Raw genomic sequence first — 144,179 nt, 5'->3', positions numbered from 1 at the left:
TTTCTAAATCTTTAAGAAAACGGGACGCTTCTAGTTTCAAAGTGGTTTCCCCATGTCATCGTCTTCTCGGTTTTCACACAGTAGAGCATCATTTTCAAGTATCCAGTGAAGACTTTTATCGGCTGGAGGTTTTGCATAAAAAGTTGCACCTCCTTCTTGAAAATATTTTCGAATATCTTCACATCGAATAGCTTTCATGTGTAACTCTGTTATTTTACGATCACTTAGACTGACTGTACTGAAATCGAAAAAGACATATGTTGCAATATTTTCAATGGGCTCCATATTGCGAACTGCAACTGGGTTGTTGAACACGCTTACTGATTCTTTCTTGAGAAAAACACAATTTAAGGCAAGGAATAAGTTTTTTGCCACACTTAACACTCTCCTCACAGTTCATGAACACAATGTATTTGAAGCGCAAAAGTTTAGACGCAACGAAATGGCGAAATATCAACACGTCATCTAGGTGTAAGAACTTAAGAGTGCACTGCACTGATCAGGACATAGTAAACGTTGCAACTTTTGCAACTGATCTAATTCAGCTCATTTGATTTTACGTCTTTTACTGTGTTAATAAAGTTCACATTCACATACAGGAGTATGGAGTGGGAGTTTAGAGAGTGGGGCTTAAAGTGGGGGAGCAGAACGAACGAACTTTACTTGAAGTACGTTTAAGTCTCAAGGTCGTGATTTGGTATTTTGTTTCTTTCATTTTTTACTAGGCTTGGCAATTTTGGAGAATTGAATAAAGGCTACATATGCAAGGAATGTAAAATACAAATAAATAACCTGTGGTTTTAAGCTATTCTCATCATTATCTTATCTTATATCTGCGGATGCCCTTACGGATACACTACGACCCATCTTTTGTGCAATTATTCTCACCCTTATGAAAATACGCATTCAATAGGCTACTAGAATAATATCGAATTTGACACAAAAAATGGTTGTTTCCTGTAGTATTTGACATAAGAAGCCAATGTTTATAAATTTTGGGTATTAAAAGTGTATAATGACTACGTAATTTCGTTTGAATATTTGTGTGTAAATTTTTTTTAACTTTGGCCACCGAAAACGCTGTCAGCGATGTAATGACGTCATAGAACCTAACTTAACTTTATATCGAGTCAATCACTGACATGATGAACTTTATGCCTCTACATAAATGTCAGAAAATTTTGCGTTCAATTCGATTGACGTTATGCACAGACAATTTATAAATTAACGTGGCCAATGTTGTTTTTGCCTGATTAAGCGAAAGTACACTTTAAAAATGTTTTTTTCGCTTTTCAAGTCGTAAAAAAATATGGTAATATTTTTCGGTTCATTGGACAGTAATTAATAATATAAGATAGACTTTAAAAACCGGCCAAGAGCGTGTCGGGCCACGCTCAGTGTAGGGTTCCGTAGTTTTTTATATTTTTCTCAAAAACTACTGAACCTATCAAGTTCAAAACAATTTTCCTAGAAAGTCTTTATAAAGTTCTACTTTTGTGATTTTTTTCATATTTTTTAAACATATGGTTCAAAAGTTAGAGGCGGGGGGACGCACTTTTTTTTCCTTTAGGAGTGATTATTTCCGAAAATAATAATATTATCAAAAAACGATCTTAGTAAACCCTTATTCATTTTTAAATACCTATCCAACAATATATCACACGTTGGGGTTGTAATGAAAAAAAATATCAGCCCCCACTTTACATATAGGGGGGTACCCTAATAAAACATTTTTTGCCATTTTTTATTTTTGCACTTTGTTGGCGTGATTGATATACATATTGGTACCAAATTTCAGCTTTCTAGTGCTTACAGTTACTGAGATTATCCGCGGACGGACGGACGGACGGACAGACAGACATGGCGAAACTATAAGGGTTCCTAGTTGACTACGGAACCCTAAAAAGGGTCAAGTAGCCTATTATAACTTCAAGGGTTCACTGACCCTTTTGCAACAAAGTTGTTACTCAGCGTCATCTGCAGGGCTAGCACAACCGAAGAAGAATAGTACATTACTACAGAGGCCGGGACAAAGGTGGTTGCCGGCCGAAGACATATAGATGGATAGGTCTGAGGCGGGCAACCCCATTTCCCGCCGAGGTATGTATAGTGCTTTTCTCAAACATGGTATGAAAAAAATAAAGTCTACCGAAAATAGTAACTTTGGATGGCTGTATCTCCTAAACGGTGCGTCGTAGCGCAAAAATAATCGAATTTTCGTTCCCCTTTGTTACCCCGTATACGCTTATAAAAAAACAAAAAGTTAAAAAAAAATTAAAAAAAAAACGAATTTTTTTTTTTTTTTTTATGAAAACGCACCCAAAATCAAATATTGTCTAGGGCCCGTACCAGTTGCAGTCGGCACGTCTATAAAGCCCCTTATAGTTTTTTTTTAATTGGCTAAATACCTGAATGTTATGTCACAATTATCTGTGTTTGGAAATTAAAAAAGAGGACTTTGCCGGCCTTGGCCTGCAAGGTTTGTATGAAATTCCATTATTTATCAATCGTCCTAGCCGCACCTGCAACGTCATACTTCGCTGCCAATTATAAGGCACATAACATCAATATTTCATAGCATGTTTGAGAAAAAAATTATAACGCCCCTTATGCCAGTTGTGCCCCTCTTGAAATTCTAACCCTACACCTACATATAAGAATGTGCTTTGTTTACACAGAATTAGGACTACAATCAAATTACCTAAGAGCATAAGGTTGTTATGTAATGGGCCAGCGCATTACTCATTTCACTCTTCATTCCGCCGTTGCAACTGCAGTGAGTCAGTTCAGTCGAAATTTTACGATTATGCTCCGTTGTGTTTTTAAATACTTGTGAATATTTACTTTTAAATACTTAAAGAACTGTTGAAGAGTGTATATATTTAGAATCAGTACCATTAGTAACAGGATTGTGACTTTACACAAAGTTAAAATCTAACACGTGAATTGTTAAAGACAAAGATTAAAGTTGCATATTTGACCATGAAACCAATTGCAACCTACGTATTTTTCGATCTCGGAACCACCGGACTCCGCGACCCTAAAATAAGAGAGCTACATATGATAGCAGTGAGATGCGAAGATCTCCGAAAATATTTTCGCGAAGGCGAAGAACATTTTTTGGCGAAACCTCCAGCGCAAAAACTTCACTGCCGAATTGTAAGTGACCTGTTGTTTTTTATAAATCAAAAATGGTATGGTTACGAGGAAAATAGCCTGAAGGAAGAAACGGCCCGTTTTCTGGAAGACTTGGAAAAACCTGTGTGTCTGATCGCCCACAACGGGAATAAATTCGATTTTCCCTTATTGAAAGAGGAGCTTGCTGATATTGAAATTGAATCAAAATACATTGTTTGTGCGGATTCGATGCATGCTTTCTATGATATTTTTGAACCGGATTCCGATAAGACTACTTATAGACAAAGAAGAGAAGGGTCTTTTCCATGGCCTGAGTATCATTTTGATAAAATGAGTTATCGTTTAGAAGATGTGTATAAGAGAGTGTTTGGATTCAAGCATATGTTCGAAAATGCTAAGGATCGCAACATAGCGTTGGCAAAGATTGCTTTGAATCAAGGTTTTGAGTTTATGCTCTGGGTGGCTGAAAACTACAGACCATTGAGTTCTTTTTAGGAGACCGCAGCAAGAATAGTTCCCCATGCAAATTATCGTATTTCAAAACAATTAAATTACTCTAAAAGTTTCTACTTACTCCACACTTACTCGTACGAATCCTGTAAATTCCTCCGACGGGCTGTCTTACATTTTTATGTAACTTTTGAAAAATAAACAATTTGTAATTGTTTTGTAGTGTTATTTACTGATTAAAACGGTCGTCATAGTGTAATTATTATATCTAGGTGTACCTGAACTAACTATTAATTACTCGTAGCAATCAATGCTGAGCCCAATCAGTAATTAGACACTCTCCCAATCAATTCCGTCACTCGGTGCTACATGGCACTTATTAGGGTTGACAAAACTTGACGTCGTTTTCCGTGCGATACCACAAAAAAGAAAACTTTTTTAACAACCCTAAATAGACGAAAAGGATACTGCAAAGGGAACAACGATTATCGATCCTGTAGGAAGTGTCCTTTCTGTAGATATTACTTTTATTTATTCTGTGACTGAGGAGCTGACTGCGCTCGAAGTGTACAGTTACGATGTCCTGCCGTTTCGCCAAAAAACCTTTCGTCAAATTTCATTTCCCAATAATCATATCGCAATAGTTTCATTTCCCAAAGTATTGTTTGGCAAAGGTATGTTTCGCAATGAATTTGTTTGGTCAAATTATCATTTGGCACAATTTTACTTAGTCAAATTTTATTTAGACAAAACTTTATTTCGCAAACGTTTTTAATGGCAAAACTTATATCCCAAAAACATGTTTGGTCAAAATTTCACATCGCATATTTCGAAAATATTTAGGCATTTGCATTTTCATTTCTACGGGATTAATTTAATTTACCGAAGATTTTTTTGCCAAATTTAACTTAAAATTGTCAAATGATAATTTCAGTTTTATTCCCAAGGCTTCAGTTGGACAAGAAAAGTTTGCTCAACTTTATTTTTGTCAAATTAATTACTGGACAAAATTATTTTGTCAACAATTTTTTGTCAAAAAATGTTTCTACAAATTACACCATGCAAAACCACGTTTGACAATAAATATTACAAGGCATAAATGTAATGTAATAATTTTATTAGTATTGTAACAGAAAACTCGTGTGCGACAGGGTCAGTTTAGGTGCGACGACGATCGAAGCAAGGAGGAGCGTGTTAGGTTGACAGTGAGCAAACTGGAAATGGCTTTTTAAAGTAATTAAAAAATAATAGAACATAATGGTCTTGAAAACATAAGGTTTCTTTTTAATAAAATGTATCCGGACATGTAAGTGAAAATGCAGCAGGAGGAAAAAAAGTACGACATACACATTATTTCACACAAATCTTGGACACAAAGTATAAAATCAACAAACAAATTTCTAGTGCGCCATTTAATTACAATATGGAAATGGAAATTTTGCCTAACAATACCTTTGACTAAATAATATTTGGTAAAATGAAATTTGACCAAGTAAATATTTTGGGAAACAAATACTTGCCAAAAAAAGTTTTGCTAAATGTCAATTTGCGATAAGTTGTTTTGCCAAACGTTTATTTGGGAAATGATAATTTGGGAATAATAGTTTGGGATGTGAAACTTTGGGAAACGTTTTTTGGCGAATCGTCAGTAAACCGTACAGTTACACTCTTTCCACTGACGGAGCGAAATCGTATTCAAAAAGGTTTGTATGTTTAATTGTTATTTTATTCTTATATTTATTTACAAATATTGTAGTTTCATAATTAAATGCAATAATCTGACTCTCACACTTACATAATTCACAGTGAGCTATACAGAAGAGAGGAAAGTATTATAAAATACTGACATTTCAAAATGATCAGTTAATACCTAACTGTAAGGGTGAAATAAAACTATGGAAACTATGGATGGAAAAAATTCATTATACGCGATTTAATCCGTTTCCATGGTTTTATTTCATGAGTAACCATCGCGGTAACCGAAGACAATATTATGTAAGGGTGAAGTTAATCTATCAGCATCGAGCCAGATTTTTGTATGAGAAATCACTAGTTAGTATGAAGACGTTTACGCATCGGAAAGCTGAAAGCATGCTTAGGTACACATGTTCATACTAAGCGATTTCTCAAAGGTACACAAAATGCGGCTCGATTCTGATAGATGTGACTGCACCCTAAACTACCCAACGACTCCATTATTATGGCGAAAGAAACGCAAGTATCACTGTCGCACTAATATGTAGAAGAGTGATAGATAGACAAACAGATTCGTTATTCAACTGGTTACGCAAATACGCACGCTTTGTAGCTCTCTCTTGCTCTTCCGTGTTGGCACGACAGAGCCAGTTGCATTTCGACACAGTATAAGGACGACCTACCAGCGCACGCCACACAACGTGGCGCGTATAGTGGCGTTCCACATGTACTCTCTGCACCTCGCTGCGTGCGAGCGCTACTCAAGGCCAAACAGCGCGGCGCAAAATTCGTTAGAAGAATTCTTACTGGTTTTATACAGTGGTTTCGATCGTCACATAGCATCAACGATTGTCACCAGCTAGGCTGGCAGATAGTTAAGTAAATAGTTACGAAGCCTACTTCGAAGCCGCACTAATAATCATCAAAATATACAGGAAGATGTTAACAATATCGAGGTACAAGTTGAGCGCAGCGAAGATGTACTCCTCAGGGCTGATGCTGTACTTGTGCTTGCCGCCCATCATGAGCTGCGTGTCGTAGACGAGGTACATGCAGAAGATGAGGGCTCCGATGCAGCCGTAGACGAGCTGGAGGATGTTGCTTCGGATGAATATGGCGCAAATTCCTGGAATGAATGAATGAAAATGGAGAGATAGATAAGCGTGGATTTGAGTATTAACAAATAATCAGGTGGTGAATGAGTATTACTTGAAGCAAAACGGATTTGTGAGATATTCAGGTCGTTAACAGCAGGATATCGCCCATGATCGAGATAACTAGAATTTTCAATACCTAATGCAAAAAATGACTATGGGTCTTAGGGGGTTCAAAATGTAGTATGTACAGCTAGGATTAAACTCCCTTATGAGACCAATCCCAGGACATGAAACCGCCCAACACCCGAAACGTCAGGTTATGTATCGTGGAACATCTTTTCATTTTCTAATAGTGCATATTTGGCTTAATGACTTAATGAGTGACAAAGAGAATGCGTCAAGCGACTTATGTGTTAGAAGAGAGTGAATAGTTCGTTCACACACAATCCATTGTCACAGTATAATAAAGAGTACTATCGTACAGTATGGCCACTCCCGCTCCCCGCTGAAAGTGCCGCCCACCCCTCGGTAACCTCACAGTTACCGCCTGTCAAAAACGCGAACAGACGACCTGTCATGTCTCACTCATACAAGCATGGTACGCGTTCACCTACACGAGCTTAGAATGTGTGCTAGGAACGCGCCTCGCGCCTCCGAGATGTGGCATTGTAGTTCAAAATTCGAATTTATATTGTCCTTTTTAAAGGAATACCGGACTTTTAGAAGATTAATGGAACTTCTTATGGATTCCTGGAATCCGTTGTAATATGAAGTTCTTTACTCACCAAGAATAAGCAAGGCAACTGTGGCACAGACGAGGAATCCTCCCATCATGGTGAAGTCCCACTTAGTCTGGAAAGCGAACAGAGTAAGAGCCAAGCTTACTGCTGCTGTTATACCGACGGCCATCATCACCTGAAATGAGAGAGATATATGAGATGGATACAAGATACATTGCATGGGAGAGATTTATAGAAAACATTCGTTTTAAATGATGTGCAAATGTCATTCCATTGTAATAATGATTAAACCAATATAGTATTTTGTGCAACAGACGTTTAAAGGAGATCAAAAAAGAAGAGTAGCGTGGGTAACAATTTGAGGCGAAGCCAAAAATTGTTATTAAAGACGCCACGAGTATTTTTGACTCAGTTAAACACTTCTCTTGAATAACTGAAATTCACACTGTTTCTTATATTTTGCACTGCCAGCTGCCCAAAGTCATCCGGCTTACCGCGCACGCGCGCAGTATTGTTATAACAATGTTGCCATGGTTACAGAGCCAAACAATGTGTTTTCCAATTTTTCGTTACTGCGCGCATGCGAGGAAAGCCGGCGGGCACTGGTTTTGGCAAATAGACTTTTATGTAGGGTTTTAAAGATCGACCCTGTAAATGATGAATAACAAACAGTTCGGGAGTAGAAAAACTAATTAAAGTATCCGAGTAATCGAAGTACAAGAATATTAAAATTTAAGAACACGGAGAATATGCCACGGGAGCTATGCAGTTTGCGATAAAAAGCAACCCCTAAATTCTATCGACAAGTCTAAAACATAGTTTTACTTTGGCGTTTTATTTCCAGGGTACGAAGCCGAATGGCACAAACGCTTACGAAACGCTCACGAAACGAAACGCTCGTAGCTATCTATCTCTATCGCTCTTGCGGATTGGCGCGACAAAGCCAGACTACATTTCTGCGGCGTTTCGGTGGCGTTTCGTTTCGCAGACATGCCATTCAGCTACGGACCAGGACTGGCTGACAAATCTATCGCAATTTGCAACAATTTCAGTATTCTTTCTTAAGTATTTTTAAAGCAAGAGTGAATAGGCTATTACTGAATCGGTGAGCTCCATCTTAGACTCGGTCTTCACTTTCCGTCAGGTGCGACTAGGGTCAATCGCTGATCAGTCCATAATAAAAAAAAACCGGTCAAGTGCGAGTCGGACTCGCCCACCGAGGGTTCCGTACAAACTTTCAAACTCCCCAGTTAAAATAATCTCATGTTTTCACATAACTCTAACGACTTGACTAGAAGACAAAAGTATAGGTACTAATGAGCATTATTGTGTATAGCGCCATCTCTCGGTGAATTCGCTAACTAATTTGCGCGACCATAGTATGTTGGTTTTTCAGGGATTATTCTTTATAATGTTAACCGATTTAAACAATTTTTACTTTATTGGAAAGAAGATGATTTACGTAACATCTCGTATTAATTTGAAGTACTATATATATCCGCAAAGGTGGGTAAATTAAAAGTAAAAATCTGAAAAGTTTTTTGTGAATTAAAAAAAAGTTTTCAAGATACAAATACGATTATATTTTTCCTGTAATATTTAGCATAAAACCAATGTTTCCTAAAATTTTTATAATTTTTCGTTGGTAAACTTCGGAGATAAGGGGGGGGGGGGCATTTTTTTTACATTTTCCTTCAAAATTCTTTTTTTTTCCACAACAAAAAAAATATAATAAATAGTTTATTTACGTTCAATTTAAGCTCTTTCTAACGATACCCCACTTGACCTAGTAACTTGAAATTTACAGTTTGCCCCCCTTTCATTTTGGCCATTTTCTACAATTAAAATTAATAAATTAAAAAAAAATTACCTTCTATTTGTAGAGGTTCACAATGTTCACAACTATTCCAAATTTCAAATTGATAGCATTAGTAGTTCTCGAGATATTTAGGAATGTGACAGACGGACAGACAGACGGACAGAGTCGCACCTGCGCACCATAAGGGTTCCTGTTGTACCTTTTTGGTACGGAACCCTAAAAAACTGGTTAGGCTGGTCTTACCGCCTCAGGAGCGTTCGTAGCGCTGACAGCCCCCAGCAGAAAGCTCTCAGCCAGAGTGAAGATAGCCAAAAAGATGAAGTTCATGGGCGTCGTGCGCCGCACACTTTCGCAGCACGCCATCGCAATCATTGTGACCAATGTTACTGCGAACGCCACCCATCTGAAATTATTATAATCAGAGATGTATGAGATATTTTTCATTTTGGGGCTGTTCTTGGAGTCAAATATATAACGAACCAAAAGTAGCAACATCTGTGAAACTTCCATTTTCATCTGTCTTTTAAGGGCGGTCCCTGCGCCAATGATCAACTTAAGATCGTTTTTAAATAAATTAATCACAGTGAAGAATACAATTACGGGTTCAACAGGAAAATAACCTACCTACCTAACAATAGTTTTAAGTTTTAAGCAAACGCGGATCGGACCGCGCGATCTCGCCAACTATTACATAAACCCCAGACCAGAGGTTTACAATAGTGGCACTTTTGTAAACTTAATTTAAGATAAAGTTACAGTAAATAAATAAATTAAAAAAAATGACCTTCGATTTGAATCCATTGATATTATGATAGTTTCTAAAGCCTATCATATATTAACAGCATCGTCTTTAAACAAAATAGTATCTCATAATTACTTCACAGCTCATTGTTTCTGTGATATTTGGCATCAAAGTTGAACAATTTTAGGGTCAAAAACTTTTTTTTTGGTCATAACTAGGGATGTACCGACTAGTGATTTGGCCGACTAGGCCGACTACCGACTAGTCGGCTCTTGGGTGGCCGATTAGTCGGCCAGAACATAATTTTCGACTAAATTCAGCAGAATTTTTGAATGTCATTTTTGGTTCTTTCGCGCTTTTCATTATTTTTTACAGGTTTAAAGGTCTATGAGAATATTTATATACATTTTCCATTTTCTGGCTTAGTAGGCAGTGATCCTGCCTATGAAACCAATAGCATTAGTTAGGACATTTATGACGGTGTGATGATCACAGATTTGTTCTTTTGACAAACAAAGCCATAACGGATACGTACATAATACAACCATAAATAATCCGTTAATTTATTTTTGTATTAATTTCCTATCACCAAAGAGAATCGAGTATTATAGAGAGTTACTGTCAAAATAAAATGAGTAATCACAGTGCATAGGCTGCCATCTCTCGACACAAGCTTAGAACTTTTGAACCTCAGTTTTGACAATTTGACCCATATTCTTAGCTTGATATGTACTAACATGTCAAATATTAATATTAGCGCCATCTAGCCGAGCGTTCCCCAAAGGTGTAACGCCATCTAGGCCACCGTACCTTTTTCTCTATGACTTTGAGGTACGTTTTTTCTTAGACTTTATCCTTCTATACGGAGTTTCATATGTCTTTGCTATCACTTATGAAGTGTCGACTAATCGGCCTTTTTTGCCGACTAATCGCCGACTACAAATATAGCCGGATAGTCGGTTTTCCCGACTAGTCGGTACATCCCTAATCATAACTTTTGTTTTAATTAGTTTAAAATTAAAATCTCTCTTGATTTTTTTAAAAAGTGAAAGGTAAACCCAAACATGTCGATTTCATGTATGTAAGCCCCTTCACTAAAATCTTATTTCGATAAAAGTGTTTTCTTAGACCATTTAACATGTTTTAAAAAATTATGAAAAAGAAGTACCTATTCATGTTTTTCAAAATACGCCTCTTATGAATATATAAAAGATTGAAGAACCGATGGCAGTTCGTCTTATATTTACTTGTATTTGTACTGCAATTTTAGGAATTTCAACTCAAAACTTGTCAAATACTTATGAAAACCGTGTGTAGAAAACACTCAAGGGGCTCCTTAAGTGTTCTATAACCAATTTTTACCGATTGTAGGTTTGAGTATGCCCGTAACTAAGTCAAAAAATCGCAAGACGGATTGGAACTTACATCATGTAAGGGTTAGCCAAGAACCATCTCTTCGTAGGCATGTGGTAGACAAAGAGGCAGATGGCACCAAAGGTCACCAGCAACTGGCACATCAGAATTGCGTACACCTGAAAAATAAATATGATAAATATGTTAAATTAAGGATTTAATCATATCAGTGGTAACTTAATTTATACAATAGAATATTTCATCATCATCATCCTCCTTGCGTTATCCCGGCATTTGCCACGGCTCGTGGGAGCCTGGGGTCCGCTTTGACAACTAATCCCAAGATTTGGCATAGGCACCAGTTTTTACGAAAGCGACTGCCATCTGACCTTCCAACCCGAAGGGTAACTAGGCCTTATTGGGATTAGTCCGGTTTCCTCACGATGTTTTCCTTCACCAAAAAGCGAATGGCAAATATCAAATGACATTTCGAACATAAGTTCCGAAAAACTCATTAGTACGAGCCGGGGTTCGAACCCGCGACCTCCGGATCGAAAGTCGCAATAGAATATTTCATAATAGAAGAATAGTTAATTGTTAATTAGAAATTATTACAATAGGTACATTTGTCCTGTGGTCCCACACTAGTCTAAGCCTGTCACGTGGCAACCAACATTAAATGAACATCGGAATTGATTTTGTTATACACGAGAGAGTACTGTACTATTTATTTTCACCACACCAACTTCGAAAGCGAATAGCAAAATTGCGTTTTACCCACAAGAGCACACCTCGGACATTGTGATCAAATATATGAAAGAGGCGCGTTCCTAGCACACAGTCTAAGCTCGTGTAGGTGAACGCGTACTATGCTTGTATGAATGAAATATGACAGGTCGACTGTTCGCGGTTTTGACGGGCGGTAACTGTGAGGTAACCGAGAGGGGGTGGGCGGCACTTTCAGCGGGGAGAGGGAGTAGCCATACTGTACGACAGTACTCTTTATTATACTGTGACAAGAGTGCAAAGTGAGAGAAGAGAGCTTTAACCAGTTAGTTTGGAGACAATAAGCTTGGTCGCCAGTGTGCGTAGCCGAATGGACAAACGCTCACGAAACGCTCACGATAATATCTCTTTCGTAGCTATCTATCTCTATCGCTGTTGCCTATTGGCGCGACAGAGACACGTGCCGTAGCCTAATGGCATTTCTGCGACGCGAAACGAAAACGAAACGCCGCGAAAGGTAGTCCGGCTCTGTCGCTCCAATATGCAAGAGCGATAGAGATAGATATCTGCGAGCGTTTCGTTTCGCGAGCGTTTGCGCCATTCAGTTACATACCGTGACTACGTTTTTGCGGCGTTTCGGTGGCGTTTCGCGTCGCAGAAATGCCATTCGGCTACGGAGCCGGGGCTAATACCATCCAAGGGTCAATTTTTTCGGTTTTTCTCTGATACCTCGAAACCTAAGCATCTTAGCGGTATGGAACTGTAAACTGTTTTACTATATTGTATAGTTTTCGGAATTTCCCATTAAGAGTTTTGCTTACAATGAGATTAGAAAATTGTTTACTAATAATGAGTAATCCCGGGATACACATCTAGCTATCGATTGCTTATATATGTCTTATCAATCACTGAATCATTGCAGTGAATTAGTCACCAAAAAAGTATTTCAAGTATCTGATTTTCAGTTATCTCATCATTTTCTTGCTTTGGCTTCATATTATCTCACACAGTCCATCCAACTTTTTTTCTTCTCAATTTCACTCACACTAGGTTGCGGTGTACGGAGTTTAGCCGCCGCGAGCACTCATGCCTGATGAAGGGTCTCCATATGTCATGTATATCACGTACTTATGTCACCAATCGCGATATATTAACGTAAGTACTTTGACGACCGGTCTGGCCTAGCGTGTAGTGACTCTGCCTGCTAAGCCGCGGTCCCGGGTTCGAATCCCGGTAAGGGCACATATTTGTTCCTGAGTCTTGGATGTTTTCTATGAATATAAGTATTTGTATAATATTATGTATGTCGTTGTTTGAGTACCCACAATACAAGCCTTCTTGAGCTTACCGTGGAACTCAGTTAATAAGTTTAAGAATGTCCTATAATATTTATTTATTTATTTATTTAAGTATTTACGTAAATATGGAGTAGGTACCTACTTCCTACCCTTATCCCACGTTATGTGGGCTCGGCACTTGTCTTCCTCTTCCATTCTCCTCTATCTTTCGTCACCTTAGCATCAGGGGGCACATATAAAAGGTTTTATTTTATATTATATCTCACCTTTCGTATAAATCCTCTGCGGATGCTCTTGTCATTGAATTCGAAGCCTTTGGCCTCTCCATCTTCCATATCCATTGTGCCTGGCGGGGCGTAAGTTGCCTGAAAAGTGCACTTTACTGTCAAATATAATAGGGTAGTTTCCTATACTTAAAATAAAATATTTTATGCAATGCACGAAATGAAGTACCACATAATTAGAAGAAAAATATGGACAGTAGTAGTTATTTTTAAACAACTTCTATTTAATAAGTCAAAGAGAAATATATAAAGTAAATGAATTGACTGTGACGTCACTCCTCAGTATTTCACAGTACTTCCATATTAGCAAATCGTTTTGACAGTTCTTAAAAAGAAGCTGATTTGACTATAAGTAGGGAACTAGCCTATTCTACCATGAAGTGCTAAAGCTGTTCAGTTTAGGTTGAGAGCAAGGGACGGAGCTATGTAACCCCTAAAGCTTTGTCCCTTTCTCTCGACCTAAACTGAACGTTTTTAGTTCTTCATGGTAACCCCCCATAACTTTATTAACACAATGAAGTATATAGTGTATTACGATACAAATGGCGATAAATTAAAACACGACCGAAGAGAGTTTAAATCGACACGGCCTTTTGAAGTTTCGACGTGACAATAGATACACTAATTTGCGGAAAGAAAGCTAACTAATGTACCTAATTACTGAAAAAAAAAGTAATGGGCGGATGTGAAAAATCTCAGATTAAAATAGAACTGCAAAGAAAGTCGAATGTCACAATAGACCATCAAAAAATACCAAGGGATATAGACCGTGATTGCCTTTTTGATTTTTGTCGAGCTCCCGATATTTCGACGCAGTTGCATGCATCATGATCACGGTATCTCGGTCAATATAAGTCTAATGAAAATAACCGTGAATCATTCAAAACTTTTATCATTTAGATTGTGTGGAAAACAAGCCCAAGAAGAAATGAATAGAATACAAGCGCATCGCAGCGCGGTAAGTAGATAAATAACCGTAAAGTTCTAAGAAAGAAACTAGAGAGAGATTGGTTTTGAGCAGTTATGTACTAAAGTTTTCAATGAGTGAGTACAGGGAAATGCGAAAAACTGGTGGGGAAATGCGAGTAATAGGGTCGAGTGAAGGAAGAGAGGGGGGCCTTTGCCCAGCAGTGGGATAACGAAGGCTAACAAAAAAAAGAGTGCATTGTAAAAATATTGTGAGTGATAAATTAAGGTGTAAACTTACCTACAATGTACACAAATTAAATTATGCTTCCGTTTCAATTGTTCTGTATGTAAAATATAAAATCTTCAAGAGACTTACTGAAATTACAAGAATATTAAAAAACACTGCAATGTAAACCTACTCTTCTGTAATGTACGAGAAAATAACTGAATTCTCGAACCTTGCACTTGTCCGATAAATCGATTTATCACATTATCTATCGATTCTGATAAAACGATAAGCTTATGTATCACTCTCACCCAAAATATCCTTAGTTAATTTACAACACTACTAGAATAATGTCTATCTATAGCAGCCTTTAAAGAGCCCGTTTTTGGACATAGGCCTCCTCTCCATTCCTCCACGCTTGTCGGTCCGTTGCCATCCGCATCCAGTTCTCGCCAGCTAGTTGGCAGATGTCATCTCTTCATCTAAGGGGCGGCTTGCCACGACCGCGGGTGTTAGAATAATACAATTTATCTAATGTTTTTAATATTATTTGTTAGCAAAATGAATAAATAAATTACTAACCTCAGCCATAACAGGGCACAGTCACTAACACACTAACTTTAGGTAGTGTTATCACTGATAAGGACCTGGATATATTATGATAAGGATAACGACTGGGTAGGCATACCAAGTTTTTGGATATACCTCTATACTATTTATAATCTTTATTATATATAGCCAGTGCACAGATTTAGTGACTATTTTTTTTTAATATTGGGGGATACCTTACACAGATCAAACTAACCCCAAACTAATCAGAATGAATTATATTTATATTTTTTTGCAAATAATTCATTGTGGTAAGTCGCCGTCAATAGAATTTGTGAACAATGTAAACAAACCTTGTAGTCAAAATGTCTTTTATTTCCATTCTAACTCATCAGATACTGGCTAAATCCATGTGTTATTTAATCAATTCATCTCACATTATGATCCTCAACCTTTAAAATAATAAAATTATGCTAAAATATTGATATTTTATATAATAGTTTGTTTACATTGTTGACTGTACTGTTACTTTTATCGCTAACCTGTACTTTTCTTTGATATTTTTTCGTAGGAAAGTATTTTTAGGAATCGATTTGCACTCATTCCTTCTCGGATATGGGTAAAATTGGTATCAATGCATTGAGTGTGTTACAAATATATGAAAATAAGTGTTACAAAGTTTGTATATTTCATCATTGTAAACTCAAAATTTTAGTAGGTATCTTTGGGGTATATTTTAGTAGGTACTTAGATACGAATTATAATAAAGTTACTTAAAAACAATTTGTTCATATTCTTTGATGAATACTTTTGCATGTTAAATTGTATTTTGTTATTTAATGCATGTTAATTATAAGATGTAATGTTTTGAAAAGAAGTTGCCCGCCGAGTTTCTTGCCGGTTCCATAGTGGATACCCCCCTTCCAACTGAGGGGGGACTGAAATCTTCTCGAGGCTGAGGCGTAGGGTTAGAGCCGGCGTAGCTTTATTTGACGTTCATATGCGCATTGTAATATGCCTACTTGAAAAATAAATATTTCATTTTCATTTTAATTTATTTTCGTTAGTCAGACATACAAACACTGTTATTTTATGACATATTCTCAAAACGTCTGTACATTTGTATCTTTTCTTTTCCAAGGTGTTGAATTCCTTGCCGATGTCTATATTTCCCAGCTCATATAACTATGAGCAACCCATAGAATTTCTGCTCTAGTATTCGAGGCATCAGTAATTCTTATATCTATCTCACTTATACAACAGCTTAATCTAATGATTCTGTCTCATTCCTTCTTCGATTTAAACAACAAATCCAACACAATCATGAACGTATTAATAGTATCCACATACAAGTTGAGCGTCGCGAACACATAATCGTCAGGACCTACAGTGTACCTGTAAACATTAAAGAAGAAACAATTGACAGTTCATTGAAAATAGTTATTTGTTATACAAGGGGGCAAAGTTGTATTTTAACGCCGAGTGTGGAATTAAAAAACGAGCAAGTGAAAGGATTCTATAGTTGAACCACGAGCGAAGCGAGTGGTTCGAGAATAGAATCCTGAACTTAGCGAGTTTTTTAATACACGAGAAGTAAAATACATTTGCACCCGTGTGTAACACAAAACTTTTCCTCTCACTATAGCGAGGAAACTACAACGCAAAAAATGCGTTTATCACTGCTTCCAGTAGTTCCACAGGTGGTAAATCATCTTCATTACTAGATTCACCTACTTTTATAAACTTTAAAGCAGTTAATTTGACTATATTCAAGGTCAAATTACTTTACCCACTAGTGGATAAAATGCGTTTTTACCCGCTGACATTAAAAGATAAAACACGTGTTTCCGAGGTAGTGAGGGGAAAAGAAACTTACGTTAGCAGTTCCCGACAACTTTGTACATAGCCACGTCAGCAAATTTTAATTGATCCTATTTTGTTACCAACATTTAGTAATATAAGTCGACTTTAGTAAGATATATACAGGATAATTGTTGTAATTAAGAAAATATAGATACTAGAGAACCTTAATGACGAAATAAAACTTACTAAAATCTCAATTCATCAAAAAAATCTTTGTAACAAAATAGGAATAATAAAAACAAATTTAACTTTTTCCTTAATTTTTGTACAAACGAGAACTGCTGACTTAATGTATTTAATAGATAATAACATGAAAGAATATTAAGAAAAATAAAATGTATTACATTCAAATGATCTCATACGAGTATGTATCAATAAGCAAACATGACATGTATTATATGAAGGGTCACTTGCACCACAGTTAATGGCCCAACCCACCATTTTATATAGAATTTGACAGTTGACAGCCCACTAATCTTGAGTTAAGCGGATAGTGCAAGTGGCCCTAAGAATTTTAGTTATTAAAAATTATATTTGCAGTGCCCTTTTGGGGCTCATCCATTAATTACGTCACAACAATTCCATGATTTTTTGACCCCTCCCTCCCCCTTGTCACACGTCGTCACCCTAAACTACACCCTCCCCCCCTAGTGTGACGTCACATTCAGATTCTTAGTTTAGGAAGGTAAAAATCACAAAAACACTTTAAAATTGTCTTAATGTGCAATTCCCGTTTAGTTTGTACATTTGGATCACGTCTCCGATTTTTATAAAAATTGGTAGGCTGATAGAGTCCATGATGCTGAGCAAGATCCACTAGGTTTCCCAAAATGTCCTATGTAGTTTGTATGAAACCTTCCTTTTTTGTTACCAGATTTCTATACATTTTCGGTAACAAAAAAAGGAAAGTTTCATACAATCGACCTAGGACATTTTGGGAAACCTAGTGGATCTTGCTCAGCATCATGGACTCTATCAGCCTACCAATTTTTATAAAAATCGGAGACATGATCCAAATGTACAAACTTAACGGGAATTGCTCTAATAACCGTCACGGACGTGAATTGCGTACCAAGCTACGTCATTTTTAAGTAATTTGGGCTGTTCAATGTCCAGATTGGTGTTTGTTGGTGAAATGTATACGGTCAACATTGAAATTGAACACAAACAATTGAAACTGAATTTTATTTAACTTAGATTTTGCAATATTTTGTATGTGACTCACGAACATGGAACTCCCTCCCTTCCCCCTGTCACAACATGTCACATTTTGTGGACCCCCCCCCCCCCCCCCCCCCCCGTCTAGGTGTGACGTAATTAATGGATGAGCATATGGGTTCTTAGAAGTGAAATGTACCAACGTATGTACAGACCTATGAAAGCAATAAAGTGCTGATTACTAATTACCTATGCTTGCCTAGTATCATAAGTTGGGTGTCGTATACCAAGTACATGCAGAAAGCGATGCATGTGACGGCAGAGTAGACGTAGTCGATTATGTTGTTGCGAATGAAGACACAGATGATACCTGAAATTAATATTTATGTACAGAGATTAAGTTAGTAACATAAAAACCGGCAGAGCGTGTCGGGCCACGCTCAGTGTAGGGTTCTGTAGTTTTCCGTATTTTTCTCAAAAACTAATAAACAATTTTCCTAGAAAGTCTTTATAAAGTTCAACTCTTGTGATTCTTTTCATATTTTTTAAACATATGGTTCAAAAGTTAGAGGGGGGGAGGAGGGGCAAACTTTTTTTTTCCTTTAACTAGAAGCGATTATTGCCGAAAATATTAATATTATCAAAAAACGATTTTAGTAAACTCTTATTCATTTTCAAATACCTAATTCAACAATAACAGTGCCCTGTTGACAATAATCATAATTATATTTCTGGTCACGCTTTACATTTTTTCTTCAAATTTGTAAAATATAAAACATCAACATTTGATATAGTTTATCTCATATAATAATTGTATAAAAGATAATTATTCATTATTCGTTGTCGACTTCCTTTTCACACCTATCCTTAATAAAGTACATTTTAATATCGCTGACAAACTATCTTCGCGATCAAATTACCATACAGTATGTGGTAATTTGATCCAATAAAGGAACGTGAATAAATCAAAGACTAACCAATCAGTTGCTTTAGCCATGGAGTGGATACATTGAATAGAGACTTTATATATAAACGTTGGTCGTTGATAGTAGGTAATACCGGATGAATTTCGACTAATCGCAAAATGGTCACGTTTTAAACCTACTAAGGTGCCATACCTATATGATCGATCAGTAGGTGCTACAGCACTCTAGTCAATTGTGTAAAACATGAAAATATTTCGATTACCTACCTAGTTACCCCCAGTCTAAATTACCCCGGTGCACCTTTAATATTAAACTCACCAAGAACTAAGATGGGTGTTGAGAAGCATATCAAAAATCCTCCCCACGTGGTGAAGTCATATTTGGTGTTCAGAGCAAACACAGTTATAACCAGACTTGTGACTGTCGTAATAGCAACTGCCATAAGAACCTAGAATAAATAAGAATTTTGTGAATAAAAACAGAATTATAATTATAAAATATAAATAAAAATATAAAATATTTTTATTGAGAAAATGTACCGTACAGCCAGGTGTGTAGGTCCCTGACTTCTGAGCTAGGTAAAACCTGTGTGTTATTGAGCTAGTGGGTTATTGAGTAAAAAACTGTGTGTTATTGAGTAAAAAACTGAATTGTGACTATGAAGTCACAATTATTTATTTATTTATTTATTTAACCTTTATTGCACAACATAAAGTACAAATGGCGAACTTAATGCCTTAAGGCATTCTCTACCAGTCAACCATTGGACCAAACAGAAACTTACAATTGGTGCGGAAAAACAGACAATTCAGTTTTTTCCCAAGCCCAATGACAAGAACACTGATCCTTGAGCGGTTTCATGTGCTCTGCCTACTCCGTTTGGGAATACAGGCGTGAGTTTGTGTATGTAAGAGCTTAGAGTCGCTGAGTTCCAGACCTAGCGTATGCCATTCAACCCAAGTTAGGTCCGATCTAATTTTTAAAAGAATATTCTAATATACTTAACACGGTATTGACAATACTTTATATATGTTTTCGTTACCAACAAAGAGGTTCGAGTATTATAGAGAGTTACTGTCGAAGTAAAATGTGTAATCACAGTGCATAGACTGCCATCTCTTGACACAGGCTTAAAACTTTTGAACCTCAGTTTTGACAATTTGGCACATATTCTTAGCTTGATATGTTTTAAAATGTCAAATATTAATATTAGCGCCATCTAGCTGAGCGTACCCCAAAGGTGTAATGCCACCTAGGCCACCGTACCTTTTTCTGTATGGTACTAAGGTACGTTTTTTTCTTAGACTTTATCTGTCTATACGGAGTCTTTGGTTACCAAGAATTGTATCAAAGAAATTAAAGCATATAGGTAGCTATATACCAACTAAACATAGTTACCTGATACGGGTAGGTAGGTATAGGTATGTAGAAATATAAATAATTATGAGTAGGTATGTAGTTACAGGTACTATGTTGTTGTACTATGTTAGTTACATCAAATTTAATTTAGCTTTATGGCATTTCGATGAGAACGTAACTTCGACTGTAGGAAAGCGAATTTTATGCTGCTTTTGAATTAGTTCCTACTTATAAGACTCACAACTCGTGATATTTCATTAAAATTGTAAGTTAGCTACCTAACTTACAATTTTAATGAAATATCATTAAGTCCGTGACTATACCTACGTACTTATCTGGTTAATGAAAAGTCGCGTTTGCAAATACTTGATTTTGCGTAGAAATCACTAGCAATGTAACTAGTCACACTTACGACATTACGTGCGTAGGAGCTAGCCAACATTCCCAGAATAACTCCCTCTGCCAAGGTGTAAGCGCCAAGTAACATGTAGTTCCATGGCAACTTTCGTCGAAAGTCCAGAAATAACGCCAGTAGGACTATACTCAAGCACGCTACAGCTAGAGATATGTACCTAAAACATTAGAACGGTTCACTATTATCTGGCAGAAACTTTTTACGCATATTTTTGATTCGCATAATAGTTCTTGGCAGAAGTCAAGTTTGGCAGAAACACGTACCTTACGCAGAATATGCTTTGGCACAAATCATTTCGCAGACTTTTGTAATACCGAATCGTCTGTTGTCATAATGTTGATGAGCATAATAGTGTTCTAGTCGAACAATACATTTGCAGATAATATTTTGTGCATAATATTTAGGCGGCATAAAGTTGCAATTTGCTATTTGATAGAGAGTTGGATGTGTTGGGGATGCAAGATACCTAACACTCCTCCTCGCTTCGCTCGTCGTCGTACCTAACGGTTACTCTGGGGCAGTTTTTTTTCTGATAGCGAGTAATCTGCTAATGTAATATTATGCTATAAGATTATTATGGTACATACAATTATGCTAAACCAAAGTCGACCAAAGTAATGTTCTGTAAAACAATATTCTGCCAAATGTATCTTATGCGTGGTAGTAATAATGCCAACTAAGTTTTCTGCAAAATTATCATTCGACCGAAAGTGTTTCTTCGAAACATGTTATGCGAAGTGTGTTTCGGACTAAAATTATTCTGCCAGATGAGGGTAACCCCATTAGAACAGATAATATAAAATAAAGGAACATGGGTTAAGATTGAAGGCTTATTCTTGAGGGATAAGATGAAAAACGTTTCGTAAAATAAGCACTAGCTCGGCTTCCTATTTGAACCTGCAAGAAAAAACCCCTAAATCTTAAAACTTCACGTTTCCTTACCTACTTAAAAGGGAGATCAATTCGGGTGACAATGAATATTGGGGACATCTTACACAGATCAACTTAGCCCCAAACTAAGCAACGCTTGTACTATGGGTGCTAAGCGACGATATACATGCTTAAATAGATAAATACATACTTATATACATAGAAAACATCCATGACTCAGGAACAAAATATCTATGCTCATCACACAAATAAATGCCCTTACCGGGATTCGAACCCAGGACCGCGGCTTAGCAGGCAGGGTCACTACCGACTGAGCCAGACCGGTCGTCAAAAAGGTAAACATGTTGCGAATTCTGTTACTGGGTATATTTACGACCACCGGCGTAGTTTTCCGAACAACGTTCCGTCCGTAGTGTGTGTGTGTACCAAACCTTACCCACACACGTGCATAGCTTATTATATAACGGCATGTACTTTTTTTTAAGACATAATAAACGTATACTGCATTCTAAGTAGTTGTAATTTAATATACACACCACATGGCGACCCTACCAGGATTCGGGAGGGCTCTACACATCACAGGACAGACCTACAAAATTGATAATTTCGTCTTATGATTTTCCTGGAGTTTAAAACAGAGTAAATAAACTTAGGTACTTAACAGTATGTAAGTTTTGTTTTGTATCCAGCGTTGTGTGGGATGGTGGAAGGAAAATAACGTAATTGAGGCCAAAACCACCATCAGTTGAACCGTTAAAGCTATGTACACCTGAAAACATATAATTCAACTTAGTGGGTACTCAGTTATTTGTATGAAAAGACAGCATATATACCTCTCGTGTTGTTGGAACCTCAGCAAGCACAAGATTACAAAAATCCAATAACCACGTACGAGCCTATAGAATCTTAAACGTGACGAAAGTTCTAAGACGCAATAGGATCTTAGAGAAAATTTTAAAATTTTATTAAAAAAAGCTAAAATGACCGACATATTGTACATTGATTATATATACAGGGTGATTCATGAGTCGTGAGCAGGAGTGAACAGGGTACTGGGGAGGGTCACACTGAGCAACTTTCATAATGGGGCAACACTAAATTGTGATTATTTTTCTTAACTATGACTTAATTGATAAGTACTTAATTGATAGCTAATTATCAATTACGTTCTAATTATGACTTAATTGATGATTAACTATCAATTAAGTCATAGTTAAGAAAAAAAAATATCACAATTTAGTGTTGCCCCATTATGAAAGTTGCTCAGTGTGACCCTCCCCAGTACCCTGTTCTCTCCTGCTCACGACTCATGAATCACCCTGTATAGGTATATATATAATAATCTGTGTTGAAAAAATATTGTTCTAACTGTTCCAAAATCAGACAAAATTAAGCCTATATGAGAGGAGTACAAAAATTGAATGGAACTATTTTGTTCTTTAGAAAAAAAAATTAAAACAGAAAAATATTTTCTTTTTTTTTATTACCTTTGTCACAAAAGCCTTGCGATGCTTGCGATCCACGGTAGCGAATTCAACTTCGTCCTTCGATTGGTCTTGTGACGGACTGTATTGCGTCGTGACACTCGTGATTGGTGACGAAACATGACAAACCTCGGCCTTGTTCTATTGGATAAAAAAAAAATAAGACGGGAGCGTCAGCAAAACTTTTAAAAAGTAGAAAATGGCTATCAATCGCTAGTAAACCCTGTTTCAAATAAAATAATACTTTCAATTTGTAAAGGTTAATGATGTTCATACGTAGACATTCCAAATTTCAAAGCGATAGCATAAGTTCTCGAGATATTTAATAATAGACAGACAGACGGATGGACAGAAAGGCGCCATAAGGGTTCCTTTTGTACCTTTTTGGTACGGAACCCTCAAAATTGATAAAAATGTGTTCAACGGTTTGGGAGATACGGTGCCACAGACGTCCACACGTAGCGGTCAAACTCATAACACCCCTCTTTTTGCGTCGGTGGTTAAAAGGTCAGAAGCTCTAACGGCACTCGCTTTCGTAAATTATGTAGGTATCTACCCTAAATCCTGGGATTAATTGCCTAAGCGGACCCCAGGCCTCATGAGCCATGGCAACGTTAGAAATAAATAAAAATGGTATCAAAAGGCTCTTCGTTACCTACCATATTCCTGCACCACGTTTCCTCGAAGCAATTAATGACCAGATGAAACACGTTAGTAGGTAAGTACCTACTTTGAAACACTTAGGTAACTGGCTTAAGTCTATTATTAGGTCATTAGACATTTAATTGATTTTTACGCTCATCAACAATACGAAAATTATGATTCATAATCAAAAAACCTAGCCAAGATGTTAATCGCGTACAGTTAGCAAACGAAACGCTAATGTCTCTGTCGCAGTAGTAGGTAATACAAGAGTATAGAGATTATAGGCTACAAAGCATAAACGATTGTTTACTGTCAAGAATACTTACCGTGTTATTAAAAACAAAATTCTGCTTGTGATACTACAGTCTACATAAGCTATAACTTTTGAGGAGTCGGTGTAAAATTACCAAACGAATATTACCATAATAGAATAGAATAATTAATAGAATTACCATACTTGAATCATTTGAAGACAATAATTTGAATTCAGATATTCCGCGCTAAAACATCACGAGATTTAAGTCGCGAGTTTTTTACATATTGGCAAAAAAGAGCAGAAATGAAACTATTCTTTTTTATAGCAACACTAAACTGTTCTCATACAAAAGTGACTCAATGGTTGCCACATGCAAAACGGTTTAGGTACATAGACGGTGGCGCCCCTATTATTTTCTTTACTACTTTTTGTGCCACGCGAGAGCAACTCAAATGGAATTTATTTTAGGTGAAAGGGAATAAAAAGGATTTTAAAGAAAGACGACTTCGGAATGTATCTGCCATACATTTATTAATAGGTGAGATATTAAAGCACAGATTCACATTTTATCTAAAAATACCGATTATCAAAGTCATGCCAAAGTTTCTAATGCGTATTACATGTACAGTCAGCAATACACACTTGGGATTTAAAAAATCTACACCGCCAGTATTGTCAGAACATTTATTAAGTAGGTAATAACTTTTAAAGAATTTTGTTCAATGAAATGTATTGCTGAATGTACAGTTAGGCACAAAAATACGAGGCATTGAAATTCATAACATTTTTTTTGGTCAACTATCTGATTATGATAAATATTTTGTTCAAATCTGATAAGCTATAAATAATAGGCAGAGTAAATACTTAAAATAGTTGAAAATACTTTAGTATTACACTAAAGTAGATGGCTCTGAACTGACTTTAGACTATTCAAACTTGGCTGAAAAAATAATCATTTATTATGTTAGAATTTCAATGCACCCGTAATTCTAATATCATACTTTTAAATACAAAGTGTACAGTAAAAAAAAGAAGCTATATCGATTTATTCGAAGCCGTGACAATGTAAGTCGTTTGAGTAAGACCTGCAAAATAATAAAGTTATTATTATTAAACTGTAGTGCAAGCTACTCATTTCTTATGTATAGATTAGCTCATACTATTATCATTTTAGATACAATTAACATATACTCGGAGTCTTTGCGTTTACGGTCTAACATCACATGGCGACCCTGCCAGAAATTCTATGAAATTATGACGTTCCTTCAACAGGGGCTATCAAAATTGCTGTATGTTATCTTCCGTGAATCTTTCTCACTTGATAGTCTCATCGGATGATCAGCGCTGGAAGTCACACGCTGAGATGAGGCCATTTCGTGGCACTTCATTCCTTTCTATTTGTGCAATTTGTCTTGCCTGTTTTGATAAATATTTATTTACACTAAAATTATTTTCTGTATCCATATTTTGCGGATCTTACATAAACGTACCTGAAACATCTATTTCATTGTTTGTATATTCCTATAGGTATACGGTAAATAAAAAGCTGCATGTAAAAATGACTGGCGGAATATCTAGCTCATATACCTCATCGAACCTCAGGTGGTATGAGTTTTCTCTGCGAAAAATTTGGCTGGTCGTGCCGCTCGCGAATCGGCCACCACATTCGGCAAACCCGTTATCAAAACAACAATGTGTACATCGTCTGCAATATGAAATGCATGCAATTTGCATAGACGCAAAGGCTTGCGATGATACCTTCACAAAAAGGCATAGACAGGTCGTGCGATGACGACGTCGTATGTTCAGTACTTCGAGCAAGTTCGTCCATTAAACACGGACTAGGTAAGCTGGCCAAAAATATACAGGGTGCCCGGTAATTAATGGACAACCTTTTAACCACCAAGAGGGCACCTTATACTGGTCCAGAAAATCGACTTTAAGGTTTAGTAAAAGTCGCCTGGTTTTCGAGATTTTCACACTTTTTAAAATTTTAGGTAGTATTTTTTTTTATTATTTTGAATCAGTCATTTTTACTAACAACTTTTTAACTCTTTTTAATTAAGTAATTATGTAGTAGTGTAACGCCGTGTCTTGCGTGGGCGACGGTCGCGCGACCGTCGCCATCGCATTGTCTACATCCATATCGATAAGGTTTGATTTCGTATGCGTCGCATCGCCGTCGCGCGACCATCGCGCGACCGTCGCCCACGCAAGACACGGCGTTAACTATTATATACAAGTGTATAACAAAACGAGAAACTATTCTATTTCCATATACTAGGTTATGAAATGACAAATGTACTTATTTGTAAGGCTCATTCATTCGTCAAATACTCAAACAAATGAACTTTACATACTTTTAGGCACCGGTCCCACCAAAAGCGAGTAAGCGATTAGCTATCGGTGATAGAAAAGAACAAAAGATACTTGCTCCCGTGTAAATAAAAGAGAGAGCGAGCGATTTTATACACTCTGTCAAACAAGTCTGTCAGTAAATAAGAACAAAGAAAACTACATGCATCCTTTTCTTTAGGGTGCTAGAGAAAAGGATACCTATAGATTTCTTTGTTCTTATTTACTGACAGACTTGTTTGACAGAGTTTAGTTCATCGCTCGGCGACGAACTATAACTCGGTCGCGCGATCATCGCGTCTCTCTTATTTAGGCACTGGTCCCACCGCGAGCTAGTAAGCTGAGCTATCGGCTATAAAACGAACAAAAAATAAGTACTCCCGTGCAAATAAAAGAGACACGGCGATATTGTTAGCTCACCGCTGGGCCAGTAACTATAAACATCGCCGTGTCTCTTTTATTTACGCGAGAGTGTTTATCTTCTGTTCGTTTTATAGCCGATTGCTCATAGTTTACTAGCTCGCGGTGGGACCAGTGCCTAACACGGGAGTGACTATCTTTCGTTTCTATCGCGGATAGCTCACCAAGCGGTGACTCGCTTTTGGTGGGACGAGTTCCTTATGTGAATTTTAATACTATATTAGACTAATATTATTTCTTGGTGTAATCGCATGAGATACATCGGAGCAGAAAAGGTGTTCAAAAATATCCGAGCAAAACTTTTACAGTCTACATATTTTTAAATTAAAGGAATAATGGAAAAATTCACACCTCCGGCAGGACCCGAACCTGCGACCTTTAACCTTGCCGGGGCCATCGCGCTTCCAACTGCGCCACGGAGGCCTGCTGGATGTGTGCGAATTTATCCATGCCTTCCCTCAATTCTCAACCGCCTTAGGGTGGCGTTATAGCAAACATCTACCCGTAAGAATAGATCTTAACAACAGGAGTCTCAATTTACATTGAGAATTCGCCAGCAACAATGTGCTAAGCCATACTCAATTTGTTTTTATCATGCAGAAACGAATTTCCATTTTTCCTTTAATTTAAAAATATGTAATATCGCTCGCAGACGTTTCTACATGATAAAAAACATTTTTTTTCTACAGTCTACTTTAAGTGTATTTTTGATTACGGTTCATTACAACCAAATTATATAATACCATATTCTTAAAACGTCGCAATGCCAAAACAGATTAGTCTCATAATGTCTAAAACTTGAAATGACTTAAACCTACTTCTCAAATTACCGTACTTCCAAAATGTTTAAAAGTCAAATTAACTTAAACCCAAAACTTTCTCAAAATGCCTAAAATGCAGTATCCGTGAAAACTGTATTTTTACAGTTTTTCATAAATATTTAGCATTTAAAATGAATATTGAAGTTAATAATAAAACACAGTGCAAGGAATGTAATGCACACTGTAAATAAAATTGTAGGTATTTTGAGAACGTGTCATTTTGAATTTTGGTTATTATGAAACTAATACAATTCGGATATTTAATGTAAGAGGACAATGTCATTTTAGCATGTTGATGTACTGGCAATTGGTATTTTTGTAATTTTAGACATTTTACTACTAATCCGTTTTAACATTACGACATTCTAAGAACATGGTATTATAAAATTTGGTTGTAACGAACGTAATCGTATTTTTGAGCACCTTTGCTATTCCGACAAATCTCTGACTTTACAGTTGGTACCCAAATGATTGCACATCGGTTTTTGTCTTCGTATAGCGTTGTCTCTTTCTTGCTTGTGACGTGGAGCTTGCTTGCGCTTGGATCTGACAATCGTTAACTGGTGAAATTTTAATACATTTTTGACAGCTGTCAAATTACAATGAACTGTAAGAATTGCATTAAATATTACCATAATACCTGCTACAATTATATTAATGAATAATTATCAGGTAGATTATTATCTTTGGGTTAGGACAAAAACTCATCTCATAGGCGCTCAGTTTTATTGAGCAATAATCAATAAAACCGACCGTCTATAGGGGCCTTAAATGAAAACATGCTTATCAACCCAAAATCGTGTAAATGGGTCAAAAAGATTTAGTAAAAACGTCACTTCTGTGGACAATATTATTAAAGTTAACGACTCTGGTACTCCGTTTTTCGTATTTGAGTGTCAAGAACTAAAAAAATGTTTCCCGTCATTAGAATATCGTCTAAAAATTAGCACTAGATTTTCTTAACTTTTGTAATGTCCACAGGAGAGATATAACCAATTACCCATACATAGGGTTGCAAAAAAACGTTTTTTTTCTGGCTTGAAAAAAAACATGAAAAAAAACCGTGAAAAAAAAAACAGTTTTTTTTCTGGAGTATGTTTTTTTTCTAAAGTACAAATCTCAAAATTTGCAAGTAGTTAATACTTTTATACGGTTTTTTAGACTTAATGTTAACTATTAAACGAATTTAATCAAATAACTTTAATTTCTGGTCTTATAAAAGTAAGTTTTACGAAATTTGTAGTTGGTAGTTGTCACTATTTACTGTTGGCAACACCACCGCCTCTCCACGCTACACGCAGCATCGGGGATTCCCCAATAAACGTTTGTATACTGAGTGTTAATTGAATTAAAATGTACCTTATTGTTATTGAAACACGTTACAACTCACGAAAAACCGTTATTGTCGTATTATTTGTTCATCTGAAAAAAAAACCATATTTAGAAAAAAAACCATGGTGCTCGGTTTTTTTTCATGTTTTTTTTTCACAATTCTGAAAAAAAACATTTGGTTTTTTTTCTATTTACAACCCTACCCATACATTATAATCTGTTTGACCCAAATATTACATTTAATAAAGCCTTATGTACTAACACTAATAATTTAAGTTTGTACATTATAAAATACAAATCAAAAGTAACGCAACCAAAAGACGTGTTCACATCGGATGCGTTGCGTAGACGCGCACATAGAGTATATTGAATAGAATGGACGCGCACTCGCATGTTGTAATGTATTGGTCATTATGAGAGACGACACACCGCGTGCGTGATGTGTGCGTTTACGCAAACGATGTGCTCATCTTAAAAATAATAGCAATTTAGAGTCAAAGTCAAAGCTAAAATTTGCACTCATAAAAAAATGGATGTTATCATAGTAAGTAACCAGTCATTTTCCAAAATGCAGAATTAGCTTGGTATGACTCTAAATACCAATAAAATAAGACACGTCGTTTCTTTATATTATTTCAGGGTTCATATTAAGATAAGTTAAATACATTCGTAAGTTAATTTAGAACCCTTTGTTTAAATAACTAGGACCAAATATTACAATACAACTACAGTCACCACAAAAAAAAAATACCTACAGCTTTTTCCCAGTACAATAACCATACAAACTTATTATGAACTCTAAACCATACATAAAGTTCAATTTTAGAGTTACTACTGGGAATCTACAAATATATGTTCCTCTTCACAAATATCAACAGTAAATATATGTATATCCATCATTTCAGTCTCATCACTAGAGACCGGATTCCAAGTAGCGATTTAAATATTAACATGGATATGACTGGCATAATTTTTTTTTTCTAACACACAAAAAAATGTGTGCAGAAAAAATATATAAGCAGATGAACTTAACTCTTTATAGGGCACTGGTCTCAAAAAAGACCACCCTGTATGACTATCTTTTTGTATTTTTTTCTTGTACAGAATTTTTAGGACTACAGGATGGCGATGAGGTTTGAACTCACGATTTTTTTGAGTCTTGCCCAAATAAAGTATTTAAAAAATTAACAAACATTTATTTATTTATCATCATCATAATTTTTGCCCAAGGTTCACAAAAGCATCCAAAAATGGTTTTACTTTTATGTTCCGATACATTTTTTTGTGTGTAGAAAAAATAAAATTGTGATTTCATGAAATAAATATCATTTTTTTAAATTTATTTATACCAAAAGAAACCTTAAGAGGTAGGTACACAAATATTTTCCCCAAACTTTGGACAGTGAGACGGTGTGTGAATACTATATGGCGGTCATATCCATATTAATATTTAAATCGCTACTTGAAATCCGCTCTCTACTCCACAATACCATCAAATCAAGCATTCAACACCAACATCACTGGAATCAGTGGGCTAATTCACTTCAGTGACATTGACACTTGACGCTGTGCTTATTTCTGGGTTGATAAGTAACATAGTAACTCAACGACAATATTTTCTTGTTTAACAAGCAATGAACACTTCTGACAATAGTCACTGTTGTGAAATGGGCCACGAGATCCCTATATAGACAACGCCACAATCGCTTACGCTTCGCAAGCGTATCGTAGCCAGCTCTCTTTCGCTCTATCGCTCTTCTGTAGTGGCGCGACAGAGCCAGACTGCATTTAGATTAAGATATATTATAGATTACTACAGGTAATATATAGATAGGAATATTAGTATTTTATACAGGTTTATATTATTGCTTTCAGAAATAATGAAAATCATAATTTAGGGTAAGTATAATTTATTATGGACCTTCAAATCCTAGTTCAATTTCGAGAAAAAATATTCGATGTTTACTAATATTATAAATATTTTAAAAAAAGCAGAAAATACAAAGACTCAGAAAATTATAGTTACAGATGCCAAATAATACCGATCGCATTTTATATTATAACTTTAAATTACTTAAATCTCATGCCAGAGAAATGAGTACAGTGATTGAGTTTTTCAAGCAACACAATGTAACGATATACAAAATACACGAAAAGTTATTGAGAATCACAAAATAATATACCTTTTGACCGCCACAGACCAAAAAATAAGAGAATTCTTCGATTGAAAAACTACTTTTAAAAAATCCAGTAATTTTTGACGTTCATTTGCGTCATGGCATTGAGGTTTTATTTTATGCGCGTGTATAGACGTTCTAGGCAGCCAAAGGATTAAACACCATTACTCCTCACTATTCTACTTTAATAATACAAATGCTTTAACTATAGTCTGTTAATAAATTTAAACAAAATGAACCCTCAAAAGGCTCCTTAAGACAATTAAGGGTAAATAAAAATATTACACGATCAAATAAGAGGTAGCTTAGGCCTGATTTAGACGGCGTGCGAACTCGCATGCTATTTCAGTTACATTGCGCGCTGTTGATGTTACATACAATTTTGCACAGCCATCAAAAACCGCAATAAAATTCGTATGCGAGTTCTCATACGGTCTAAATGGGCCCTTAGTTACAACTCTTGGTTTCGTATTTGGTTGGTAACTACCCGAAAATGTGTTAATAATTTGTGTTCGTTAGTTTTAAAGTAAGATGACGACTATTAACCAAAGTGACGACAAACTATGCACTATCTAGCAAGACTCGATTACTTGAATGAAATGTTACTACGATTTAAATTACTTTTTCGAAGTCTATTGTCTTTATTATTCAAAATTCTAAAATCTTGCATCGTGTGCGTTTTCGTCACCTTTTTGCTCACTTAAGGGTAAACTACCCTATTGTTAACCACCTAAAACGGTCTTAAAGCTTTTTAAACGGTTGCAAATGGCTAAGATTCAGTGCAAATCATTGGGTAGTTTACCCTACAGAATTAAATTCTCTCAAACATGATACCGCGTCTAAAGGTCTTTTAAGTCTAACAAGCAAGTATATGATGTTTTTAATTAATATGTTCATATAATAAAAAAAATAATTAGCTTCTAATCTTGTATAAATACTAATACATGAGAAAACACTTTTTATTCGAATTTCGTCGAGATTCCTTTGTAACTCCAATATTTTAATTTATCGACCCGTAGTAAGTGGTTACCGTAACCCGTAGACCTAATAAAGTGACGTTTAATAAACATTTCATTGCGGTATCAAAATCAAGTGCCACATACTCTGCTTCCTTTTCGACAACGCTACCTCCATTCCTAGAAACGTATGACAGTAAGAAATTAAATGAAGATATTAATAATATCGAGACACAAGTTAACCATAGCGAAGAAGTGCTCTTCACGACTCATGCCATCCATTATCAACGAAACAATTATAAATAAATAGTTAAAACAAACTTTAAACGAGGTATCAAAGAGCCACGTATTCCGCTTCTACTTCCGACAATGATAATAGTGAGAATATACATAAAAATGTTTATAATATCAAGGTACAAGTTGAGCGCAGCGAAGATGTACTATAGCTACACCCAACATCAACAAAAAAAACTTTAAACGCGGTATAAAAGAGCCACATACTTCGCTCTTACTGCCGACAACGCTTAGTCTCTCGAAGCTGAGATAATAGTGAGAATGTACATGAAGATGTTGATAATATCGAGGTACAAATTAAGGGTAGCAAAGAGATACTACTAATACTATAGCTACACCCAAAAGCAACAAAAAAAAGCTTTAAACGCGGTATCAAAGAGCCACATACTTCGCTTTTACTGCCGACAACGCTTTAATCCCTCGAAGCTGAGATAATAGTGAGAATGTACATGAAGATGTTAACAATATCGAGGTACAAGTTGAGCGCAGCGAAGATGTACTCCTCGGGGCTGATGCTGTACTTGTGCTTGCCGCCCATCATGAGCTGCGTGTCGTAGACGAGGTACATGGAGAAGATTAGGGCTCCGATCGACGCGTAAACAAGTTGGAGAATGTTGTTGCGGACGAACATTGCGACGAGGCCTGGAAATAAATAATCGTTTATTTTGGTGCCAATGATGAGCCATAATGTGTTCTGACTTAGAGCCAGTTGCATCAACCACATTTGATAGACACATCATCGTCACCCAGTAGACGTCTATGGAACTTTCCATACAGGACGTGACAGACGGTTTGGTGCAACCGACCCTTATTGACTTCAAGCATGCGCTATGGCATACAGTTTTATCAAAGAGGGTCGAGTATTATAGAGAGTTACCGTCGAAGTAAAATGTGTAATCACAGTGCATAGACTGCCATCTCTGGACACAGGCTTAAAACTTTTGAACCTCAGTTTTGACAATTTGGCCCATATTCTTAGCTTGATATGTTTTAAGATGTCAAATATTAATACTAGCGCCATCCAGCTGAGCGTACCCCAAAGGTGTAATGCCATCTAGGCCACTGTACCTTTTTCTGTATGGTACTGAGGTACGTTTTTTTCTTAGACTTTATCTGTCTATACAGAGCTATGTATTTGATGAAGGTTCACTCACCGAGCAATAGCAGCACAACAGTGGCGCACACAAGGAACCCCCCCATCATGGTGAAGTCCCACTTGGTCTGCAGCGCGAATATCGTCAGCGCGAGGCACACGGCCGCCGTCACTCCCACTGCCATCATCACCTGCAACAAAGTTCGAGTATGTATAAATAATTACTGTTGAAGTACAATCTATTCTGACACCTGGTTATTCCATTCTTTTTAGCATTACTCAGTCTTTATTGTTTTTGTAGCTTTAAGTGTAAATTAGTCCTAAGTTAGCATGCTTTTTGTAATTTCTATTTTTAAGCCGCTATGTCTTTGGAAATAATACAAATGTTAACGACTTCCACGATACAGGATCAGCCTAGTGTGGGAGTCACTGCCAACTGTTACTGTTATATAATATTTTTACTTTTTTTTTTTACTTTTTTTTTAAGTAAAATGTATAGTTGGCAACGTATTTCTCTTGCAATACAAACGCCAGTGTCATGGTCCTTGCCGCAGGCCGAACTTTTGGACGGGGGTTTCTCTTAATAACAGTTTTATTTTTGTAGTTAAGTATTTTCATAGGTAGCTTGTTATTTAGTTTTATTTTTAGGTTTAATTTTAGTTTTAATGTTACAGTTTTAATTGTTTAGTCATATTTTTAGTATACCTAAATATATTACTGTTTTTGATATCCTATATAAAGATTTTTCCAAGTTGGAAAAAAACAGTTACAGTAGACTGCCATCTCCGAGTAAAAAAAAAAAAGGAAAAGTATTTATTTACCAAAATGAATAAATTAAACAGTTGTTGTTGTTGTTGGCAGTGACTCCAACACTAGGCTTAGCCTGTATCGTGGAAGTCGTTAACATTTGTATTATTTCCAAAGACATAGCGGCTTAAAAAATAGAAATTACAAAAAGCATGCTGACTTAGGACTACACACTTAAAGCTACAAAAACAATAAATTTAAATTTAATAGACTGAGTAATGCTAAAAAGAATGGAAAACCAGGTGTCAGAATAGATTGTAAAAAGCTCTCGGCGACAGTAAAGATGTTCAGAAAGATGAAATTCATCGGCGCCTGACTCACTAATAATGATAGGCGAATGATGACAAAGCCAGGCGAAGTCACGAATACTAAGCGAAGACAGATGTAGTGCCAGTTACATCAACCACATTTGACAGACACATCATCCTTTTGCATCCTTTTGGAATAGGCTGCGCAGATCTGAAAACTGTATCCTTGCCACTTGTAGTGAGGACTTAAACAGTCCTATTAGTAGGTTTTGGCTGTCTTTGCATCGAGATGCGAACCGGAAGTAAGTTAGTAAACATTAAGGTGTATCTAATTGTAGAAATGTAATGGCTTTTAATTATTTTATTATATTGTATTTTAACTTAATTATTGTTTTTTGTATTTTTACACGTTCTATACACTGTATTGTCTTATTTTACTTCGATGTTTATTTTTGTCATTCATATGGGTTTTTTGCCTGAATTAAAATTGATTTATTTATTTATTTATTTTATTTACATCACCGTCACGCAGCAGACGTCTATAGAACTTCCCATACAATAAAATTTAACGAACGCTCCACTCCCCATTTAACAGAAGTTGGGGGTGTAGGGAACAAATCAAATTATTTTTTTTATTTTTTTATTTGTTTTTTTTAACTTTTAACTGCTATAAATTATAAACTGAAATAAATACCATACACTAAAGAAAAAGCGATCAAGCCTACTGGTGGCGAAGCCGGGAATCGCTGCCGCGATAGCTGGAGACCCGGGTTCGATTCCCTGCTTCGCAACCAGTGGGCTTGATCGCTTTTTCTTTAGTGTATGGTATCTATTACAGTTTAGAAGTTGGGGGTTTGGACGAGGCAAAAAGTAGCCTATGTCACTCTCCATCCCTTCAACTATCTCCTAATAAAATCACGTCATTTCGTCGCTCCGTTTTGCCGTGAAAGACTGACAAACAAACAGACACAACAGTAGTATGAACTAGTATGGATACTTACCCAGTAAGTCATAAAAACATTGGAACCGTAAGGACCGGTTGCATTAAACCGTCTGTCACCGTTAAAGCGCTCGTTAATTTTTTTTGTATGGGAAGTCCATAGTCGTCTACTGCGTGATGATGATGTATCTGTCAAATGTGGTTGATGAACAGGGAGCGTACTTTTCGTGCCGATGACATCAATTTGACGTCACGCTCCATATATGAAATGAAATGAAATGAAATGAAATGAAATTGTTTATTTCGAGTAGCTAATGACTCATACAATTTGTTAGTAAGCTTACGTTTAAAATGTTAGTACTTAAACTAATAATAATAATTACAATATATATTCACTGCTGGAAACATGCATTTCACAGCAGTGTCGCATATACGGACAGTCCAATCTATCCGCTAACATACACAGGATAGGGTTGGGGCTGGCCCGCACCCGGCGCACCAGGGATGTACACCGTTTGCGCATAGTCGTATAAAAACAGTCCACGTGCGCTTCTGCAAACATCCCTGATGCGCTGCAGAAACGAGGCAGCCCCATCAATACCCGGAACGCGTTGTTGTACTGGATCCGAAGGGCTCCGTAAGTCCGCTGCGTATAGAATTTCCATAGGCTGCATGTGTACATGGAAGTACAATACGCTCTAAATAAGGTAAGCTTTACCTCCTTTGTACACCGCGCAAACCTACGTGAAATCATATTTGCCCTAACCGACAGAGCCCTCCGTTCTCGTTCTACGTCCATATTATCTTTAAGGTCAGACGTAACAATATGACCTAAATATTTGAAGCTCCCCACTCTCTCAAGTGGAACATCATTGAGATAAATAGGAGGAACCTCATTTATCCGATTTTTTGGGTCAAATACCATCAAATAACTTTTTGTTACATTGTATTTAAGGCCGTGTTCATGGGCGTACTTCTCACATACATGTAACAATTGACGTAAGCCACAAGCCGACGCGCTAAGCAAAACCATGTCGTCTGCATAGCTTATATTGTTTACGCAAACTGCATCTATATGACAGCCGACACGCATCTTACCCAGCGCCTCAAGTAGTCCATTCACGTACAGATTGAAGAGTGTGGGCGAGGTTAACCCGCCTTGCCTCACGCCACAATCCAATTTGTACGGGTCCGACATCGTGCCTGCCCATCTAACACTATTGACCTGGCCCCCATACCAGTACTTAAGTATACGGATTGTCTCAGAGGGTACTTTAATAACTTCCAGCTTCTTCCACAACACATCGTAGGAGACCAGGTCAAAAGCTTTAGATAGGTCTAAGAAGGCAGCATAGACTGGTGTTTTCCTATCCACGTAATATTTGACAGTATACTTAAGGCACAGTATCGCACTTTCAGTGGATAGACCAGGTCTAAAACCAAACTGATTGTGATTTAGGTGCACGTACTTATTTAACTGTGCATTAAGCAAACTGTCAAACACCTTTGCTATAATGGTCGCAAGGGAAATAGGTCTATAGTTAGAGGAGTCGGATAAATCTCCAGTTTTATTTTTTACGACAGGGACTACAATAGTCCTCATTAAGTCCTCAGGTAGGTAACAGTGTCTAACACACAGCGTGTAAAACATCGCTAACGTCCTTGAGACATGAGGACCCGCATACTGGAGATGTTCAATGCTGAGGCCATCATGCCCCGGGGACTTGCCTCTGGAAATCGAACGAATAGCTCTAGCTACATCCTTAGCCGTAAAACACGGACCAACCGGTTCCGTAATAACCTCAGCACTGTTCATCTCCAGAGATGGTCCGAGCGGCGATTTTACAAAGAACTGTTCTTTGAAATGGTTAGCGATCTCTTTTAAATCACTTTTGCCTCCAACGCTCATATAGGGTGATCACAAATTGTTTTATTGTAAATTATTACTTAATCATTAGTCATCAATCATTTTAAGTTATGAATTTCTTTGCATGGTAATGAATGCAAGAAGGATGGTGTGCTTTACGTTAGAGAGAAATTCTCTTTTCTACGTATTTATTGTAATGTGTTGTTAATAAATACTATTTAATTAAATTTATGTATAAAAACAAATCAAATAATTTTATTCACGTTTCACATTTCAAGTAGGTATTATTTATGCCATATGTAAATGGACTACTGTATTTGAAGTAATTTGTACACGATTAAAATGATTGACGACTAATGATTAATAATTTACAATAAAACTATTTGGGATCACCCTATACGGAGCGTGACGTCAGATTAATGTCATCGGCATGAAAAGTACGGTCCCTGTTGATGAAACTGGCCCTAACTGGGCGAGTTGTGACAAGTAAATGTAACTTACCGCCTCAGGAGCTTTAGTACTAGACACAGCTCCGAGTAAGAAGCTCTCCGCGACAGTAAAGATGCCCAGAAAGATGAAATTCATCGGCGCCTGACGACGCACGTTACCGCAACACGCCATCACGATCAGGCAGACTATAGTCACGGCTAGTGCCACGAACCTGGAAAACAGAGAATCAAAATTAATATACCACCATAAGACAAATGAGGAGTGTCTTTTCAAAAGGACTTATTTCTATAAGTCAACAGGGGTTATTTTTACTAATAAACTGTATGATTAAGTGGTGACCTGGTGTTTTTACGATACGAAGTGACGTTACGAGTCCGTCTGACGCCATTTTTGGAAGCGATGCGTAGGGATGGGGACGTCGACTAGTGATGTCCTTACAGTATTTATTTACTTACATCATGTAGGAATGCTCTCTGAACCACAGCTTGGAGCCCTCGTGGTAGGTGAAGAGTGTGATGAAACCCATAGTGATGAGTAGCTGACACATCAGGATGGAGTACACCTGTAAACATTAATTTCGAAAGATAAAAACTGCCCGAAAAGACGGAAAAAGAAAATGGCGAGAGTTAAGGCTGCTTTCAAGAAAAACGTCAAAATAATGTAAAATTAGTCGGTAAAATACTACACTTTCCGTTATCTAACAGATATATTTAATTCAAATTTCAATTAGAGAATCTTATTATGTTGATTCTTATAAGACTGGATTTTTTTAAACTGACTCACTAAATTAATTATGAATTTTTATCTGATGCACGTTTAGGAAAACCCGCGTATAGCGCTGAATTAATCGATCTTATTTGTAAAATTTGGACAGTTTTGAATACTGAAACTGGTAAATTTATAATACGTATATCCTACCGCTTTGTGTGGTAGGGCACAGCACAGCGGATATCGTCTCGCTCGAATCTAGAGCAGAGCCCAACTCGAGTAGTACCTCCGCCTTACAGAAGACCGCAGCCAAATAGCACTAGACCCTACTCATAGTGTTGTGTTCCTGCCGGTGAGTAAGGCTGCCAGAGCTCAACGAGGGTGCGGTGTGATGATGACGGGTGGACTTACGGGACTAACTTGTTCCGTCTATTGTCCTTTGAGTCGTCGGCAACCCGAACCCTCCTTGGAACTTGTACACTCCTTCTTGCTGTGTACTTAACACAGCAAAAGGGAATGTACAAGTTTCTAATGGGGTGGCAACGCGCATGTGACTCTGTTTGAGTTGCAGGCGTCCATAGGTTACGGTGACCGCTTTACATCAGGCGGGTCGTATACTTGTTTGCCACCGACGTAGTATAAAAAAAAATCCTGTACTACAAACTTCTCAAACTACATTTTTATTATACGGTTTTGAAGAGTGAACGAGGCTAAGACGAAGTAATTTTTTTTCAGAAATTAACTAAAATTAAGTGACAATTTCTTTGAAAATCTACATCACATAGAAGTTATTTTCGTACTAAATTAATCTGCAACGTTTACTAAAATTGCTCTTATGCCTTAGTGACTATAAATTTCTATTATACATTTTTGGCAATTTTTTGAAAACAAGCCTTCACCGTCACAATTATTACCACTTCTCGACATTTTCTCATATTTTGTTCGACCAAGTAGAAAAGTCCTATTATATGTTATAATATATTTGTAAACTACTCAAAAAGCCCTTTAATTTGATACCACACACGGTATGATTAAGCGCTCGGTTGCGATTTCACTATTTTTCACATGAAAGCCCTCTTAAATAAAAAATAAATAAAATTAATATTATAGGACGTTCTTACACAGATTGACTGAGTCCCACGGTAAGCTCAAGAAGGCTTGTGTTGTGGGTACTCAGACAACGATATATATGTATATGTATAATATACAAATACTTATATTTTGATACATAGAAAACATCCATGACTCAGAAACAAATATCTGTGCTCATCACACAAATAAATGCCCTTACCGGGATTCGAAGTTCGATTTCGAACCTATTCTACGTGGTGGGAAAATATACTTTGGCACATCCATTTTGTCAGTAAAAGGGATAAATTATAAAAAATGAAGCGAATAGATGGGCCTCCCCTAAAATAACTTGGCGCCTATTTATTTAACTGTCAGAAATATTTGATAAATAAATTTGTATATGATTCACGGGTCGTCTGGCGTTAACTACTGTGATAATTGCTGGCACTGTGGTAGTTACGTTACAATGTTAACAACACTATACAGTCTATACACATATAATCGTATTTAGTTTTAATCTATCTACGCATTATTTATACAATCCCATCTGTTTATTATTGGCAGTGTTTTTAAAAATGAAAAATGAATACTGTTCCTAAATCTGCCAATTAGCTTCAAAAAAATATAAAAAATAAATGCAAAAAGAATTCGCCCAACGTGGGGCTCGAACCCACGACCCTGAGATTAAGAGTCTCATGCTCTACCGACTGAGCTAGCCGGGCAGTTGACACCTCCATCGAAATTAGGGAACACCTTGTCAATGTGATAATAATGATACTGCACAAATGGTAAACATGAGCTTTATTCAGTGGACACATAGTCTAAAATTAAACTTAGTTGTTCTGATACGACGTTTTGAAGGTTACTCGTTTCGGTTCGGTAACCTTGATAATAATACTGGCGTTTGGCGTTGCACAGTAAGTTTTTGTATAGTTACTGTTACATGATAAGATATAACAAATATAAACAAAAAGTCTGATTTTCAGTACATATACACCGCACAAGTTTATCCATTATAATTATTTAGTTTAGTTCGCTTGTCATAGGGACGCCTTATTGTAAGCGTTAACCCTTAATTTGATTTTGTCCGCTGGGACGGACAACTGATAAAAAAAATTATTTCGCATTTTAGGTAGAATTTTATTTAATTTAACATATGGAAATCGACGCTTTGATGATACATGCTTGATAGAAAAATAGTATTTGAGCACTGTCAACAATCGTTTGACAGTTGCTCGTCAAGATGACACCGCATCAGAAGTCAACTGTTTTTAGCAAAGTATTTATGCGTTTTTCTTTTGTTTTTTGTAGGAACGGGGTATTTCTGTTGTATAAATATTAAAATGCATTACATAATAGTGGCATGTGGTTATGTTTTCAATGTATTTCTCTATTTCTAATACTCATCATCATCTAAACAAGTTGCCCGCCGCACCGGACACTGCCAAATATATACTAAATACGATTTGTCCGCCGTGGCGGACTTTGCCAATGTTGTGGTGACACGTGTTCTAACCAATTATTATTTTATTTTGTTCATTAATTTTGGTTTTTGGTGGCCTTGTATGCTTAGATTTTTTATTTAATCCAACAGCGTGTTTTGCTGGACCAAGCAGTTAAAATTTAGTCACTTATAGGTATAAGTAGTGCGCGGATATTGTGAATGTTACGTGTCGTGCGGTGGGCAATAAACATTAAACAAAAACGGGTAGATAAAAAATTATATTTTTTTTGTCTACCCCGAACATTAATATAAAGTAATATCGGGTAGTCTTGTGTTGTTTATATCTTCGACGACATTTTGCTGATACATCACTGTCACATCAGTTTTCGTGACCACGGCCAGTGCAACCTGGCCGAAAAGTCGGAAAAAAGGCAAAATAATGATATTTGACTTATTAGTGACTTTGAATATTTGTCAATTTGATTTTCATACAAAACATTATATTCGTTAATTTTTAAAATAAATATATGTTGTGAAATACTTGTTTATTTTAAATGACCGTATGTTTGGCAATGTCCGCCTCAGCGGACATATTAATGTATCCCAATATTTGGCAGAGTCCGCTACGGCGGACATACTTTTTTTTCAAAACGAATAAATCTAGATTTTTTTAATATTTTTCGGAAGCTTACACTTGTTATTCAATATATTTAGTAAAATTTGAAAATTAATGTCATCAGAGTCTCTGCCAAATTAAGGGTTAAGCGATAAAATATGACCTATGATTAGAGACACATTAATAATGTATGTTCATCGATCATTTAAAAAAATCTCTTGTATTAAATAATTTATTACATAGTAGGTAAATTACCCTATATTTTTTATTTGTTACTATTCGTTACAGGAATCACGACCAGTTAGACTACTTTAGACCCAGCGATTGCTTTACGTCGAATTCATGAAATTTTTTTTAACCCTCAAATGCATGACCTGACAAAGATTTATTCAAATTTGAATTTTGACATGCTGCCAATAGAGTCAAAAATGCATGATGCATATATATACATCACTATGCCTTTGAGGGTTAATGAAGTGTAAATAAATCAATTTGAAAGGAAGAAAACTCATCATCATTCTCTTGCCCTTATCCCAGTCACTTGTGGTCGGCGCAGCATGTCTTTCTCTTCCATACATCATACATCTCTATCACTCGTCATCTCATCATTAACTTGTTTTGGTTCCATATCATGTCTCACACAGTCCATCCACCTCTTCTTCGGTTTTCCCCTCCCGTTGCTTCCACCACCTTCCACATTCATTCGTAATATCTTTCTCGTCACATGCCTTTCATCCCTCCGCATTACATGTCCATACCATGCTAGTCGATTCGCTCTTACTTTTTCAACTATCGGTGCTACTTTCAGGCTTCCTCTGATATACTCATTCTTTATCTTATCCATTCTTGTGACGCCACACATCCATCTTAACATTCTCATCTCTGCTACATGCAATCTCTTTTTATCCGTCACCTTTAGGGTCCAACACTCTGATCCATACATGACGACAGGTCTGATGACAGATTTATAAATTTTGCCCTTCAGTCGAAGAGGCATCCGGGCGTAGAAAACTATGAATTAAAAATTACGAATGAATGAATGAAACTTACCTTACGAATGAACGATTTGCGGATGCTCTGGTCGTTGAAATCGAACCCCTTGACGGAACCATCTTCTCCCAAATCTCCCGGTTGTCCGTAACCACCAGCCGCCTGAAAAAAAAAACATTACATACGTTATCGTCGTTTTTTTTAATTGTTTAACCCCCGACGCAAAAAGGGGTGTTATAAGTTTGACGTGTCTGTCTGTCTGTGTGTGTCTGTCTGTGGCATCGCAGCTCCCGAACGGATGAACCGATAAAAAATTTGAAAAAACCCCGACATAGTGGACCGATTTCCATGAAACATGGAACACCCGACTACTTCAACTTTCAAACAAAAACAAATCTAAATCGGTTCATCCGTTCGGGGGCTGCGATGCCACAGACAGACAGACAGAAACGTCAAACTTCTAACACCTCGTCGTTTTTGCGTCGGAAGTTAAAAAACGAATAATAACTTAATAACGAATCGATTGGATTCTCATTTATTAGTGGCGCCTCCAATGTATTATCACAGAATATATAATAGTACAAGTACAGAAGGCCCACTGCTTTGATGTTCACAAAATGCCGCCTTTTAAATACCTACAAAATTCTAATAAAGAAAAGAGCCGCACGTGCGCAGCGTCGGACGATAGGGTTGCCTATGGGTTAAAACGAATTAATACTCATATAAAATGTTATACTATTATATTCAAGTCTTAGGTACTTTCTAGGTATACATATATACCTCTATTATATCCATACAGTATTTATATATTTTTGTTTAAGTCCCAACGTCACAAGCCTAGTTGAACTTTTCCGTGGGACTTAATCAATATTAGATCTGTGTAAGATTGTCCTATTCTATTCATGATGTCTATTTAACTAAACATAACATATGAACCTAAAAAAAAAACTCGCGACGTAAAGTAACAATAGAAAGTGCGAACGTGCGTTCCGTGAGAACGCGCGCCACCCCTGATTAGGCCGCGAACGCATGTACTTGTAGCGCGGCGATAGAATCGCGGAGTGAGCCGCCCCTGGTATTATACTGACCTTAGATTAATGAGTGACCTTACTCAAGTAATATGAGTCATTTGACTACAACGCGATGTTTCTTAATATGACATAACAAGATCAATGACACTAGAGACAATGAGTGGAATAGTGTGTTAACCTTAACTATTTTATTATTATTATAAATGGGCTTACTCTTGGCCACAGACTAGCCAAAGGCAAATACGTGGCCTACGATGGAGTGAGCTCGCCCAGAAGATGTCTGTTCTGTGTTCACCCTTGATTTGAAGGTTACGCTACATAAAACCAAAGATGTAACTACGTATAGACAGATAAAGTCTAAGAAAAAATATTTATTCAAAACCATACAGAAAAAGGTACGGTGACCTAGATGGCGATACACCTTTGGAGAACGCTCGGCTAGATGGTGCTAATATTAATATTTGACATTTTAACACATATCAAGCTTAAGAACCAAATTGTCAAAACTGAGCTCGAAAAGTTTTAAGCTTGTGTCGAGAGATGGCAGTCTATATGCACTGTGATTACACATTTTACTTTGACAGTAACTCTCTTTAATACTCGATTCTCTTTGATAAAACGTATATAGACAGAGACACAAAGCGTTTGGCTAACGAAGCACAAGCGTTAATCACCTTGGCTAAGCCGGCTTGAACATTATTTGGAGTTGGTAATTTTGATAAAATTTGAAATATTATTATAGCACTTACATGCAAAACAGAACTTAGTCCTACAAACATTGTTTTTCATAAGTAAATAGTGATAAGAAATTAAATGTATAAAAATTATACTTTTTATGAGACATTATGTTGCAACATTCGATTTTAAGAATTAACTATATATTTATTATAAATAAAATACAATATACCATAAATGATTTTTGTTCACATTCACAACCTACTAGATTCATAACATAAGTCATAACAAACTCATAAAACTCATGTGTGTTTAGCAAAGACCTATAATAACTTCGTATAGACAGATAAAGTCTAAGAAAAAAACGTACCTCAAAACCATACAGAAAAAGGTACTGAGGTAGATGGCGATACACCTTTGGGGTACGCTCGGCTAGATGGCGCTAATATTAATATTTGACATTTTAAAACATATCAAGCTCAGAATATGGGCCAAATTGTCAAAACTGAGGTTCAAAAGTTTTAAGCCTGTGTCGAGAGATGGCAGTCTATGCAATGCGATTACACAGTTTACTTTGACAGTAACTCTCTTTAATACTCGATCCTCTTTGGTGTTTAGTAAAACGTCTCACTTTGTCGGTTTCCATTAAGGCGAGATTTACTTGCATCTTTATATGAATAAACTGACAAAGCGGCTTTACAGAAATCGACAAAGTGGGACGTTTTTCCGTGCACACTGTAATAATAAAATTTATATTTCACTGTTAATTTTTGACTGGACGCTCGCGCACTGTCCTATGGCTAAATTACATATCTAGGCCAGTAAAGTAATAGTTATTTGTTATACAAGGGGGCAAAGTTGTATTTTAACGCCGAGTGTGGAATTGAAAAACGAGCAAGTGAAAATAATTCGAGTGGTTCATCCGGCAATAGTAGATTACTATACGAGGAAACTACAACGCAAGAAAATGCGTTTATCACTGCTTCCAGTAGCCACGGGTGGTAAATGATCTTAATTACTAGATTCAAACTTTTGTCAATTTTAAAGCTTAGTTTGATCTTTATCTAGTGGATAAAATGTTTTTCATTGTCGGCTAGTGAGGGGAAAATAAATGTCTCAGATGTCATTGTCGGCCGAGGCGGAGCAGAGGTTAACAAACGAGTGCAGCATTTTTGTTTACTGGCCAAGGTGTGTATACTATTTTTCTGATCGACAAAGCCGGGAAGCGGTAACTTGTAACTTCGTAGCGCATCGGCCTGGATTTTGTCGCTTTCCGGCGCGAGGACAAAAAAAATATTTTTTGTTAAGGTAATCATGAAAACATTACTCACTTCACCAGCATATCCTGGAGCGCCATATCCCGGCTGGAAACCAGGCTGCGGTGGATATCCTGGCTGTGCCGGGTAACCCGCTTGAGGGGGATATCCACCTTGCGGGGGATAGCCTCCTTGCGGGGGATAGCCTCCTTGAGGGTAGCCGCCTTGCGGGTAACCACCCTGGTTCTGATCTGTGGATTGAAAAGGCAATTGTAAGTATTGACAGGGGCGGCTCACTCCGCGATTCTATCGCCGCGCTACAAGTACATGTCAGCGGCCGCGAGTTCGCGGCCTATTCATTGGCGAAGACCTTCGCGCGGCGCAATAAAATTCAATGTTGGCTGCTCGCGTGCGGTCCGTTTGTTAATGTAGGTAAGAATTTAGAATGGCGGCATTTTGTGAACATCAAAGGAGTGAGCCTTCTGTACTTGTACTATTATATATTCTGTGGTATTGATGATTGTTTATTTGATCAGCCGAACAAAAGTCTGTGCGGAAAAGGAACAATTCTTCGTGTAAGGCTTGAATGGCCGCTTGGGCGTGCAGCGAGGCGGGCGAGCGTGCGTCCACCCTATGTAGCGTCGACTCAGGACACCTGTATATGAGCTTCAATTGTTTGACAAGCACGCTGCGCTCCGCCCCGCTGCGCGATCAATATCAGGGCTCGGGTATCGGTTGAATTTTCAAACCGTTATCATGTACTTGCGGCAAAACCTTTAAATTTCGTTTTCGCTCGAAAAACCGTTATTTTTAAACCGGTTTTTAGGGGAACGCTTTCATAAAGGTTTCGTTCGATTAACCGGTTTAGAACAAAATAAACCGGTTTATTCCACAGTATGATAGGAAATACTGTTCTAACCAAAGAAAAAAAGTCGCTGCGTGAACCGTGAACGTAGATATTTATGTGGTGCCGGTGCGTCTTGCCGCTCGTCGAATAAACCGGTTTATTTCGGTTAAAACAAATTTCTCATAACGTTCGCGTTCTTTAGAAAGTTTGGAGTAAAATCGAAATAAACCGGTTTCGGTTCCGAGCCTTGATCAATATCAGCATGCACTCAGGCCTCACACTTCTCTTTCCGAACAGACTCTTAGTTAAACGGGATAGGTGGTTATGATACCTACCTGTGTGCGTAGCCGAATGGCACAAACGCTCCCGAAACGCTCGTAGATATCTATCCCTATCGCTCTTGCGTATTGGCACGACAGAGCCAGACTACCTTTCGCGGCGTTTCGTTTTCGTTTCGCGTCGCAGAAATGCCATTCGGCTACGGCACCTGATCACCTCATGGATTGACAGTTTTTGATGCTGATTGTACGTATTAACAAAGCTACGAAACGTATTTAAAGCAGGGTGCGAATTGGTGGGACATACCAGTACCTATTACATTTTAGTAACCATCACTGACATTAACATGCGGCACAATTAATAATTTAAGATGATAATAGTAGGATTATGTATTGGTATAAATAGTGTAAATACAAGCATGCTTGATCTAAATGTGAAATGACCTGTATAATTATAATCATGAAGTTAATGTGCTGCTTGCTCTAGTTTAGGTATATATTTTTAGCATATACAAATTGTCTTATATTGTCTATTTTATGTCCGTGATTTCAAACACAATCATGTATTGTTTAATGAAATAAATAAATGAATGAAATGGTAATAGTAAAAAGTTATTTTCACCGCACCAACTGTTAAAGGCTTACTTTGCTATTCGAAAACAGGTATCAAAATTGCATTTTATCCACAAGAGTGCAAAGTAATTTCATACAAATTTTAACTATAAATGATGATTTTGAATCATAAATATTGAATTTAAATTGATAGATTTGATTTAATTTGATGTTTTATAGTTAGTATTTTGTTCGTGTTGGTGTGGTGAAAAATGTTGTGTTTCACTAGGTGGCAAAGTTTGTTTAACCTTCGTGCCTTGAAACCCTCGCAACGCTCAAGATTCCACTTTTTGAACCACTCGCTATGCTCGCGGTTCAATATTGGAATCTTTCGCTTGCTCGGGTATCAATATTGGCACGTGCGGTTAAACAACTACTATGCCCGTGTAAAACAAATAACTATTATTTACACCTCATAAGCGGTCATCGCAAATTTTCTAGCAATTTCGTTGCAGCAGCATTTTCGTGTTTAAGGCATATCGTGACTACTTTTAAAAATCTCGTATCTCACGCTGTTCCTCAAAGTTAAAACGCAGTAAGTCTATATGCATTCCATACATACTTACTACAATTTTCTTTTCATTGACAGACGAAGATACAAGTTTTTTTAAAAGTAGTGACGATATGTATGTCCTAATCTAGCTGACATAGTCAATTAGGATTAATAACAGTAATATGAAACTTAATTGATCATCTGCCTAAAAAACCATACTAATCCATACTCTGTGATCCATACTTAATATTATAAATGGGAAAGTGTGTGTGTCTGTTTGTTTGTCCGTTCTTCACGGCAAAACGAAGATTGTCGTGTTTTTTAAGTGGAAATAGTTGAAGGGATGGAGAGTGACATAGCCTACTTTTTGTCTCTTTCTAACGCGAGTGAAGCCGCGGGCAAAGGCAAAGGGTATAAATGGGAAAGTGTCTGTCTGTTTGTTTGTCCGTTCTTCACGGCAAAACGAAGCGACGAATTGTCGTGTTTTTTAAGGTCATAATTTTGTTCAATTTGAAATAGTTTTAGCAAATTCCTATTATGTATTTGGAGTATATTGCGATATAATTCTAGGTAACCTAAGAAAACAACATGACCATCCACTTTTTCTTTGCACATCGATTGAAACTATTTGGCAACGTTTCAAGTCTTGCTGCAAACACTAAACATACACTCATCGTTGAAAATCGTAGATACAATGTTTTTTTTGCGTTTCTTAGGGACCGGCCACATCTAAGAGACGCATGTCCTGAGGTGCAGAACGGACGTCCGCGCTACGCCGCCTGAATGTAATTCAAAAAGCGTCAGGCGTTCAACATTCAGGCGGCGTGGCGGAGACGTCCGTTGCGCGCCCCGAGACAGGCGACGCTTAAGTGGGAACGCCGCCTTATTTGTAATAGCGTCAAATCGATAGATGGTAAATTTGGTCACTTAACCCTTAATTCCATGACCTTGAAAATATTTATTCAAATTTGAATTTTGACATGCTGTCAATAGAGTCAAAAAAGCATGATGCATATACACCATGTTTTTATTGAATTCCGTTAACTTTAACGGAAGGTTCTTTAGATCAAATACAATTCATTTCTCTAAGAAACTAACGTAGCGTCTTAACTCTTACGGTTATCGAGTTATTAAAAAAATAATAGTTATTTGTTATACAAGGGGCAAAGTTGTATTTTAACGCCAAGTGTGGAATTGAAAAACGAGTAAGTGAAGGGATTCTATAGTTGAACCACGAGCGAAGCGAGTTTCGAGAATAGAATCCTGAACTAGCGATGTTTTAACACACGAAAGTAAAATACATTTGCAAGTGTAATTGTTTTCCCTTCACTATAGTGAGGAAACTACAACGCAAAAAATGCGTTTATCACTGCTTCTTAGTAGTTCCAGAGGTGGTAAATCATCTTTATTACTAGATTCATCAACTTTTATCAACTTTAAAGCAGTTAATTTGACTTTATTCAAGGTCCAGTTACTTTACCCACTAGTGGATAAAATGCGTTTTTTTTTTACCCGCTGGTGTCAAAGGACAAAACACGTGTTTCCGAGCTAGTGAGGGGAAAATTGCACATCAACCACAATACAAAAAAAGCAACTACACGAAAAATTTACTTCTTGAAAATAGCTTCGATAACATTAAAAGCATTCAGGAAAGTATAAAGCAATCAAATAATCGATAAGTTAGAAGTGAAGTTCAATTCTATGGTGTTCAATCAATTTGATGCGTTTCAACGTTAGAAATTAGATCTTTTTTTTTTAATGAAAACTCTTTTAAATTTGTGGCAGGAGAGCCGACTGGCCGTACTTTACGTATCTACTTGGATTTTCAATCAATCAATCAGAGTACTGTAGACCGCCAAGACGACTGTTTTTTTTTTTTTTTTATGGAATAGGAGGCAAAGTTTTGCGGCGAGTAGGTAGCTCCCAATGTGCAAGATCAATCGCGCACGAAGTTTATTCGTTCGTTTATGCCACAGAACACCCCACTAGAAGCCAAATGCAAGCGATATTGTTCGAGACGCAAATCACCAATCCTTGCGGGGTGAGGCGGGCGCGCACGGTGCTGCCATTGGTCGTTTCAAATAATGGCGCGCCTTTATGATTAGCAGTAGGGATGGGAATGGGACATGTCTATTATAGACAATGGTACCGGTACCAGTACTGTGGTGAATTTGTTTTGCAACAAATTATAATATTATAATTAAATTATAATAAGGCCTAGTTACCCTTCGGGTTGGAAGGTCAGATGGCAGTCGCTTTCATAAAACTAGTGCCTACGCCAAATCTTGGTAGTAGTTTCCAAAGCGGACCCCAGGCTCCCATGAGCCGTGGCGAATGCCGATGCCGGGATAACGCAAGGAGGATGATAATTGTGATAGCATCTCAATAAAAATCATTCTAGTAACTAATAACTAAACTGTGCATTTTTACTTACGTTTACTAAGTTAAATAACCAACTAAATATTCTAAACTAATCAATGAACTAAATACCACTACAGACTCTACAGATTCTAGATAATTATTCACTATTACAAATCTGCTTTCTTTTATATTTCATAAAATGGTAGCACATGGTACGAACGGCAGTACGAAGTTCCCGCAACAGACATAAACTAACATGGCCCCATGCCTAGTCGTTTACGTGAAAGGGATAGCATATCACATTTTTAACTCGGTAAAGAGGGATGGACGCGCCTCGGCGCCGCTCAGCACAACCATATTGACCAGTATAAATGAACTCCGCGGACAATAAACAATATTCAACAAAATAATTAATTTGACTTAACTGTGGAATGTTGTTCCATCTTTTTTACATGTAGAAGTGTTAGAAGACTTGCCACACCACTTTATGCTGTAAGAGACCATTGTTTGCAACCAAAATTGATTATTTAAGATTTTTTCCCGAGCGGACACGGACACTGTTAGCGGGTCGTATACTTGGGCGCTACTGATCGGTGTCGCACGCGTTCAAACTTTTATAAACCTGATTTGTCGTATGCTTGGTGACCGCGAGTCGCCCTGTAAGGGCCATCTTGTTGTATTGATCTGTGGTTTATGCATTTAACGAACGAGTCTAGTGACTTTTTATACAATAGAAATTAGAAAGTGCGAGTAGGTATATACTATATACATATATACCTAAATAAGATACTAGTAGCGTCTTTGTGAACAAGTTTCGGCGTAGCCTCAAATTTAAAAATAGTACGTTACGTTAGGTACAAGTGCGTAAAAAAGGAAGTTCGAAACGAGTGGCGATAAATTAAAACACGACCGAAGGGAGTGTTTTAAATCGGTACGAGTCATAATCTTACAAAAATCAAATCGAGTGCACGACTTTCTCAGATAATGAATTTTAAGACTGTCTGTTGCCGGCCTTATATTTCCTAGTAATATTACCAGTTTCAACTTGCCTACTAACGCAGACGGAGACACATGAGTCACCCACATTGCTATAACATTTCACTTAACACAGTATTTTTAAACCCTTGTATTTAAAACTAACTCTTCATCGGAACCGTCTAACGCGCTTTATAGACACATAATAACTGTTGTTTATCTACCTACATCGTTTATCGATTGGAATAGTACAAGGCATGAAATAATTGTAGTTCGATCAAAAGCCTGACTATTAAGGTGTAGGTTTATAATACAGTCCAAGAAAATGTAGTATTATAAACTACTAGCTTTTGCCTGCGGCTTCGCTCGCGTTAGAAAGAGACAAAAAGTAGCCTATGTCACTCTCCATCCCTTCAACTATCTTCACCTAAAAAATCACGTCAATTCGACGCTCCGTTTTGCCGTGAAAGACGGACAAACAGACAGACACACACACTTTCCCCATTTATAATATTAGTATGGATAATATTCCTGTCGGTGAGTGCTCAACGAGGGTGCGGTGTGCTGATGACGGGAGGACTGACGGAACCTGTTCCGAGTCCTTTGAGTCTTTAATATAGACAAGGGAATGTACAAGTTTCCGTAACGCGCCTGTGACACTGTTTCAGTTGCAGGCGTATTGAATTGGCAAACGTAGTAAAAAAAAAACATCTATCGCAGGTGTATGGTTTTTTAGAAAAAAATACTAATTTAAGAAACTAACTATAATGGACCTAACTAATATGCAGAAGTTAACGAAATTCAATAAAAACACGGTGTATATACTCTGGACACATCCAGCAAATCAATAGAAAAAGGCACGTTATTCTATTGTCTTTTTTAACCGTTTACTTCAAACATTAGCCAAAACAATAAAACAAGTATGAGTTAATCATCAAAGTAATTTCAATAATGAGCTGTGACGTAAGCTACACAGAATTTCAAATGCGGTGCAAATTTATGGATACCAAATGCATTTCAGGAATAAGGGAACAACTCTTCGCGAAAACATTTTTAATTTACCGCTACTAAGGGCCAGTTGCATCAAACACATTTGACAGACCCATCATCGTCACGCAGGCCACGCAGCTTATGTCTAAGGAACTTTCCATACGATAAAATTTAATGAACGCTGACAGACGGTTTGATGCAATCGGCCCAAATACCTAAACTTAAAGTAGGACTGAGCTGGACATGTCTACCGCATGCCGAATGAAATGACTTATGGGCACAGATAACCATGGAGTGGGAGCCCCATCATCCGGCAGACCGGCGATGGCGGGATAACTTGCCTTTTTGACAGACTGCACGGAAAAAAAATATTTTAACAATACTACCAGAACGTTTAGTAAAATAGATTTATCGTAACTGATACTACAATCTCGTAATAAAAACAACTGTATTGTTACGTTTACTATATCTTGAATTCAATAGAACTAAGCAAACATTAATATGCACTAAACAGTTCTGTTTGAATTACATATACGAGAACTCTAGTTTTATTTACAACTAATAGAATAAAGGTTACGATAATTCTATTAACAAGAAGCTTCTTGTAATGCCAAAAAAATAAAAATTATCTTTACAATCTTAATCTTAGCGGTTACTATCACAGTATACTTCCTGTAACTTTTTTATACGTTGCCATTACTTTGTAGTTCTCGTAAAGAAATAAAAAGAATATTCTTGTAATGTAAACTCAACGAAGAGTTATATTTAAAAATATTATGTTTGTATAAATATGTACGCATCGCTGTCAACTCTATTATTTGTATCGTAGCGAATGCCATCGCAGTATAGTTGATATGACTGTTTTATAAGTTGGTATTACTTTGCAGCTCTTGTAAATAATGACAATAATATTCTCGTAATGTATACTGGTGAACAAATAGTTCTGTTGAAAAAGTATTTAGTTAGTATAAATATGTGTTTCGTTTTTGTAACGAAACGCCATGTTTAAGTACCATTGTATATCTTAGTGAATGCTATAGCAGTATAGTTGATTTTACTTTGCGCCTCTTGTAAAAAATAACAATGATATTCTCGTAATATACACCGAAAAATAATTGTTATAACAAAAATATTGTCCGCATAAATAAATGTTTTGCTTGTGTAACGAAACGCAATGTCAAAGCGCTTGCGGCGTGGTCGGCGGCCATTTACGTGTCATGAGAGATCACGCGTGGACGCGGATCGCAATAGGTTATATTATTTATCGTTAAACGTACTCACTACGTATTATCCATTCGTTTGGTAGTTTCCATTTTAGGAAATGGATGAAGAGGTGCAAAAACTCTTGCAAGGATGGGAGATGGCAGAGTTGGCAAAAGCAGGTGAGTCATGTACCGTACATGTAGAACTTAGTAGATAATTAGAATGGTGAGTAAAAAGGCATTTAATGTTGTATTCATTTTACATTGCATACAAATTCATACGACATTACGTGGGCAAAATCTAAATACTGAACTAATAAGGACTGTCCACGATAAAAAGTGGTCATACATAACATGATAAATCTTTCTTCCTGAATGCACATTTTGAAGCAATATTATATTTTGATAAATCTGTATACATAAAACTATATAATAATTAAAGCTATTCCTTATAATGCTTTAGTGTGTCTGAGGTTTCGCCGAATGTATACCATCAAGCATTTCATTTCTTGTACAGTGTTTTTTAACAAACTTCACACGCTTCCTGGCACAATTTTATAAATACTTATATTTTTATAAGCTGTTTTACACACATTAGAATGACATCTTAGCAGACAAAAAAATACTTTTTGAAACTCATTTCGACTTTTGGGAGTCAGGAAGACTTTCTACTCCAAGCACTGACAGTTGTTTTTGTATGGAGAGCCAAAAAGTGTCAAAAAGTCGAATTCAGCAAAGTTAGAAAATCTCAGTACTTTCTTAATCTGATTACAATCAGAAAAATGATTACTATCGTAAAATCAGTATGTAATAGGGTATATTTTGGCTATTATAATTAAACATTAAAAAAATATTTTTGTCATTAAAACTGTTGTACTTAAAGACTGCAAGAAGACACTGTACAAAAAAATATTGTTATCATGAGATACATACTGCTAAAATTCATAGGCCACCTAAAGTTTATAATTTGTTTGTATTTTTATAATGTAGTTTGATATCTCAAATTATTTGACAAACATGCTGCTTATAAATTCTCATTGTATCAAAAGATTTACCATGTTATATATGAAAACTTTTTATCGTGGACAGTCTTTATATATATCTGAAGTGGACGTAGAATATTACTTATTGTAAAATTTATTCATAGAAATTTTAATGTCTTTTTCAGATGATTTACAATGGTTGCAAGTTTCCTGTGACCCATGCCATACTGTGGAACAAAAGTGGAAAAATTCTGCAAAATATAAATTTTGGACGAAATGAAGGACGGTTCTATTAACACTGACGAATATATGAACAAAGTCTTGCACTAAGGATCGTTGAAATATATTTTTTAACAAATTATATAATTATTTTATTTACTTTCAGATTCACCAATTTTCACCGCTCATAGCATCCATTCCATATGCTGGGTGACCCAGGTTTCCGGATCCCAGTTTCAACTCTAGGCTTCTGTCTCTTGGAACTGGTCCTAGCAACCTGCATTTTTATCGGTAGGTACCTATGAATTTGTCTGTGCACTGTATAGACAACTAACATTTCTTGTAAATGTAAGAAAAGGTTTGTTGTCTATACAAGGTGGTACAGTAGGATTAAAGGCTGAGCCACGCCAGATACGTGTACGTAGACGTGCGCGTAGCGTACGCGGTGTAAATGACGAATCCTCATTAGAGATTACACCGCTTGTGTGACGTGTTTCCCGTGTGTGTCTAGCGGTGTATCATCTCTTTTGAAGATTCGTACTTTACAGCGCGCACGCCACGCACACGTCTACGTACACGTATCTGGCGTGGCTCGGTCTTTAATCCTACTGAACCACCTTGTATAGACAACAAACCTTTTTTTACATTTACAAGAAATGTTAGTTGTCTATACAGTGCACAGACAAATTCATAGGTACCGATAAAAATATAACACGTTAACGCAATTGTATATTTATTAGAGAGTACCATAAATGCAGTTGCTGTAACTAACTTTCTTGTTCTATCAACCATTTAATGAAGTTTACATAAATGAAGAGAATGTAATATATATCAGATGACTTGTATTCTTAACGATACCTATTATTGGCCTAACTAAAGTTTTATAACCTTTACAAGAATTTCTTGTGGAGTTTACATTATTTTGTTTATTTAGACACTCCATTTGTTATAAATACTGAATAATCTAGTAATACACACAATTTGACTGTGTGACCCTTACAATATTTTTATTTTATGATACGTAATGTATATATTACCTTTACAAGAATATATTGTCAAGGTCACATTTCATTTATTAAGCTCTGCAAGAAAATATTATTTATTTGTACGGTCCACGTGTTATGATTACTAAATATTCTAGTAATACACGCTATTTTAATGTGTAGCAATTACAAGATAACTAGTTCACTAAGCTCAACGCATTTAAACAGACTAGTTTAGTTATTTATACTATGTGAACAATTGTCCCAGAATTTACTAGATTTTCTCGTTCAGATTACACTATTCAGGTATCATGGACGAGACTTTTTTCTCCGTGAGGCCTGGTCTATAACAGGATCAAATAACCTACTAAAGAACAATATTATTGTATAATAGTGTTAGGAATCACTGTTATGCTATCAATTTGCGCTATTAAGGTTCCCAACAAGCCGCTTATAGTATTTTTAGTAGTCGTATTTTAACAGAAATTAAAACCTAACTATACCACTATTTTGGGATATAGTGGCTTTGGAAAACACTGCTACAGTATTTAACACTGTAGTAGTTATATGAATACCATTATAAAGCTATTTTGCTGTATAATGAAGTTTTCAGGATACGTTTATATAGCTTTGAAAAGCGTTAATAGTCGTTTTCTAATGCCTTTTATATCTCATCGCCGTATACGTCACAATTACTCTTTTATATCACAGAACTGTGGATTAATGGTTTCGGTATCTCTTTTAAAACACAATAGCGTTATAGCTGACTTTACTATATGTTTTATAAAAAAAAAATGTTTAGAAGATCTTTCTATCGTAAAACATTGAAAACAAGTATTTTTTTCTATATAAAGAACTTATAAGTTAAACTGGATCATAGTTAAAGTCTCATGCAACCCTAATTGAATCCACAATGGCGGGCTTATGGCAGTGAATGCGTATGATAAGTGACATAGTCGAACTATAAAAGCGTATGTTTTACTTCTTGGATCCATAGTAGAAACTATGGTGTCAATAATTTTATTGTATTAAATTATATTTATTTATTTTATTCAAAACAGGTATAAATCGAGGGCGCACTTAAAATACTCCATTAAACTAATATTCTTTTAACGGTAAAATTTCCATCGCATACCTTTTTGCAGTAATGATGGAATTATACGAAATCCAAATTATTTTGATTGACACTAAACTTCACAAGTTCACACGCCACTTTTCATAAAGTTCCTCGTTTGTTAAATATTACACACATTAAATTATTTTAGAAATTTCATTCATTCGCATTAAAAGGGACGGCAACTGCTATTACAGAACAAAAAACCTGTATAACGGAATCTCAAATGCTACTATAGCATAAATTGATACTATAATAGCGTTACTGTTGTCCTCTATGTCAACAAATTAGCACAATAGTCATCATCACATCACCATTATAGACCTTAAACGTCACGGATGTTACTGCTATAGCCCTATTATATCACTAAATGGCTGCATAATTGCGCCAAATCGGCTCTACAGTATCAATATAGACTATTTATAGGACTATTTAATGTGATTTAATTTGGTGCTCTCGACCACTATAGGACCAGAAATTGTTACTTGGGGAGTATACACTGTGTCCGTTATGTCGTGGATAACATTATGTTAGACGTAATGAGCCGACCCTTAAGTATGCTAATCCTATTAGAATACGCGATACCTTGTAACACATATGCCTCGTGGGAACTGTCATGCATAAAGTCGCCGTCAATAGAATTTGTGAACAATGTAAACAAACCTTGTAGTCAAAATGTCTTTTATTTCCATTCTAACTCATCAGATACTGGCTAAATCCATGTGTTATTTAATCAATTCATCTCAAGCCGTGTCTTGCATGGGCGACGATCGCGCGACCGTCGCCGTCGCGTCTCACCGCATCGTCTACTTCCATATCGATAAGGTTTGATTTCGTATGCGTCGCATCGCCGTCGCGCGACCATCGCGCGACCGTCGCCCACGCAAGCCACGGCGGCACATTATGATCCTCAATCTTTAAAATAATAGAATTGTGCTAAAATATTGATATTTTATATAATAGTTTGTTTACATTGTTGTCAATTTCTATTGACGGCGATTTTAGCTGATATCGCTTGTACAATAGTCAATAATCGACAGTATTTTGCGAACTCAGGACGCAGGTCCTATATCCTCATAGAAAATAATTTAATTTGTATTTTTTAGTAGACACACTACTATTTTAACTATAAACTGAAATAAATGTCATATACAAAGAAAAAATTACCAAGGCCTCCAAGTGTCCAAAGCTGGGCGAGTGGTTTGAGGCATCCGTCGCGATAACGGAGGACGCTGGTTCGGATCCAGCTTTGGACACTTGGAGGCCTTGGTCATTTTTTCTTTGTATATGACATTTATTTCAGTTTATTAGTAATTAAGACTCCGGGGACAGTAAAATAAAGAAGCACACAATACATCCCTACACTGAGAGAAAATACAACCAGTTTTCATGTTCGTTCAACAAGTTTTTTGGTTAAAATAGCGCCTACGTGCTCTTTGGTTCAAACAACAAGCTACTTGTCATTTGAATCGGCAATATATTTGAATCAACAAGTCGATTTTATAAAAACAACCTGACACATATTGTTTTAAACATACGTTTGGCTGATTCAAACGGATAAACCGCAACAAGTCGAACTTGTTAAATTCACAATGCAAATTTCTCTCAGTGTACCAATTTGCAATGATCAACAATTCTATAAGTTCCATAATTCCCATACATATCTAATGGCACAATTTATTCTTTAAACCTACAAATCCTACAATACTGTCAATAAGTTCCTCCAGTCATTGCCCTCCGTATCTTCTGGCCGAAGACCATAATTAAGAAATGAGAATTTGTGGAGCATGTGCAACCTCTTATCGCCCAGAAAGTGGCTCTGGGGAAATGGAGATGGATTGGTACCCTTCGAAAAGAAGCTATCAATAGCGCCAGTTTGAGTGACGGCCTCAAGGAGGAAAGCGAGCCCTCAAACGCCCCGTACTCACCTGGAGGCGGAGCGTAGGGAACTAGCTGCGGGAGTTCAGACTGAGCTGGAATGAGACCAAGGCGGTGGCACAAGATAGAAAGGCGTGGTAGGATCTTGTGGAGACAAAAACAACAATACTGTATAACCACAAAATTAAAATTTTGAAAAGACCCCCGACCGCGACATAGTAGACCGATTTTCATGAAACATGGCTAAGAACACTCCCGATTAACTCAGCTTTCAGACAAAAAAACTAAATCTAAATCGGTTCATCCGTTTGGGAGCTACGACGCCACAGACAGACACACACACAGACAGACAGACAAACAGACAGACAGACAGACAAACAGACAGACAGACACGTCAAACTTATAACACCCCGTCGTTTTTGCGTTGGGGGTTAAAAACGCCCTGCTTTAATAGGATTTTACTTACGAAACTCGCTAATCACCATACCTTTTCCTTTATCTACTAAAAATAACAAATATCTCACTATTCACTGTCGACATAACACCAATAACAATGCACAACTGACAGTCATAATCATATCACAAGTCTTAGCCGCCTACAAAAAACCTATTCAGACCTAAATGAAACCTAACATAGTCACAGTTACCTAAAGTTGAAATTCGAAAACCAAACACTAAATACACGTCTAACCGTTTCAGGTAACTATTTACAACTTACAACCAAATTATAAACCTAATAAAAATTACCTAAAGTTCAATTTCGTATATTCATAATACATCGATAACCTCCTGCAGATCTAAAATGGACCTAATCACAATTATTTTAAGTAGTTTTTGTATTGTGGTTAACCTTTTAGCACAAAACAATTGCTAATTTTCCAAGGCCTCTTTGTGTGTGCGTATTGGCATACGCATGACGTGTTCAATTAAATCTGCACACTTACACGAACAACCTAACCATAAATGTTGTTGGGGCTGTCTAGTTTCTGCAGCGCATCAGGGTGGCTAGCCGAATGGCACAATCGCTCACGAAACGCTCACGAAACGAAGCGCTAGTAGATATCTATCTCTATCGCGCTTGCGTATTGGCGCGACAGAGCCAGCGGCGTATCGCTTTCGTTTGGCGTCGGAGAAATGCCATTCGGCTACGGGGCCAGGGTGGCTAGCCGAATGGCACAATCGCTCACGAAACGCTCACGAAACGAAGCGCTAGTAGATATCTATCTCTATCGCGCTTGCGTATTGGCGCGACAGAGCCAGCGGCGTATCGCTTTCGTTTGGCGTCGGAGAAATGCCATTCGGCTACGGGGCCTGGTATGTTCGCACAAGCTCGCACGAATGACTACTATGCCATAATTACGCAAAAGAACTGCCTGTAGCTTTGTAGAGTGCGGGCCAGTACCAACCCCATCCTGGCCACTATAGCCTGCCGATATGACTCACCTATAGCGCGGCATTTTGAGTGTGTCATGACCGCCACTAGGTGAGTGTTTTATTGTTGTATTATTGTGTCGACTTTTTGTTTATGTTATACTAACAGGTAGTTTTTAAAATATCCAATAATGTATAAGTACTAACCATTATGGGCCCTTTGTTGTCTGATATAATAAATAAATTATTATACTCTTTATTTATTTTCTTTCTTAGGCTAGGCTGTTTATAATATGAATATAAAAGTAAAATACAAAAACACATACAAAACAATATAAAACACATATAAACACATTATAAAAAACCTAACCTAGGGTGCCGCCAGCAGCGGGGCAGGGCCCAAGCTGCCGGTGGTTAGGGCTGCAGAGAGAGGAACCGTCGAACTATCCGTGCTGTGTCCAAGATCACCGCCTTCTGCATCTGGCCCTTGATCCAGCCACCTAGCGAGAGTCTCTTAAGATGTTGGTCGAGACTCTTCGCTATGAGACCGTTCGCTGAAACGACTATCGGAACAATGATCGTTGATTCAACATCCCACATGGCGGTTATCTCGTGAGCCAAGTCTAGGTACTTACTGGACTTGTCCTTCTCGGCTTTCACGAGATTCTCATCATGGGGGATGGTGATGTCAACGAGCACTGCCCGGCGTTGCAGTCGATCTATTATCACAATGTCAGGTTTATTGGCTACAATAGTCCTGTCAGTGATAATAGATCGATCCCAATAGAGCGTGGCACGACCATTTTCGAGAACTGGCGCAGGTAAGTACTTGTAGTACGGTACTTCGCGGTCCACAAGGCCGTATTGAAGAGCAAGTTGCTGGTGAATAATCCTGGCTACGAGATTATGTCTGTGCAAGTACTCGCCGTTAGCAAGATGAGAACAACCGGAAATAATATGCCTGAGTGACTCTCCGGGACGGCGGCATGCCCGACAAATGTCGACCGTACCGTCCTTCAGGATATATTTCCGGTAGTTGTTCGTCATCATAACTTCGTCCGCAATTGCACAGGCAAAACCCTCGGTTTCTCCGAAGAGGTCCCCGAATCGTAACCAGTTCACCGATGCGAGCAGATCTACATCGGGTCCCGTGAGGGCCTTGTAGAACCGCCCGTGTAGCTGCTTGCTCTCCCATACCGCCTTGCGGTCCGCAGTACTTAGTACCACAGGTTTGCGCCAGTTCTGTTTCGCCAAGGAGAGCGGCGTGAGGTTTCCGTCCACTGCCACCACATCACGATGCATCCCGCACTCGTTGTTAAGGAAGTAATTCCTGAGATTGTACACCTCACGGTTGTGGAGATCTTTGGCGTTTAGGAAGCCTCGACCTCCGCACTTCCGTGGGATGTACAATCTCATAAATTATTATTATTATAAAATTAATTTTTTTAGTAAACCCCCGACTGCGACATAGTAGACCGATTTTCATGAAACATGGCTAAGAACACTCCCGACTAACTCAGCTTTCAGACAAAAAAAAACTAAATCTAAATCGGTTCATCCGTTCGGGAGCTACGATGCCACAGACAGACACACACACAGACAGACAGACAAACAGACAGACAGACAAACAGATAGACATACATACAGACAGACAGACAGACACACACACAAACAGACACGTGAAACTTATAACACCCCGTCCGTTTTTGCGTCGGGGGTTATAAAACAGGGTGTATTGGAGATATTGTAGATAAAACTATCAAAACAGGTTTTTAGTAAATTAATTAACAAATTAAAAACGTGACCTCTTTACAAGTTTTCGTTATAAATAAATAGAAAATATAATTAAGATGCTTTTATTAATAGATCGATCGAATCTCTAATGATGTACGTAAATAAGTAGTAGTTAATTACTTATTCAGAGATTTAGCTACTTAAATGTGACGCCATAATTTAACTGGTTTTTTATTACTATAAAATTAGACTATACCTACCTACTCTTAAAGATGCTGTCCAAATTAAGAGCCTCACAACCTAGACACGTTAAACTTTCGTGAGACATATTCAAATAATTAATGAATCTACGGTTGTACTCACGTTATTATATCGATATTGCGCGTCCAGTCCACGGAGTTTAGCCGCCGCGTGAACTCCTAGTATATGCCTGAAGAGGGGCCTCCAAATTGGTCCGAAACATGTCGCAGCAATAGCGATATAGTAAAGTACAACCGTAGATTCATTAATTAAAAGTTAAATCACTATCACTTCACTATCACTTCATCACTATCACTACATAGTATAAAACAAAGTCGCTTTTTCTGTCCCTATGTCCCTATGTATGCTTAAATCTTTAAAACTACGCAACGGATTTTGATGCGGTTTTTTTTAATAGATAGAGTGATTCTAGTGGAAGGTTTACATGTAGGTATAGTACCCGTACGAAGCCGGGGCGGGTCGCTAGTTACATATAAAACAAAGAATCATTAAAGGTTTTAATTCCTACAAAGTTATCATCTCTGCTGTGCTTGCCGATCTAAACAGAGATCCGCTTTTTGGTGGTAATTAGTGGGCCATTTTTAGGGTTCCGTACCTCAAAATGGAAAAACGGAACCCTTATAGGACTCACTCGTGTGTCTGTCTGTCCGTCTTTTTTTTTTTCAAAGTTGTCCACCCCACTTTTTGTAACATGAGTATTTTTTACGCGATTCATACTCAGAATCGCAAGGTCTTTCGATCCTTCCTTCGAGGAAGAAATAAATGTCCCAAGTTTTCCATACATTTTTCAAACCTTCCACTCCGTTACCGCCATACAAAATGTGTGAAAAAATGGTAACGGAATGGGAAAAAACCATGGGAAAAACCTTGGGATTTTTTTTTCTCCTATTAGGATTGAAAGAGCTCATGATTCTGAATGGTAACTTTATCAAAATTTCCAAACCCAAAAAAAGTGGGGTTGGACAACTTTGAAAAAAAAGGCCCTTGTATGATATGAACTATTAAATAGCCACTAGTTTCCACTGATAAAAATAGTTTTCTTACTGAGGTTAATAGGGCTAGCAAATACCGCCAAATAAGACTCAGATTAGAGATGGGCCGAATATGGACTTTGCCGAATACGAATATTCGGCCGAACATTCGGTTCAGCTCTTACCGAACCGAACATTCGGCCGAATATTCGGTTACGCCATATTTTTAAAGAGGATGTTCATTAAAACTATTAAATGATTGATAATGGTTACATATGTTACTACAACTATGTTTTTATGATTTAGTGGATAATTGAAACTTAATTAAAACAACTCTGAACTCAACTCTTAAACTACGATTTTAACTTTTTTACAAAACAAATGTATTTTAATATATTTTGACGCATAGGTTTCTCTCTTTTAAGCAGTTCCTTGAAAGCTAATAAACTAGGAGTTATTATCTAATGGAATACGTAAGATTTTCATTAGTTATTTACTTTGTTTATTCGGTAAATATTCGGCAACGCAACCGAACTATTCGGTCGAATACGAACATTGAAAAACTTGTGATTATACTATGTAATATCTAGGCCAAGTTGGTTGCACTCCATGCATCTTGTGACAGACAGACGGTACTGATGTCACAGCTTATAGAAACGTAATAGAAAATAACGAGGGAATTCCTGTTTAAAAGCATGAATCATACATACTCCATAATAAATGTATCATACTCGTATCGTACCAGTCACTACATATCTTGCTATGTCATTTTAGACCCTAAGCACTAAGAAATATGGATACATTTCATCACCACCGATAAAAACTCTTATCTTTTTCTCTTAAGACGCTGACAACACCCAAGGGCCTTGACGTTAGCGTACACTGTCTATTCGTATGGGAGTAAGTGAGAGCGCGATGTCACTAAAAAAGGGCGGCTAGGTACGAAAAGTGCGGAAAAATATTAAAATAAAATAGAAAGATGCATTATTTGTGCAATATGTTTCGTTAGAGTTTTAGATATGAATATTTTTACTATTGTAATTTTAACTAAAGACAACTAAGTGAATAATTGAACGCCATAGAACCGTTTAATGACGAATTCGAGACCAATCTTTGCAATTTTTTTCTATCGAGCCGATTTCATTAAATTGTGTATTGAGTATTCGTTGAAATATAATGGATAATAACATATAATTTACTTGCCTTACTAAAACTAACAGTTTGTCTTTAAAAACTGCGCAAGTAACATCAATTTTGCTCAATTGGGTGTTGTCAGCCCCTTAATGAAAAGAAACATGTGTGGGATTATGGGATACAGTTACTGATTACTGATAACTTTGAGTAGCAATTTTAAACAATTTGCAAACACAACCTGTAACCGAAGAGGATCGAGTATTATAGAGAGTTACTGTTGAAGTAAAATGTGTCATCACAGTGCATAGACTGCCATCTCTTGACACAGGCTTAAAACTTTTGAACCTCAGATTTGACAATTTGGCCCGTATTCTTAGCTTATATGTGTTAAAATGTCAAATATAAATATTAGCGCCATCTAGCTGAGTGTACCCCAAAGGTGTAATGCCATCTAGGCCACCGTACCTTTTTCTGTATGGTTCTGAGTGAGGTACGTTTTTTCTTAGACTTTATCTCTTCTTTTTTTTTTTATACTACGTCGGTGGCAAACAAGCATACGGCCCGCCTGATGTAAAGCGGTCACCGTAACCTATGGACGCCTGCAACTCAAACAGTGTCACAAGCGCGTTGCCACCCTATTAGAAACTTTTACACTCCCTTTTGCTGTGTTAAGTACACAGCAAAAAGGAATGTACAAGTTCTAAGGAGGGTTCGGGTTGCCGACGACTCAAAGGACAATAGACGGAACAAGTTAGTTCCGTAAGTCCTCCCGTCATCAGCACACCGCACCCTCGTTGAGCTCTCTCTATATGGAGTTATATATGTGCAGATGAATTGCTCATTTAGGTCATAGTAATCCATTTGTCACTAAAAGCAAAGTCATTCTATCTAAAATTCTTACAAAGAACTTTGTATGAAAACCAAACTTGATTCTATTGACGTCAATACTGTGTGAAGAGTTCAGAACTCTATTATAATTTGTATGTTGGGACTTACTAGGTTAATTTTCGCTGCCAATCTAAGAATTTATTTGATAAATTATTTAATAGGTCTTAATAAAGTATGTTGGGTGTAAAACTGAAGGATAAATGCCGTAACATCGACATAAGGGAAAGAACCAAAGTTAGAGACATCCTCACTCACATAGACATGCAGAAATGGAGGTGGGCCGGCCACACTGTAAGATGTAAGACCGAAAAATGGAGTCAAAAAGTCCTCATGTGGCACCCCAGAGATGGTTCAAGAGCTCAACGCCCACCACTCAAACGATGGGAGGACGAAATTATAACCACTGTAGGGCCTTTCTGGACTAGACTGGCCAGGCAGAGGAAATACTGGAAAGAGCTGGAGGAGGCCTATGCCAACAGGCACACTGAACTACGCGACTTCATCTAAACAAACAATCACAAACACCACGTTCAGAAGAAAAGGCTAAATAGATAGATAGAATAAAGTGTGTCTAGATGTGCAATGTGAAAGTGCCATTATGTAAGTTTTAACCAACCTTGTGCAAATATTGTCTTGTGTATTGTATGACTCATGTTTCATAATGAGGATTAACTGATTTTAATTAATTTAAGTTCTAAATAGCTGTTTTAGTAGCTATTTACACAGGATTTGACATCACAGATTAGCATGCCAGGGACAGATAAGGTGTACAATTAAAATTATCCAATGCATGAAAAAAGTATTTTGATACCTAAGTATTTAATTAAAACATTATTCAAAAAAAGTTTGAAAGCTCTATGCTCCTATTAAAGCTTTTTTTTTCATGCACTGGCATAGACAAAGTGTAACATTTATAATATTTGAATAAAGACCTCCCGGATACACTCCTGGATTCTGCCACATTTCCCACTACTGGCTGCAGAAAAAAAAGAAGAGCTATTAAGAAAAAAGTAAATATAAAGGTATACATACACATGGTGTTGTAATTTGGCTGTTGGTTGGGGTTTAGCTTGTCGGAATGCGTTTTGGAGCACTTACACAAGCCTCGGGTTTTCTGTAAATAAATATTGTTGTATAAATAAGATACCGGGTACTGCAGAGGAGATAATGTCAATATTGATCTTTATTGAAGATCCTCTCCTTTTCTATCAAAGTTCTAGAAAAGGAAAATTGCACAGATGATTACAGTTAAAAAACTACTGGAAAACAATAACAATTAGATCGAAACTTGCACCATTCAATATTATCCTCAACTGTTTATCTAGTAAATCCTGGACAGAAAATACTTTAATAGTATTCAAGCCTTCTTGAGCTTACCATGGAACTCAGTCAATCTGTGTAAGAATGTCCTATAATATTTATTTATTAAAAAAAAAAGTTTTGACAAATAAACAATACAATTCAAAGGTTTAAAACAAACCTTGACGACCTTGCCGTATATAACTACCGAAAAATCTATATTTTAACATGATGCAATACACGAAATTCATTATTAAACATTTCGGCAGATCATTTTATACAACAGGTCAGAACCTTATTATAGTAAAGATCACTTCAAAACATTACAAGAGAGAGTAGTTCCACTTTAATTTCAAGTGGAGAAAGCGAAAAGAGCTCTAGAATATACTAGACTTAGCGGCGCACTCCTCGATCGATCTGTTTTCAAAACACTACACATTTCGGTTTAGGTAATACGCCATTGAAGGAAACATACCTTTTACGATTTCCTCAAACACTAAACTACACAAACACGTATACACGACTATTTGTTTACTTCGAAAAGCAAGAGTAAAACAAATTCACTGCGGAGAATTCACCACGGCCTTCATAAAAATGATACTGACTGGAGCTCGCGTTTTTATGACGTATGAATTATGATTTCACTTATTTTCATGAATGACATGACGTACCAACCTCCTAGCATTTTCTACGGAATTTGATTGGCGTACAATTTTCAGCTGTCACAAAACTTTAACACGATTGGCTATCAAGTTTGACAGATACCAAATCGACCAATGAAAACTGTTTGAATGTGTTCTTTCTTATTCGACTTCCATTGTGCAGAAAATATAGGACAGCGTAAATTGGAAAGTAACGACTGCAGTTAGTGATGTTCGAATCGAAAAGTATCGAGATTTTTTTGTAATTTTTTTTGGTATGATTAGAATGAAGCGGAAAATTAATTTTAATTTTTTTTCACAAGCAGATTAAGTTTTTTGTAACGCTGTAAAATATTTCCGATTCCCGATATGAAATACCAAATACTATGTAAACCACAGAACTTAATTTTGATTCTTGCCTGTAATTTTAAATATGCCTCAGGCTCTTGATTGTTCATAATTTTTGTGTTGTTGCAATTGAATATCACGTAACGAGGCATTTTTTATGTTTTGGTTGACTTCAACTTACAAAAATTGACGCCCGAAAGCTGCAAGCTGCGAGTAAAGACGGACAACTCAGTGGATTTCACTGAGTTCATTTGACACGATAAGTAGATACGTTTGCTTGATCTATGGTATATATGACATCTGTGATGTAAACTCTACGAGTTAATACGTGCAGCTTGGTGCCAAAGCCCTATACCAAAGCCCTAAGGTGCCCTATAGCATGTCAATACGAATTTTCAATAGTCTGCCAAATCAAATAGCTAGAGAGCAAAAATATGATAAATTCATAAGCTTACTGAAAAACTATTTAATAAGTAATTGTTTTTATTCTTTACAAGAATATTTTGAAAGTAATAGATATCTGCCATAACTAAAACAATTTATGTAAGAATACAGTTATATACAGGGTGCCATATTGTGATCCAATCTTAGAATTAAGAACATCTGTAAAAAAACCAATGTGGAAGCAATAAACTATTACTATTACTAAAGTTGGCAAAATGCGATACTAGCGCCCCTAGCGGCATGAGTTGATCAAAATAGTTTAGTTCATTCAGTATAAAATTAAAAAAAGTCACACATTCTTATTTTTTTGTTTTATTACGTCTAAAAATGTTAAAGTAGATCAAGTAATCGCATTTTCTATTTTAATTTACTAAAATAAAAGTCTGACAAACTACATTGAACAACTCGTACCGCTAGATGGCGCTAGTAAAATTGTTGCCGCTCCATTGTATGGGAAACGTCAGAAGCTGCACGTATTAACTCGAGTTTATATAGTATTTGGAAATACCTCATGATTTTGCGGCCCCATTCTTTGCCCCATAGATTACAGTTCCGTTTGTTGGACATCACTAGATACTAGAAATGTCAAACGCGCTAATGTCATAAGTGTCATAACATGTCATATTTGAGGTTATAATTTAATACAAATTATCCAAGCGTTACGATTTACCAAGCTTCCAAAATGAATATCTTAACTAAAAAGGCGTCATTAAATCTCCCACTCGCATGTAAGTCCATTTACTTTACCCATCATCGTGTTCTGATGTTATTAGACGTTTATTTTTAACTAAAAAATGTTGATTATTATATTTTCAAAATTTCAGTCCTAAACCGCAGTTTTAGCTGCACTTCAGCACTGGAAATAAAGCAATGGCGTGTCAGCAAAGGTTTGCCCGTAAACCGAAACGCCGAGGGCATCCTTACTGATGGACCGGATTATACTTTCTTGGATGGCCGACCTACACCTTTGCTGGTAAATTTGTATTCGAATATGAGTATTTTCTATGTGTCCCTGTCTTAGAGAGACGGGAAAGAGGTGATAGATAGAGATAGATAGCTTTTTTAAGTTTAGACTTGTAGTAGCCACAAGGATCACTTCAACTACATGGTGGCACTTGCCCCTTGTTGGAGACCAACTGAGTTAGAGAAATAAGTATGTTTTAATAACATGATTTTCCTTGCTAACAGTAACACATTAGCACTTTAGCTGGAGCAATTAAGTTTTTTTAATACTACATTGGTGGCAAACAAGCATACGGTCTGTCTGATGGAAAGCAGTCATAATTAACTATTCTATGTAGAAGGTCTTCAGATCCAGTACCTCAGCAAACATGTTAATTACTGATTGAACATGGAAGAACTCAAACCTACTCAAAAGTTTTTCTTTCCTATACACCCTGTTTTTATTGAATTCCGTTAACTTCAAGGGATTGTTCTTTAGACCAAATACATTTATTTTTTCTAAGAAACTAGCGTCTTAACTCTTACGGTTACAGAGTTATTAAAAAAATAAAAATAATTACTCAACACTTGTGTGACAGCCTTTACCACTTCCCAATGTTATTTGTTTTGACATGTGCCGTCAATCACTTGACACTAACTTGAATATTATTCTTAAGGGTCTCTCAAACTAATTAATTCATTGATGAAAAGGATGAAAAAATTTTTTTGCAAATTTAACTAAAAGTGATATACAGGGTGGTTCCTGATAACGAACCTAACGACATGTAGAATTTAACGGAAAACAAAAAAACAAGGTGTATACATGCCATCATCATACAAAATATTATCCGGCAGTTTAACTATCTGAAATTCCACATGCAGTTTTACCTAGCCCTATACACTCGGGTGTATAGGCGCCCCGTCCCGTAACGAGTAAAGGGCGCTTAACCCGCCCGACTCAAAGAAATTCCAATTAAAAAAAAAAAAATGCAGTTTTACCAAGACCAAGTGACTACTGTTGATATTTTTTTTTTCAGCATAAACAAAAACTCCGCATGGAAAAGCAACAAGATTATGCATCCCGGATAGTTCAGCTCAGCTCAGAACTGGACTTCGCTAAACAGAGATACCAGAACATTCAGAAAGCTAAAGAGGAAGAGAGACAAAGAATATTGAACAACAGGTTAAAAGCGAAGGGGGCAGCTTTGAAGTAGACTTTTGTTTGTAATTATTTTATATAGTTAGTTAATAAATTGTGTTAAGTAGTTCCATTTTGGTATTAATGCATTCAATATTGGAGGTCATTATTTTTTCTGTCCAAAACCTATTTGTGTAGTATGTCATTTCAAGTTTAATCCTTGAACAACTTTCCACTATGAGACCAACCCTAATCATGAAACAAAAAAAAACACTATTTGGGCATTTTCGCTAAAAAAGATTCAAAAACTTATTTTTCCAAATTACGTAAAGTTAATGTTTTTCCTACTCAGAATCACGAGCCCATGCGTAGGCAGAAAAAATGCGTCCCAAATTTATTTTATCCACTTCGTTTCTATTTTTTAAACACGTTGTTCAGCAGTTACAAAGTGAAAAGTACCTATGCAAAATAAATAAAATAATAGAAAATTTTGTGACCATTTTTTTGTCTCGTTTTCTATCCTAGATCGAAAGGGCCTAACTTCAAAAAAATGTTTTTGGTGATTCTTTTCGAGAAAATGCCCATTTCAAACATACGACTCAAGTCAATATAAAATAAATATAACTAAAGTATTGATTACTAAAGTTTGAAAATTTAAGTAAAATATATACCAGTAAGTACTAACAGCAACACTCTTAGCTAACCATCGCTAGACGTTATGCCCTTGTAATAAGGATTACAAATGTACTGCTAACAGCGTTGCCAATGGTACCAAGAAATAAGTAACACTTGGTTATCATTTTACATTAAATTGGTAAGTATAGGTACTGATTTTGGTGATGATGATGAGCCATTATTAACTGTATTTAACTTATAGTAGAGAAAATAGATAAAAGCGCCATCTCTGATAGAATGTATTAAAAGAAAAAAAAACAGGCATTTAAAGCATGGCAGAAGGTTAAAACTGGACAGGAAATGGCTGAAGAGGTCATAAAAAGGAGTGCCTACTTAAAGTGTAAAAAGTTGGCAAAACGTGCAGTTGCTATTGCCAAATCAACAGCACAGGACAAATTGTATTACTCCTTAGACAGTCCCAAAGGAGAAAAACAACTGTATCGTCTTGCCAAAGCTAGAGAATGAAGTTCTCGTGATATATCCCACATAAAATGTGTGAAAGATGATGTAGGGAAGGTGCTAACGAAAGATGATGATATAAGAGGACGTTGGAAAGGATACTTTGAAAGGTTGATGAATGAAGAAAATGATGGGAGCAGGGTATTGCATCACAAGCCGATAAATATGGGTGCAGTGAGAGATGTATGTATGGATGAGGTAAGAACGACAGTGAGAAGTATGAAAAATGGAAAATCGGTAGGACCAGGGACAAGGGGGATGTACAGGAATGCAACAACTACAGAGGAATAAAGCTCATGTCACATACCATGAAAGTATGGGAAAAAGTGATAGAGAGACGCCTGAGAGAAGAGAGTAATATAACACAAAACCAGTTCGGGTTTATGCCGGGGAGAAGTACAACAGACGCCATTTTTGCACTTCGCCAATTGTGCGAAAAATACAGACGTGCAAAAAAGAACTTGCATATGGTGTTTGTTGACCTCGGAAAAGCATACGATCGCGTACCCCGAGAGGTTTTGTGGTGGGCTCTGAAAGAGAAATGCGTGCCTGGGAAGTATGTGGAGCTAATTCGGTCAATGTACAGCCAATGTTGTACACGCGTCCGGTCAGCTGCCGGCACCACCGACAGGTTCAGTGTCGCGGTGGGCTTGCATCAGGGATCGGCTCTAAGCCCGTACCTCTTCCTGCTTATTATGGACGCCTTGTCGTCGGACATACAGGAGGAGGTACCCTGGTGTATGCTTTTCGCCGATGACATCGTGCTTGTCGGTGAAGACGGACACGAGGTACAGAGCAGACTCGAGACATGGCGGCAAAGGCTGGAGAATGTTGGCTTGAAAATCAGCAGATCTAAAACAGAACATATGTTCTGTGATTTCGGCGGTCTCTCTAGTTTGCTGCCATAGAACTCGATGGCACTTTATTGCCGGTCTGCTCCGACTTCAAGTACCTTGGTTCGCTCGTACAGTGCGATGGCGATATCGATCGGGACGTGAAAAACCGGATTAGCACAGGGTGGATGAAATGGCGACAGGTTACGGGAACTACTTGCGACGCCCGGATGCCTCTTCGATTGAAGGGTAAAATTTATAAATCCATCATCAGACCTGTCGTCATGTATGGATCAGAGTGCTGGGCCCTAAAGGTGATGGATGAAAACAGATTGCATGTAACAGAGATGAGAATGTTAAGATGGATGTGTGGCGTGACAAGGATGGATAAGATAAAGAATGAGTATATAAGAGGAAGCCTGAAAGTTGCACCGATAGTAGAAAAAGTAAGAGCTAATCATCTGGCATGGTATGGGCATGTGATGCGAAGGGATGAAAGTCATGTGACGAGAAAGGCATTGCGAATGAGTGTGGAAGGAAGTAACGGGAGAGGAAAACCGAGGAAAAGGTGGATGGCTTGCGTGAGAGATGATATGAAGCGAAAGCAAGTGAATGATGAAATGACGGATGATAGGGAAGTATGGAAGCGGAAGACATGCTGCGCCGACCCCAAATGAATGGGATAAGGGCAGGCGAATGATGATGATGAACTACCCACCTACACTGATGATGCCACAAATTTATTTTTTCAAAATGTGTATTGACGTGATATCGTGATATTAAAATAAAGAGAAAGAGGAAGAATCCCGCAATGCGTATATTTCGGAATTCGCAGTAGACCCAATGTTGACAGATTTCGATAGGTAAATTACATTTACTTATGATTTTGGTTCCATCACGTAAACACCAGAGGCGTAGCATTCGCCTATAGTTCTTTCTCCGTCTATTGATAAACTTAGAAAGGGATAGAAGCAGCTTCTTTGGAGTGAAGTTAGGCACAATATTATATTGTAAACAAACGTTAACTCATTCACTTTCTAAGTAATACGACTCTCACTTAAATTCTTTCTTAGGCAGTCCATGGTAACCGTATACTGTGCCTACCTACATAAAATCGATTTCGTCGTTCGAAAGTCTGTGAAAAACGACTAAATACTATTTAAAAAAAAAAGGACGGCTAGTAATTTTAAATCTAGAGGTCATGACCACTCCTTTTCAATTCTGTTAGTAGAATGTGGTAGAATTTAAATCGTTAGTTAGTGAAGTTAATATTCAACGAAAGTGACGATATCGAATGGTCGACATTCTAAAATCGGCCCTATCATCATTGGCCTTCAAGTCTATAACAGACTAATATTCAAGAAGTGTCAGGCGGGGCGACAGCATTTTTCGTGGCTGTGTAAGCCAATCCGGGAGCGTCAAACAGGACCACAAACTCTGGCAGTGTAGTGTGCCCGTGGCGAAAAGGTATCGCGCTGATAACGCTAGGCTCGCTTCCTTGCTAGTGCCCTAAACTAAGCGTCGTCGTGGATTTGACGTCCTCCGAATACTAATTTACGCCACTTGTCTCTGTCCTCGGCAAGCTCTTCCCATTTGTGAAGAGGGATGTTAAAGGCGTGCATGTCTCGTTTGGCGCAATCTATATTGTCGTAGCATTGGCCGGCCGAAGTTTCTCTTGGCATCAGCTATGGCACCAAGCAAGACACGCCGCGGCAAACGAGATGGTTGCATTCGATGCACATGCCCCAGCCAGCCATGGAAGCCATGGATGGCGATAATCTTTTAGGTACCATCAGGCTAACCGTCTGCTAATTTGCTTCCTAAATGAGCATTTCTTTTATTTTTTGCCATTCATTTTGATTTTTTTAGGGAATTTTAGGTCAATTGTACTCAGAATCACGAGTACTTTCAATCTCACTGGGAGATAAAAAGTGTCCCAGAATTTCCATACATTTTTGTTACTTTCCTCTTTTGTTACCCCACACAACATGTATGGAAAATGATGGTAACAAAATAAGAAACAATCGTATGGGACAATTTTTTTAACTACTAGGTTTGAAAAAGCTAGTGATTCTGAGTAGAAATAACATTATTTTTTTCTCCTCACTAGCTCGGAAACACGTGTTTTGTCCTTTAATACCAGCGGGTAAAAACGCATTTTATCCACTAGTGGGTAAAGTAATTTGACCTTGAATAAAGTCAAATTTATTGCTTCAAAATTGATAAAAGTAGGAGGTAGGGCATAGCGAATGATATTCCGCTTTGTGTGGTAGGGCACAGCACAGCGGATATCGTCTCGCTCGAATCTAGAGCAGAGCCCAACTGGGGAAGTACCTCCGCCTTACAGAAGACCGCAGCCAAATAGCACTAGACCCTGCTCATAGTGTTGTGTTCCTGCCGGTGAGTAAGGCTGCCAGAGCTCAACGAGGGTGCGGTGTACTGATGACGGGAGGACTTACGGAACTAACTTGTTCCGTCTATTGTCCTTTGAGTCGTCGGCAACCCGAACCCTCCTTGGAACTTGTACACTCCTTTTTGCTGTGTAGGTACTTAACACAGCAAAAGGGAGTGTACAAGTTTCTAATGGGGTGGCAACGCGCATGTGACACTGTTTGAGTTGCAGGCGTCCATAGGTTACGGTGACCGCTTTACATCAGGCGGACCGTATACTTGTTTGCCACCGACGTAGTATAAAAAAAAAAAATAAAAAAAAATCTAGTAATAAAGATGATTTACCACCTGTGGAACTACTGGAAGCAGTGATAAACGCATTTTTTGCGTTGTAGTTTCCTCGCTATAGTGAGGGGAAAAGTTTTGTGTTACACTCGGGTGCAAATGTATTTTACTTCTCGTGTGTTAAAAAACTCGCAAGTTCAGGATTCTATAGTTGAACCACTCGCTTCGCTCGTGGTTAAACTATAGAATCCTCTCACTTGCTCGTTTTTCAATTCCACACTCGGCGTTAAAATACAACTTTGCCCCCTTGTATAACAAATAACTATTTTTTTCAAAAATATCACATTTCGCAAGTGGCGAAAAAAAAGAATTGCTCAAATCATAAAAAGATCAATGCTCGAAATGTATTGTCAATACCATAATTTCTGATCAAAGAGTTAATACTTACACAATAGGTACGTAAATTGCGAAATTATTTCAACATAAAACGTTTCTCAATTTCAATTTTAAATGGAACCGCTTCGTAAATCGAATCTCTGTCGACATGATGATGGCTTAATTCCATTCAAATAGTAATTGTGAATGACTGAACGGATTGAATGAAATGAATGAATGATAATTGATCTGTGCCCGATAGTAGCGTTAAATGAATGGTAATAAAATAAACGAATATAGAATTATACATGCTAATAAGTATATTATGCGTATTATAATGAATACATTAATTGACGAAATAATTGGTACGTGGGATACTGACGTAGCGTACTTAGGTAGTGCAAATATACTTAGGCAAAACTAATCTAGAATTTAGGAATAGTCACACTTGTCCGATTTAGAAAATTGGTAATACTTACCTACAAACTACTTTTTGAGACGCAACAACGACGGCACGGAAACGCACGACGTGCCCCATACGAAAGTCACTGCGTTTCCGTACCGTCTGCGTGTTTTGAGCAACGATGTGGGGAGCATGCGGTCGTGTACGGATACGTGGCGTCACTGCGATTCCGTACCGTATGCGTGTTTTGAGCAGCGGTCTGTGGAGCATGTGGTAAAAACCGTATCCTGGATACGATGCATCACTGCGATTCCGTACCGTCACCGTTTTTTAAGCAGCGGTGTGGTCGCACCTTTAATAGAGCAGGCTCCAAGGGGATGTTCGTTTGCAAAAATAGCGCACGTCATTCTGACTTCAGATATATATTTTATAGATCCCGGACACCATATAAACACATGTTGCCAACCAGTTTTGTGGTCCCCTTTCCCGCACCCTGGCAATCAAAAATCGCATACAAAGAAAAAACAAATTTTCATCAAACCATGCCGTGTGGGGTATCGAATGAAAGTGCTTACTGAGTAGTTCACGAATATATGGCATACTATAATATTTCTTACACTTCCTCTAAGAATTTTTATGAAAGTTTACTAAAATGCTCGATTTTCGAGTTAACTTTAAACCACTATTGCTTGAGAAGTTATGAATATATTTTAATCATTATTATTTTAAATAACTAACAATAGTCTATTGTTTGCGAACCAATAGTTCGTACAGTGAAAAAGTTGCATGTAGGAGCGGGGGAGCAATCAAAAATGTCGAGTTTCGATGTTTCAATATGGTTTTTAAAATTCGGTTTCTGAGTGGAATTTGATTGCGGGACAATATAATTGACAGATTAAAGTGGGAGGAGGAAAGCAGGAGTAGAAAAAATATCTAAAACAACAGTTATACACAACGTTTGGCCACGAGAGAAATATCGAAACTCGCCATCTTTGATTGCTCCCCTCGCTCCCCCATGCAACTTTTTGACTGTATTAACTATTATTTTGTATACAATGGACTATTGTTAGTTATTTAAAATAATAATGATTAAAATAGATTCATAACTTCTCAAGCAATAGTGGTTTAAAGTTAACTCGAAAATCGAGCATTTTAGTAAACTTTCAAAAAAAATTCTTAGAGGAAGTGTAATAAATGTTATAGTATGCTATATATTCGTGAACTACTCAGTAAGCCCTTTTATTTGATACCCCACACGGCATGGTTTGATGAAAAAAATTTTTTTTCTTTGTATGCGATTTTTGATTGCCAGGGTGCGGGGAAGGGGACCACAAAACTGGTTGGCAACATGTGTTTATATGGTGTCCGGGATCTATAAAATATATATCTGAAGTCAGAATGAGGTGCGTTATTTTTGCAAACGAACATCCCCTTGGAGCCTGCTCTATAAACCTTCCATGTATGTTTTGTTCTATGTATCTATGTCTGTTTCTGTCATCATGTCATACTAATGTCATAGACGATTATATTTTTTATACCTGAAAGTTTTATTTATATACTATTATATTTGAAATTTTTGAGCTTGTTTGCATCATACAATGTTTACTAAATAATTAATGAAATCGTCCGGCATTCATTGCGACTTGGTATTTCGCTGGTCATAGACTGTTCGGTGGCATTGGCGTTGCATATCTCTTGCCGACGATGGGTGGAGGTGAATCAGGTAATGATTGTTATTATTTTGGTAGATATATATTCAATGGTATATCTGCACAGTGCCACTCTTCACCGATTAAGACGTTTGAAAATAAACGAAATTGTGCCATAAGTGACCGATTCCTAGCCTACACCATTGCACCCATATACCACTTCTACGACACCCATGGAAGGAAATGGGGCAGTAAAAATCTTAATCCGTCACCGTCACCGCACGAGGTGAGGAAGGGGGGAGCTGTTTTCCCGTTAATGTAAATTGTCTGTATGTGTTGACAGTAACATCAACAACAACTACCGAGAAGCCCGACTGGACACTCGTGTGGCACTTCTGGTACTTCGACTTTGAGCGCCCCGGAGCCACCATCTTCATAGGCTTCGTTTGTATAGTACGTAGTAAACAGCCATAAAGAATGGACATCGGTCTTTGGAAAGAGACAATTAACGTTACATAAGCAAGAAAGAGACAACGCTCCACGAAGACGAAAAGCCGATGTGCATTCTTTATGGCCGTTTATTGCAACTACAATTTGTAAACACCAGGTACCTACATGTCATATTTAGCCATTCATAGTATCAGAGAGTAAAGGCACGCGGCACGCCTTATAGTGATTGAAATGGTTAAAGATAGCAGTGTAAACGTAACAGGTGCCGTAGACGATTGGCATTTCTGCTACGCGAAACGAAAACGAAACGCCCCGAAGGTAGTCTGGCTTTGTCGCGCCAATACGCACGAGCGATAGATATCTACGAGCGTTTCGTTTCGTCAGGGTTTCGTGAGCGTTTTTGCCATTCATACATACTCTGGTATGCGAAAATTCATCCGGAAGAGTCATATTGCGACTTTTTGTATTTAGGGCCAGTTGCATCAACCCACATTTGACAGACACATCATTGCCACGCAGCAGACGTCTATGGAACTTGCCATACAATAAAATTTAACGAATGCTTTAATAACGGTGACCGTCTGGTTTTGTGCAACGTGCAACCGACCCTAAGAACGAGTAATCTTTGGAGTCTACTAGTTCTAATAGTGCTTTCACTCGCTTGGCAAAGAACGGCAAAAAGCGAACACAAACAATAAGGGTTCCTTTTGTACCTTTTTGATACGGAACCCTAACAACCGAACACGTGGAGAGATGTTCCTGGTGCCGTAGCCGAATGGCATTTTTACGACGCGAAACGAAAACGAAACGCCGCGAAAGGTAGTCTGGCTCTGTCGCGCCAATATGCAAAAGCGATAGAGATAGATATCTACGAGCGTTTCGTTTCGTGAGCGTTTGTGCCATTCGGCTACGTACCTACCCTGTTCTGTTGGGTCGAATTTAAGGACTTGATAAAAACCAAATGGGCCGATCAAGTCCAATACCTACCTGCCAATAGAGATGGGCCGAATATTCGGTAAATATTCGGTATTCGGCATATTTGGCAAGTTTTTCAATGTTTGTATTCGGCCGAATAGTTCGGTTATGTTGCCGAATATTAACCGAATAAACAAAGTAAATAAATAGCGTAAGTTGTTTTCGTAATTCATCTGATAATGACATCCTATTTCAGCATTCTAAGGAACCCCCAAAGGGAGTTATAAGGGCCATTTTTTTCAAAGTTGTCCACCCCACTTTTTTTTTGGATTTGAAAATTTTTATATGTTTTTCACTCAGAATCGCGAGCTCTTTCAATCCTAATAGGAGAAAAAAAGTGTCCCAAGGTTTTTTTCCCATTCCGTTACCATTTTTTCATACATTTTGTATGGCGGTAAACGGAATGGAAGGTTCGAAAAAATGTAGGTATGGAAATCTTGGGACATTTTTTTTCTCCTATCAGGATCGAAAGAGCTCTCGATTCTGAGTATGAATCGCGTAAAAAATACCCATTTTACAAAAAAGTGGGGTGGACAACTTTGAAAAAAATGGCCCATAAATGCGTTAAAATACAATAATTATGTAAAAAAGTAAAAATGACGTAGCTTAAGAAACAAAAACCAAAATTTTTTGCACTAAATTATAGGAACATTAAGAGCCTTAGATAGTACCACGATAGTACCCAATTACCAATCATTGAAAAGTATTTAATTCTAAGCCAGGATTTAAAATATGGTGGAACCGAATATTCGGCCGAATGTTCGGTTCGGTAACAGCTGCTGAACCGAATGTTCGGCCGAATTTTCGTATTCTGCAAAGTCCGTATTCGGCCCATCTCTACCTGCCAATTACGGGATAGTACAAGGAATCGATGATTTTGAATAGAGTTTGTAAGTTCTGTAAGATTGGCTTAATTGTAAGGGCTGAGTGCACGAAGGGATTGAGCGTGCATCGGGCCGGGGCGTGCAGCGTGCATGTCAAACAATTGAAGGTTATAAATGTGGCTTGAGTCGACGTTGCCAGGGGCGGCTCACTCCACGATTTTATCGCTGCGCTACAAGTACATGTCGGCGGCCGCGAGTTCGCGGTCCATTCACTGGTGACGACCTTAGCGCGGCGCAATAAAATTCAATGTCGGCTGCTCGCGTGCAGTGCGTTTGTTAATGTAGGTAAGAATTTAGAATGGCGGCATTTTGTGAACATCAAAGGAGTGAGCCTTCTGTACTTGTACTATTATAATGTATACTGTGACGTTGCATGGGGTGGACGCTCGCTAACTCGCCCCGCCGAACATTCAGGCCTTACAGCTCAGCCACGACATTGGTCTAAGCGTGACAGCGGTGAGCGGCAGCCATACATGCGAATGAAAAGTCCCATTGCTGTGCTGTGCCTCGCTCCAATGTATGGCCGCCGCTCACCGCTATCGCGCTTAGACCAATGTGGCTGGGCCGTTACACTCCCGTCTATAAGATTAACTTGTTTTAGAATGGTTTCATGTGGCAGGTGCATTCGATATTCCACGTGCCGCACCTGCTGCTGTACCGGCGGCTCGGGATCCTCACAGCCTTCTGGAGCTTCGTCAGCGTGCTACTTATCATTGGAGCTATCACGGTATCTGCACACAATCAATATAGTAATTACGCACAGAAGTAACACTTCCCAGAAATTCGAAATTTTGGCAGCGGTTTAGGGAATAGAAACTTGAACTAAAAATGGAATGATCCAAGGCGATTCCAACAGGACGTCGAGTCCACTGAAATCTTATGAATATAATATGATTTGAAATTCCTGCCAAAAGGAAGTCATTCAGAGGATAGATAACACAGCAAAAAGGAGTGTACAAGTTTCTAATGGGAAGGCAACGCGTAGGTGACACTCCCTTGAGTTGCAGGCGTCCATAGGTCACGGTGACCGCTTTTCATATGCTTGTTTGCCACCGACGTAGTATAAAGAAAGACAACTTGTTTCAGGAGGAAGAGATACTGTACGAGGTCTGGATCTGGTACTCATCGGTCTACGTGCCCGTGATGCTGATCATCATGTGCATCGTGATGACGGCTTCCATCTGGGCCATGGAGCTCAAGATGATGCGAGCCGTCGCCGCCACCGTCGCCGTGGTCTTCTATCTCTGTCAGTCTCCTATTCTCCTTTTTTAGGGTTCCGTAATCAACTACCCCTTATAGTTTCGCTATGTCTGTCTGTCCGTCCGTCCGTTCGCGGATAATCTCAGTGACTGTTAGCACTAGTAAGCTGAGTGCAGAAATAAAAAGTGAAAAAAAAAAATGCGCTGGTCTTCCATAGGGCCCATTCGGTAATGCCACGATAGATAACATACAGACAACAATAAAAAAAAACCGGCCAAGTGCGAGTCGGACTCACCCACCGAGGGTTCCGTTAGTTCCGTACAAACTTTCTCTACCTAGTTAAAATAATCTCATCTTTTCATATAACTCTAATGACTTGACTAGAAGACAAAAGTATAGGTACTAATGAGCATTATTGTGTGAAGAGCCATCTCTTGGTGAATTCGCTAACTAATTTGCGCGACCTGTATAGTATGTTGAGTTTTTCAGGGATATTTCTTTATAATATGTTAACCGATTTAAATAATTTTTACTTTATTGGAAAGAAGATGGTTCACGTAACATCTTGTATTAATTTGAAGTACGATATACATCCGCAAGGGTGGGTAAATTGAAAGTAAAAATTTGAAAAGTATTTTGTGAATTAAAAAAAAGTTTTTAAAATACAAACGCAATTATATTTTTCCTGTAATATTTGGCATAAAAGCAATGTTTTCTAAAATTTTCATAATTTTTCGTTGGTAAACTTCGGAGATAAGGGGAGGGGGGACGGTATTTTTTTTACATTTTCCTTCAAAATTCTTTTTTTTTCCACAACAAAAAAATTATAAAAAATAGTTTATTTACGTTCAATTGGCGCTCTTTCTAACGATACCCCACTTGACCTAGTAACTTGAAATTTACAGTTTGCTCTTTCATTTTGGCCATTTTCTACAATTAAAATTAATATATTTGAAAAAAATCTGTTAGCGTTAGTAGTTCTCGAGATATTTAGGAATGTGACAGACGGACAGACAGACGGACAGCGTCGCACCATAAGGGTTCCTGTTGGTACATACCTTTTTGGTACGGAACCCTAAAAACCGGTCAAGAGGGTGTTGGACCACGCTCAATGTAGGCGATTGTGTAGGGTATTCGCGATTCTCTCCGTCAGTGACGTTTCCCCTTTTGCAGTTATGTTCTACAGCATCATATTCGTGCAAGCTGAGAAGCGGAAGATCTTCTCAACAACGACGCCCACAACGACAACAACGACGCCGTGCCCCTGGTGTCCCACCTGCACGACGCCAAAGTGCACCACACCCAAGAAGAAGAAACTCCTGCGCACGGTCGAGCTGATGCTGCTGCATAGCTCTGAGACGACATCTACGGAGAAAAACACGCTCTCACACGAGCTGATAGTGGAAGAGGAGATCACGACGAAGAAAACCATTCGCATGTTGGAATTGATGCTTCTGGATCGCTTACGGTGACCAACGGGCGTAGCACACTAGTTAGAAAAACTTTATCGCATCGGGTCCCTATCGCACTTACAGATAGTGAGAAAAGGACGGCGTTATTTATTATTTTATCAGGCGACAGTGCTTGCCTGCCTGGAATGACTCTTGCCTATCTATACGTGAAGGACTTAAGGTACTTGGCTTTGTGTTGAGCAGAGTGCGGACAACTCATGCGCGGATCCAGGGGGGGGGTCATGGGGGTCATGACCCTTTCCCCTGGAGCCTAATTTGGCCATACAAATAGACCACGTGCCCCCCCCCCTTCTGGGCACGAAGCTGGATCCGCGCTTGGGACAACTGGGCGTCATGCTAACAATATAAGGTTCATTATTCCGAAAACGTCATTCAAATCTAACTGTCTGATCTCTGGTAATGAGTCTCCAGTGATATGAAACTGATAAATGCGACCAGCCAAACAAGTCCATGAACAAATCGCAGGTGGAGCTGTTGTTGGTTTATATCATATCAGCCCTTTATCACCCACTCCTGAGCATAGAGCAATATAGGCATCTAGTACGCCACTTCTCCTAGTCCTGAGCTAGTTTTATTGAGTTTCATTAAATACTTGGACAAGTTATTGACGAGAAATGTTTGAAATCTTGTGACCGTGGTTGGTCAATGGGCACAGGCACGTGTACATATTAAAGGTACTTGGTCAAAACAAATGTCATTCTCCCTGAGGCTTATTCCGCCACAGTGACGTTGACACTTGACACTGACAATTCTGTGCCTATTTCTGGGTTGATAATTAATCATTATTACAATCAACCTAGGACATTTTGGAAAACCTAGTGGATCTTGCTCAGCATCATGGACTCTATCAGCCTACCAATTTTTACCCAAATCGGAGACGTGATCCAGATGTACAAACTTAAAGGGAATTGCAGACCTACAAGTCCTACAATTAACCTACAACCAATACAATAACATTTCACGAGAATTTAATAGTTTTATTACTGTTAACCTTTAATCGATGGATTGAATTCTCTGAGCTTAAAATACTGTATCTGTGAATAACAAGTACTTATGTGAAGTGGGGCAATCACGACTGCGGGAAAAATTTCAACAGATAATTTTTTTTTTCTATGTAGAGTCACGGACTTTAATTGTTGATCCACTTTCAGCTCATTTTATACTAGGAACGTCATAGCTTAAATTTGCGTAACTATGAGATGTCCAGTATAAAATGAGCTAGCAGTGGATGGACGGTACCTTCAGTAGGTACAGTCAACCAATCTGAATCCTAGGCCACTGTAGAACCCTTTCACAGTAAAAGTCAAACTGACTTCTATAGCAAATAAAGCACGGTGTCAATACGATAGGGTTCTGGAGTGGCCTAGGATTCTAATTTGTTGACTGTACCTACATTTAATATTATTAGAATAAAATAGAATAGAATAGAATAGAAATATTCGAAAGCACACAGATAATAATAGTTATTTGTTATACAAGGGGGCAAAGTTGTTAAAATACAACTTTACAACAACGCCGAGTGTGGAATTGAAAGAAAGGTTCGAGAATAGAATCCTGAACTTGCGAGTTTCTTAACACACGAGAAGTAAAATACATTTGCACCCGAGTGTAACACAAAACATTTCCCCTCACTATAGCGAGGAAACTACAACGCAAAAAGTGCGTTTATCACTGCTTCCAGTAGATCCACAGGTGGTAAATCATCTTTATTACTAGATTCACCTACTTTTATCAATTTTTAAGCAGTTAATTTAATGTTATTCAAGGTCAAATTACTTTACCCACTACTGGATAAAATGCGTTTTTACCCGCTGGTATTAAAGGACAAAAAACGTGTTTCCGAGCTAGTGAGGTATCAAACTATGTCAGTGTAAAACAATTTTACACTGACATAGAATAGTAATAAAGTGCCACGAAATGGCCTCACCATTCATTTGTATAAATTGCTTAAATTTTCCAAAGATGGTTCGTTCTCTTCAACGCATTGTCCAAAAACAAGTCTATTTCTGTCCAGTATATTTGTTAAATGTCTCGATCTATTCACAGAAAAGGTAATTAATAAACAAATCACACATTTTCCAGAGGACGCTGAACATAGTACATTTGAGGTGTATTATTAACAACGTTCAAAAGGGACCACGTAAAACCTCAGGATCATTCCGGTTGCTTGCATAGCTCGGGCATTAATATTCATTTTCACTACACCATTCTCCGTTGATTTTCTCCGTTGGCTCGGCCACGTTTTAAGAATGGAGGACGATCGTGGCGCGAAAAGGGTATACCTAGATCTCTCAGTAGGACGGAAGCCAATTGGACGATCTAGATATCGCTGGGGTGATGCCGTTGAAGCGGATCTGCACGATCTCCAAGCATACAATTGGAGGGACGTCGCTAAGGATCGGGATGATTGGCGTGCACTCGTGTCGGAGGCCAAGACTCATTTTGGGTCGCTGCGCCAATAAGTATTAGTAGTTCACTACACCAACTGGTAAAGGCTCTCTTGATTATTCTAAAACGGATAGAAAAATTGCATTTTATTCACAAGAGTGCTAAGTAATTTCATGATTTAACTGACTGGTAGAATTGACGTTTATATGATACCTATTATTATATTCTTTTTATTTAGCCTATAAAGGTGTTCCACTGCTGATCAAAGGATTCACCTCTAGACTTCCAATCCTCCCGATTAAATGAAGAATCCGTCCAGTTGATGAGGTAAGCATGCTCCACCTTAGACCGCATCATCACTTACCATCAGGTGTGATCATGGTCAAACGCCTACCTATTCAAACTTTAAAAAAAAACTATGCATTTGATTTACCTCTAGTTTGATGTTTTACAGTTAATATTTGGCGCATGCGCCGCAGATCCGCGCGCGTTCTGCACATGGTAACTTCTTTAGGCCGTTTTCAAATTATCCGATCCGATATCGGATGTAGGAAGGATGAAAAATGTAAGATTTATACGCTTCCAGGTCTTCATTTATGTATTTAATAGATAATTATTACTAAAAAACGATATAAAACGCCAAGATTGCGGATTTAATGCCGATGGCACTCTCCTACAACAGTTTTTGTCCGAGGCACCATCGAACTGCCGATATCGGCGGGACGCTTCCGACCATTTTTGGCATGCCGGACCCCCCGCCAGTTGTCGGCCGATAATATTTGTTTATGTGCGTATATAATATAGGTATACGTTTGTAGTAGTGTGCGTGACAAAAATGACGTCTATTAAACAGCTGTTAATGATCGAAATTCAAATTAGTTGACAATTTCCTAATAAAAAAAACTTTGTTGGCGTGATTGTAATGCATCGGTCCGAATTGCGGATACTAGACTACGGAACCCTTTTTCATCGGTCCGAATTTAGTAGATATAGTTGACATGTAAAATTATTTATTGAAACTCTGAGTATTTTTTATGCTCGTTATTTTAATTTTACAATATAATATTTGGAGTAGGTATCTGGTATATATAGTGCTTATAATTATTATATATCAAACATTTTTTAAATATTTTTTGATACAAAATCATACTTCATTGATTTGGAACAATGCGTTTTATCGGACCTACATCCGACACAATCGGAAGCTTTTATCGGATGTAGGATGTCGGTCCGACATCCGATATCGGATCGGATAATGTGAAAACGGCCTAAGCCGATATTTTGCAACTGTAAACTTTTAATAAGTATTTTGGAATAAAACAATTAGATAAATTGTTAAAATGGGTAACATTTAACCATGGGATGGGACAAGTCCGCTCACAATGCGCGCTGTGTTACGTGTGACCGCGCGAGCGTATTCAGAGCGGATCGGTGGCGCATGCGCTCGCATTCGCTCCGCTAACGAATGCTATCAAACGCGCTGGCTCTGTCGCGCTATACGCAAGCGCGATAGAGATAGATATCTACTAGCGCTTCGTTTCGTGAGCGTTTCGTGAGCGATTGTCATTCGGCTAGCCACCCTGGCCCCGTAGCCGAAAATCGACGCCAAAGATGATACGCTGGCCTGTAATACGCAAGCGCGATAGAGGATATCTAGCGTCCGACGTGATCCGATATGAGCGGATCGGTGGCGATAATGCTATCAAAACGCCTTATGTGTGGCCTAACATTTAACCTACGTGCCCTGAAACGCTCACAATTCCACACGCTCGAGGTTCCATACTCGGGTATCTAAACAGAAGTAAACTATTGCGCAAGACCCCAAGGAGCGTCCATCTTCTTACAAGTGTGTGGGTTTAAGAACTTGCGATAGGTGTATTCAATACAAATCGCTCAGCATGTCCAATCTCCTTCTTTCCTATATCTGTGATACCGAAAAACCAGCATAACTGCTTTGCTTATTTTTAACCGTCGCCTCATATCTCTCAAGAAGGACGGTTATCAAGTCGTCTGTTTTTTTTTTTTTATGTTTGTTCCTCGATATCTCCGTCGTTACTGGACCGATTTTGAAAAATTTTTGTTTGATTGAATGTATATGCATACAGATTGGTCCCATTTTTCTCAGAACCCAGTTCTGATGATGGGATCCTGGAGAAATCGAGGGAACTCCTCGAATCTGAACGGTATACATATGGTGATTTTTGTGTTTTTAAAGGAACAGCATGCATTTAGGTACGGAACAGTGACATTTGGTGCAGTGGAACTGCTGATGATGGCCAGAATGGAATTCTTCAAATCTGTTAATTAAATCCAACATTCGCAAGTAGCTTTCACCAGAACCCGAAAGGCGACGGTTTTTTTTTCTTGAAAAATTATTTAGGTAGTTACATCAACACTCATGCCTCCAATAGAATTGCAAAGCCTCCACTCCATTCGAGAGACGTCATGTGGAAGGGCGTATGAAAGTACTATTTCGCCATACCTCGGATTTTCAGCTCGATTTCGCGATGTTGATGAATTTTGTTGATGTCACAGGTGACTGGCTACAACTGTGGCCAGCTAAGTGGAAAGTTAGATTTTAGAGAGCTATATTTTGTGGGACGTCAGTTAAATTCAGGGGGCCGATTTTTGAGTCTCACGGCGTTCGAATTCAGAAAATTGTCACTGAAAATAATAGGCAATTCACCGTTTTCAACCGGTATTTTAGTGACAGTGAGACTCAAAAATCGGCCCCCAGGATTTAAACAGCAAATCTATTTATTAGTGGGTATGTTATTTAGTTTTAGGCTGATTTCAGATTGAAATAGGCAGAGTGCCTGGGAGGTGGTGGGTGAAACACGGTAGTCAGTGGTTGTGGGTCATGTGTAATCTAACAATCTCCTAACAGTCTCCCTGAATACTAAAGTACAGTTCCTTATGTATGCTTAATCTACGTGACAGAGGCAATCCCTTATCGTAAGGAGAGGTGATTGGAATTAAAATTGAATTGAATTGAAAAAATATGTGGGTTTTTTAATTTTTTTTGTCGACTTCACTTTTTTTGTTTTTAAATTTCCACACTTTTCTACTCAGAATCATGAGCTCTTTCGATTCTAATAGGAGACAAAAAATGTCCCAATTTTTCCATACATTTTTTTTGCTTTCCTCTAAGTTACTCTTAGATAATACAAGTTATATGAAAAATTCTAACTCAGGGGAAATATGTGAGACTTTTATTTTCTCCTTTGGAATCGAGAGAGCTCGTGATTCGGAATAGAAAATGTACAAAAATTCCCACTTTTGAAAAAAAAAGTAAAATCGACAATAAAATAAAAATCCGCCCATGTCTTATGCTGAACATCGTGGCGATTTAACCTTTATATTTCGTCGCGAGAAAAGCACCTTTGTATTATACTTATCTTTATAAAAATCTGAATTACTGGAGAAAAATATTTCCAAGAAAATTCTCTCCGCTTTCTCCAAGATAGCGGCCATTGCCCTGGGGTCAAAAGAACTTGGTGCATTTTCAGGACTGTATTCGATTGAAAGGAATATTTATTACATAATGGCAAAGATTATATTTATACATCGTGTTTTTTTGTTATCCGTTAAATTCGACATGTCGCTAGGTTCGTTATCAGGAACCATCCTGTAACACTTTTAGTTAAATTTGCGAAAAAATTTTTTTTTTTATCGTTTTCATACAAAATAAATGAATTAATTAGTGTGACTAACTCAGCTTTCAGACAAAAAAATCTAAATCGGTTCATCCGTTCGGGAGCTACGATGCCACAGACAGACAAACACACAGACAGACAGAAAGACAGAAAGACAGACAGACAGACGGACAGGCAGACAGACACGTCAAACTTATAACACCCCGTCGTTTTTGCGTCTGGGGTTAAAAAAGGATATCTATGTCATACTAATAGTATAGAGAGAGACTCGTAGATTAGAACTCATGTCTGCGCAGCCTGTGTCTTGCATGACTCAACAATTGCCTTTGACTGCAATCAGATGCATCTTAGGTGCAGTCACACTGCAGATTGCATCCTTTATTCATCAACACTGCAGCTGAGACTAATTATTTCTGTCTGGATTCTGCATGTTTGGCAATTAGTAAGCAACGGTGAATTTCAATTAATACGAGTATCTAAGTACAGGCTCCCTAGCCGAATGGCATTTCTGCGACGCGAAACGCCACCGAAACGCCGCAGAAATGTAGTCTGGCTTTGTCGCGCCAATACGCAAGAGCGACAGGGATAGATTGCTAATACGAAATAGATATTGTCGTGAGAATATTGTGATTTGTGAACGTTTGTGCATTCGGCTACGCACTCGATTACACAATTCTGTTAGCGTCAAAAATAACAGCCGGCGTAGCTGAACACACAAACGCTCATACATACATACATACATACAATCACGCCTCCATCCCACGAAGGGGTAGGCAGAGCACATGAAACCACTCAAGCTTCAGTGCCACTCTTGGCAAATAAGGGGTTGACAAAAAACGAAACTGTGACATTGCAACCACAATAATATCTGTTTCGTAGCTATCTATCTTGAGCTACGATGCCACAGACAGAGACACACACAGACAGACAGACAGACGGATAGACAGACACGTCAAACTTATAACACCCCGTCGTTTTTGCGTCGGGGGTTAAAAGCACTCAGTTTCTTCACATTCAGGAAATTAGAATTAAAACAAAGGTAAATAAAATTACAGAATACAGATTAAAATATGGCCTTTAAAAACACCATTAGAAATGTAAGTTTACAAAACCTACTTAATTAAGTGTTCGCAAATTAACCTTCTTCAGAACAATGTCGAGCGCGCCGAGGGGCTCAAAGAAAGTCTGTATTTTAATTACTAAGAAGCTTTGCATCTGTGAATAATGAATTGTTCAAATAGTAATTCTCTTAAGTGTTGGGCCTGAATGGACGCTCGGAGAGTTTGGCGGGGCGTGGAGCGGGACGGGCGAGCGTGCGTCCATCCTATACACATAAAGAGTACTATCGTACAGTATGGCCACTCCCGCTCCCCGTTGAAAGTGCGGGTGGGTGGCCCCTCTGGGTTACTTGGCAGTTACCGCCTGTCAAAAACGCGAACAATCGGCCTGTCATATCTCACTCATACAAGCATGGTACGCTACACGAGCGTAGAATGTGTGCTAGGAACGCGCCTCTTTCATATAATTGGACGGTGTTATGGAATAGCGAACTAAGCGCCAAAATCCGAAAAAAAAGTTATGAATGCAGTTCGGATATAAATGTGATAATCTATAGTATTGACTATTTCATTGTTGAAAAATCATGCTTACAGCCTTATTTTAAGGGGTAGAATCAAGCGACACGTTAAAATTTGTATGGCCCTGTGTACTAAGTCGTTACGTAAAAACGAATTGAACGCCAAATTTACTTTTACAAATTATAATAAGCGTTTATTCTAAATCGCAAAATCGAGTTAAACGCCATAAAGATGTTATTAATTCGTTTTGGTTTAAAGTTTTGATCATTTATAAACGCAATATCGATTTAACCGCCCTGTTGGTGTCGTTTAATTCGTTGTTACATATTTGAAATTGCAGGATATTTCGCTTAATGAGAACTAAGTATCAAGAGGTTTTGTTATATCATAATATCTTATGTGTGTAATCCTGGCTAGTGCTAATGAATTATTATTAGTTACAATGCCAATTTTGCCATATATGCTGATTTTTAAGACATTTATTAAAAAAAGTTGATTGCAGAACAAAACTAAATTGTTAGACGGATTAGTCCTAATCATTGTGGAGGAAAACATTGCTGTTAATTTATTTACAATAGCACTATTTACTCAAATATATGGAATTTTATTTTATTCCAGTATTCACTTTACCTCTAAAAATTTGCATTAAAGAATCAAGCGACAAAATATGTCTCATAGTACGCTACGGCGAAATAAATTAACCTCATCGCAGTATTAGTTCAATAAAGAATCAAGCGGAAAAACGTTAATAACTTCGAAACTTGAATAGGTATGGTGTTATTTTTTTTATCAATTTAAATTATGAACACTGTTATAGGTTCAATGTCAAAATTAACTTTTTTGCTTTATAAATGAACTTACAACAACTGATTCAAATTTCAAAGCTTTCTAGCTCATTTTCTCGATTTCAACTAACCGTCGCTTGATCGCTTATTCCATAACACTGTCCAATTGATCGCCAGTGTCCGAGATGTGACCCTTACTGCTTACTGCTAGCCTTTCTCCGCAGACGTTTTGTCTGGTTGCCTTTGGCATAGGCCTCTCCCATATTTCTCCATGTTTCTCTGTCTAGAGCTTGTCTTCTCCACAAGGCTCCAGCTACCTTTCTGAATTCATTTTCCCATCTCATTTTTTGTCCACCATCCTTCCTTTTGCCGTATCTTGTGTACCATGATGTTATGTCCTTTGACCATTTTTCTCTTTTATCTCGGAGCATCTGACCAGTCCATTTCCACTTTAGTTTCTTCATTGATTTACGCCAGTTATCTTCGTCGACTCAGGACACTTGTACGAGCTTCAATTGTTTGACATGCACGCCGCACGCCGCTCCGCTGTACGCCCAATTTTGAGCGTGCACTCAGACCTTGACCATTGGGACTGTTGGGATAAGAGTAGAAGTAAGTTTTTTTCGCAGCTATTTAAGTTCACCCTTACAGATAGGTAGGTAGGTAGAAATTAAAAAGCGGCAGCATTATGTATCCAGAGGCCGTGAGTTCGTAATAAATTTAAAAGCAGTAATTTTCCACTTTTAAACTTATTATATGTATAGTTTTTACGAATCTATTCTCCCAACTTGTCTGTTATCATATCACGTAGCGCAGTCAGCACGATGTGTTTGTAATTATATTTTCTCAAACATGGTATGAAATATTGATGTTATGTGCCTTATAATTGGCAGCGAAGTATGACGTTGCAGGGGCGGCTAGGACGATTGATAGATAATGGAATTTCATACAAACCTTGCAGGCCAAGGCCGGCAAAGTCGTCTTTTTTAATTTCCAAACACAGATAATTGTGACATAACATCCAGGTATTTCGCCAATTAAAAAAAAACTATAAGGGGCTTTATAGACGTGCCGACTGCAACTGGTACGGGCCCTAGACAATATTTGATTTTGGGGTGCGTTTTCATAAAAAAAAAAAATTTTTTCGTTTTTTTTTTTTAAATTTAATTTTTTGTTTTTTATAGGCGTATACGGGGCTTTAAAGGGGAACGAAAATTCGATTATTTTTGCGCTACGACGCACCGTTTAGGAGATACAGCCATCCAAAGTTACTATTTTCAATAGACTTTATTTATTTCATACCATGTTTGAGAAAAGCACTATACATACCTCGGCGGGAAATGGGGTTGCATTTGTCCCGGCCGGCGGCTTCTGTAGTAATGTACTATTTTCTACTCCCGAACTGTTATTCGCCATTTACAGGGTCGTGCATAGATCTTTAAAACCCTACAAAAAAGTATATTCCCCACAGCCAGCGTCCGCCGGCTTTCCGCGCATGCGCGCAGTATCGAAAAAACTGAAAACGCATTGTTTGGCTCTGTAACCATGGCAACGCATTGTTCGGGGAGGCTTTGGGCAACTGAGCTGACAGTGCAAACCTTTGCGTCAAATTCAGGAAACAGTGTGAATTTCACGAAAGTTATTCAAGAAAACTATTAAAAACTTAAGCGCATCAGCGCGTTAATGGTCGTAGAATAAATTTAAAGGCAGTAATTTTCCACTTTTAAAGTTATATGTATTGTTTTTACGAATCTATTCTCCCAACTTCTCTGTTATCACGTGGCGCAGACAGCACGATGTGTTTATGTATGTAGTGTTGTAATTATATTAAACATTCTGTAATTTCTGATCAAATTAGCATATTGCCAACGTGCCTGACATAGTGGCGCTAAAAGGCTAGTTTCCTACTAGTCAAATCAGCTTCTTTTTAAGAACTGTCAAAACGATTTGCTTATATGGAATTACTATGAAATACGAGGAGGGACGTCACGGTAAATTCATTTACTTTATATAAATATATTTTATCTTTCTCTTTGACTTATTAAATAGAAATTATGCTTAAACATAACTACCTACTGTCCATATTTTTCTTCTAATTATGTGGTGCTTTATTTCGTGGACTGCATAAAATATTTTATTTTAAGTACAGGAAACTAGCCTATTGTCACAAATACATGACATTTTAAGGGCATGGAGATTAGTGCCTAGCGGCGGCCGTTAGAAATAATTTCACACAATACAATATTAGTGAATAATATCGGTACCTCTTTCCAAGCTTATTCTGCCCTTTGATTATATATTCTGTGGTTCTATACATTTCCTTGTCAAAGCCCGACCATAAAAGCATTAAGCCTGGTCACCCCGTAATTGGTTGCGGCGCATCGTCCGCTTCAAACAATGATGGCGCTGGAATTTCATTAACAGGACCTTTGGTACATATTGATGGTTTATTAACGACATATTCACAATACAATCTATATACTAATATTATAAATTGGGAAAGTGTGTGTGTCTGTTTATTTATCTGTCCTTCACGGTAAAACGGAGCGACGAATTGTCGTAATTTTTTAAGTGGAGATAGTTGAAGGGATGGATAGTGACATAGGCTACTGTTTGTCTCTTTCTAACGCGAGCGAAGCCGCGGGCAAAAGCTAGTTTGTACATAAACTTATGGGATAATCGGGAGTAAAATGAGCCCACAAAGTAAATGTTTCAAGGACTTTTTAAAAAGGTTTAGAAGTCTATGTAGGAATATGCAAACCAAGGATAAATCGTACCTCGATTTTTTAGCGCGACTTATTGGATTAAGTACTATTAATCATACAATTTTTTTTCTTTCAAAATGTGTATTGACGTGATATCATGATTTTAAAATACAGAAATATGTCATTTGTTCTATAAACAATAAAAACACGCAAAAATATTTGGGAAAAATATGATTTTGACCACTTTGAGGCTGCGAAACAGCGCCATCTAGTTTTAAGCCTAAAAGGCCCATACATTTCAGGGGTACGCTTTTTTGTATGGGCTTTGTCAGTCCAGTGTTAAAAATCGTTTTTGATGCAAACACATCATCTAAACAATTTGACCAACTATCAAAACGCGAACTAAAACTGAGGTCAATCGACCCAGCAGATCCTCTACAATCGTTCAATTCCCCATCCCAACTTCTGAGGGTCTACCGCGAAGTACGTAAATAATAGGGAATAGCGGAATGCAATAACCGAGCGAACTAAAGGAGTGAAGTACTTCACAGTGTACGAAAGATACGTATCACTCTTATCAAGAAAAAAAAATGGTGACACTTACTGTGCATGTCTAAGTACTTATTCCATTACTCTGAATTCGTGGTGTTCAGGCACACCTCGGACATTGGCGATGAAATATATGAAAGAGGCGCGTTCCTAGCACACAGTCAAAGCTCGTGTATACTCCAATTGCTAATTCGAGTCCAAAAAAACTACGACAGATACGTCAATGTCACAGCTGTCAATGTCACTTATGTCACTGTCAAAATACTTTTCATGTTATTGATACCTGAAGTGATACAAGCGCAATACCAACTTTACAACTAAAAACACGGAAAAAAAGAAAAAAAAATCGAGCGACCTAGTATTTATGTAAATAATAAAAGACTATTAAATATATAAATCAAAGGATTGAAATAAATAATAAATAATTTATCTTGGCGTGTGTTTTTATAAAAAAGGATTATACTATTTTACAAACATTTTATTGCAGTGGCAACATCGTAGTAGTTTTTTTGGACTCGAATTAGCAATTGGAGTATAGGTGAACGCGTACTATGCTTACATGAGTGAAATATGACAGGGTCGACTGTTCGCGTTTTTGACAAGCGATAACTGTGAGGTAACCGAGAGGGAGTGGGCGGTACATTCAGCGGGGAGCGGAAGTGGCCATATTGTACGATAGACTCTTTATTAGGCCCCATTTAGACGGTACGAGAACTCGCATACGAGTTTTATTACATTGCGGTATTTGATGGCTGTGCAAGATTGTACATGTAATTGCAGCCCGCAATGTAACTAAAATCGCATGCGAGCTCGCACGCCGTCTAAATCAGGTCTTATACTGTGGTTCGGGGTAGGCCCTTAGACACCTTTGGTCCTAAACAAATGTATTACGCATGCAAAATACTGATTGGAAACCGAGTTGCAATCGCTTTTGGCTTGTAGTACAAGGAGATAGGATGGAAAATAGCCTGTAATAGTGGCTAGGTGGGGTAAGGCAAGTGGACCGGATTAAATTCTCTCAGAGGACCAGAATTGTACAGGAGATCTGGATGGTGTAAGTTATAAGATACTGTATTTTCTCAAAAACGTCATAATAATTGATTTGCAAAAGTTTGGCTCAAAATCAAAATCAAAATAATTTATTCAGAAAATAGGCCACAGGGGCACTTTTACACGTCACATGTACATATTTAGAAAATCTTTAAAATTGAATTGAAATAACAATTCATACTATACTAATTCTAAGTTCTAACTAAAGTATAACTCTACTACAATTAATTAGAGATGATGTAGAAGGTCTCTAAATGTCGAATTACAACCAAGAACTACACTAAATATAAAAGTACAAATACAAAAATAAAAGTCTAAAATTACTTTAGAGTTGCAAATGACTCTAAATATCACAACTAAAGATAAAATGTATACTTAATCTAATTCTCCTTAGAGATGTATATGGTCTCCAAGAGTCAAAATAATATATTTAAAATATTCACTAAAAGAAAGGAAACAAACGAGAACCGAACAAAGTGTCCTAATTTAATATAAATCAGAATTAAAGTTACTTACTGTTACTCTTTGCTCTTTTCTTTGGATTGTCATTAAAATATCCATACAATATTATAAACGGGAATGTGTGTGCGTCTATTTGTCTGTCCATCTTTACGGTAAAACGGGTCAACGAATTGACGTGATTATTTAAGTGGAAATAGTTGAAGGGATGGAAAGTGTCATAGGCTACTTTTTGTATTTTTTAACCCCCACTTTTATAAAAGGGGGGAGGGGGAAGTTCGTATGGAGCATTCCGCAATTTCCGAATTTAATTTAGATAATAGAAATGGCAAGTTATAATAATAAAATAAAATGAATAATCACGAAATCTCATTTTATTGCTGTTTGATATATTTTCAGAAATAATAAACATTAATATTTTGATGACACTGACAATCTGGGTGGAAGTAATGACTACAGAAGATACATTTATTTACTTATCTAATTGTTATTGCACAAAAATCTCAACATGTTCAACAAAAGATGAACTCTTAATGTTATACTCAGATAAGTATTTTCCACCAATCACCATTTGGGAGAATATGGTACAAAACATGCAAAATAGCGAAATGTACATCACCATTAGGCTCTCCCAGAACTATCTATCGATTAAAAAAATTGGATAAATATAAATACCTACCTTCACCAATACGAGTAGGTCTGTGTCTAGGTATGTCACTGTCATTCATACGTGTGAGATAAAAAAAAATCTTATTCTCGTTCTCACGTATGAAATTCTTTATCAGTGCATGGACTAATAAGGTGCCACCAACTATTATAACCTTTGAGTTTGCCTCCTCATTACCCACCTATGCCCACTACCCACCATTGGATACAAAAGGTCCAACTTGTTTGGTCGAAAACTTGTCCAAGTAGTCCGCAACATCGCCTCGACCGTGCGTAAGCCTTTTTTTTCGCGGACTTCTTTTTGGACTTTGATTTAGGCCTCTAATGTCACAGAGGTTAGAAGACAGCAATACGTCACAAAGACGAGTAACTAAAACTGATACGCAGATGTCAGTCTCGGTCACCTTAAGCGATCCAACAGTAGATCGATCATGCGTACGCTTTTTTTCGTCGAAGCCTTCTCCCGATCGTTTTTCACAGTCAACTCAGTCGTCACTGTTGTTTCTGTGGTCGGATCCTTCGCCCACCAATAGACCTCCACTGACGCCTTAGACGTTTGTGAACATTTTATCTTCGCTGATGCCGACCACTTGCTCTTCACTGTGTTGTCTGTCGTCGTCTTCGGAACCGATCGAGTCCTCGTTCTTTTCGAGGTCTCCCAATCGGTTTCAAATGTCATCGTATCCGTGTGTGTCCTCGTTTTTGTCGAGGTCCAATGCTTTTCCACCGTCGTCGATGAGCGTGTTCTATTTGTCCAGATCTTCCAGTCAGTTTCCAGGGTACGAGAACGCGTACGTGTTTTTCTCGAAACCCAATCCCAATCGAAAAAAAAAGTGCCTGTAGTTCTGTTCCACATCCAATAGCTCTCCGTTGTGGTTCTTCTCTTCCAGTAGTACTCCCAATCGAAGATTCTATCGTAGGTGTACCTGGAGTAGGTGTACTTGTACATGTCAACCGTGCGTATTTTTTTCTGTGGGGTTGATTTGGGTGTGGTGCACGTTGGCGTCGTGCAGGTGGGACACCAGGGGCACGGCGTCGTTGTTGTCGTCGTGGGCGTTGTTGTTGAGAAGATCTTCCTCTTCTCAGCTTGCACGAATATGATGCTGTAGAACATAACTGCAAAAGGGGAGAAGGTCACTGATGGAGAGGAGTAGGAGGTAGAAATGGGAGAACTTTACTAATGGAAATAGTCGCAGATACATCCGACAAAACTTTAGGGCACAGTTTGGAAATCTTATTGCAAGGTCTACATACGGTAGTTAAAATCAAGCATGTTACTGTTGATTCTGAACGTTTTACGCCATGAAAAATAATATCAGTTACTGCACCAAGGTCCAACAACATCCATGGTAGAAACCATTGGTTCCGATCCTTCTGAAGGATAAAGTAATAAAAAAAAAACAAGAGGAAGAAGAAAAGACTGACAGAGATAGAAGATCACAGCGACGGTGGCGGCGATGGCTCGCATCAGCTTGAGCTCCATGGCCCAGATGGAAGCCGTCATCACGATGCACATGATGATCAGCATCACGGGCACGTAGACAGACGAGTACCAGACCCAGATCTCGTACAGTATTTCTTCCTCCTGAAACAAGTTGCAACTCGCATTCATGCGGATCCATCATTAACATAAATACGTTCTTATCTTATCTTAAATCTGCGGGGGCCCTTCCGGATACACTTCGACCCATCGAGATCTTTTGTGCAATTACCCCCTACGATCCTAAGATCCTTCAGCTATTCAGGAGCTTCTCGACCATCTCCACGTATCGGATGATGAGGCTCAATACGTTCACTCACGCCTGTATTCCTAAAAGTAGCAAGCAGACTACATGTATACTTCCTCCTCCGAAATTTCCAGGAATTCAAACTATCTATACACGGTGTTTCCGGTATCACTCAAAACCTCAGACACCCCAACTGATTTTTATTTTTTTTAACTCATCTAGAGTATTCATCTTTTAATCTGATCGTTACTTTTTTTTTATTGAATTTTTAATTTTCTGTACAGCTCTACTTGACTTTTAGCTCTACACTCAATAAAGTAATTGCTAACTACCATCATAAACCATAACACTATTTATTTGTGTACGTTACTGCAACGACATAAGGTTTACCAATAGACAGCTAAGATGTCACTGTAAAACACTTTAAAGCTTTGTCACAGTAAACTTCAAATTGGACAGGTAATCGCAGTAAGCAAATAAACTCAATATTCAAAATGACAAGGTTGTAATTAGGTACGAGTTCAATTTGTTATGACTTATGATAAACATTAAGATTAAACTGACAAACAACGTCAAACTAGTAGCGGAAAAAAAATCGTCCAAGTAACCAGCCAGTATTAATACCCCTAAATACTGAAAAAAGGTAAACAACCTCTTAGCAATGCGATATACACAATGTTGTATTACGAGTACAATAGAATGGGCACGTAAAAAATAATTAATAATACTAATTTAAATAAAAATATTACCCCCATCAAGATATAGCTCAATCGATTCTACTCTCGATTCTGAACAAACTGTTTTCAGGTTTTTAGTGTTAAGTGAAACACGGTGTATAAGTAAACTATTTTCGTTGGTAAAGTTGGAGTTTTCGGGATCCGTTTTGTATGGACTTCTACAGATATTGGAGAATTTTAGGGAACCCGTTGGGAATCGAGTTGTATTGACGCTACGCCGTATGCGCCGTGTGTTGTATGTACCTACGTTGTATCTCTATACAATATTTCAACTACCTTGCTACAAAGGTATATTTAAGCTTGAAGAGATATCACACACACACTTTCGCATTTATAAAATATTAAGTTTGTAATGTTCAGGGAGCGTACTTTTCATGCCGATGACATTAATCTGACGTCACGCTCCGTATAGGGTGATCCCAAATAGTTTTATTGTAAATTATTAATCATTAGTCGTCAATCATTTTAATCGTATACAAATTACTTTAAATACATACATACATACAACATACATACAATCACGCCTGTATCCCATAAAGGGGTAGGCAGAACACATGAAACTACTAAAGCTTCAGTGCCACTCTTGGCAAATGAAACCAGTGCCACTCTTGGTTGAAAGAAAACGAAACTGTGACATTGCAGTGACAGGTCAAATACAGTAGTCCATTTACATGTGGCATAAATAATACCTACTTGAAATGTGAAACGTGAATAAAATTATTTGATTTGTTTTTATAAATAAATTTAATTAAATAGTATTGTTAACAACACATTACAATAAATACGTAGAAAAGAGAATTTTTCTCTAACGTAAATCACACCATCCTTCTTGTATTCATTACCATGCAAAGAAATTCATAACTTAAAATGATTGATGACTAATGATTAATAATTAACAATAAAACAATTTGTGATCACCCTATATGGAGCGTGACGTCAAATTGATGTCATCGGCACGAAAAGTACGCTCCCTGGTAATGTTTATACTCTGTTACTATTATATAAGTGTACTATAAGTGTATAGTTGTAATGAATTCCACAGTGCTTTAGTTTACCTGTTATGCTGTGTAATTTTTGGATATTAAAAAAAAAAAAAAAAAAATTAGTAGGGATAGTTTGGATTGAGGAAAAGGTAAAGGCCTGTTAGAACTATTTGGCATGAATCCTTTTCCTTAAGTTACGTCCTGTAGGTATCATCTTGGATCATCCCATTTCTAGTTCAAAGTTTTCATTCTGTGAACTAAAAAGGTACGTAGCCGAATGGCACAAACGCTCACGAAACGCGTGAGAAACGAAACGCTCGTAGATATCTATCTCTATCGCTCTTGCGTATTGGCGCGAAAGAGCCAGACTACCCTTCGCGGCGTTTCGTTTTCGCGTCGGAGAAATGCCATTCGGCTACGGGGTCTGCTGCCAAAATTTCAGATTCGTGAGAAGTGTAATTTCTGTGCGTAAGTACTATTGATTGTGTGCAGATACCGTGATAGCTCCAATGATAAGCAGCACGCTGACGAAGCTCCAAAGGCTGTGAGGATCCCGAGCCGCCGGTACAGCAGCAGGTGGGGCACGTGGAATATTGAATGCACCTGCCACATGGAACCATTCTAAAACAAGCTAATCTTATAGACGGGAGTGTAACGGCCCAGCCACGACATTGGTCTAAGCGCGACAGCGGTGAGCGGCAGCCATATGTGCAAATGAAAAGTCCCATTGCTGTGTCTCGCTCCAATGTATGGCCGCCGCTCACCGCTGTCGCGCTTAGACCAATGTCGTGGCTGGGCCGTTCGTTAGCGTGCGTCCACTCCATGCAGCGTCGAGTCACGACACTAGTATGATCTTCATTTGTTTGACATGCACTGCGCTCGCCCTGCCTCGTTGCACGTCCAATATGAGCGATCACTCAGGCCCACTTAAGCTAATCTTACTAAACTTACAAACTCTATATTCAAAATTATCTTCCTTGCGCTGTCCCGGGATTAGAAGGTATCGAATTTATAGCCCCATTTGGTTTTCGTCAAGTTCGAAATAGGTCCCATTCTGCTTTTATTCATTCTTCATTCATCACTTTCGTTCGTACTCTTAAACGTCTTTGAACATATGAGTTGTTTATCTCTTTCTCCGTTATTTTTTTGGCTATATTGTTTATTGAATAAATATATGAGTATGAGTATTCTTAAGCGTCTTTGATCATATGAGTTGTTTATCTCTTTCTCCGTTTTTGGCTCGCGCCATTTTTTTTTTGTAGTTGGACAACACGGTATATTATAAATTGGTTTACTCTGCTATCTTCTATCATTTCATTCACTATGACTCGTGCCTTGACGCTCTGATACTATGAATGGCTAAATATGACATGTACCTGGTGTTTACAAGTTGTAGTTGCAGTAAACGGCCATAAAGAATGCACAGCAATGTCTTCGTAGAGCGTTGTCTCTTTCTTGCTTATGTAACGTTAATTGTCTCTTTCCAAAGACCGATGTCCATTCTTTATGGCTGTTTACTACGTACTATACAAACGAAGCCTATGAAGATGGTGGCTCCGGGGCGCTCAAAGTCGAAGTACCAGAAGTGCCACACGAGTGTCCAGTCGGGCTTCTCGGTAGTTGTTGTTGATGTTACTGTCAACACATAAAGACAATTTACATTAACGGGAAAACAGCTTCCCCCTTCCTCACCTCGTGCGGTGACGGTGACGGATTAAGATTTTTACTGCCCCATTTCCTTCCATGGGTGTTGTAGAAGTGGTATATGGGTGCAATTATGGTGTCGGCTAGGAATCGGTCACTTATGGCACAATTTAGTTTATTTTCAAACCTCTTAATCGGTGAAAATTGGCACTGTGACTAGCGCAGATGTGTGAGTTTATGTATGTATATACTATTGAATATATATCTACAAAAATAATAACAATCATTACCTGATTCACCTCCACCCATCGTCGGCAAGAGATATGCAACGCCAATGCCACCGAACAGTCTATAACCAGCGAAATACCAAGTCGCAATGAATGCCGGACGATTTCATTAATTATTTAGTAATCATTGTATGATGCAAACAAGCTCAAAAATGTAAAATATAATAATATATACATAAAACTTTCAGGTATAAAAAATATATTCGTCTATGACATTAGTATGACATGATGACAGAAACACAGACATAGAATCATCATAGAGTAAAACGTAGTGATTCAATGCTCTTTGGTCCAGAGAAAGTCCAGAGGGAGAAGCTGGTACTGAGGTGCCCCTGCCGTGAGAGCGAGAAGATATATATTTTTTTTCTTTCTCTCACATATGAGAGTGACATGCCTAATAGGCACTTGCACAGGCGCCGCCTGGTGGGATAAAATGTCAGCGTACCACCTCATTTATACAAGTTCACCTCTTCTCCTTCCGCAAAAATACATAAAATAGAGGCTGTAGACTTTACAAGCTGCATTTAAATAAATACAAATGAATACGTGTATTACATTTATTTTATATTCATATTTTATACATCATTAAATATTATTGTTATAAAACTTCAAAGTACTCATGAACGTCCCACTTGGGACCTGGGGGGCAATTTTTGAATCTCGCATACAGGATTTTGTCACTAAAATACCGGTACCATTTTGACGTCATTTTCTGACTTTTGAGTATTAGGCATAATGTTCATTATGTCAGTGATTGTTTTGATATGAAGTAAGATTCGATTTCGATGACGTCACTACATCTCTGACAGCGTTTTTGGTGGCCAAAATAAAAAAATACACACACACATTTAATCGAAAATACGTTCTAGTCATCATACACTTTTCATACCCAAAATCTATAAATATTGGTTTTTTATGTCTTCTGTAGCAGACAATCATTTTGTTTTTCCAAATTCGATATGAATCTGATCTATATTCTGTCAAACAAGTCTGTCAGTAAATAAGAACTAAGAAAATTGTTTGACTAAAGAAAAGGATGCATATAGTTTTCTTTGTTCTTATTCACTGACACTTGGTTGACAGAATATAAGTAGTAGCCTATTGTTTGACATGGGCGCCACACGCCCCACTCCGCTGCACGCTCAATATGAGCGTGCATTCAGGGGCCCGATTTTTGAGTCTCACGCGGTCGAATTCAGAAAATTGTTACTGAAAATAATGGGAAATTCACCGTTTTCAACCGGTATTTTAGTGACAGTGAGACTCAAAAATCGGCCCCAGGCCTTACACTTAAGAGAGCAGTTGCATCCTCCAGCACCTTCAAATTCTGTCTAAAACCTTCACAATCATCGTTAGCGAGCGTAAGATCTTCTTGGGTGTGGACGGTGTGGTGCACTTTGGCGTCGTGCAGGTGGGACACCAGGGACACGGCGTCGTTGTTGTCGTTGTGTGCGTCGTTGTCGAGAAGATCTTCCGCTTCTCAGCTTGCACGAATATTACGCAGTAGAACATAACTGCAAGATGAGAAAAATCACCGAGTTCATCATAGAATCGCCAAGGCCTGTGATACACATGATCACATGCCAGTAGCTTGCACAACTGGTATGCCTCCACGTACGAAATACTCGCATGCTAGTCCATTTGCCAGTACCTAATTTAGTACGCGGCTGGCATGCCAGTTGTGTAAATTACATGCATGTATATCGCCTGGCATAAGTGACAGTTTGTGAACGTTATTGCAAGGAAGGTCTACCAATGTGACAGTACGTCTCAAATAATAACATTTAGAGCAAAAGTCCAGAGCTACCAGACCTTTTGCAGACATTAAACGTCGATACTAATTCTACATTATCCCATTTGTTTAATCCTTGAAAAAATAGGAAGGAATGTAGGCTCTGGGGTCTTAGTCCATTTGCCCTATGAAAGATTTCTCGGGTCTTCAAAATCTCGAAATGCGTGACATAATTTAAAATACGCTGATCGATCTGGTGCCGTAGCCGAATAGCATTTCTGCGACGCGAAACGAAAACGAAACGAAATCGATAGAGATAGATATCTACGAGCGTTTCGTGAGCGTTTGTGTCATTCGGCTGCGTATCCTGGCGTAGTAGTTAATGAGCCTGTCTGCTTGGGGTCGTTTGTCAATCTGTGTAAGAATGTCCTATAATATTTAGTCACTAACACAGATAGAAAATCACAGCAATTAAGGAAAAGAATGCCCGCAGTGGCTTGAGGTTCATGGCCCAGACTGACGCGGCCAACACGATGCACGTAATGATCAGCATCACTGGCACGTAGACCGATGAGTACCAGATCCAGATATCATACAGTATCTCTTCCTCCTGAAACAGAAGAAGTTCTCGTTAGGAGGAATCCCACACACCTCGTTGCTTCACTCTCCTTAATTACATTTTATAGGAGGTAGGGCATAGCGAATAATATTCCGCTTTGTGTGATAGGGCACAGCACAGCGGATATTATGTCGCTCGAATCTAGAGCAGAGCCCAACTGGGGACGTACCTCCGGATTACAGAAGACCGCAGCCAAATAGCACTAGACCCTAATCATAGTGTTGTGTTTCTGCCGGTGAGGGTGTGCTGGTGATGGAAGGGCTTACGGAACTAAATTTGTTCCGTCTATTTTCCTTTGAGTCGTCGGCAACCCGACGAAGGAGGGTTCCTTGGAACTTGTACACTCCTTTTTGACATAGATTTATGGCTCGAAAGTGACACTTAACACCAATCTACAAATAATCGATGGCAACAAGGCATTTTTTGCCTAGCTTAAGTAGCACGTATTTAACCGGGCGACTAAATAACCATAGAAATGGGTATCAAAAACAATAGTTTGGCGACTAAAATGTGGCCTCAAATTATTTAAATATGAGGTATCATTTTAATGTCATTACGGCTACGGTTTATTCAGACGCGAGTACCAACTATTTATTTGGCAACTGAATTATTATATTGGAAACAATTTAAGAGATACAGTTTAATAGGAAAACGGCTCTCTATTAATATAAAATATACAGTTCTTTTAAAATATTTATATAGCAAATTAACATAAAAAGTACATTTAAAATTTATACATCGGCACTTCACCTGAGCTTTCATTTTAATAAAAAAAAGGATTCTTATAAAATATAATGGTCGACAAAATATTATACTTATGGGTAAGAAATTAGGTGTTTGGGAGTGCTGGCAACTTCGTCTCTATACAATGAATTTAACTTTTCATTACGTTTACTCTATCGAATCTAAGGCCGGCCTTACGCAGTCTTAACATTACTCTGAAAGATTCATTTTTTTGGCAGGAAAACCTTACTCAGAATATGCATTGGCATAAATCGTTCCGCAGATTTTAAAATATCGAATCTTATGCTGGCATGATGTTCATGAGCAAAATAATCTTCTAAATTAAGAGTACTTCCGTAGATTTTTGTTTGATAATATTTAGGCGGTAAAAAGTTAATATTTAGGCGGTAAAAAGAATAGAATAAACATTTTTCACGAATAAATACAGGCAAGACAAAATACACATAATAACAAGAAGACAGAAAGGAATGAAGTGCCACGAAATGGCCTCACCTCAGCGTGTTGCTGGTGACTTCTAGCGCTGATCTTCCGATGAGACCATCGGTACGTAGCTACCTTTCAATCCGTTTTCATAAAGAAACGATTTTATATGCGTTTTAAAAAACCTACTTCCCAATTATTTTTTTTAGTTGCCTCCGCAATTTAAATACTACTTTAAACGATGAGCTAAGTATAATTATTTAGGTGCTAACATCTATATGACTACAAATATTAAAAATCTTACGCTTTACAATACTAGGTGCCAATTATTATTTTAGTCGCCAAAGTATTGTTTAATGTTCCTCGGAAATATTTTTGTCGCTTGAAATTTGCTGCCGTTTTTTCAATAATATTGATGCTTAATATTTGAGGCTCATATATTTTTTTTGTCGCCACAATATTAAAACACAGCCAAATTATATTATTGTATGCCCGACTTAACTTCCCGTTTAATATTTTAGTTGCCCGGTTAATTATATGCCCTTAAGTAAAGCCAAGACAGGTACCGTGATAGCTCCCCAGAGGAGTCCTATGCCGACGATACTCCAGAAAGCCGTGAGTATGCCAAGCCGCCGGTACAGCAGCAAATGTGGGACGTGGAACAAGGAGTGTACCTGCGACATAGTCATTCTATAGGGTCCCCCCACATCTAGCGTCTCGCGAGCGTAGCGTCGGGCCAACTGTATGGAAACGTGGCGTCAGACTTTGCCCCTTAACAAGCTGTCAAATAAAATTGTATGCACAGTTGCACCACAGAATATATAATAGTACAAGTACAGAAGGCCCACTGCTTTGATGTTCACGAAATGCCGCCTTTTAAAATGCCTACAAATTTTTTACAAAGAAACCAGCCGCACGTGCGCAGCGTTGGGTGATAGGGTTGCTTATGGATTAAAACGAATTAATTACTCAGATAAAATTTTATACTATTTTATGTTTAAGTCTTGGGTTCTTTCTAGGTATATATACAGTATTTTGGTTTAAGTTCCAACTTTGAACTTTTCCGTGGGACTTAATCTAGATCTGTGTAAGAATGTCCTATGGTACATATTTTATTCATAACTTAGCATTGTTAGCCATTCCACACGCGGACACCGCATTTGAACCTTTAAAAAAAACTCGCGACGTAAAATAACAATAGAAAGTGCGAACGTGCGTTCCGTGAGAACGCGCGCCACCACTGATTAGGCCGTGAACTCGCGGCCGCCGGAATGTACTTGTAGCACGGCGATAGAATCGCGGAGTGAGCCGCCCCTGGTTGCACACACAACGATATTGAGACCCACTAATCTTGCATTTAAATATGGTCAATACGGGTAAGGGTGTCACATTTACGCTATTTGACGCGTGATTGACGCTAGATGTCATTACAAATATTTTCCTTTTTTTATTATTTATAAATGGGCTTACTGTTGGCCACAGGCTAGCCAAAGGTAAAGACGTGGCCTATAATGGAGTGAGCTCGCCCAGAAGATGCCTCGAGAGCTCGGAAATATAGCCGCCGGCAAGGAATTCCACCCTTGGCAGTGCGCATAGGAAAAGAAGAAGCAAAGCGCTTCGTGCGAATTCGCGGAATATCTACCAAGTAGGTAAGCATGGAAACCGGCCGTGCGTAAGAGTCCGATGGTAGAATGGGGACGGTGGAATAAGCTCCTGTAGCTCTTGAGCACACTCCCCGAAGTCAAGTACAGCAAGTGAACGCGTACTATGTTTGTATGAGTGTAATATGACAGGTCGACTGTTCGCGTTTTTGACAGGCGGTAATGTGAGGTAACCGAAGGGGGTGGGTGGCACTTTCAGCGGGGAGCGGGAGTGGCCATACTGTACGATAGTACTCTTTTTTATACGTGGTACCGCTCTGCGCGAGCGAGGCGCACAGAGTATATGCGGAACCGAATGATGCCGGTCGCGTCAGTACGCGCCACGCTGTGGCGCTGGCAAGGTCGCGCGTGTCGCGTGCGAGAGAGCCAAATACCGATCGCGGGAGATTAACTACTGAGTCGTCCTTATACTGTGCCGAAGGGCAACCTGTAGAACACCTTCCTTCCTCGACGCTAACGGCCCAGCCACGACATTGGTCCAAGCGCGACAGCGGTGAGCGGCAGTCATACGTGCGAATGAAAAGTCCCATCGCTGTGTATCGCTCCAATGTATGGCCGCCGCTCTCCGCTTTCGCGCTTAGTCCAATGTCGTGGCTGAGCCGTAAGTAACGTTTTCTAAATTGTACCTACTATGCTAACGCCAGCGATGAAGACGGTGGCCCCAGGGCGCTCGAAGTTAAAGAACCAGAAGTGCCACACGATGGTCCAGTCGGGCCTATCGGTAGTTGTTGTTGTTGTTACTGTCAACATATACAGACAATTTTATATTAAAGGGAAGGGGCCCCGCGGAAGCGGGGCTTCGTCGATATCGCTTTACGGAATATTGTGGGCCCATTGCGTTCTAGACAGTTTGCGATGTAGAATAATACCCTTATTCATATTATATTATTTATTTTGAACTGTGATTTATTTATTTTAATTGTACTGTTATTTTAATTGGACCATATGTTGTCTGCAATAAACGGATTTATAAGCGTGCTCCAAAGTTATCAAGCCGATAAAGTTCGTTTGTCCCTTTTCGACGTATTACTGTGATAGAAAAGGACAAACGAATTTTATCGGCTTGATAACTTTAGTACGTTTATGAATAACACGGAAGATCAGCGTCAAAGTATCCAAAAGGTACCTTGACACCAAGCTGAGTGGAAACCTTTCAGTGACGTTTTATTTCAATTTTTGTGACATCTTTTTGCAATTTATATTGTTTAAGCGTCCTGAATAAAGTTTTTTCTATTCTAATAAGGGGGTAATTAAATAGCGATATAGGTAGATGAAGTATACTAGTGACTTTGCGTTCTCCACCGCTAACCACCATCCGCAAATCCAAACTAATATTATAAATGGGAAAGTGTGTGTGTCTGTTTGTGTGTCCGTCTTTCACGGCAAAATGGAGCGACAAATTGACGTGTCATTTTAAGTGGAGATAGTTGAAGGGATGGAGAGTGACATAGGCTACTTTTTGTCTCTTTCTAACACGAGCGAAGCCGCGGGCAAAGGCTAGTAATCCATAAATGTATGTAGAAGAAGAAGAAATAGTAGACTGGGGTATATGGGTTCAATTGTGGTCACTATAATGACATAATTTAATTTTGTTTATTTTCAAGACCGAGATCGCTGAAGAGTGGCACTGTGTCTTGCGCAGAGGTGTGTTTATATACGAACATAGATTATTATATTTAAAATAAGATTATACCGTCCCATGACACTAAAATGCGACCGCCTAAGAACGTGCATACGCTACACCACACATAGATGGCGCCACAAAAAATCTTGTTGCCATCGATTATTTATAGATTGGTGTTAAATATCACTTTCGAGCCATTAACCTATGTCAAAAGTGACACTTAACGCAGTTTACAAGTATAATCGAAAGTTACAAGACATTTTTTTTGTGGCGCCATCTATGTGTGGTATAGTGTATGCGCGTTCTTAGGCGGTGGCATTTTAATATATGGGATGGTATGATCTTCTATTTAATCTATCATGTACATTGATTCACAAAATAAGTTTCAGGGTTCCGCGCAGACGAGAGCGCCAATGTCGCAAAAAAGAACTTTTCTCAATTCCCCGCAGTCGGACTTGTTATGCTCGTAATGAATTTATTAAGCGTGCATGTAAATTGTTTAACACTAACGATAGGCTAAAGAGCATGGATATATTTAATTGTACAACAATTTCACTGAAGCAAGCATTTAGATAATGTACATATATTATACACCATATAACTGAACTACAAATGTTGTTTGAATGGTTCAAAGCATGCTTTTCTTAATGTTGTATAGGCGCCCACATTTTTACATCTTTAATTTTTTTTTTCTTTTCGTTTTGTTTTTCTTTACATGTCAATATATTATTGACACTCTGTTGGACAAAATTACTTAATGCATTTGATTGAGTACAAAATAATAATAATACTTAATAAATAAAAAAAACACTCTTATCTTTACAAAACAATTTCTTTTGTGTATAAAGTATTAGCTTCGTAATTCATATGTGCAATTAAGGAAACTATAGGTCTGGTTTTTTGTTGCTTATTTTCTGTTATTTCTTGTATATGACTGTTTGTTTCTAAATAAAGAAAAAAAAATGTATATACATAAATACTATTACACCTGGCGTGCCCCGCATGCCCGCATCACTGCTCTGGGGGGTTACCATGACGTGCTAAAGCCGTTCAGTTTAGGTTGAGAGAGAGGGACGGAGCTATGTAACTGCTATAGCTGTGTCCCTTTCTCTCAATCTAAACTGAACGTCTTTAGTACGTCATGGCATGGTAACCCCCCTGAGCTCGATCTGAGAGACGCGACAGCCAGGTGCCGTAGCCGAATGGCATTTCTACGACGCGAAACGAAAACGAAACGCCGCGAAAGGCAGTCTGGCTCTATCGATGTCGCGCCAATATGCACGAGCGATAGAGATAGATATCTACGAGCGTTTCGTTTCGTGAGAGTTTGTGCCATTCGGCTACGCACCCAGAGCTGTTAATTCAATTCAATTCAATTCAATTCAATTCAATTCATTTATTTCAAGGACCAACTGAGATCATTGTTGTTAGTACGCAATTACATAATAATTAAATATATGGTTAGTATTCTACAAATTTAATGTATAAAACAGAAAGCAACCTCGACACGATTAGAAGAAGATACTATTACCTATACTATTGAATATACACCGTGTTTTTATTGAATTCCGTTAACTTCGGCATATAGTTAGGTCCATTATAGGTAACAGAATGGCATAGAGTTAGTTTTATTAAATTCTTATTTTATTCTAATAAAAACCATACCGTCGCTGCGCGTGCAAAATTCGCTATGTGACGCCCATACATTGAATGTTCTTCCTATAATCGCTAACTGCAATAAATCACATAACTACATTATCTTCTTATAACAGCAGTTTTGGAATTGCGCCTGCTATGTGAATTATGACACATAGCTATATTTTTCTAAATATTGTATAATAAGATGTGTTAGATGTTTGTGCCCGATTTGTACAATCTCATACATAGCGATAATTTTGTACTATTTGTAGAAATCGTGAATGTTTCCAGATCGTGTGTTTTGCGTCACATAGCAGGCTTTTCTTATAAAAATCTTTTAAAACTTGTTTAAATGGTGTATGGCAGCTGGGTTTGTCGTCAAGTATAACCTCTATAAATGAGACAGAGTGTAGTTTCCCTTTTTATTGAGACTATGTCTGAAAGTACTCACTCTGACCGAATAGTTATTTTTTAATATTAGTAAAAAATAAATCATTTCAAATTGATTTTTAAGATTAACTGTCAGAAATTTATAGTGTTTAGTATACTGACAAATTTCGTGTAGGGTTCAGTGTGTGTAAACGTATATTACAAACTATCGAAATAAGATAAATTTATGCTAAGTAACTCAAAAAAATAGCAAGTGATTTATCATTGCCTTGAAGTGGCAAGACATCGTTTTGTATGAAATTTTGTGTGATAAGATCTACCTATCCTTTCTGGAAACATTTTACAATAAATTAATGAAAATGAAATGTTTAATAAATGAAAAAAAGCTGAATTGAGAAATCACATAAAGTTTTGAATGACAAAGATTTTTTATCTTTTTCGGATCAAAAGGGAAAAATGGAACCCTTATACAATTATGTACTTTCTTGTCTATCCGTTTATCTATTTGTCAATATTCTTTATTTCGGAAAAACCCTATACTCAAGTGTACTGTACCGTTCCTTGAAGCTGTAAAAAAACCTTATTTCTAAGTAAATACAACATAGGTTAATTGAGTTGAAAAAAAATCTACACTCTCAAGGAAGTCAAAATTAATAGGGTACTTCCGGTTGACCTAAACTATAAAATTCGGAAAATAAATCGTATTACACCATACATCAGTACATGATTATTAATATACACCGTGTTTCCGGTATCACTCAAAACCTCAGACACCCCAACTGATTTTTATTTTTTTAAACGTATCTAGAATGTTCATTTTTTAATCTGATGATTATTATTTGTTTAAATAGAATTTTTAATTTTCTGTGTAGCTCTACTCGGCTTTTAACTCTACACTCAATAAAATAATTGCTAGCTACCATCATAAGCCTTCAAACTGTTTAATTGTGTACGTTACTGCAACGACACAAGGTTTACCAATAGACAGCTATGGCAATGTAAAGCACTAACCTGTCTCACAGTAAACTTCAAATTGGACAGGTGACTCAGTAAGCAAATTTAAACCTAAAATTCAAAATGACAAGGTTGTAATTAGGTACGAGTTCAGTTTGTTATGACTTATGATAAACTTTAAATTTAAACTGACGCACAACGTCTATTTCGTAGCAGAAAAAAAAATCGTCCAAGTAACCAGCCAGTATTAATATCCTTAAATACTGAAAAGGGTATACAACCTCTAACAATATGATATACACAATGTTGTATTACGAATTTGTAGAATGGGCACGTAAACAATAACTAATAATACAAATTAAAACAAAAAATATTACCCCCATCAAGATATACCTCAATCGATTCTACTCTCGATTCTGAACAAACAGTTTTCAGGTTTTTAGTGTTAAGTGAAACACGGTGTATAGTTGTGAGAAAAAAATAGTAAAATGTACACGTAACCTTCGGTGTTCGAGCCAGACTAGGATTATCCGGTTTTTTTCAAGTTAAACATGCATAATGAAAACTTATTCAATGCGTAAATGTTTACATAATACCACATTGAGCAACTTTGTAACTGAAATAACCTCCATTCATATAAATTAATGGAATAAATATATTATTATAGTTGTAATGTATTGGTAGTAAAGTAATATATTAATTAAATCGAGTTTTTTATTATAGTATTGTGTATTAAGCTTATAGTATTAAATTGTGGTTTTTCTGAAATAATTTATTCGAAAATGAATTGATAAATTACAAATAAACAACAACATAGTTAATTCAAATCATATGATTAAATAACTATGTGACGATAAAGTGCACAAATTGTATTTTGTTCCTTAAGAATAAAATCTAGTTATGTGATTGTAAGACACATACCGATTATTTACGACTCAAATTATAATCGCTATGTAACATATTTATGAAAAAATATTTTTTTAACCTTATAATAACTAAAATATAATTTCAAGTAATTTCTTAATGTATGCAAAAGTGAAAATACTTATGCCATAAAAATATTGATTTATTTATGTTAAATAATTGCCGAAATAAACAGTTTTTTGTGTATATAGATCCATAGATAGATAGGCGATAGATGTTTACACTAAGTGTTAAAACTATAACATGTCAATCGCATATCGAACACACAAAGCCCGTTTCTTAACAGAAATGGATGTAACATCTATCGCAGGTGTATGGTGTTTTTCAGAAATTTACGAATTAAAAAAAACTAACTATGATATTCTGTTTCCTATAATGGACTATACCGAAGTTAACGGAATTCAATAACAACACGGTGTATATCTACAAAAATAATAACAATAATTACCTGATTCACTTCCTCCCATCGCCTACAAGAGATATGGAACGCCGATGCCACTGAACCGTCAATGTGCCTGTCCTGTCAACATATCGTCAATCAAATTTTCCCCTCAGTAGCTCGGAAACACGTGTTTTACCCTTTAATACCAGCGGGTAAAAACGCATTTTATCCACTAGTGGGTAAAGTATTTTGACCTTGAATATAGTCAAATTAACGGCTTTAAAATTGATAAAAGTAGGTGAATCTTGTAATGAAGATGATTTACCAGCTGTGGAACTACTGGAATCAGAGATAAACGAGTTTTTTGCGTTGTACTTTCCTGGCTATAATGAGTGGAAAAGTTTTGTGTTAACACACGGGTGCGAATGTATTTTACTTTTCGTGTGTTGAGAAACTCGCAAAGTTCAGGACTTCGAACCATAGAATCAACTATACATTCCTTTCAAGTGCACGTTTTTCAATTCCACACTCCGCGTTAAAATACATCTTTGCACCCTTGATAAAACTTTTCCCCTCACTATAGCGAGGAAACTACAACGCAAAAAATGCGTTTATCAGCTTCCAGTAGTTCCACAGGTGGTAAATCATCTTTATTACTAGATTCACCTACTTTTATCAATTTTAAAGCAGTTAATTTGATTTTATTCAAGGTCAAATTACTTTACCCACTAGTGGATAAAATGCGTTTTTACCCGCTGGTATTAAAGGACAAAACACGTGTTTCCGAGCTAGTGAGGGGAAAATAACTATTATTATATTGGATGTGTGATGAAAAACAACGAGTTTAACCCGGGACGTGAACATTGCAAACTCGAGTCTTTAAATCGCTCCGGCAAGCTGTCGCGATTAAACTTACTCTCGTTAGTAATATTTGTCTCCCGCCACGAGTTGCACGTTTTATTATTGGGAAAGTGTGTGTGTCTGTTTGTTTATCCGTCTTTCACGGCAAAACGGAGCGACGAATTGACGTGATTTTTTAGATGGAGATAGTTGAAGGGATGGAGAGTGACATAGGCTATTTTATTTATCTTTCTAACGCGAGAAAAGCCGCGGGCAAAAGCTAGTTACTTATAAAACTACAAAATAATACAAATTTAAACCTGCGCCCATTGTCTGCTGGAGATATGCACAATAAAAAAAACAATAATACACATAAAATCAACTCATGAACAATAGGTAGGTACTATGCGATTTCTTCAGTTATCTAAATTACATTTTTTGATAAAAATAAGCTAGAATATAAAAAAAATATTAAAAAAAGCAGTAAATAAAATATGTTCATGACATTAGAATGCATTAAGATTACATAAGATTATGACGTTTAGCATAGACAAAAAGAAATTATGATGTTCCTACAATCTATGATCACAAGGTTATATAATAATATACTCTGTCAAACAAGTCTGTCAGTAAATAAGAACTAAGAAAACTATAGGTATCCTTTTCTCTAGCACCCTAAAGAAAAGGATGCATATAGTTTTCTTTGTTCTTATTTACTGACATATTTGATTGATTGATTGACTTGTTTGACAGAGTTTAAGTAGATGTTTTGTCGATTAAAGTAGTTATTTGTTTTACATGGGGGCAAATTGTTGTTTAACCGTACACCGTGCCAATATTGATACCCAAGCAAGCGAAAGATTCCAATATTAGCACGAGTTCCAATATTAGCGCTTTGCTTAGTTTGGGGCTAAGTTGATCTGTGTAAGGCAGCCATTCTCAAAGTGTGCTCCGCGGACCCCTAGGGCTCCGTAAAGCCTCTCTGGGGGCTCCGTGTGAATTTTGGGTACCTGATATGCAACTTCAACTCTCTTCCATAAAACCAAATATTAACCAATTGTTAAAAAATAAAAAAAAAACAGTTCCATGTAATACCTCACATTAGAATCTAGTGATTAGATTTTACTATCATGATCGCTTATTGAAATAAAGATTGCAATAAAAAAAATAATTTAAGGGTTCCGTCAAATGTTTTACTTTCTAAAAGGGTTCCATGGGAAAATAAGTTTGAGAACCGCTGGTGTAAGGTGTCCCCTATATTTTTTTTTTGTTTGTCTTTCCCATCACGGAACAATGGTGTTCCGGACCTTTGGGAGGCGTGCGCGGGGCCGAAGCCAACGCGTAGATGCCCTTTGACACTTTAATGAAATGTAAGGGGTACCTACACCCGTAGTGATTCAATGCTCTTTGCCTACATCGAACGGATGTTGCCCTTGCCCGTCTCTTATTATTATTTATTATTATCTACATTCATCAAAAATTTAACAAATTCGCTCGGTCTTGTGACTCGATCCACTATGAAAAGGCCGAGGACCGAGCAAATCTTCAGTGCATCTTATTGCAACCTATCATTTACTTATCTACTTCTAATTGAAACCCATTAGTTGGTTCTTGGACTTTAGAAATTGGATCTATTTGAAATAAAAAACATTAAAACAAATTCGCGTTTTACAGTCAATTTTGTGCTCTTATTCTTGTCATGAGTTTCTTACGATTCACTCAGAGACAAGGCAACGCTCAAGATTCCATTTTTATAACCAATCGCTTCTTGCAGTTCAATATTTGAATTTTTCGTTTGCTCGAGTTTCAATATCAGTACCAGCGGTTATACAAACAATAGTACATTACGATACAAGTGCGGAAAAGAGGTAGTTCGAAAAGAGAGGCGATAGGTAAAAACACGACCGAAAAGGAAATTCGTAAATTTAAACACTCACTTTGTTGAAATCGACACCAGTTACGAATGTCCTTTTCACACGTGTATCGTACGACGTTTTTCAGTACAGATGGCCTTCCGAAGTTTCGACCTGACAAAAAATGAATCATTTCTCGCACTAGTGCGTAAAAAAGCACCATCTGTATGGAAAATTACTATTTAAGATTGTGCAGAACAAGGATTTGTACTGTACTGTATTTCTGCTACTAAATTATTCTAGAAATAAAAGGTGTTACGTTTCATTAAAATGCCCTTTATTTTAACCAAAGCTCCTGCTTATTATTTTAGGAAAAGTGGACTCCTGGAAAGCTCTGAGTGAAATATTAAATTGAATTTAACAATTATGTACGGGGCGTTCTCTAAAATGAGGTGCTACGTTTGTTTAGAGGGAAAGAAATAATCCACTGAAATTATTTTAGCCGTTAAAAGCTTTGAAAGGTGAAGTATAAAAAAAACCGGCCAAGAGCGGTAGTTTTCCGTATTTTTCTCAAAAACTACTGAACCTATCAAGTTCAAAACAATTTTCCTAGAAAGTTTTTATAAAGATCTACTATTGTGATTTTTTTCATATTTTTTGAACATAGGGTTCAAAAGTTAGAGGGGGGGGGACGCACTTTTTTTTCTTTTAGAAGTGATTATTTCCGAAAATATTAATATTATCAAAAAACGATCTTAGTAAACCCTTCTTCATTTTTTAAAACCTATCCAACAATATATCACACGTTGGGGTTGGAATGAAAAAAAATATCCGCCCCCACTTTACATGTAGGGGGGGTACCCTAATAAAACATTTTTTTCCATTTTTTATTTTTGCACTTTGTTGGCGTGATTGATATACATATTGGTACCAAATTTCAGCTTTCTAGTGCTTACGGTTACTGAGATTATCCGCGGACGGACGGACGGACGGACGGACAGACAGACATGGCGAAACTATAAGGGTTCCTAGTTGACTACGGAACCCTAAAAAAGGAAAGGTTTTTAAATTTTTAGGGGCTTATAAGACAAATTAGGTAAAACTGTAAAACCTAAGACTTACTTCGTAAAGCAATGCAAAATACTTAGATCTAAAAGTGTCTCAGTACTAAAACTATATCTAAAAATTCAATCTGAAAAGTGTCTCAGTACTAAAAACTATATCTAAAAATTCAAAAAACTTAAATGTATTTTTAATTATTCTACGTTTTACAATTCTATTTATGACTTAAGGTTTAACAGGGCTTTATAACCGCCAAAAACAACAATACAAATCTTTAAGAACTCGGCCAATTCCGAAACGTTTTGGAAAATGCTAGTTTGTAATCGGCCATTTCCGAAACGTTACAATGCTTGGTACAATGCTAGTTTGTAAACAATCCTGGTTTTTAAGTGGACATTTCATATTATCCCTAAATCTCTTTTGTCTCTATTCTTATATATTTCAGCCATAACAATAAACGGTAAAACTAAGCCTTCAGTCGTCCTAGCTGAAGTGACAATCGCTGTCGCTAGACGCCGATCAAAACTCAGTCTGTCTCTGTCGCGCCACCACACCTCGGACACTGGCGATCAAATATATTGAAAGAGGCGCATTCCTAGCACACAGTCTAAGCTCGTGTAGGTGAACGCGGACTATGCTTGTATGAGTGAAATATGACAGTTCGACTGTTCGCGTTTTTGACAGGCGGTAACTGTGAGGTAACCGAGAGGGGATGAGCGGCACTTTCAGCGGGGAGCGGGAGTGGCCATACTGTACGATAGTACCACTAGTACTCTTTATTATACTCTGGCGCCACTACAGAAGAGCTCCCAGGCCTAACCGAAATGAGAATCGTTGACGCTAGACGCCGATCGAAACGCAGTCTGTCTCTGTCACGCCAATATGGAAAAACAATATATAAAGCGACGATAATGATATCTTTCTACTACCGAACTGTTATTCGTCATTTACAGAATAGTGCATAGATCTTTAAACCCTACATAAAAGTCTATTCCCCAAAGCCAGCGTGCGCCAGCTTTCCGCGCAAGCGCGCAGTAACGAAAAAACTGAAAACGCATTGTTTGGTTCTGTAACCATGGCAACGCATTGTTATGACGATACTGCGTGCGTGCGCGGGATGGCTTTGGGCAGCTGCGCTGACAGTGCAAACCAGTGCGAAATACAGGAAACAATGTGAATTTCACGAAAACTATTCAAAACTAAGTGCATGATTGAAGAAAAAGTATTGTAACGGTGTTTAACTGAGTCAAAAAATACTTGTGGTGTCTTTATTAACAATTTTCGGCTTCGCCTCAAATTGTTACCCACGCCACTCGTCTTTTCTGACCTCTTTAAACGCCTGTTGCATAAAATACTATATCGTATGCGTTTGTGCTCGGTACCCAGAGGAGCAGGGAGAGATATCTACGATACACTTACGAAACATAAGCGATTGCCATGTTGGCTAGGTACCCTTTCGCTTCGAAACTTGAAACTGGAGCGGAAACGGATGTTGGCACCCGTCTTAATGACTGCGGGTCGGCCAAATGCTTATGGCTCATATGAGTGACATATAGGCGATGTTGTTTTTAATGTAACGGGCACATAGGGGAAATCTCTGTGCCCTAGAGAGGGAATTTAGGATGGTGCGGCTCATAACCTGCGTACATACGAGTAGCCATTGTTATACCTAACTTCCTAAATTTATGGAAATTTAATTTTTAATGTTATACATTTTGGGGCACAGATTCGGGAGTAGATTCGTAGGTATAGGTGGCGTAAGGACACATTTATTTGCTTACCTACTATTAGAGTTGGTCAAAGAGCACCAAATCCTGACCTAATGACGACCGGTCTGGCTCAGTCGGTACTACCGACACGGTAGTGACCCTGACTGCTATGCCGCGGTCCTGGGATCGAATCTCGGTAAGGGCATTTATTTGTGTGATGAGCACAGATATTTTGTTCCTGAGTCATGGATGTTTTCTAATTAAGTATGTATATCGTCGTTTAGCACCCATAGATTTATTTATTTATAATCTTTCAAATACAGGGTGACATTTTCTTTCTCTATCAACAATTGACTACTTATTGAATGTCCCGGGTGTCGTTAAAAACATAGTTGAAGTTATTTTGTTATTTGCGATTTATTTAAAATTCACCCATACTCTAGAGAAAATTTGACGGGTAACCGCAGCGGCCGGGTGGTCTAAAGATAACGATTTTAGCCGCGTAAATTGAAGACCTGGGTTCGATTCCTTTCCTAGGTCAGTCACCGCTGGAATTGGTCGCTTTTTCTTTAGTGTATGGTAGCTATTTCAGTTTATAATTTACGTAGTTCTAGTAACTTAAAAAAGTGAAAATGATTTATTTGCTGCCAGTATTTTTAAAATATTAATACAATTTGAACAAAAACTCTAAACCCACTTGCACCAACCACTTAACACAGGGTTTGTGGTCTGTCATCGGTCAAATTCCATATACAATGGTGGGTTAACCCTCCATTTTCGTTGGTGTAAGAGGCCTAAACAGAGGAAATAAATTCTCAGGGTAAATAAACTTACTTACCTAACGCAACAGGACCAAGGCATTACAAACAGGAGCCTTTACGAATTAAGTGTAAACTGGCAAGCACTTGTAACTTTTCATTAGTTCACACTTAGCTTCGGGCAGCGCAAGCGCGGTCCGATCGCAGACAGAGTCAAAATATTGAAGGTAGTAAGACAGGCAATAAAACTGACTAAAATTACATAGGTAACAAAGTTTATATTTTGTTACATGTACTAATTTCTTTTTTTTGTAAATGTTTCTACCTATTGCAGAAACAATCAAAGTAAAAATATACATAAAAGACACTGAACATAACCTACTTACGAAATAAACCTTAAAGTAATAAACTAAAACTACCTAAAAATAAAACTTAAAATAATAAACCATCACATTTTGATCTTAAACGAATTGTTATTGGGAAGACATAGACAAGTAGGTATGTTTTCGGTCTATGTTTTCATGACAAGTCTCATGCTGCCTTTAAACAATTGTGTTTTTTATAAGGATAAATATCTACTGGTATAAAATATGTAATGTTTTGTTAAAGTTCAACCTACGTGCTACGTACATCCTAGTTTAGGAACTAAGTGTAAACTGGCAAGCACCTGTAACTTTTCATTAGTTCACACTTAGCTTCGGGCAGCGCCAAACGCGGCTCGACCGCAAACAGAGTCAATGGAGAAACGTAAAACAAAATTATTAAAGACGAGTATTTTTACCTTCAAAATTCCTAAAGTGGAAGGAAAGCTTAGGACCTATCAACCTTGCGATGCTATAGGCACTGGTCCCACCGCGAGCTAGTAAACTATGAGCTATCGGCTATAAAACAAACAAAAGATAATCACTCCCGTGTAAATAAAAGAGACACGGCGATGTTTATAGTTGCTCGCCTAGCGGTGAACTATTAATATCGCCGTGTCTCTTTTATTTGCACGGGAGTGATTATCTTTTGTTCGTTTTTATAGCCGATAGCTCATAGTCAAAGTCATGTCGATTTAAAATACTCCCTTCGGTCGTGTTTTAATTTATCGCCACTCGTTTCGAACTTACTCTTTTCGCACTTGTATCGAAATGTACTATTTTAGAGAAACTACTTTTATTTTCTCATTGCGTTGCAACTTACCCAGGCTTTACTTACAATTTGCTGCCTCTAAGCGAATCAACACCTTACCTAACACACATAGAGCATACTTCACCTTGATATACTTTGATGAAAATTTGTGCGGAGTTACTGACGTTCACAAGTTGCCGATCAAATTTAGACTTTAAACAAATCGAGCTAGGTTAGAATTTGCAGCGAAAAGCGCTAGGTTAGAATTGTCGCCGCGAGATAGACTACCCGTCCTTATGTCATTAATACAGTTAGAAGAAGACGTTAAAAGCGCCATCAACTACAGGGTGTGTTTTCAAAATGTTACATCGCGTAAATTGAGTTTTCGTAAAATGGTAAAAGGATTATATTTTTTTGGTAAAATTGTGTGAAAATTATCTTAATTCAGTTTGCGTTGATTAAAAAAGTAAATATTCCTTTTTTAGGGACACGCAAGGTTCGCTGGCTAGCCGTACAAGTGAAATTTTACCATCCATACTAATATTATAAATGGGAAAGTGTGTGTGTCTGTTTGTTCGTCCGTCTTTCACGGCAAAACGGACCGACGAATTGACGTGATTTTTTAAGTGGATATATATAGACGATGTAGTTGAAGGGATGGAAAGTGACATTTGCTACTTTTTGTCTCTTTCTAACGCGAGCGAAGCCTCGGGAAAAAGCTAGTAATACATAATTACAAAAACATGACAATGGCAAAGATAATGGAGTATTTGAAAGGTTTATTATCAGTCATATTTATTTTGACCACAGTGCATTTACTGCTTTACCTCGACACAGACATAAAAGTCTGTATATATAATACGAAAGAATATCAATTTCCTCAATTCAGCCTATATCCTTATACAGCGTGTCTCCAATTTGAGGTTTTAAATACAAAGTTCGATTCTACTCATTATTACAGGGAGCGTACTTTTCATGCCGATGACATCAATTTGACGTCACGCTCCATATAGGGTGATCACAAATTGTTTTATTGTTAATTATTAATCATTTAGTCATCAATCATTTTAACTTATTAATTTCTTTGCATGGTAATGAATGCAAGAAGGATGGTGTGCTTTACGTTAGAGAGAAATTCTCTTTTCTACGTATTTCTTGTAATGTGTTGTTAACAATACTATTTAATTAAATTTATTTATAAAAACAAATCAAATAATTTTATTCACGTTTCACATTTCAAGTAGGTATTATTTATGCCACATGTAAATGGACTACTGTATTTGAAGTAATTTGTATATGATTAAAATGATTGACGACTAATGATTAATAATTTACAATAAAACTATTTGTGATCATCCTATACGGAGCGTGACGTCAGATTAATGTCATCGGCATGAAAAGTACGCTCCCTGCTGAGTCATTAATAACAGCGTGCGTAGCCGAATGACACAAACGCTCACGAAACGAAACGCTCGTATCGCTATATCTCTATCGCTCTTGCGTATTGGCGCTACAGAGTCAGACTACCTTTCGCGGCGTTTCGTTTTCGGTTTAGCGTCGTAGAAATGCCATTCGGCTACGGGGCCAGATCTTATTTTGTTTTGAGAAACCAAGAACCATTTGTAATCGTCCTTATGAGAAACTAAGGAAAAACAATGACAACTGGATCCATTTATACGAGTATATAGCAAAACCGGAAAAGCAACATATCTGTTTCATCGTTCAGAGTTATTTGTTATACAAGGGGGCAAAGTTATTTGTGTATTGAAAAACGACTTATCACTGCTTCCAGTAGTTCCACAGATGGTAAATCATCTTTATTACTAGATTCACCTACTTTTATCAATTTTAAATCAGTTAATTTGACTTTATTCAAGGTCAAATTACTTTATCCACTAGTGGATAAAATGCGTTTTTACCCGCTGGTATTAAAGGACAAAACACCTGTTTCCGAACTAGTGAGGGGAAAAATAATATTTCATTTATAGCCAGGATAATGGAAGAATAAGTAAGATATGGGTAACCTCTTACTTCAATTTGGTATACGGTGGTATCTCTCGACGCCGCATTCGACCAGTAGGCCTAGCACATGATGGCCGCGGGAGTATGTCGCCGCGAGATAGATGCCACGTCTTCTTCTAACTGTATTAATGACATAAGGACGGGTAGTCTATCTCGCGGCGACATACTCCCGCGGCCATCATGTGCTAGGCCTACTGTAAATATGAATATTCATTCACCATGTTTTGTCTGAAACACAGACCGGTACAGAATAAAGGCTGTTAATATAACCAAAGACATTGGGGACATCTTACACAGATCAACTTAGCCCCAAACTTATCAAAGCTTGTAGTTTGGGTACTAAGCGACGATATACATACTTAAATAGATAAATACATACTTATATACATAGAAAACATCCATGACTCAGGAACAAATATCTGTGCTCATCACACAAATAAATGCCCTTACCGGGATTCGAACCCAGAACCGCGGCTTAGCAGGCAGGGTCACTACTGACTGAGCCAGACCTGTCGACGCAGTATGTAACTGCGTATAGACAGCTACAGTCTTAGAAAAAAACCGGCCAAGAGCGTGTCGGGCCACGCTCAGTGTAGGGTTCCGTAGTTTTCCGTATTTTTCTCAAAAACTACTGAACCTAACGAGTTCAAAACAATTTTCCTAGAAAGTATATATAAAGTTCTACTTTTGTGATTTTTTTCATATTTTTTAAACTTATGGTTCAAAAGTTAGAGGGGGGGGGACGCACTTTTTTTTCCTTTAGGAGCGATTATTTCCGAAAATATTAATATTATCAAAAAACGATCTTAGTAAACCCTTATTCATTTTTAAATACCTATCCAACAGTATATCACACGTTGGGGTTAGAATGAAAAAAAATATCAACCCCCACTTTACATGTAGGGGGGGTACCCTAATAAAACATTTTTTTTCATTTTTTATTTTTGCACTTTGTTGGCGTGATTGATATACATATTGGTACCAAATTTCAACTTTCTAGTGCTAACGGTTACTGAGATTATCCGCGGACGGACGGACGGACGGACAGACAGACATGGCGAAACTATAAGGGTTCCTAGTTGACTACGGAACCCTAAAAACGAACCTCAGAACCTATAGGAAAAGGTACGGTGGCCTAGATGGCGTTACACCTTTGGGGGACGCTCGGCTAGATGGCGCTAAAAGTAACTGGTCCACTTTTTCCATGTTTTCCAATGCTTGAATTATTAACAACAACATTAATTGAGTATTATATAGAGAGTTACTGCCGAAGTAAAATGTGTATAGACTGCCATCTCTCGACACCTCAGGTTTGACAATTTGGCCCATATTCTTAGCTTGATATGTGTTAAAATTTCAAATATGAACATTAGCGCCATCTAGCCAAGCATCCCCCAAAGGTGTGACGCCATCTAGGCCGCCGTACCTTTTGCTGGTTCTGAGGCACGTTTTTTTCGAAGACTGAGCTGTCTATACGGAGTTACATAATTATGTCTTTGTTGTACATTTTGTTTAGATATTATAAGAGAAAACTAACCTTTATCGTTTCCTCGTCCTTCGACGGAGGTTGTTATTACATTTTCATCTTCCCTTTGCTTTTCTGTTTTATTTGTTTACGGAATCAATATTCCTGTGTTACAATATCTTCTATATCTTTATGTATTTTTCTGGGTGTATCTGTTGTTTGTACAAAAGAAGAGACCGATGTGAGTTGTGACAGAGGCAAGTTGAGACAACGTCGATTTTTTGGGTACTTTTTAACGGAATTTTTCATTATGGCGCAAAAATAAGGTGTCTCAAGATTGATAACAATTAGTCAAAAGAACTAAACGGTCCCACACAGATTATTTCATTGTTATTCAGATTTTCAAATTTCGTTCCGATTGATTAAGTTTTCGAGGAGGAAATAATCGAGAGCGGAACCTCGATTTTAAAGATTTTTGCGCAATATCTTTTAACTGAGTTATTCTTAATGGACAATTTTTTTCGATAAATCTAGTTAATATTAGTATAATTAACTAAAATTCCCGAATTGAAAGGGGGGCTCTTTTCCATTTTAGCATTTTCGCTCCTGTATCGTCTTAACTATCAGCAAGTTTGCAATAGCGCGCTTTTGCTAGTCCGAGACTAGAACTACATAATAGCTCGCTAATTAAGGAATACATACAATGTCGAACAATACACACAATTTAAAAATCACAATTAGTCAATAGTCAATAAATCAAATGATTAACAAGAATGATATCAACACAGTATAGTACCATGTACTATTGTATCTTGAGAGCCGACTTAATAATGTGTTTTAGAAAGAAAACAAACACATAAATAGATCATTACTAAACACCAATAATATTCCCTCACAAAATAAATCGCTAAACGCACTACGGACAATACGAGTTAAAAAGAATTCCTTTCGGTGTGCGTAGCGCACCCGTAATCCTTAGTTTCATTCCAATCGTCCGTTCCAACTCCATTGTTAAATTGGTATCGTATTCTGTACATTATTTACGCATCTTGAGGTCAGGTTATGGCCGATGCTCGGAGAACTAAACTCCTGTTTTTTGTCCCTTTTTCGTACAATCATCGATTGATTCTCCAATTTACGTGAAAAGCATTAGCGATGCGAATACAAATGAGCTTTATTGGAATCCGATTTTAAATGGGCATTTTTGTATGTTCGAATTCATTGAAAGTTTGATTAATAAATATTTATTAGTCATATTTCATTTGGATTTTGTTTTTGGAGCGTTTGAGTGACAAATCATGAGCTTTTATTTTATTTTTATTAAAATCATGCTTGGTATATTGTAAACAATATCAAATTAACTTTTATCTTCATACTGAAATGGATCAGCGGATTTGAAGATCTGTTATATGTATTTTGTTTAGCCCCGAGAAAGTTCAGGATTTTATTATTCGAAAAATATTCGAAAAAGACAAGATACAGAACGAAGCCGGTAGTTTTTTCGTTTGTGAGTGTGTTTAGTAAAACGTCCTACTTTGTCGGTTACCATTAAGGCGAGATTTACTTGTATCTTTATATGAATAAACTGACAAAGTGGCTTTATAGCAATCGACAAAGTGGGACGCACACTCACATTTGGTTTTTACTCGTACTCATATAGTTAATAATTCTTGCTATTACTTTTTTGACGGATGAATGCCATCAATAATCAATTTCAATATAGTGATGGGACTCAGTCAATCTGTGTAAAGAAGTCCTATAATATTTATTTATTATAGTCAACCCGTTCAAAGCAGGGTTCAAACCTACCGAAACGAATTCATCGGTGCGAGAAACATCCAAAGGACTCTTGCATTATTTCGCAGTAAAAAGGTCATATCTTGTATAAAAATATAAGGCTCATAAGACGTTTTTGACCGACTTTTCGTGTGCGTAACTGGCCAAGCAGAATTCGAGACGTTCCTTTGAAGCTTTGTGCGTATAACATGGGGTAACCGTGCCATTCATAATGTCGCGCAAATTTAACAATTTTACCTTTAATAGTATGAAGTTATGAACAAGATCAGGTCTTTGCGAGTGAAACGATCTTTAAGTACATTACATTTTCTGCAGGAAATGATGAAACATGTGACAATCGATAGGCTTGTTAAACAAAGTACAATAGAATATATATTGTACACCTAAGGGAGGTGTAGGTGTATAATGTGTATTCACGGACATGATGTGAAATAGGTCGTGTTATCTAATTGTATAGGTATTCTATGATAGGATGATGAAGGATATACATACTTATAAAGATAAATAGATACTTATATACTTATAAAACATTCATGACTCAGGAACAAATATCTGTGTTCATCACACCAATAAATGCCCTTACGTAGTTTAGATTTTCATTTAAGATCTCTCAGCAAAACTAAACTTTAATGTAGGTAGGGAATATATTTCATTTTAGTACATACTTTGTCAGCCCTGTTTACATTTTAAGTAAAAGCCGCTAAAGTCAACCAGTATCGGAATACGATGATAAAAATGTTTCGTCATAAAAAGATACGGCATTCCCTTTACAGCGAGGAAACGATAAAAGTGATAAAACCCTAATAATTTGGCGGGAAAACGCCTTCCGATACAGATAATAAAAATACCTACGTTAATGTACATAATACCAGACCTTATTCAACGCTCAAGTATGAACTTTATGACGTAAGATTTTAGCGTTGACAGTAGCTTGAAGATTTTATGTTGGTGTTGTAATAATATTATGGAGACCTTAGAAGTTAGTAGAAAATGTTTTTGTTTTGATGGTGGCACCTGCTACTGTACAGTCAAAATTAATAATAACGTTACTCAGAGAGTCCATACACTCCTTTTGTATCAAAAAGTGATTTCTATAAAATATCTAAATGTCATATACAAAGAAAAAGTGACCAAGGCCTCCAAGTCTCCCGAGCTGGATTCGAACCAGCGCCCTCCATACCGGACGGATGCCTAAACCGCTCGGCCATCGGGACACAGTAGCAAGGGTCGAAAATTCCAAGAAAGTATGACAATTTTCTAGGGCTAGAACAGTATGATTCGACCTGCATGGCCTTGACAAAGATTTATTCAAATTTGAATTTGACATGATGTCAATAGAGTCAAAAATATATGATGCATTTATACATCACTACCATCCCACGTAACGTGGGATAAGGGTAGGAGGAAGAAAAAGAATCGTTGGAGATACTAAACTTGTTCGTGGAGACGATTACACTGTGGGCACACCTCGGACACTGCCGATCAAACATATGAAAGAGGCGCGTTCCTAGCACACAGTCTAAGCTCGTGTAGATGAACGCGTACGATGCTTATGTGTGAGATATGATATGACAGGTCGACTGCTCGCGTTTTTGACAGGCGGTAACGGTGAGGTAACCGAGAGGGGGTGGCGGCACTTCCAGCGGGGAGCGGGAGTGGCCATACTGTACGATAGTACTCTTTATTATATTGGGCTGTGGGCGACAATTGTCACTATTGTGAAATGTGGCCTATTTCACATTTTATTGAAGCCAACTGTACAAAATTAAATTTTATATTTGCCCGAGCAAAAAAAGAAAAAAATGCGTCGGTGTCGCCACCTAATTATTAAGCGTGTCGACTTCGAAGGTCATTTTTCACTCGAGTTGATTATTAGCTGGGGAACATTTTGTCGCGTATTTTAAGGGCATTCATCACGACTGTTGGGACTTTTGAACTTGGACGGCGTATTTAGAACAGTAAAAAATTATATTCGAATAAAATTGCATTTCAGTTTGTTATGTTTGTTTTCACCATACCAAATGGTCTTTATCTTCGAAAAAGGAGAGCAAAATTGAATTTAAAATTTTCAAATTTCAAATTTTCAAATTTTAAATTTCAAACTTGATTTTAATTGTAGCTTTGAATCATAAACAGACGATTTTGTATCATAAACATTTAATAAGTTCATGAATTTGATTTAATTTGATATTCTTCGTGTTCTTCGTGCCTCGAAACCCTGGCAAAATTCAAGATTCTATATTTTGAACCACTCGCTATGCTCAGTTGCTCAGGGTTCAATACAGGCACCATAATGTACCGAAAAATAATTACTATGCGTAGACTTACTAGCCATGCTATAGCCTCTTGCCGCCCAATGTGCAATGAGATGTACATTTGGGTACAATGGAATTTTAACTCTTATGTACCTAAATAAATAAAGTAGCATTTCTTTTGTCCCTAAAATTTTTCGAACAAATGAAACTCAAATTTTGGAATTAAAGCGAAAATGGAAAAATTCACACCTCCGGCAGGGCTCGAACCTGCGACCTCTGGCCTTGCCGGGGCCATCGCGCTTTCAACTGCGCCACGGAGGCCTCAAAAATATGTAATATCGCTCGCAGACGTTTCTGCATAATAAAAAACAAATCAAATGAAACTCAATTTAAAATGCAGTTAGGATAAAAATTCTCTAGCAAATTTGTATGGTGGGCGTTACGAGGATAGTGAATACCTACACAAAATACTTACCAGTTGTTTAAGGGAAAAGGAAATGGGATATATAATATATAAGTAGGAAAATATATGTTACGACTTAAAGTAAGAAACTTTATTGTCAATCAATTTATTTACAGTAAACACTAGCTACAAAATGATATAGTTTATAATACAATATCTAATGATAACTTATCTTAGTTTAGTTCAATGCGGTACAATGTTTTTCTTTTAATGAGCATTTCTTTTTTTTTTTGCCACTTATGAAATTTGATAATTTTGAAAAAAATTATACTATATCTACTCAGAATCACTAGCTTTTTCAATCCTAGTAGTTAAAAAATTGTCCCTTACGATTTTTTCTTATTTTGTTACCATATTGTGTGGGGTGACAAAAGAGGAAAGTAACAAAAATGTATGGAAATTCTGGGACACTTTTTGTCTCCCAGTGAAATTGAAAGTACTCGTGATTCTGAGTACAATTGACCTAAAATTCCCTAAAAAAAATCAAAATAAAAAAATGGCAAAAAAAAAAAGAAATGCTCTAATCTTGAACTATGAAATAAATGACATCGACTGTCACTATAATATATAAGGGTCCGTTTATAGCATTTGATATTTTTTTTGTATCGGAATTTCCATAGACTTCTGTTGCAATGAATTATGAAACACACGGAATTATCTTAGTCTAGAAAATTGTGACAATTTCGGCATTTTCAAAATTTAGCCCAAGTAGCGCAAGTTGTTGACAAAAATTAACTCGATGTCAGTTTTGTGACGACAATTAAGCATAAAGTCTGTCTAAAAATTTTCTTTTTTCTCATTTTGAATGTATATTAGCGCTTAGTTTATGTATTTAACACAAAAACAATATTTATATTTAAATTTGATGCTTTATTATCGTAACAAAACAGACAGTGAGATAATTAATAACTTACGCTAATTGGAGGGGTCAAAAATTCCGAAAATGCCCTTGAACTAGTAGTAGAACTTTAAATGCGTCTTACGTCTACAAAAAACTATACTGTAATTTATAGACGGTCAAACAAATCTTGGCACTAAAAGGAGGCAATTTTGAAAAATGTATGGCTCACCCTATTGTCTTCATAAAACGCGTGTCTTAACCTTGAAGTTGGCGGAATCATCGACGAGCCACACTTAAAAATTGATTGAAAATGTAACGTCGTGTCTTGCGTGGGCGACGGTCGCGCGACCGTCTCGCGACCGTCGCCGTCGCGTATCATACTTCCATATCGATAAGGTTTGATTTCGTATGCGTCGCATCGCCGTCGCGCGATCATCGCGCGACCGTCGCTCACGCAAGCCACAGCGTAAGGGCACAGGTTTAACACTTTCGAAACCGGGCTCTACGCGGCGCTACGACATTTTCGCTACATACGGGGAAACCCATGTAATCGGCTACGCTTCTACGAGCGGTGTGCCCGACAGTCGGGTTCTTGGTAGCGAAAGTGTGCCCATAAAAAAAAATGTGACATTTTTTGTGCCAAGATTCGGTTGACTGTCTATAATTGTTTTTATATTAAAAATTGTAATGCATTGAAATAAAAACTAAATACATTACAATAGCAAGCTCATACATTCCGCAAATTCATATAGTGATCTGATAACGTTTTATATCTACAATACTATCCCCTTTAAGTAATAACCTTTTATATAACAACCGAGTTATCTTAACTGTAACTTTAGAGTATTACTTTAAATAAGGTTTTTAAATTAGTATAATAATATTTGCATTTTAAATGGTGATGTAATAACATCGCAAAACTAGTTATACAGAGTGTTAATCCAACCAGCGTAAAAATAGAAAAAAAAACTAGTGTCAAAATAGGTAAATATTTTTGTTCAATACAGATGGTGTTTTAAAAAAAAATTTTACGCACTAGTGCGAGAAGTGGTTGATTATATGGCAGGTCGAAACTTCGAAGGGCCATCTGTACTGAAAAACGTCGTACGACACAGGTGCGAAAAGGAAATTCGTAACTCGTGTCGTGTGTGTTTTAATTTATCGCCACTCGTTTCGAGCTTCCTTTTTTCCGCACTTGAATATGTATTATAAAATAATATAATATACGAACGTATTTTTGGACTAATATTTTTTTGTTATTTGGACCTAAAAATAATATGATCGTCTACATTATTAAAAGTTGTACTCTAAAGCCACAATATCCTGGTAAATATTTAAATAACATATTTTAACTTCCACGAACAGTAGTTGGTGCTAAATTGCGAGACATTTTATGGGCAAACTTTTAGAACATGATACTTTGGTAAGTCGGGAGTTTCTACTTCAAGTTACTAAAGTTCTTGGTACTTGATATAAAAATGTTCTTTTTAAGAACAAAATGGAGGCTACATACCAACACTAGTTAAACTTAAGATTCAATTGATTAAATTAATGAGGATGGAATATATTCCGAATTAATTTGAATATTATCTTTCAACAATTAAATTCTGGTTTTATTACTATTTTGTTTCAGCAATTTAGTAAAAACAAAATTGTAGTAGCATAATTTTTTTTCTAACAAGTACCAAGGAATTTTACAGGATTTACTAAACAATAATTTTCAATATTAAACTTTAACAACATTAAATCATGTAGGGGACATCTAATCACTAAATTTTACAAATATATTCTACACTTCACAAGTAACTAACAGAAACACATCTAGGTATATAATTGTAATACAATTTTATTACGATATTTAAAAATAAAAAAGCTACATCCACTTAACAGTCCCGCGGGTACACTAATTGGCTACAGGGCCACTTGAAAAATAAATCCATTTTGCATTGAACTCAATAGCACTCCGATTTTATAACGAAACGAAAAACGGGGCACGTATATACGGAGTTGTCAAGTGGCAAAACATTTTATGTTTTAGAAGCGTCCGCTAGGCGATGCGGGTGAACGGAGCGGTTGGCCGCGTGCGGAGTCATTGTAGGTAAAATACAGAATATTATGCCAACGTTGCCGCCAGAGTGTTGCACTGTTGAACACATAAAATCAAAGAGTATATCGAGAGTTTACTGGTAAAATCCGATAAATCGAGATAATTTGGACGTAGTTACGCAGAAACGTTCCAATCCATCTGAAATTGTCATTGAAATGAAAGACTTTTGTTTTTCTAAAACTTAATGACAATTTCATGTGGAATGGAACGTTTCTGCGTAACTACGTCCATTTGTCCTTGAAATAACAATATTGTGGAAATTATACATAGTTCGAATTTCAAAAAAACCAGTTTGCTCAACTTATCGAGTTTCACCAGTGAACCCTCGATATACTTATGACTTAAACAGTTTTTTAAAAGTTTCTTATTGATGCATGAAAGCGGTTTGTTTAGGCACTCGTCCCACCAAAAGCTAAAGTACAGATGTAGTGCGAAAAATTTGCCTTCGTATTGTTACGGAAACGTACGAACGTGTCATGCTATTTCAGTCAGTCTCAGTACAAGATGTACTGACATTGACTGAACTAGCATGACAAATACGAACGTTTCCGGAAAAATACGAAATAAAACCCTTTAGGTAGGTAAGCTATGAGCTATTGGCTATAGAAATAAACAAAAGAAATTCGCTCTCGTGTAAATAAAAGATAGAGTGAGTGTTTTATAGTTCATAGCTCGGCTACCAAGTGTAATTCGCTAGCGCTATCGCGTCTCTTTTCTTTACACGGGAGTGACTATCTTTTGTTCGTTTCTGTAGCCGATAGCTCATAGTTAACTCGCTTTTATTGCGCCCAGTACCTTACAGAGGGCCCTGTCACACTTAAGTGCGAATCCAGAAGTGCGACGAAAGGGCAATATGTCGAACATTGTGTGTAGTTTCTCTTTAATGTACTAGAGGCGCCCTCGAACAGAGTTTTTCTTTACTTGCCGCAGACATCCGTGTCAAGAAACGTTTTTCATACATTGTCTGCTCACCCGCTCTGTGCAACCGCACCGTAAGTGCGTTTTCACATTATCCGATCAGATATCGGATGTCGGACCGATATTCCATACATTACAGGCGCCATCTTGGAATTTTTCTATTGCGATCCTTCCGACATCCGATATCGGATCGGGTAATGTGAAAACGGCCTAAAGCGGACATCCTTACAATTTTATTCTACCATCTATTGAAAAAAGACACGACATTTGGTGTATGACGTACTTAGACGATTATTTGTTTTTACAAATTCAAATCCATGGGTGCATACGCGATTTTATATACAATTAATTGATATAAATAACGTATATTAATAGTTATAAGTATTACAGAGTCTGTAAATATGACTATGTATAGCCAAAAAGGAGAAAAGGTTAGTAGTAGGGCATAGCGAAAGATATTCCGCTGTGTGGTATAGGGCACAGCACAGCGGATATCATCCCGCTCGAATTAAAGCAGAGCCCAACTGGGGAAGTACCTCTGCCTTACAGAAGACCGCAGCCAAATATAACTAGACCCTACTTATAGTGTAGTGTTCCTGCCGGTGAGTAAGGCTGCCAGAGCTCAACGAGGGTGCGGTGTGCCGGAAGGACCTCCGGAACTAATTTGTTCCGTCGATTGTCCTTTGAGTCGTCGGCAAACCGAACCTTCCTTGGAACTCCCTTTTGCTGTGTAGGTACTTAACACAGCAAAAGGAAGTGTACAAGGGTTGACAACGCGAATGTGACACTCCTTGAGTTACAGGCGTCCATAGGCTACGGTGACCGCTTTCCATCAGGCGGAACGTATGCTTGTTTGCCACTGACGTGGTAAAAAAGAACCCTAAAAATGGTCTTTTATATGGCGCTATATTTTTCGGTAATTTAGGGTTGTCAAAATTTATATTATTATCTTGTCTGTGTATGTGGACGCAGTTATGTCAACTTTAATAATTGCTAACGTAGCAATTTGAGTTTCGACTAAAACAACGTGAGTGAGTTTATAATTTTTGCATGCTTATTTTATGCACCAAACTAAAAGCTATAAAATAAAACTATGGAAACGGATTAAATCGCATTGAGGCATTTGTGTTGTATGGTGTTGGACATTTGCAGTTTGTTCTTTGTCAATTTTGTGTAGATTAATTGGTTAATTTTTTTTTAACATAGTAATGGTAAATTTTTTGAATATTGTATAACTAGCTTTATTAATAGTGTGTGAACTTCTTTAGCTACCTGTCTCACCACTTAGTTTTGCAGTTCTGATTATACTTACTTTCAAAATTTGAACATCAAGAAACATTTTTTTAAAGTGCTATTACATAAAACCAAACGCGCTCTTATGGCAAATAATTATATCAAAAAAGTAAAAAGCAATAAAAATATAAATGCATTTATTATGATGCCAAGATATTTCATTTTCCAGTTCCCCAGCTTACTACTAGAATTCAAAATTAAATTCTTTGACAGCGAGCAGATGTGTTAAATTTTAAACGCAATATCTAAAAAGGTATTTTCCCCTCACTAGCTTGGTGTGTTTGTAGGAATATCAGCGGGTAAAAACGCATTTTATCCACATTTTAATTTGACCTTGAATAAAGTCAAATTAACTGATTTAAAATTGACAAAAAGGTGAATCTAGTCAATCTAGTAATAAAGATGATTTACCACCTGTGGAACTACGAAACAGTTATACATTTTTGCGTTGTAGTTTTCGCTGTAGTGAGGGGTTTTGCGTTACACCGTATAGGCAGGTAATGTCGTTAGAGGCTACGTTATCCTCAAAAACTCGAAAGTTCAAACTGCACTCGAATAGGAGCTTCGCCGTGGTTCAACTCGGGAATCCGTTTATGCTCGTTTTTCAATTCCACATTAAAATACAACTTTGGATAACAAATAACTATTGGGTATCTTGGTGTCGTTTGTAGGAATATTGCACAGATATTTTCAACATTTTATCGCGCTTGTTGCTACTAACCCTTTTACAGTAGGTACTTATTTATATTTCAATTTTGATACGTTAACAGCATAAGGTTACAGGAACAATTATTAGAATTTACACTATATTTAAATAGTATTTTCATTTAATTGTAGAAATGTCTGGATATATAAAATGTTTTCTAAGTACGTGTTAAAGAGAGATTTTTAAATTTAAATATGGGTTTAGGGAAAGCTCAGCTAACCCTTTCTATCAAGTTTTTTTCTAGTGTTGTACAATTTTATAATGTTAATTTATTAAGTTTTAATTTGTAACGTTTGGCGTGGATGGAAGGAATTACTGGACCCTGATTAATATTAGAAAATTAATTTACGTATTCATAGAAAGGTCATATATTACGAATTTCTTAGGATTTCCGTACATATATAAATATAATTAGATATCAACTATTAAGTGAAGACTGCATTTAGGTATAATACAGATTGGGCCGTATGAGTTTTACAGAATGACATTTGGACTATCGTTTTTTGTATACCGGGTGGGCCCTGTAACAAAAGCAAATAATTAAACTGTAGACTATACTCCTTATACTGACCAACGTTTGTTCAGCAACTTTTAAAAATAACGTGTATTTTGATTTTTATCACCCTTGAAAGTTTTTCCTAAGAGTTAATGTATTGCGAATTCTGTTAAGTCTAAAGCGTGACAGATAACGTCAATGACAATAATAATGGCGTACATTGAAGCTAATATTTATTTTGTATGAAAAATTAAAGAATTCAAGACGTCTTAATTTTTAAAAGTCGCTGAACAAATGTTGGTCAGTTTAAGGAGTATAGCCTACGGTTTAATTTTTTGCTTTTGTTACAGGCTGTAGACGCAGGACATAGTTATGTTATGTAATATTACGTATTAATATTAATGTTTTCAGGTTAAGTTTGGTCTTCCAAAATGTTTACTAGTAATCTACTGTCGCAGGATATATATATATAGTAAATATACATAGGTACAAGTTTACCTACTTACAATACACAGCATGGTCCAATAAACTCGATATTAAACTACATGATAAATTGTGTCACTTACGAGTAAAATATTGCTGATACGTCATTTTAAGATAAACACGGGGAAAATACTGTTTTTCTCACTTTTCCTTTACCTACACTTAACGATTATAGATTAAATTCTCTCGAAAATTTGGCACAATAACATTTTTATTCTACCAATTTGCTATTTGGCGTTACTACTCCTTTCGGAAACGTAGGCTTTACTCTTCTTTCTTACGCGTAAGAGAGAGATAAAGCATATTTAAATTTTGGAGCCGTTAGTAAGCGAATTGATTGTTTCGGGGTCGATAGAGATGGGTCCATTTGTAAAAGTGAGATAACATTCAATCCCTTTTATTGGGTTGCCCTATTTGGTTATTGAGACTATAAATGTTGTTGACAAGAATCTTAGGTCCCATTTGTTTTTTGTCCTAGCGTTATTGGTGTTTTTTTTTGCCCAAGAACCCTAATCAATCAACTGCTGTGCATGTGATAAACGAGCTTATAATGAAAATAGTAATTTATGTGACTGCACATAATGAGATGCATTAAAACACAAGCGTGGGTTTATGAGTCGAATGAAATAAGTGTCATAAATGGGCCACGCCGTGTATTAATGCATAATTATTTACAGTTACATACTCAACTCATAATTTGTCGTTGAAATTTCAAATAACATTTCAGGTTCGAAAAGGCCTTTCATCACCCTTTGCTCGTTTATCATTTACTAACTGGCTGATACGTTTCCTCGTTCTAAATTAAAAACAAAAATCGAATATAACACTTAAAACGAACACAATGCAAATTTACACTTAATCACACTTGTAAAGTCCAAATTGTATTAGACGAACACAGGTCCGTCATTTTCTACTCACAGGACGTTTAAATTCTCACAGTTTTTGAATTTGGAATCCTCTTTGCCGAATATCCATGTGAGCATCTGTCTGGCCTTCATGCTAGCGCGAACGACTCCTCTGGATTTGTACCAATGTGCTGGGGACGACTCCCTGCCGCCTTCGGCTGAATACTGTTGCTTCTTTAATCTGATCTGGTTGAGGATACCGACGAGAAGTTCGTCCACATTGTGGTTGATGCCGACTGAGACCTCGACGAACTTTGCTTTGTAGGTGCACGCTAAGCATTTGCCGTCTGGAAATAAAGATAAAGTGGTTTAAGATCTGGTATATAAACCTCTAGTGAAATACTTAGAATAGTATTTTTTGAAAAATAAGTTGCTTGAATAATAAATAAAGATATCCGTAGTAATTTCAGGGCATTTTCGCGAGAACAGTCACCAATTTTTTTTTCTAAGGTAGGTAAGTTTTAATTTCAGGGTATTTTCGTTTTACGCAAGAGCGATAGAATAGTCGTCGTTTTGTGAGCGTTTTACCTAGTAGGATCAGAAAGGGCTCGCAAACTTTGATTACAAAGTGTTTGTAACAAAGTATAAAATTAAAACATTCGAAGGGCTCGTGCTTCTGAGTAAGAAAACGGAAAAACATTAAGTAAATTTACCTGTTTTAGAAAAAAAGTTTTTGAATCTTTTTTTCACGAAAATGCCTTTCAGTCATAAAAAAAGATAGTTAGTTTTTCAAATTTTAAAGTGAAAAATTACTGTCTTGACTTGAGTGAGACATGAACTAATGACCTCTGGATCGACACTCACTGCCATGTGAGCCACTAAGACCTTTAACCAAGTCAGCGAAAACAGCGACATCTATCGTAAACATTGCAATTCTTAAATTACTCGTAATTCTAAGCCTAGTGACTAGCGTTTCTGTTTGGCAAAAAGTTTAAATTTTGTATTCCGTTCTATAAATGCTAGCGGAATAAATAGGCAAGTTTCCTATACTAAAAATAAAATAGTTAATGCAGAGCACGAAATAAAGCACGACAAAATTAAAATGTTATGTTTAAACATAATTTCTATTTAATAAGCCAAAGAGTAAACGAATTGACCGTGACGTCACTCCTCAGTATTTCATAACAATTCCATATTAGCAAATCGTTTTGACAGTTCTTAAAAATAAGCTGATTTGACTAGTAGGAAACTAGCCTATTATATCTGCCTTAAGAATAGGCTAGTTTCCTATACTTAAGATAAAATATTGTATGCAGTGCACGAAATAAAGCACCACATAATTAGAAGAAAAATATGGACAGTAGTTATGTTTAAACATAATTTATATTTAATAAGTCAAAGAGAAAGATATAAAGTAAATGAATTGACCGTGACGTCACTCCTCAGTATTTCACAGTAATTCCATATTAGCAAATCATTTTAACAGTTCTTAAAAATAAGCTGATTTGACTAGTAGGAAACTAGTATATAATACCTGTCTTAAGAATTGGTTACTTAAATGTTGTTTCTCAGACACCGTTAGAAGTAGAAGTAAAATTCAAAATAAATAAATAAATATTATAGGACATTCTTACACAGATTGACTGAGGCCCACGGTAAGCTCAAGAAGGCTTGTGTTGTGGGTACTCAGACAACGATATATATAATATACAAATACTTATATACATAGAAAACATCCATGACTCAGGAACAAATATCTGTGCTCATCACACAAATAAATGCCCTTACCGGGATTCGAACCCGGGACCGCGGCGCAGCAGGCAGGGTCACTACCGACTGCGCCAGACCGGTCGTCAACCGACCGGTCGGATTTGGAATGATTCAAATGATTCGCCTGTGTGGTGACGGGTTAAGAATTTCACCACCCCCTTTCTTCCCGTGGGTGTCGTAGAAGGCGACTATGGGATATGGGTTAAATTGTGGCGTAGGCGAGAGGCTGGCAACCTGTCACTGCAAATGTCACAGTTTCGTTTTCTTTCAACCCCTTATTTGCCAAGAGTGGCACTGAAGCTTTAGTAGTTTCATGTGTTCTGCCTACCCCTTTATGGGATACAGGCGTGATTGTATGTATGTATGTATGATTCAATTGACAAAATGTTATAGTATTTCATGTACCTATAGGTATTTCTTCGCGTATAAGTGAGGGATTGAAGTTTTAACACCCCTGAGGACTTTTTAAGAGCTCTCCCGCCCGTACGTGACTTCGTTGAAAAATAAAACTCTCACTGTCCCTGCTTCTAACGCTTCACTCGAATTCACCATTCTCTGGATAACTTTTATTATTTTCCATGAACAATATTATTTCCTAGAAAAGGAATTTTTCTAACATCCTTTATGCGGTTCCGAGGTGATTTTGAATTCTCTAAAATTTCCAAGGGTTATATGAAATTATTGCTTAAAATCTGCTTTCACGACTAACACATAACTATAAATTTATAGTTTAAAAAACTCTAGAAAAACACGCTTTTATAAATGCACTTAAAAGCCAAAAATAAATTATGGATCGTTCAAGTTATCTCTATTGCTGGGATGAAGAGTAAACTATGTGCTTTTAATTATAATATTTGATTGTAAAAGCGTGGGGCGTTGCAGTCGTGCTGCAAGTCCAGTTAGCGCGCCAATCTGTGTAAACTGCTTCTCGTAATATAGCTTAACTTGATTTCTCAGCAAGTTATACAAAAAGTTTTTCCTGTTACAGCGCCCCACGCTTTTACAATCTAATATTATAATTAAAAGCACATAGTTTACTCTTCATCCCAGCAATAGAGATAACTTGAACGATCCATAATTTATTTTTGGCTTTTAAGTGCATTTATAAAAGCGTGTTTTTCTAGAGTTTTTTAAACTATAAATTTATTTTATACTTTTTAGTCGTTAATAATGAAATATATTTAAAATTTAAACACAAATATTTCAAGTAGGCGAATTTCGCAAGCCATTTGTGGCTTAAGACGTATTGCTACTTAATAAGAATTAATACCACCTGATGTATAGGTACCAAGTTTATCGCAATAAAGTCATTCATTTAAACATTTTTTCATAGTGCTGCGCTAATTTGAAGACTAATGCAATACAGAACTTAAGGATTTTATCTTACAGAGTAGGAAAGAGACAAAAGGTTGAATTGTCTCAGTCACTCTCAAGTATATTTGCGTGGGGTTGAACCTGGATATGGAACGTGGACGCGACAGTATGCTAAGCAACTAAAAGACTGATAGTGGCTCAGGGATCTGTAGACCTTCGCGACGTGCTTAGCAGTGGCGTGGCGTGAAATTTTTCGTTGATAAAGCCCTTACTTTTGCCCCCCTTACTTTTGCTCTTAAGGGTCATAAGAAAGCCCTAACCCAACTTATTTTAAATATTACATTGATCTTTCTTTTATGCGGGGGGCTTCGCCCCCCGAGCCCCCCTTTCTTTGCTCTTAAGGGTCACAAGAAAACCCTAACCCAACTTATTTTAAATATTACGTTGATCTTTCTTTTATGCGGGGGGCTTCGCCCCCCGAGCCCCCCTTACTTTTGCTCTTAAGGGTCACAAGAAAACCCTAACCCAACTTATTTTAAATACTACGTTGATCTTTCTTTTATGCGGGGGGCTTCGCCGCCCGAGCCCCCCTTTCTTTGCTCTTAAAGGTCACAAGAAAACCCTAACCCAACTTATTTTAAATATACGTTACGTTGATTCTTTCTTTTATGCGGGGGGCTTCGCCCCCCGAGCCCCCCTTACTTTTGCTCTTCAGGGTCACAAGAAAACCCTAACCCAACTTATTTTAAATACTACGTTGATCTTTCTTTTATGCGGGGGGCTTTGCCCCCCGAGCCCCCCTTTTGTTTATTTACTCTTGAGGGTCACAATAAAACCCTAAACCAACTTATTTTGAATACAACGTTGATATTTTTTTTTGCGGAACCCCGAACCCCTCTTAGTTTTGTTCTTAAGGGTCACAAGAAAACCCTAACCCAACTTATTTTACATACTACGATGATCCTTTTTTTTGCGGGGGCTTCGCCCCCCGAGCCCCCCTTTCTTTGCTCTTAAGGGTCACAAGAAAACCCTAACCCAACTTATTTTAAATATTACGTTGATCTTTCTTTTATGCGGGGGGCTTCGCCCCCCGAGCCCCCCTTACTTTTGCACTTAAGGGTCACAAGAAAACCCTAACTTAATTTAATTTAAATATTACGTTGATCTTTTTTTTTGCGGGGGGCTTCGCCCCCCGAGCCCCCCTTACTTTTGCTCTTAAGGGTCACAAGCGCTAACCCAACTTATTTTAAATATTACATTGATCTTTCTTTTATGCGGGGGGCTTCGCCGCCCGAGCCCCCCTTTCTTTGCTCTTAAAGGTCACAAGAAAACCCTAACCCAACTTATTTTAAATATTACGTTGATCTTTCTTTTATGCAGGGGGCTTCGCCCCCGAGCCCCCCTTACTTTTGCACTTAAGGGTCACAAGAAAACCCTAACCTAATTTATTTTAAATATTACGTTGATCTTTCTTTTATGCGGGGGGCTTCGGCCCCCGAGCCCCCCTTACTTCTGCTCTTAAGGGTCACAAGAAAACCCTAACCCGACTTATTTTAAATACTACGTTGATCTTTCTTTTATGCGGGGGGCTTCGCCCCCGAGCCCCCCTTTTGTTTATTTACTCTTGAGGGTCACAAGAAAACCCTAAACCAACTTATTTCGAATACTACGTTGATTTTTTTTTTTGGGGGGGCTTCGCCCCCCGAACCCCCCTTAGTTTTGTTCTTCAGGGTCACAAGAAAACCCTAACCCAACTTATTTTACATACTACGTTGATCCTTTTTTTTGCGGGGGGCTTCGCCCCCCGAGCCCCCCTTTATTTGCTCGTACGGGTCACAAGAAAACCCTAACCCAACTTATTTTAAATATTACGTTGATCTTTCTTTTATGCGGGGGGCTTCGCCCCCCGAGCCCCCCTTACTTTTGCTCTTAAGGGTCACAAGAAAACCCTAGCCCAACTTATTTTAAAAATTACATTGATCTTCCTTTTATGCCGGGGGCTTCGCCCCCCGAGGCCCCCTTTCTTTCCTCTTAAGGGTCACAAGAAAACCCTAACCCAACTTATTTTAAATATTACATTGATCACTTTTTTATGCGGGGGGCTTAGCCCCCCTTTCTTTGCTCTTAGGGGTGACAAGAAAACCCTAACCCAACTTATTTTAAATACTACGTTGATCTTTCTTTTATGCGGGGGTCTTCGCCCCCCGAACCCCCTTTAGTTTTGCTCTTAAGGGTCACAAGAAAACCCTAACCCAACTTATTTTACATACTTTGTTGATCCTTTTTTTGCGGGGGCTTGGCCCCCGAGCCCCCCTTTATTTGCTCGTAAGGGTCACAAGAAAACCCTTACCAAACTTATTTTAAATATTACATTGATCTTTCTTTTATGCGGGGGGCTTCGTCCCCCGAGCCCCTCTTACTTTTGCTCTTAAGGGTCACAAAAAACCCTAGCCCAACTTATTTTACACACTACGTTGATCTTTCTTTTTTGCGGGGGGCTTCGCCCCCGCCCCTAATTTTGCTTTTGTTATCAATTTTTCTTTTGTAAGCATGTGGACGCTAGCCCGCGACCTGGGCTACATATTTAAGGGTCACAAAAAAGACCCTTACCTGACTTAGTTTAGATACTTATTCGGTCTTTCCTTTTTCCGCTCATAAGGGTCGCAAGAAAACCCTAACCTAACTTAGGCCTCGCTTCGCTTCGGTCAATAATAGGTTTGTTATAACGTTAAAAACGTAACGTTCAAAGTTCATTACGTGGCCTTTCTCACAAGCGCAAACACAACTATGATACGATATGCCATCATGGAATGCCAGTGCCAATCTTCGGGCTTCATTATCAGACCTTGAAACCTAGTCGTGGTCAAAGTTCATTATAAGACTTTTCTAAGAAACCAGAAAACAGCTATGATACGAAGTTCCATCATGTAGTTCCAGTTCATATCTTCCGGCTCCATCATCAGACCTTGAAACCTAATCGTAGTCAAAGTTCATTACAATACTTTTCTAAGAAACCCAAAAACAGCTATGATACGATGTTCCATCATGTAGTTCCAGGTCATATCTTCCAGCTTCATCATCAGACCTTGAAACCTAATCGTAGTCAAAGTTTATTACAAGACTTTTCTAAGAAACCCAAAAACAGCTATGATACGATGTTCCATCATGTAGTTCCAGGTCATATCTTCCAGCTTCATCATCAGACCTTGAAACCTAATCGTAGTCAAAGCTCATTACAAGACTTTTCTAAGAAACCCAAAAACTGCTATGATACGATGTTCCATCATGTAGTTCCAGTTCATATCTTCCGGCTCCATCATCAGACCTTGAAACCTAATCGTAGTCAAAGTTTATTACAAGACTTTTCTAAGAAACCCAAAAACAGCTATGATACGATGTTCCATCATGTAGTTCCAGTTCATATCTTCCGGCTCCATCATCAGACCTTGAAACCTAATCATAGTCAAAGTTCATTACAAGACTTTTCTAAGAAACCCAAAAACAGCTATGATACGATGTTCCATCATGTAGTTCCAGTTCATATCTTCCGGCTCCATCATCAGATCAGTTCAACAGTATCATATTATTGTATTGTCATCAGAACTACATACAGCTGCCAATTTTCATTACGATACGATCCTTGGAAGATGGTTAAATTAGCCTCCGCAGATTCCATTACATAGTTAGTTACATACACGACGACCTAATAAAAGCGTGTTAATTAACAGATGTAGTGCGAAAAGGGTTCGAATTTTTCCGGAAACGTTCGTATTTGCCATGCTAGTTCAGTCAATGTCAGTATACATCTTGTACTAAGACTGACTGAAATATCATGACACGTTCGTGTCACGTTTATGTTTCCGAAACAATAGGCTATTACTTGACCCTTTTTTAAAGTCTGTCTTATATGAATTTAAAAGTGGAAAATGTCTGCCTTGGGTGAGACTTGAACTCACGGCCTCTGGATCGATACTCCAGCGCTCTGCCAACTGAGCCACCAAGACTTCAACCAAGCCAGCGAAATTTTCCACTACTAAGGTCAATGGGACCCGTAGCCCGTAAGCCTAGTGGCATCGATTGCAGACGTTTCTGCTAATCAGAAGTTAAAAATCTGTCTTATATGATTCAGTACTGTCCAATTAACCGAAATAAAATATTACCATATTTTATTATGACTTAAAAACAACAAAAAATATTTTTAAAGTAAACTGTTACGTAATCGGGCGAAAACAACACAGTCGTGTTGATCTATAGATTATCTGTGCATCAGGTCATTCTATTCGAAAACAACATGTTCTGACTTTTTAAGTATTTATTTATTTATTTATTTACACAAAGAAAATTACACAGTATGACAGTAAATAAAACTAAAGCACCGTGAATTTTAAATAAACATTACAACAAGTAACACAAAATATAATATTAAACAGCAAAATTAAACATAACATAACACACTAAATATACTAAATAACAGATGAAGGCCTAGCATCCAATCTCACACAAAACCTGAGGCATTCGTCACGTACAAACGTCCATCTGCTCGCAAAAATATTTACATTAGGTGTAAGTATGAAGACATAACGTTCAATATGTCAGTGATTGTTTTGACATGCAGTAAGGTTCGAATTCGATGACGTCACTTCACTAAGACAGCGTTTTCGGTGGCCAAATTAAATAAAAAATTGCACACATTTTTGATTAAAAATAAGTAGCCAAAATACACTTTTTATACCCAAAATCTATAAATACATATATACATACGCCTCACGCCTGTATCCTATGAAGGGGTAGGCAGAGCACATTAAACTACTCAAGTTTCAGTGCCACTCTTGGCAAATAAGGGGTTGAAAGAAAACGAAACTGTGACATTGCAGTGACAGGTTGCCAGCCTCTCGCCTACGCCACAATTTAATCCATATCCCATAGTCGCCTTCTACGACACCCAAGGGAAGAAAGGGGGTGGTGAAATTCTTAACCCGTCACCACACGGGCAATCTATAAATATTGTTTTTTTATGTCAAATACTAAAAAATACAATCATGTAATGTGCCAAATTCGATTCGAGTCTAGTAGCCTGTTGCTTAAAATCTGCTTCCACGACTAACATAATTGTCATAACTATTAACAGATATAGTGTGAAAAGGGTTCGTATTTTTCCGGAAACGTTCGTATTTGTCATGCTAGTTCAGTCAATGACAGTATACATCTTGTACTAAGACTGACTGAAATATCATGACACGTTTGTGTCACGTTTATGTTTCCGAAACGATACGAAGGCAAATCTTTTCGCATTACATCTACCACCATGGGCATCTATTACCATGGATAGGATGCTCTCATGGGCTGCGCATACGGCTGAGGTGAGTAAAAGGGTGTTTGCTTCTCTCCACTCTTTAAAACGACTCCAAAACTTTCTCCCATTTCACACCAAGGTGACGCTTGCACGATCCCTTTTGTTACCACTTTTAGATTACTGTGACATTGCATTTTTGGACCTGAGGGAGGAACTGCTTGATAAGCTAGAGCGCCTACAAAATGTATGCATCCGCTACATTTTTGGTTTACGGAAGTATGACCATATCTCTGAGTTCCGTTCTCAGCTTGGTTGGCTACCGATTCGTCGGCGTAGGGACGCGCACATTTTGACATTGCTTTTCAATGTCCTGTTTAATCCAGCCTCTCCTCCATATCTCTCCGAGAGATTTACATACCTGGCAGTTGGTAGTAGTCATCGCTTGAGATCTAGTGCAAACCTGACTCTTGCTGTACCGTCTAACAAGACCCGGACATACTCGGAGTCGTTCACAGTGCGCGCTGTACAATTATGGAACAAATTGCCGTTGTCTATTAGACAGTCCCAATCGGTAGCATCACTCAAGAGGAATTTGCATAAGTTATGGCTATCTAATGACTTGTGTACTGGTTGAGTACTAATTATTTAATTTAATTATGATATTGTATATATTTGTATTTATGTATGTATATATATATATATATATATATATATATATATATATATATATATATATATATATAT

The 144,179-nt window shown here is 37.5% G+C and overlaps 9 protein-coding genes and 1 non-coding gene across 13 annotated transcripts in view; 3 read left to right on the top strand and 7 right to left on the bottom strand.

The window, feature by feature from the left end:
• The first annotated feature begins 2,682 nt into the window (after positions 1-2,682).
• Positions 2,683-3,805, top strand: LOC125231680 (three-prime repair exonuclease 1-like). The gene has a single exon (XM_048137197.1). The coding sequence runs from the start codon at positions 2,983-2,985 to the stop codon at positions 3,631-3,633; it is 651 nt and encodes a 216-aa protein (XP_047993154.1). The 5' UTR covers positions 2,683-2,982; the 3' UTR covers positions 3,634-3,805.
• Positions 3,806-5,341: 1,536 nt separating this feature from the next.
• LOC125231679 (protein lifeguard 1-like) lies at positions 5,342-15,088 on the bottom strand. Of its 2 annotated transcripts, none has more exons than XM_048137195.1 (6): positions 15,060-15,088; positions 13,325-13,423; positions 11,107-11,213; positions 9,183-9,342; positions 7,166-7,295; positions 5,342-6,409 (listed from the first exon to the last, which is right to left on the bottom strand). In XM_048137195.1, the coding sequence occupies exons 1-6, from the start codon at positions 15,066-15,068 to the stop codon at positions 6,180-6,182; spliced, it is 735 nt and encodes a 244-aa protein (XP_047993152.1). In that variant the 5' UTR covers positions 15,069-15,088; the 3' UTR covers positions 5,342-6,179. The 2 variants fall into 2 exon arrangements, with proteins under 2 accessions (XP_047993152.1, XP_047993153.1); XM_048137196.1 differs by lacking the exon at positions 15,060-15,088 and adding an exon at positions 14,550-14,599.
• A 1,018-nt stretch (positions 15,089-16,106) lies between these two features.
• On the bottom strand, positions 16,107-25,689 carry LOC125231954 (protein lifeguard 1-like). Its single transcript, XM_048137561.1, has 7 exons — positions 25,621-25,689; positions 23,126-23,263; positions 22,301-22,407; positions 20,745-20,904; positions 19,292-19,421; positions 18,297-18,417; positions 16,107-16,421 (listed from the first exon to the last, which is right to left on the bottom strand). Exons 1-7 carry the CDS (start codon positions 25,687-25,689, stop codon positions 16,310-16,312), a joined length of 837 nt encoding a protein of 278 aa, XP_047993518.1. The 3' UTR covers positions 16,107-16,309.
• A 6,452-nt stretch (positions 25,690-32,141) lies between these two features.
• LOC125231607 (protein lifeguard 1-like) lies at positions 32,142-66,782 on the bottom strand. 3 transcript variants are annotated; one of them, XM_048137069.1, is made up of 9 exons: positions 66,643-66,782; positions 65,967-65,982; positions 65,801-65,844; positions 45,650-45,825; positions 42,673-42,774; positions 38,239-38,345; positions 37,835-37,994; positions 33,533-33,662; positions 32,142-33,020 (listed from the first exon to the last, which is right to left on the bottom strand). In XM_048137069.1, exons 3-9 carry the CDS (start codon positions 65,829-65,831, stop codon positions 32,791-32,793), a joined length of 936 nt encoding a protein of 311 aa, XP_047993026.1. In that variant the 5' UTR covers positions 65,832-65,844; positions 65,967-65,982; positions 66,643-66,782; the 3' UTR covers positions 32,142-32,790. The 3 variants fall into 3 exon arrangements, with proteins under 3 accessions (XP_047993026.1, XP_047993028.1, XP_047993027.1); XM_048137071.1 differs by lacking the exon at positions 65,801-65,844 and having other exon boundaries at positions 65,901-65,982; XM_048137070.1 differs by lacking the exons at positions 65,801-65,844; positions 65,967-65,982; positions 66,643-66,782 and adding an exon at positions 59,034-59,065.
• Trnak-cuu lies at positions 40,212-40,284 on the bottom strand. Its single transcript has one exon. It is a non-coding gene; the product is annotated as a tRNA-Lys (tRNA).
• A 1,329-nt stretch (positions 66,783-68,111) lies between the features above and the next one.
• LOC125231609 (39S ribosomal protein L52, mitochondrial) lies at positions 68,112-69,811 on the top strand. Its single transcript, XM_048137073.1, has 3 exons — positions 68,112-68,328; positions 68,425-68,573; positions 69,580-69,811. Exons 1-3 carry the CDS (start codon positions 68,283-68,285, stop codon positions 69,754-69,756), a joined length of 372 nt encoding a protein of 123 aa, XP_047993030.1. The 5' UTR covers positions 68,112-68,282; the 3' UTR covers positions 69,757-69,811.
• Positions 69,812-79,663: 9,852 nt separating this feature from the next.
• Positions 79,664-81,913, top strand: LOC125231608. Its single transcript, XM_048137072.1, has 3 exons — positions 79,664-79,786; positions 80,146-80,305; positions 81,433-81,913. Exons 1-3 carry the CDS (start codon positions 79,670-79,672, stop codon positions 81,729-81,731), a joined length of 576 nt encoding a protein of 191 aa, XP_047993029.1. The 5' UTR covers positions 79,664-79,669; the 3' UTR covers positions 81,732-81,913.
• Positions 81,914-95,824: 13,911 nt separating this feature from the next.
• Positions 95,825-101,093, bottom strand: LOC125231953 (cell wall protein DAN4-like). Its single transcript, XM_048137560.1, has 5 exons — positions 100,948-101,093; positions 100,539-100,648; positions 99,510-99,616; positions 96,992-97,167; positions 95,825-96,682 (listed from the first exon to the last, which is right to left on the bottom strand). Exons 1-5 carry the CDS (start codon positions 100,964-100,966, stop codon positions 95,967-95,969), a joined length of 1,128 nt encoding a protein of 375 aa, XP_047993517.1. The 5' UTR covers positions 100,967-101,093; the 3' UTR covers positions 95,825-95,966.
• Positions 101,094-102,249: 1,156 nt separating this feature from the next.
• Positions 102,250-112,117, bottom strand: LOC125231952. The gene is made up of 5 exons (XM_048137559.1): positions 112,099-112,117; positions 106,751-106,860; positions 105,026-105,133; positions 103,127-103,286; positions 102,250-102,458 (listed from the first exon to the last, which is right to left on the bottom strand). The coding sequence occupies exons 1-5, from the start codon at positions 112,115-112,117 to the stop codon at positions 102,265-102,267; spliced, it is 591 nt and encodes a 196-aa protein (XP_047993516.1). The 3' UTR covers positions 102,250-102,264.
• A 22,084-nt stretch (positions 112,118-134,201) lies between these two features.
• LOC125231951 (GTP-binding protein REM 1) overlaps positions 134,202-144,179 on the bottom strand; it is a 288,730-nt gene continuing 278,752 nt past the window's right edge. The window contains exon 5 of the mRNA XM_048137557.1: positions 134,202-135,405. Within this exon, the coding sequence (XP_047993514.1) occupies positions 135,128-135,405 (278 nt within the window). The 3' untranslated portion in view covers positions 134,202-135,127. The remainder of the gene's footprint in view (positions 135,406-144,179) is intronic.

This window comes from Leguminivora glycinivorella, chromosome 12 (assembly GCF_023078275.1).
Source record: "Leguminivora glycinivorella isolate SPB_JAAS2020 chromosome 12, LegGlyc_1.1, whole genome shotgun sequence".
Lineage (NCBI taxonomy): Eukaryota > Metazoa > Arthropoda > Insecta > Lepidoptera > Tortricidae > Leguminivora > Leguminivora glycinivorella.
This window is presented reverse-complemented; position numbering and strand designations above follow the sequence as displayed.

Coding starts and splice junctions, on each gene's coding strand:
- LOC125231680 (XM_048137197.1), top strand. CDS start 2,983: ATGAAACCAATTGCAACCTACGTATTTTTCGATCTCGGAACCACCGGA.
- LOC125231679 (XM_048137195.1), bottom strand. Junction 7,296..9,182: donor CTACGAACGCTCCTGAGGCG/GTAAGACCAGCC, acceptor CTCTCATTTCAG/GTGATGATGGCCGTCGGTAT. Junction 6,410..7,165: donor AGTTGCCTTGCTTATTCTTG/GTGAGTAAAGAA, acceptor CATTCATTCCAG/GAATTTGCGCCATATTCATC.
- LOC125231954 (XM_048137561.1), bottom strand. CDS start 25,689: ATGTGGTGGCCGATTCGCGAGCGGCACGACCAGCCAAATTTTTCGCAG. Junction 20,905..22,300: donor CAAAACAAAACTTACATACT/GTTAAGTACCTA, acceptor CTAATGTTTTAG/GTACATATCTCTAGCTGTAG. Junction 18,418..19,291: donor AACACCCATCTTAGTTCTTG/GTGAGTTTAATA, acceptor TATTAATTTCAG/GTATCATCTGTGTCTTCATT.
- LOC125231607 (XM_048137069.1), bottom strand. CDS start 65,831: ATGTGGCAGAATCCAGGAGTGTATCCGGGAG. Junction 42,775..45,649: donor CTCCAGGATATGCTGGTGAA/GTGAGTAATGTT, acceptor TTTTTTTTTCAG/GCGGCTGGTGGTTACGGACA. Junction 33,663..37,834: donor GTACTAAAGCTCCTGAGGCG/GTAAGTTACATT, acceptor ACTTTGTTGCAG/GTGATGATGGCAGTGGGAGT.
- LOC125231609 (XM_048137073.1), top strand. CDS start 68,283: ATGAATATCTTAACTAAAAAGGCGTCATTAAATCTCCCACTCGCAT. Junction 68,329..68,424: donor ATTAAATCTCCCACTCGCAT/GTAAGTCCATTT, acceptor TCAAAATTTCAG/TCCTAAACCGCAGTTTTAGC. Junction 68,574..69,579: donor GCCGACCTACACCTTTGCTG/GTAAATTTGTAT, acceptor TTTTTTTTTCAG/CATAAACAAAAACTCCGCAT.
- LOC125231608 (XM_048137072.1), top strand. CDS start 79,670: ATGTGGCAGGTGCATTCGATATTCCACGTGCCGCACCTGCTGCTGTAC. Junction 79,787..80,145: donor TTATCATTGGAGCTATCACG/GTATCTGCACAC, acceptor AACTTGTTTCAG/GAGGAAGAGATACTGTACGA. Junction 80,306..81,432: donor CGCCGTGGTCTTCTATCTCT/GTCAGTCTCCTA, acceptor CCCCTTTTGCAG/TTATGTTCTACAGCATCATA.
- LOC125231953 (XM_048137560.1), bottom strand. Junction 97,168..99,509: donor TTATCATTGGAGCTATCACG/GTATCTGCACAC, acceptor CATGAATGCGAG/TTGCAACTTGTTTCAGGAGG. Junction 96,683..96,991: donor CGCTGTGATCTTCTATCTCT/GTCAGTCTTTTC, acceptor CCCCTTTTGCAG/TTATGTTCTACAGCATCATA.
- LOC125231952 (XM_048137559.1), bottom strand. Junction 105,134..106,750: donor TCATCGCTGGCGTTAGCATA/GTAGGTACAATT, acceptor ACTATGTCGCAG/GTACACTCCTTGTTCCACGT. Junction 102,459..103,126: donor TGCTGTGATTTTCTATCTGT/GTTAGTGACTAA, acceptor CTCATCTTGCAG/TTATGTTCTACTGCGTAATA.